Source organism: Bufo gargarizans, chromosome 5, assembly GCF_014858855.1.
Source record: "Bufo gargarizans isolate SCDJY-AF-19 chromosome 5, ASM1485885v1, whole genome shotgun sequence".
Taxonomy (NCBI): Eukaryota; Metazoa; Chordata; class Amphibia; order Anura; family Bufonidae; genus Bufo; species Bufo gargarizans.
The window spans coordinates 141080004-141201899 of NC_058084.1; the positions used below are offsets into that span (position 1 = coordinate 141080004).

The following is a 121896-nucleotide window of genomic DNA, read 5'->3' on the forward strand; positions in this document are numbered from 1 at the left end:
GCACTCAGCAGTAGTCTGGCTTATTTGAGGGTGCTCATCAAGGTTCTGTTCCTGACTCCACCTCAGGATCCACACTTATAGTATTTATACAATTAGACAGCACCTCAACTGGTAGATATGATAATTAGTGTATTTGTTCAGCCGGACATAATGGTGCACAACACTACAACGTTTTGGGCTACAGGAAAGCCCTCAGTTTGGTGTACAAAAGAGAAAATAGGAGGCAAATCAGTCCATGATTGGGAGACATAATACATATATATGTATAGGTATCACGTTAGTCATTTCATATACCGTATTTTTCGCCCTATAAGACGCACCGGCCTATAAGACCCACCTAGGTTTTTGAGGAGGCAAATAAGAAAAAAAAATGTTTTAACCAAAAGGTGTGCTTTTGGTGGGTTTTGAACTAATGGTGGTCTGTGTATGACAGTACTATCGGGGATCTGTGGATGGCACTGTTATGGGGGGATCTGAGGGGGGCACTGTTATCGGGGGGTGATCTGTGGATGGCACTGTTATGGGGGGGTGATCTGTGGATAGCACTGTTATGGGGGGTGGATCTGTGGATGGCACTGCTATATATGTGTCACCCACAGATCCCCCACCCCATAACAGTGCCATCCACATATCCCCCACCCCATAATAGTGGCATCCACAGATGCCCTAATATACCATAGCTAAACCTGTGGGAGTGGCCGGTGCGGTCACTGTACTCCGGCCCCGCCGCTCACTCACTGCTTTATTGCTTTTATAATAATAACTTTAATTGACGTTTCGATCCCCAGGCCCATCTGTACTACTTACTAAATGTCCTGTAGCAGGCAGAGCAGGGCGGGCGGCGCAGGCATGTGATGTCAGTGAGTTACGGCTGGCTGCCCGTCCGCCCTGCTCTGCCTGCTACAGGACATTTAGTAAGTAGTACAGATGGGCCTGGGGATTGGAACTTAAATTAAGGTTATTAATATAAAAGGTTTAGTCAATTAAGCAGTGAGTGAGCGGCGGGGCCGAAGTACAGTAACCGCACCAGCCCCGCTGCATTTGCATGACACCGGCCCCTCCTCCCTTCAGCTGATACATCGCAGTCTGTGATGCTGCAGCATCGCAGACTGCGATGTAAAATGGCAGCATTCGCCCCATAAGGCGCAGGGGCGGGGGAAGTGCGTCTTATGGGGCGAAAAATACGGTATTAACAATCAAACAATGGTGATACCAGGAATCAATACATAGACCATGATCATATTAACAATACATGATGGTAAGTACTAAAACAAATGTTCATAATACATAGAGCACACCAGTTTAAAGGGAACCTGTCACCTCCCAAAACCATCCCCTGCCATCGCGCTTCTCCACACATTCTTGAAGTCAAGGAGGCAGCGGCCTCCTTGCTTCAAGTAACGGTAACGACGCCCCCTTCCCTGTGACTGACAGCGCTTATGCAGAGAGTTCGGCAAAGCCAGCCGAACTGCCGGCTGTCAGTCACAGTGAAGGGGCAGGGAAGGGGGCGTAGTTACCGTGACTTGAAGCAAGGAGGCCACTGCCCCCATGACTTCAAGCATGTGTGGAGAAGCGCGCCAGCAGGGGATAAAGGAACGTTTTCAGTAATTTTGCTGCATCTGCCTTCATGAAGAAAGGCATCATCAGAAACACACTGCTGGTTACACACAGGTACTGCTGGCGGCTTGGGAAGGTTTTGGGAGGTGACATGTTCCCTTTAAATAACTGTGCAAGCACAAGGGGGCTGAATAGAGACAAAAACAAAGAACAATAGTGGAGAGTGAGGTAAACAAGAGTTGCATCCACAAACTGAGACAACTAGGGGGAACACTAGTAGCAAATGCTGTGGCAGGAAAGAAGTAGGACTAATGTCAAAAACATAGAGAAAACATGAATTGTAAATCTTACCTAGGTTGTGACCAGGAACAGGGTTAGTCAACACTACGTTAGGAATAGCGGGCCCCATCTTAAATAGCGGCTACATCATAGCCTCAGGACGTATCGCGGCACGCTGGTCTGGGGGAGCCGTATATCAAGAGACCTCCCTGAACGCTATATTGCCTTATATCTTTAGGCTTGCGTTAGCCCTGATACCTAGTGGAGCCCACACTATAGGCTACCATTTGTATTTGATGTAAGGGCCTTTTGCTTCCACCTTGAATATCCTCAGTGTTAACTATTGAATCATCTAGATCAACACTCTATGTGATTTATGCCCTGCTCGATTGCACAATATTCCCCTGATGATTGTTACATGAAACATGCATGTAGGGATCAGCTGCACTAGGACACAACAGGGCCAAGTAGCGTAAGGGCAAGGTTCCAGACAGGGTCGTTCTTCTCAGGATGGGTGCTCCGTGGTTAGGATGTTAGGGTCACGTCACCACCCCTATCCTAGGGTGATATAGGGACCTAGAGCCCACCATCACTCCCGTCTGGTTCCTGTCAATTTTTTTTCAGCAACATCTGTAAAGACCGGAAGACACCTGGGTTACGGTAGGACAACCGGTTATATTTCAGGTGCTGCCATGTACCAATAATTGAATGTGTCATTGTGTACTAGATTGATAATGTGTGTAAAATTTAGGGACCTTTTTTCTATTTGTATCAATTAAAAGTTACGTTTTAATTAAGATCACCACTCCAACCTTCTTTGTACTTTATAAATATACAAACCGGATTCCCAAAAAGTTATACAAATCGTGAAAAAAAACTGAATGCAATGATGTGGAGATGGCAAATGTCAATATTTTATTTGTAATAGAACGTAGATGACAGATCAAACGTTTAATCCGAGTAAATGTATCATTTTAAAGGAAAAATACGTTGATTCAAAATTTCACGGTGTCAACAAATCCCCAAAAAGTTGGGACAAGTAGCAATAAGAGGCTGGAAAAAGTAAATTTGAGCATAACGAAGAGCTGGAAGACCAATTAACACTAATTAGGTTAATTGGCAACATGATTGGGTATAAAAAGAGCTTCTCAGAGTGGCAGTGTCTCTCAGAAGCCAAGATGGGTAGAGGATCACCAATTCCCACAATGTTGCACAGAAAGATAGTGGAGCAATATCAGAAAGGTGTTATCCAGCGAAAAATTGCAAAGACTTTGCATCTTTCATCATCAACTGTGCATAACATCATCCGAAGATTCAGAGAATCTGGAACAATCTCTGTGCGTAAGGGTCAAGGCTGTAAAACCATACTGGATGCCCGTGATCTCCGGGCCCTTAAACGACACTGCACCACAAACAGGAATGCTACTGTAAAGGAAATCACAGAATGGGCTCAGGAATACTTCCAGAAACCATTGTCAGTGAACACAATCCACCGTGCCATCCGCCGTTGCCAGCTGAAACTCTACAGTGCAAAGAAGAAGCCATTTCTAAGCAAGATCCACAAGCTCAGGTGTTTTCACTGGGCCAGGGATCATTTAAAATGGAGTGTGGCAAAATGGAAGACTGTTCTGTGGTCAGACGAGTCACAATTCAAAGTTCTTTTTGGAAATCTGGGACGCCATGTCATCCGGACCAAAATGGACAAGGACAACCCAAGTTGTTATCAGCACTCAGTTCAGAAGCCTGCATCTCTGATGGTATGGGGTTGCATGAGTGCGTGTGGCATGGGCAGCTTGCATGTCTGGAAAGGCACCATCAATGCAGAAAAATATATTCAGGTTCTAGAACAACATATGCTCCCATCCAGACGTCATCTCTTTCAGGGAAGACCCTGCATTTTTCAACAAGATAATGCCAGACCACATTCTGCATCAATCACAACATCATGGCTGCGTAGGAGAAGGATCCGGGTACTGAAATGGCCAGTCTGCAGTCCAGATCTTTCACCTATAGAGAACATTTGGCGCATCATAAAGAGGAAGGTGCAACAAAGAAGACCCAAGACGATTGAACAGTTAGAGGCCTGTATTAGACAAGAATGGGAGAGCACTCCTATTTCTAAACTTGAGAAACTGGTCTCCTCGGTCCCCAGACGTCTGTTGAGTGTTGTAAGAAGAAGGGGAGATGCCACACAGTGGTAAAAATGGCCTTGTCCCAACTTTTTGGGGATTTGTTGACACCATGAAATTCTGATTCAACATATTTTTCCCTTAAAATGGTACATTTTCTCAGTTTAAACTTTTGTTCCGTGATTTATGTCCTATTCTGAATAAAATATTAGAAGTTGGCACCTCCACATCATTGCATTCAGTATTTATTCACGATTTGTATAGTGTCCCAACTTTTTGGGAATCCGGTTTGTAGGTGATCTAGCTATAGATTATCTAAAACCTCTTTCTAATTGGCCAGTGTCAGCAGCACGGGGCGGGTGCAGCAGGCACACTGAAAGAAAACAGGGTACATGGATGGGGCTCAAATGCAGCCATACGCATTGGATCGAGAAAATTAAGCAGGGCCGGCACAGTGCGGAGGGGAACGGAATACAGCTGTGCGCAAGCACATTAAACCGGGAGGGACGCAGGCGAAATGTGGAAGAGAGCGGGCTTTAAGTACAACAGGTGCGCAGGCACACTGAGCTAGGGGGCAGCTATTTTGGTTAGGGGCAAAGTTGCCAGGATAGAAAAATGCTGAATGACTAATTAGGATACTAAGAGCCAGTATTATATATGGGTATGACAATGGGCAACTGCCCAAAAACAGAGAGAAATGGGGAAAGAAAGGAGAAAGAAAAGAAAAAGACACATGTAGATGCGGAAAAAAATCCCAGTTTTTTAGGAAACTGGCATGGTGATCTATAAACCCTCAAGTTACAGCACATGAGGGTAGCCCTGGACGTGATAACAACCTTGTCGTGGGAAAATAAGAGTGCCACCTAGGCTGAAAGGTTCGAACAATAGGACCATGGGGCGTGCTTCACGAGTGTCTCCACTCGCTAGTGGACGACTCCGGCCATATGGAGAATAAAACATTAAGGACATTGTAGCTAAGAACAGTTAAATAACATATAAGAACAAAAGCATAGGAACGTAATTAATCCCAACAATATTGTCTGTTGAGTCCAGACGGTTGTAATGTGTTCAAGCGGTGGATCCAAGCCATCTCTCTCTCCTAAAGCAGCAATTCAAGGTCGCCCCCTCGCCGCAAGGGAGGGACCCAGTCAATAACCTGAAAATGCAATTGACTAACAGTGTTTGTCCATAGTAGAGAGTTCCACTAAAGGGGCATCCATCTTTTTAGTACATATGTTAGATTTGTGTTGGCAAATCCGTTCTTTAATTTTTTGGATAATTTTGACAACATACCCCAAACTGCACAGGCATTTTATGAGGTATACAGTGGATATAAAAAGTCAACACATCCCTGTTAAAATGTCAGGTTTCTGTGATGTAAAAAAAAATTGACAAAGATAAATCATTTCAGAACTTTTTCCACCTTTAACCCCTTAAGGACACAGCCTGACCAATGTCACTTTTAAGTGCTGATAACTTTAAAACGCTTTGACTTACCCAGGCCGTTCTGAGATAGTTTTCTCTTCACATATTGTACTTCACGACACTGCTAAAATTGGGTCAAAAAAGTTTATTTTTTTGCATAAAAAAATACCAAATTTACCAAAAATTTGAAAAAATTTGCAAATTTCAAAGTTTCAGTTTCTCTACTTCTGTAATACATAGTAATACCCCCAAAAATTGTGATGACTTTACATTCCCCATATGTCTACTTCATGTTTGAATTATTTTGGGAATTATATTTTATTTTTTGGGGATGTTACAAGGCTTAGAAGTTTAGAAGCAAATCTTACAAAAACCCAATTTTTAGTGACCACTACAGGTCTGAAGTCACTTTGCGAGGCTTACATAATAGAAACCACCCAAAAATGACCCCATTCTAGAAACTACACCCCTCAAGGTATTCAAAACTGATTTTACAAACTTCGTTAACCCTTTAGGTGTTGCACAAGAGTTATTGGCAAATGGGGATGAAATTTGAGAATTTCATTTTTTTGCCTAATTTTCAATTTTAACCCATTTTTTTCCACTAACAAAGGAAGGGTTAACAGCCAAACAAGACTGTATCTTTATTGCCCTGACTCTGCCGTTTACAGAAACACCCCATATGTGGCCGTAAACTACTGTACGGCCACACAGCGGGGCGTAGAGTGAAAGGTGCGCTGTTTGGTTTTTGGAAGGCAGATTTTGTTGGACTGGTTTTATTGACACCATGTCCCATTTGAAGCCCCCCTGATGCACCCCTAGAGTAGAAACTCCATAAAAGTGATCCACCTAAGAAACTACACCCCTCAAGGTATTCAAAACTGATTTTACAAACTTTCGTAACCCTTTAGGTGTTGCACAAGAGTTATTGGGAAATGGAGATGAAATTTAAGAATTTTTTTTTTTTTGCAAATTTTCAATTTTAATTAATTTTTTCCAGTAACAAAGCAAGGGTTAACAGACAAACAAAATGCTATACTTATTGCCCCGATTCTCTAGTTTGCAGAAACACACCATGTGTGGCCGTAAACTACTGTACGGGCACACAGTAGGGCGTAGAGGGAAAGGTGCGCCGTATGGTTTTGGAAGGCAGATTTTGCTGGACACCATGTCCCATTTGAAGCCCCCCTGATGCACCCCTAGAGTAGAAACTCCATAAAAGTGACCCCATCTAAGAAACTACACCCCTCAAGGTATTCAAAACTGATTTTACAAACTTTGTTAACCCTTTAGGTGTTCCACAAGATTTAATGAAAAATAGAGATACAATTTAAAAATTTCACTTTTTTGGCAGATTTTCCATTTTAATATTTTTTTTCCAGTTACAAAGCAAGGGTTAACAGCCAAACAAAACTCAATATTTATGGCTCTGATTCTGTAGTTTACAGAAACACACGATATGTGGTCGTAAACCGCTGTACGGGCACACGGCAGGGTGCAGAAGGAAAGGAATGCCATACGGTTTTGGAAGGCAGATTTTGCTGGACCTTTTTTTTGACACAATGTCCCATTTGAAGCCCCCCTGATGCACCCCTAGAGTAGAATCTCCCAAAAATTGACCCCATTTTATAAACGTTGGGATTGGGTGGCAGTATTGTTGGTACTAGTTTAGGGTACATATGATTTTTGGTTGCTCTATATTACACTTTTTGTGAGGCAAGCTAACAAGAAATAGCTGTTTTGGCACCGTTTTTATTTTTTGTTATTTTGAACATTCATCTGACAAGTTAGATCATGTAATATTTTTATAGAGCAGGTTGTCACGGACGCGGTGATACCTAATATGTATCCAATTTTTTTATTTATGTAAGTTTTACACAATTATTTCATGTATACTTTTTTTTATTTATGTAAGTTTTACACAATTATTTCATTTTTGAAACAAAAAAAATCAAGTTTTAGTGTCTCCATATTCTGAGAGCCATAGTTTTTTCAGTTTTTGGGCGATTATCTTAGGTAGGGTCTCATTTTTTGCGGGATGAGGTGACGGTTTGATTGGTACTATTTTGGCGTACATACGACTTTTTTGATCACTTTTATTACCTTTTTCTGGGAAGTAAGGTGGGCAAAATTTCAATTTCATCATAGTTTTTTTTTTTTATGGCGTTCACCGTTCGGGTAAAGTAACATAACCGTTTTATAGATCAGGTCGTTACGGACGCGGTGATATATAACATGTGTAGGGAATTTTTTTTTTCCATTTTTAATCAGTGATAAGTGTTTTTTGATTTTTACACTTTTTTCTAAGGCACAGCAGCCCTCAGATGGGAGAGAGAGGGAGCTCCCTGACTGTTACCTCTTCCATACAGCGGTTCGTACGGACCGCGGTATGGAAAGGGTTAAACGTCTGACATCGCATCACAGATGTCAGCCGTTTATACCAGGGTTTCAGCAATGTGCTGACACCCTGGTATACCCTCTGCACACCAATGATTATTCAAGGGGAGGCGGGCGGGGGAACGCGATCCTGCCTGCCGCACACGCCCGCCTCCCGCAACCCTCCCCCTGCACCTCCCACCGGGATAAAATCACTCAGGGGTGAGGGGGGGGGGGGGAGATAAAGATATTGTCACCACCAGACATCTGAGAAGCTCTGACAGATGCCTTTCAGAACCTCCTCTTTGAGCTTCCTTTGTTTTGCTTTCAGTTCCTCATCTCGTTAGCCTCTCTCAGCTGTCATGTAGTTGTACTGATTGTATCCCTTTAAATTCCTCCCCATAGTGCACCAGTGGGCGGTTTATATTACTTCCTGGAGTGTGTGTGCATGCTGATCCTACTTCTCAGTCTTCTACAAGATAAGTGTTGTGCATTCATTTGTGTTTTTCTGTTTGCTGGATCCCAGGTGACCCTGACTCCCTCCGTATCTAGTGTAGGGAGCCGGTGGTCGTGTCCCCTCACTATTATAGGGTGTTCAGGTGTTATACAGTCGAGGTACGAGGATATGCGATCATCTACCATTGGGGTTTTCGCATAGGCTGAGCAGTAAGGGAGAGAGCCAGGTCTGATGCAGGGGTCTCCCTTTTGTTCCTTAGTTTTGGATCCAGTGAGTCGTATATTAATTTTGTGTTGTCTTGTTTCCTGTACACCTTCCGTGACAGATATATTTTAGGAATACTAAAATTTCTGATCCCCGCGGTCAGGGACCGCGAGGATCAGAAACTGCAGAAAGCGCAGCAAACCGCAGGTCTGAATTGACCTGCGGTTTGCTGCGATCGCCGACATGGGGGGGTCACGCCCCCCCCCCCGCGCATTTAGCCTAGGTGCCTGCTCAATGATCTCAGCAGGCACCGGGTTCTGATCACTGCCAGGACATAAGGGCGTACCTGTACGCCCTGTGTCCGGAAGAGGTTAATGTGACCTATAAACTGTACAACTCAATTGAAAAACAAACTGAAATCTTTTAGGTAAAGGGAAGAAGAAAATATAAAAATAAAATAATATGGTTGCAAAAGTTTGCACACCCTTAAACTAATACTTTGTTGAATCACCTTTTGATTTTATTACAGCACTTAGTCTTTTTGGGTATGAGTCTATCAGCATGGCACATTTTGACTTTTCTTTGCAAAAACACTCCAAATCTGTGAGATTGCAAGGGCATCTCCTGTGCACAGCCCTCTTCAGATCACCTCACAGATTTTCAATCAGATTCAGGTCTGGGCTCTGGCTGGGCCATTCCAAAACTTTAATCTTCTTCTGGTGAAGCCATTCCTTTGTTTATTTGGATGTATGCTTTGGGTCGTTGTCATGCTGAAAGATGAAGTTCCTCTTCACGTTCAGCGTTCTAGCAGAAGTCTGAAGGTTTTGTGCCAATATTGACTGGTATTTGGAATGGTTCATAATTCCCTAGCTTAACTAAGGCCCCAGTTCCAGCTGAAGAAAACCAGCCCCAAAGCATGATGCTGCCACCACCATGCTTCACTGTGGGTATGGTGTTCATTTGGTGATGTGCAGTGCTGTTTTTGCACCAAATATATCTTTTGGAATTATGGCCAAAAAGTTCAACATTGGTTTTATGAGACCATAACACCTTTACCCGCATGCTTTTGGGAGACTTCAGATGTGTTTTTGCAAAATGTAGCCTGGCTTGGATGTTTTTCTTCGTAAGAAAAGGCTTTCGTCTTGCCACTCTAGCCCATAGCCCAGACATATGAAGAATACGGGAGATTGTTGTCACATGTACCACACAGCCAGTACTTGCCAGATATTCCTGCAGCTCCTTTAATGTTGCTGTAGGCCTCTTGGTAGCCTCCCAGACCCGTTTTCTTCTCGTCTTTTCATCAATTTTGGAGGGACGTCCAGTTCTTGGAAATGTCACCATTGTGCCATATTTTTTCCACTTGATGACTGTCTTCACTGTGTTCCATTGTATATCTAGTGCCTTGCAAATTATTTGGTACCCTTCTCCTGACTGATACCTTTTAACAATGAGATCCCTCTGATGCTTTGGAAGCTCTCTGTGGACCATGGCTTTTGCTGTGGGATGCGACTAAGAAAATTTCAGGAAAGACCAACTAGAGCAGCTGAACTTTATTTGGGGCTAATCCGAGGCACTTTAAATGATGGCAGGTGTATGTTGAATCCTATTTAACATGATTTTGAATGCGATTGCTTATATCTGAACACCGCTACATCCCCAGTTATAAGAGGGTGTGCACACTTATGCAACCACATTATTTTTTGTTTTCTTCCCTCCACCTAAAAGATGTCAGTTTGTTTTTCAATTGAGTGGTACAGATTATAGGTCACATTAAGGCCGAATGCACACGGCCGTTGTTCACGGCCGTGAGCGGTCCGTGGAACCGCGGCCTGGATTCCTGCTGAGTGCAGGAGCGCACGGCGTCATGGGTTGCTATGACGCCGTGCGCTCCCTGCTGCCGCCACAGTACAGTAATACACTGGTATGATCTATACCAGTGTATTACTGTACTGTGGCGGCAGCAGGGAGCGCACGGCGTCATAGCAACCCATGACGCCGTGCGCTCCTGCACTCAGCAGGAATCCAGGCCGCGGTTCCACGGACCGCTCACGGCCGTGAACAACGGCCGTGTGCATTCGGCCTAAAGGTGGAAAAAGTACTGAAATGATTTATCTTTGTCTTTTTTACAGCACAGAAACCTGACATTTTAATAGGGGTGTGTGGATTTTTTATATCCACTGTATAACAACTCAGAAATGTCCCCGAATGTTAAATATTTTACCTGTAGAGGGATGAGACAAGGTAGGGCCCTTGGTGACATTACCACATGTTAAGCATGGGTATGTGCCCTTGATGGGAGTACCCGTGATGGTGGTTTGTATACTGTCCACTCTATTAGAGCCAAGGTCAGATCTCACCAGAATGTCTCTAATATTCCTCGCCCTTTTATAGGACATCAGAGGTTTCTTGGCATAGATGTCAGGAGATGCCAATGTTTGTTGATGATACTCTTGATGTCATTGCTCAAATGAGAGAATGTCGTTATACATGGTATACGTTTGTTCTGAGAATCAGGGGTAGGTGGCCTAGGGGACAACAAATTGGTTCTAGGTAGAGATGGCCTTGCGGTTCGCCGAACATATGGAGAAATTCGCGCCTGCCATATTCTTTTACATTATGAAGAACTTTGACCCATGACACATCCATCAGGTGGCACAGGACAACCAATTGAGACATTTCAGCACATGGACATACCCCCTACCTTATAAATAAACCTGATCTGGCCGCGGGTGGTCGATCAGCTGTTTGAGAAGGCAGCGGCGCTTCTTGCTGTTTACCGCTGGCCCAGTGACGTCACGACTAGTATCAACTAGCGTGGGCGGGGCTAAGCTCTGTTCACTTGAATGGAGCTTAGCCCCACCCACGCTAGTTGATACTAGTCGTGACATCACTGGGTCAGCGGTAAACAGTGAAAAGGCCGCACCGCTGCCTTCTCAAACAGCTGATCGGCAGGGGTCCTGGGTGTCAGATCCCGCCGATCAGATGCTGATGATCTATCCAGAGGATAGATCATCAGTTTAAACAAAGTGCAGAACCCCTTTAACTTTAATAATTTAATTTATTTTCATTTTGAGGGATATCTTTTCCATTTACACGTCCGCAAAATGGGTCTGCATTCGTTCCACAATTTTGAGGAACGGGTGCAGACCCATTCATGTTCTATGAGGCCGAAATGTGCTGTCCGCATCCGCATTTGCGGATCCACACTTCCGCATCTGTGCTTCCGTTTCCGCAAAAAAATAGAACATGTCCTATTCTTGTCCGCAATTGCAGACAAGATTAGGCATTGTCTATTATAGTGCCGGCGATGTGCGGTCCACAAATTGCGGAATGTCGCAAAACACTTACGGACATGTGAATGGACCCTCATAGTAAAATTATTAAAGGTTACGGTTTATCTTTATGTATATTCTAATGGATTGCCTTCCTTGTACAATGTTATAATATATTTTCTATGTTAGATAGTATATTATAGTTCATTTGTATTGTGCCTCAGTTGTGTGCGGTTCTGCTGCGATACTGCAGGTTCCATAACAAGCGTTATTGGAACAAATAATTTCTACTGGTGTGATATACCAGTCCCCCCCCCCCCAAAAAAAACTGATTGAAGCAGGGTGTTATATACCAATATACTTTCTTTATAGTGCATTTGGGTACTGTATAGTGCAGTTGCGTATGCGAAAATTATATTGTCGATATTTCGCATAAAAAAAATAGTAAATGGAGATCGCAAATTCGAATAATACATCTGGTATGTCACTGTCCATGTTGTGGGACTATTTGTGCACTTCTAGTAATTATTTCCTGGTTGCAAATATGAGCTAAAGGTTTTTCAGGTTCGCCTGCCATTAAAATGAATAGGACCCGCCGCAAACTTGTGGTTCGCGAACATTTGATCACGTTCGCGAACCTTCCCGGCAGATGTTCGTCCATCACTAGTTCTAGGGAGGTCCCATACATCATGTATACGATGATTAAGTATGTGCCTGGGGAAGCCTCTCCTGAGGAAATTATTTGACATTTCGGAGAATCTGGAGTCCATAGTGGTAGTGTCTGACACAATACATTTAACCCTCATAAGTTGTGACCGGAGGAGGGACCAAATCAAACTCGGGGGATGGTAACTGTTAAATCTGAGTAGGCTATTTCTATTCGTCGGTTTTGTGTACAAATCAGTTACTAGGGTACAGTCTCTTACCTCAAGATAGATGTCTAGGAAAGGAATCTCTCTTTTGCTGAAGTTGAGAGAGAGAGAGAGATATGGAGTCCACCCTTGAATTAACAATCTTATGAAAAGTTAATTAAATCCTCTTCTGATCCCTACCAAGCACAGCATCATCATCAATATACCCAACGCAATATTGGACATGCTTTTGAAACAAATGATGTGTGTATACCACTTTTTTTTTTTTTTTAAGTAGTTCATATAAAAAGAACAGCAAAAGTGGGCGCAACGTTACAACCCATCGCTGTCCCAGATACCTGTAGGCAGAATTGATTGTCAAAAAGAAAATAGTTGTGCTTGAGTACAAAAGACAATAAAGACAGAATAAAGTATTGTTCACTGGATGAGAACTCATCTTCTTGGTGTAAATATTCTTGGACGCATTCAATACCTTCTAGTGTTGGGATATTGGTATATAAACTGGTCACATCTATCGTGACTAGGAGACAATCTTTCCAGTCCAAATGGATGTTCTGAATTTGATTTAAGAAGTCTGTGGTGTCCTGAATAAAGGCTTTACCTTTCTGAGTGTAGGGTCTTAGTAGGCAGCTGGTTGGATTATGGAATCACAACCGGAAACTATAGGTCTCCCTGGGGGATGTTCCCTATTTTTATGAACTTTGGGTAATGTGTATATTACCAGAACACATCGGTGTTTTGGGGTGAGGCAATCGGCTACTTTTTTTTTATTGATTACACGATTATTGAGACCTTCATTGATAATTACTGACAGTTCATTTGAAAACTCCTTGGTGGGGTCATAGTCTATGAGTAAATGGGTATTGTGGTCCATCAATTTGTGTAGGATCTCCCTGTAGTCAGTTCTGTTCATTACTACTATACCCGAGCCCTTGTACGCTGGCTTTATGACTATACCTCTGTCCTTACTTTAATTTGCGAGAGAACATGATAGTCCTTTGGACATATTGTGTCTTACCTTCTTGGCAAGTTATTTTTTTTCTAAGATCTTGAGGTCCTGTTGTACCCGAGAGATTTAAGACACCACAACGTCATATTTCTTTTGGAGGTTCAAAGTTACTTTGGGTTTGCAGCTTTTGATGCGATCCTGGAAGGGTGGAGTATTGTCGTTCCCGGTGGGTCTTTCAATTTCGATATATGCTCGTATTCTAATTGATCTGAAGAATCTAGACAATTTCCTTGTCTAGTAGATACGGGTTGGTGAAGTTGGTTGGTACGAATCCTAGACCTAAATTCCACACAGACATTTCGTAATTCGTCAGGGATTTATCGGATAGATTGACTACAAGATTGCCGGTGTCTTCTTGGTTTTCGTTAGTATTCATATCTGATCTCTGGCTTATTTGAGGGTGCTCGTCAAGGTTCTGTTCCTGACTCCACCTCAGGATCCACACTTATAGTATTTATACAATTAGACAGCACTCCAACTGGTAGATATGATATTTAGTTTATTTATTCAGCTGGACATAATGGTGCACAACACTACAACATTTCGGGCTAGAGGAAAGCTCTTCATCAGGCTGGTGTACAAAAGAGAAAATAGGAGGCAGATCAGTCCGTGATTTGGCGACAGAATACATATATGATTATAGGCATCATGTTAGTAATTTCATATATAAACAATCAAACAATGGTGATACCAGAAATCAATACATAGACCATGATCATATTAACAATACATGATGGTAAGTACTAAAACAAAAGTTAATAATACATCGAGCACACCAGTTTAAATAACTGTGCAAGCACAAGGGGGCTGAATAGAGACAAAAAACAAAGAACAATCGTGAACAAGAGTTGCATCCACAAACTGGGACAACTAGGAGGAACACTAGTAGCAAATGCTGTGGCAGGAAAGAAGTACGACTAATGTCAAAAATATAGAGATTAGTCCTACTGCTTTCCTGCCACAGCATTTGCTACTAGTGTTCCCCCTAGTTGTCCCAGTTTATGGATGCAACTCTTGTTCCCTATTGTTCTTTGTTTTTTGTCTCTATTCAGTCTCCTTGTGCTTGCACTGTTATTTAAACTGGTGTGCTCTATGTATTATGAACTTTTGTTTTAGTACTTTCTATTACAGGTCCTTCTCCAAAAATTAGCATATTGTGATAAAGTTCATTATTTTCTGTAATGTACTGATAAACATTAGACTTTCATATATTTTAGATTCATTACACACCAACTGAAGTAGTTCAAGCCTTTTATTGTTTTAATATTGATGATTTTGGCATACAGCTCATAAAAACCCAAATTTCCTATCTCAAAAAGTTAGCATATTTCATCCGACCAATAAAAGAAAAGTGTTTTTAATACAAAAAAAAGTCAACCTTCAAATAATTATGTTCAGTTATGCACTCAATACTTGGTAGGGAATCCTTTTGCAGAAATGACTGCTTCAATGCGGCATGGCATGGAGGCAATCAGCCTGTGGCACTGCTGAGGTGTTATGGAGGCCCAGGATGCTTCGATAGCGGCCTTAAGCTCATCCAGAGTGTTGGGTCTTGCGTCTCTCAACTTTCTCTTCCCAATATCCCACAGATTCTCTATGGGGTTCAGGTCAGGAGAGTTGGCAGGCCAATTGAGCACAGTAATACCATGGTCAGTAAACCATTTACCAGCGGTTTTGGCACTGTGAGCAGGTGCCAGGTCGTGCTGAAAAATGAAATCTTCATCTCCATAAAGCTTTTCAGCAGATGGAAGCATGAAGTGCTCCAAAATCTCCTGATGGCTAGCTGCATTGACCCTGCCATTGATGAAACACAGTGGACCAACACCAGAAGCTGACATGGCACCCCAGACCATCACTGACTGTGGGTACTTGACACTGGACTTCAGGCATTTTGGCATTTCCCTCTCCCCAGTCTTCCTCCAGACTCTGGCACCTTGATTTCCGAATGACATGCAAAATTTGCTTTCATCCGAAAAAAGTACTTTGGACCACTGAGCAACAGTCCAGTGCTGCTTCTCTGTAGCCCAGGTTAGGCGCTTCTGCCGCTGTTTCTGGTTCAAAAGTGGCTTGACCTGGGGAATGCGGCACCTGTAGCCCATTTCCTGCACACGCCTGTACACGGTGGCTCTGGATGTTTCTACTCCAGACTCAGTCCACTGCTTCCGCAGGTCTCCCAAGGTCTGGAATCGGTCCTTCTCCACAATCTTCCTCAGGGTCCGGTCACCTCTTCTCGTTGTGCAGCGTTTTCTGCCACACTTTTTCCTTCCCACAGACTTCCCACTGAGGTGCCTTGATACAGCACTCTGGGAACAGCCTATTCGTTCAGAAATTTCTTTCTGTGTCTTACCCTCTTGCTTGAGGGTGTCAATGATGGCCTTCTGGACAGCAGTCAGGTCGGCAGTCTTACCCATGATTGCGGTTTGGAGTAATGAACCAGGCTGGGAGTTTTTAAAAGCCTCAGGAATCTTTTGCAGGTGTTTTAGAGTTAATTAGTTGATTCAGATGATTAGGTTAATAGCTCGTTTAGAGAATCTTTTCAGGATATGCTAATTTTTTTAGATAGGAATTTTGGGTTTTCATGAGCTGTATGCCAAAATCATCAATATTAAAACAATAAAAGGCTTGAACTACTTCAGTTGGTGTGTAATGAATCTAAAATATATGAAAGTCTAATGTTTATCAGTACATTACAGAAAATAATGAACTTTATCACAATATGCTAATATTTTTAGAAGGACCTGTATGTATTGTTAATATGATCATGGTCTATGTATTGATTCCTGGTATCACCATTGTTTGATTGTTTATATATGAAATTACTAACGTGATACCTATACTCATATGTATTATGTCTCCAAATCATGGACTGATTTGCCTCCTGGTATGAGTTGTTTTCATTATTGTTATTTTGATGTATATATGACTATTTTTCTACATTTTATTGCATTTTTTTAGGACTTACAAGTAACATTTACATTTCTTACCTTGTTCGCTGTATCGGAGAAAAAATATGATCATCTTATTGCATGTCATTACATATGCAGTGTTTATATTTATACCTAAACTAGCAGAATTACCCGCCTTGGCACGGGTCTATATTGTCTATTTTGTTTGTTTGTGTGTGTGTGTGTGGTCAAAAGATATCCACAGTGACTCCCATAATAGTGACATGCACAGTACCCCCATAAGTGACATCCATCATGGGTGTAACAGTGTAGAAAAATGTGTGTACTGTTATGGAAACCTGGTGTAAATCTGTGTGTAATGTCAGTGAGGCGAAGCCAGAAGGACCTGCGAGTTTCTATTGGCCAATAGGGGTCATGTAACCGTGTGTACGTCAGTTAGGAAATTAAATAAGGACCTGCAAGCTATAGAGTGAAACCCGGTACCTCATTTAACTATATGCCAAATTTCGTGCAGATTGGTCCAGTCGTTTGGCAGTGCATAAAGAACAGGCAGACAGATATTTAATTATATATACACATTAAAGGGACACTGACAGGCCCAATTAGCATATTTAGGTATATATATGTCAGTACAGGTCTTCTAAAGTCTATTAAAATCATCTAAGTAGCCCCCCTGTCCACCTTATAAATACCGAAATATAAAGTTTTATAACCTGCTTGTCCGGTCACCAATCTGCCCAGGCTGCCGCCCAGCTAAGTGAATATTGATGAGCTGGGCGGGGCTAAGAGTGGCAGTTGGGAGCGGCTGGCTGGGCGCATTTTGACATGAAACGCCGCCCCTTGGGCAGATTGGTGACCGGACAAGCAGGTTATAAAACTTTATATTTCGGTATTTATAAGGTGGACAGGGGGGCTACTTAGATGATTTTAATAGACTTTAGAAGACCTGTACTGACATTATATATATATATATATATATATATATATATGTCAGTACAGGTCTTCTAAAGTCTATTAAAATCATCTAAGTAGCCCCCCTGTCCACCTTATAAATACCGAAATATAAAGTTTTATAACCTGCTTGTCCGGTCACCAATCTGCCCAAGGGGCGGCGTTTCATGTCAAAATGCGCCCAGCCAGCCGCTCCCAACTGCCACTCTTAGCCCCGCCCAGCTCATCAATATTCACTTAGCTGGGCGGCAGCCTGGGCAGATTGGTGACCGGACAAGCAGGTTATAAAACTTTATATTTCGGTATTTATAAGGTGGACAGGGGGGCTACTTAGATGATTTTAATAGACTTTAGAAGACCTGTACTGACATATATATATATATATATATATATATATATATATATATATATATATATATATAAATATGCTAATTGGACCTGTCAGTGTCCCTTTAAATTTTTTATTTTTACATTTTCAACACTTTTTCTATGCCCCACAAGGGGGCTTGAACATGCAATCCTCTGCTTGCTGACATAATACACTTCAATACAGAATTATTGCAGTGTATTATATCAGTACATGGCATCCGTACATGGCAGGCCTGGAGACCACTGTTGGGTCCTTTGGTGACTTAGAAACCCTCGGCAACCGGAGATCGCATTGTAGGGGGTTGATGGGGTAACAAAGAGAGCCCCTTTCTCTTAACTGCTTAGAAGCTGTGGTCAGCATTGACTGTGGCATCTAAGGGGTAAACTGCCAGGAATAGTGTCATCTCCGATCCCAGCTGTGAGGGTAGAGTGCCAGTTGTATAATACAGCTGGCAACCACAAGTGATAGTGCAGGCACAACTCCTGAGCCTACACCACAGCGCCATACAATTTCATTGCTGAGTCTTAATTACCTACTTGCAGTGATGTAACAGTATGGTGCTGTGGCTTAAAGGGAACCTGTCATGTGGATATTTGATTATAATCTAACAAAATTATATACAATCATTAACTACTTAAAAGTACCTTAGATGTATTCACTTACTGGTGTGACAGATGGTTACCTCATAATATACACACAAAGATGCCACATGCTAATGAGCTGATTTGAGTCCAGCGTTTTTTTTAATTCAGAGCTATAGCCACTCCCCTGCCCACCTGCTGCTGATTCATATGGAAAAAAACTGTCAATTAGCAGCAGGCAGGCGGGGAGAGTCAGGAGCTCATGAATATTCATGACTCCTCATTATCAGCTGGAGCTTTTCAATACAAAATGTTGGCTGATTGACTGGGTCAATTAAAGAAAGTGACCCAGCATTTTGCTAAGAGAATCAGTCACTTATTTATGTTGCCCTTAAATAGGACACCATAAAACTGGTGACAGGTTCCCTTTAAGTGGTTAATCTTTAATCTTTGGACAAAAAGGCCATAAACAGAAATTAGACACAAGCACCGTGTATCATCAAATATTATTCAGACAATACCTGGTAGGCTACTAAAAAGGTCCAATTTACATCACATTCTGCATAAAATGTGTGTGTGGGGGGGGGGGGGAGGGGGGACAGGCAATGCTGTAGGTCTGAAAGGATGTGTAGCTGTCAAGATGCATTAGTTAGAAAATAAATTACGCGGTTTCTTAGAACAATAAGCTTGCCAACCCAAAGCCTCGAGCGCAACATCACTGTATGTGTTTGGGATTACTTTAATCATGAAGAACAGAAAACTAGGACCGTAGTTAGAAATCCAGATTTCTATGAATAAAGAAAGCAAGGCTTCTGAAAAGAGTGGAAACTAAAGAAAATTTAATTTAGAACTCATGCAAACGACCGAATGTATTTTGAACTCCGCAAAATACGCATACCATCCATGTTGCATACACATTTTTTTGCGGACCCATTGACTTCAATGCAGAATGGACATATGGATTAGGAAAGCACACGGACCATCATAGAAAATGCTGCAAAATACAGCACGTGTCCGCATTCATACTTTGTGGATTCCATGATTTCTGGACCACAAAACAGATAGTTATGTGCATGTGGCCTTGGTTGAGGCTTCTCAAAAAAATTAAAATAAAAAATACTGAAATGTACACATTTAAATCAATGGGTAAGCGTGCTGTCCGTGGAAAATGCAAACAGCACACGTCAGTGAAAAACGGAAATGTGGCCAAGGCCTTAATGTGTTTGGGGGTGGTCCAACTTTCTGGCAGATGTCAGTGGCAAGAAAGTTTGGCAGTTTGATTTCCACACTCGTTCATGGGGCAATCCAGATTTTCGAGCAGGCTTAAAAATCATTGTTTGCCGGCAGCAGATCATGCTGTCTAATCACGATCTGCTGCCAGCAAACAACTCGTCAGTATGGGAACAAGTGATGGTATGGGGAGGAGCGATCGCTAATGCCATCACTTGTTCCCATACTGACGAGTTGTTTGCTGGCAGCAGATCATGCTGTCTAATCACGATCTGCTGCCAGCAAACAACTCGTCAGTATGGGAACAAGTGATGGCATTAGCGATCGCTCCTCCCCATACCATGAAGATTTTTGCAGCGATCTCCTCTACTAAAGATCAGGCGATTGTCAAATCATCTGGTATATCGTTTAATGTGATACAGCCTTTTTGCCTTTTCCCTTTTGAGAACACATGTAACCTTAAACCTTTTATGTGCGAGTATGGTGGGTCAGGAGGAATAGCTGTCGGACAAACAGCTATATAAAGTGTATGGCTAGCATAAGGATCCGTTATGTAGTTTGAGTAATGCTCTTGTACACATTTCACATTCATTTGCATACTGCCTTATCTTAAACTGTAGCTTAAGGCCTTATGACACCGCACAATTTCCAGCCAATCAGGGATATGAATGCTCGTTCCCAATAATCATTTATCCGATGAACGAGCGAACGCTTGTTCATTAGCATCTTTCATCAAGATGAATGATTGATGGATGGATGGTTATCAGCACCACATATACTTATGTAATCTGGGATGTGCTGCCTATAATGAATAGAACAGAATGAAGGAGGAATGACTGTAGTAGCAATTGTTCCTCCAGCATTCAGTGTGTATCAGCCTGTGTAAGCAGGCCGATGCAAACGAGCACCGATAGATATGTTCTCTACCATCAGCGCTCGCACTGCCCGAAGTTTAGGCAGTGTAATACCACCCTTAGACAATACGTGGCTTCATAACTGGAATGAGTGAGCTACAGTACCCAGAAAGATGATCAAAATTGGGGTTATTCAGTTTAGAAAAAAAAGACAACTAAGGGGAGAGCTAATGATTTTGTATAAATATATCAGGGGTCAGTATAAGAAGGTTTGTACACAAACACAGAAGAGGATTCTTTACGGTAAGAGCAGTGAGACTATGGAACTCTCTGCCGGAGGAGGTGGTGATGGTGAATTCACTACAAGAGTTCAAGAGGGGCCTGGATGTAGTTCTGGAGTGTAATAATATTACAGGCTATAGTTACTAGAGAGGGGTCGTTGATCCAGGAAGTTATTATCATTGCCTTTTTAGGAGTCGAGAAGGACTTTTTCCCTCTAAAAATGAGGAAAATTGGCTTCTTCCTCACGGGTTTTTTTTTTTTGCCTTCCTCTGGATCAACTTGCAGGATAACAGGCCGAACTGGATAGACAGATGTCTTTTTTCCAGACTTACAAACTATGTTACTATCCCACGCACACATGCTTGCACACAATTCACACTTACACATGTTGACACAATAAATCAAGCATAATACTCAGATAAAATATATAAAATATTTGAACACTTTATTTAGATAGAATTGAACAGGATACCTACCACAATTAAATCCTTTTCACAATTTCACTACATAAAGTAGACTCATACCTCAAGTCAAGGTAGGACATTCACAAAGTAAATGTATGTGCACAATGAGTTCTTACAGGCTGAAAGGAGAAGTTATTGCACACTTTCTGCAAATATCCACAGCCAGCACCAGGGAAGTGGAGGTTAGTCAGGCAATGTTGGCTTGTACCCTGTAATTATGAAACAGACCCTTCCAAACAGCTTTATGTGATCGTAATCCTATATTTGGCATTAGGTTACATCGGTACCAACCCACAATTTGCAGAATAAGCAGCTTCATCTCTCTAAATCTTCTTTAAAGTACTATAAAAAAATATCTTTTTTTTTCTCAACAGACAACTTTGGAAGCTGATGGGGGGATGGGTCTATTGAGGTTATCAAATAATATTTTTTACAAAAACAAGCGAGAGCTAAAGGGATGACTAATCTTCGAGGATCACTTACCAACATGGCTGGAAGGCGAGCACTAAATCACAGCAACTGATCAGACATTTACGGCCACTGTCGAACTAGCACCAGACAATTGAAACGCTGATTGGTTGCCATTGGTTACTGCAAACACTATTGCACAACTCTTAAGTTTTACTGGCTCAGAGTATTCCTTCTACACAGCTGCGTAGTTAAAGTGACCGTCCGGGTCACAGTAAAGATTTCACTTTACATGCTGAAAGTATAGTTAATATACCTGATACTATCCTTTGCACAGTGTGCTTTGATAGTCTGAGACACCTCCCCCCTGCTTTTAGGGCAAGGGTCCTGTAGAAGAAGACGACATGGGATGGAGTGGTGCTAAAGTCATGTTATATACCATATTTTTCAGACTATAAGAAGCATTTTTTTTCTCCCAAAAAGCAGGGATAGTGGCAGTGCGTCTTATAGTCGGAATGTTAATGACTTCTTCCATTATGGAAGCAGTAATTAGCATGCAGGAGGCATGGGGAGGTGAGGGCAGCGCTGCGCTGGCTGTACTCTCTTCCCCTGGTCTTCTTTCAGGTCCAGATGTGGTGTCCTGACCCAGAAGAAGTGGCGAGTCCTGGATATGAGGTACTGTCCAGAGCACGTAGGCTGATCTGAGGCTGCAGGGTATGATGGGAGGCTGATGGAGGTTGAGGGTCTGATTTGGGGTGGGGTCTGCTCTGAGATCTGTTGAAAAATATTTTTTTTCTTATTTTCCTCCTCTAAAGCCTAGGTGTGTCTTCTAGTCCAAAAATACGGTACCTTAACAGGCTTCTGTTACCAGTGTGCATCTGCTCCATGCAGATGAGTAACCGAAACAGGTGCAGTACAGAAGACATCTGCCGGCAAAACTGGTGATAGAAGCCCTTTAAGTTGGAGACTGGGAATGAAATGGACCACAGCAGCAACATTACAGAGCACACGGTATGTTATATATGCATTCTGCATGGACAGTGACATCTTTACTGTGAACTGGAGGGTTGATATAAGGAAATCTGAAGGAGTGATTCAGTGCCTGACAAGATCATTAGTAAAGCAGTTTCTGAGCAAAAGACTCGCTAGCAGCCATCCCTTCATTGAGTAAAACAGGGAACGTTTGTTACCATGAAGATGAAATGTTATTTTAAAGCATAACATTTTATTTTTTACAAATTAAAAGAAAAGAAACTGGATGGACCATAAGCCTTAAGTAAGCAAATGATAATCCTAAAACAAAATTGCAAACAAATGCCTTAAACATTGTATGTTTTAGTGGCTTGAAATGCAGGTAAAATAAATAATTGCACAGTTCTACATATTTGGGTTAAGCCTTTTCACAGATGCTGAAGAACCAATTGTTTTCCAGGAAATAACACTTCCACTGCATACGTAATAAGTCTCCCTTCTTGTGGGTCCTGAAGCGTATTGCCCTGCAATAGACGCTACATCCCAATGGCTTTAGAGATGAGAAAGATTTCAAGGAGGCACAACATGATCCAGAAAGACGATTACACTTCAAGGTATGCTTGAACACAAGATAAAATGTGCAATGCATCTTTCACAAGAACCAATTACAGAGAATTAATATATTGTAATAATATAAAAATCACTTCTCTTAATGTTTTTCCCTGAATATATTGATAGGATACAATATCTTTACTGGCTACAAATTACTAACCGACTGTAAGACAAAGTGAGAGAAAGGCATTGGAAACAATGGACAAGAACGCAGGCTCCTCACATCAGTAATACTCCAGGTAAGTGACTGCCGACCGAAATGACTTCACGTCCACTAACAGTTCCAGACATGCTCATGAGTGATTTACGTCAAGTCTGCCAGGTCAAATTCTGGCAATGGGTCTCTCCAATAGCAAAAAGAGCTAAATTCCGGGCAAGAGAAAGCACAATTCTGCTCTTTGTCCAGCAGAGGAAACACGTGTTCAACCAGCTCACTTAGTCGGGTGTACCTGGAGAAAGGAAAGGAAAACTATTTACATTACAAGCAAGATGAACTCCATCGTGTTACGTTAACTAAGACAGATGTGCATTGAACTATAATTAATAATATACAATTCGAAATATATGTTTTTACTCCATCTCCTGATTTTCAGTTACAGTCAGAATTGGTTTATACAAACTAAAAAGACAGGGTGGCATTAGCAGGAGGTGCTCAAACCCACGTGCAGTCGTGCATATATACAGGGGAGCAAATCCTGCACTTGTGGCCTGTTGCTAATGGCGATCCCCAGCAAAATGCATACGGTGGAGGATGCCCGCGGCGAACCACAAGTACCACAATAGACATCTCACACAAGGTAACAAGTGCGTATGTCATAATCAATATAACAATATAACAAAACAATAACAAATACAGGTGCACTCTGCAGTCTCACTAAACCCTCAAACTGATTTTAAAATTGAGAGATTAGTCAACATGTCCTACGGTGGTGCCCGGGCTTAGACATGTTCTACACCGTAGGACATGTTGACTAATCTCTCAATTTTAAAATCAGTTTGAGGGTTTAGTGAGACTGCAGAGTGCACCTGTATTTGTTATTGTTTTGTTATATTGTTATATTGATTATGACATACGCACTTGTTACCTTGTGTGAGATGTCTATTGTGGTACTTGTGGTTCGCCGCAGGCATCCTCCACCGTATGCATTTTGCTGGGGATCGCCATTAGCAACGGGCCACAAGTGCAGGATTTGCTCCCCTGTATATATGCACGACTGCACGTGGGTTTGAGCACCTCCTGCTAATGCCACCCTGTCTTTTTAGTTTGTATATATAGATTCCTGGAGGTGTATAAACTCCAATTTAAATGTGCCTGTTTTCCATCTACAGGCCACATTTAGGTGCACCTGTGAGGCCTGGGCCATATCAGTCAGTCTTGAGTGGGACTCACAGACTCCTCCCTCCTCCCATTGCAAGCATGGTTACATGCTGGAGGTAACTGGTGAGCTGTTTGTGAGTCGGCCTCATGCTCCTGTAATTTGCCCACTGGCTCCTGGTATCGCCCATACGGCTCAGGTAGGAGAGCGTTAGGTCTCGGGCTACTTGAGAAACCTTGACGTGGTGCCCGGGCTTAGACATGTTCTACACCGTAGGACATGTTGACTAATCTCTCAATTTTAAAATCAGTTTGAGGGTTTAGTGAGACTGCAGAGTGCACCTGTATTTGTTATTGTTTTGTCAGAATTGGTTTATAACCTATTCTCATAATGTAATTAAATTATGACTCTAGAACCTTAGGGTGCCCATAAACAGTGCGGGCCGGCCATGGCATCCACTTGCATAGTGTCGCTAGTTGGCAGTCTGCACCTATATTTGCCAAGTTAGCAGTCATCCGCATGCAGATCCCACAGCTGGACTGCACCGTTTATGGACACCCTAAAAGAGTCACTGTACTTTTCACATAATTTCATTTAATAGTGAATGGTGTAATTAGCAAGCTTCTAAACCACTTCATTTAAAAAAAATGTGCCCACATCCACCTGAAAAAAAAGCTGTAAAGTCACGGCCACTAGAGGTCTCACTTCCACCTAATTTGCAGTCCACTACCTGTTCTCATGCAAGATCCTTCCCTAGTAACAGAAACAGAAGTGCGGGCTGTCAGAACTAGCCAAGATCCTGAGCCTGATAAAAGAACTGCTTCTACACCATTTCTGAACATCACAGGAGCCTCCTGCCTTTCTGTAAGTGCAATTTAGCCCTCCTTATGTGTTCTGTGTGCTCCAGAGCAGACAACAAAGGATGTCACAGCAGTAGTGTTGGCAGGCTCCACAGAAGGGAAACCCCCTCTGCTTCTGAGTGAAATGCATCTAGCTGAAGAGGGGAATAATTAGGCTGAAAAAAAAAATAAAAAAAAGTCTATATCTAAGTCTATGGGGAGGAGCGTGTAGTCCAGTTCAATAACAGACTTGACCTACTAGGTTCACTGTTTCTTGGCAGTGAATGTGCAGTCACAAGGCCAATCAGCCACTGACATGTAGAGGAAGCTGCAGAGAGGAGGAGCATCCAATTCATAACTGGTTGTGTTGATTAAGAAATGTGAAAGTATTCAAGAAGATGACAATATCAGATACGTGAAGATAACCCTCATATTTATGATATTCTAAAAGGAAGGGTGCCAAACCACCTAAAAATTGTGCTTCAGCACATTGTGAGGGCAGAAGTGCCTGCAAATAGCCTCAAAGCTATGACTCTATTCAAAGGAGTTGTCCCATGACCAAAACGTATCCCTATTCACAGGATAGGGAATAAGTATCTGATTGGCGGAGGTCCAACCACTGAGGCCCCTCGGTAATCCCAAGAATAAGAGCGTATGTTGTCCATTTAAATGGAGCATCAGACATGCATGAACTCCATTCAACTGTATGGAGCTGCCAGAGATAGATGAGTGCTTGTACTCTGCCATCTCTGGCAGCCCCATAGAGTTGAATAGAGCAGAGTTAATGCATGTGCATATGACACTCCATCCAAACAGGGAACACAGACCCCCGACCCCCCGTTATAGTGATTAGTGGGGGCCTGATCACTGGGGCTGTGGATAGGGAATAAGTTGTGTCATGGGACAACCCCTTTAAACATTGTGCTACATACAATACTCAAACATATTAACTACCCACCAAGATACACATCATAGAAAGACTTACGTCGTCTTGTTTCCTTTTGTCCTCTCTTGTATTAATTCTCCTTTTGGATTGACAGTAAATATTCGGCAGTCTTGGACTCCAACTTGCACATAAGCAAAAACATCCTGCAAGATATAGAATGTATTCATTACAACCAGAAGAAGCAATACTCAAATTCCAAAACACAAAAAGAAACCATATTAAGCATCGTTTCTCAGAGATTGTGGCACGGCAAGAGTTAATAGTCAGTGATGACGGAAAGTATTTGCAAGAGCTTCTAGGAGCTGATCATTTCAACACAGGAGCTGGCCAGCAGGCCAGAGACAGGACTCCTGCCCCCATGGTGTGGGCCTCAGGAAACAATGAGTAATCGGGAAACGTGACGGCTACATAAACTTCCAGGGGATCCCTTTTGTTTGATAACCTTTGGCTTTGTTCCACTTTTGTTCAAGATAGGATGATGAGAAAAGAATCCATGCTTGGGTCTTCACATTACTTCTTGTTTCCCATATTATAGCTTTTTTTTTTTTTTACTTTGGCGATAACATTTATACTTGGAAGTTGCCAAGTACACATACACGGATTGTATACTGAAGGAATGACATAAGTGACAGCGTGGTGGATCAAGATTTCACTTGTGTTTTACAGTATTGCAGTATTTACACATCACACAGGATATAATAGTGAATAGGATAGTGAAAACTGGGCATTCAATACAGAACTGCTCTAAGTACAATTTCATCTTACCTTCTAAGACAGGCCTGCGGTTACGCAGATATTGGAATGATGTGGCAGACCTCATTGAGAAGGCTTATGGGGTTACGATTGAATGTTCTCCTTTATTATGCATATTGGGATATGTTGGTGAAATGTCAGGGCTTAGAGAGGTTAAGTTGGTAATTCAAAGTATCTTATATCAGGCTAGAAAGCGGATTGTGTCCCGATGGATTGCTCCAGATCCACCGGAGGTGCACGAATTAGTGAAAGTAATACACACTTTGGTGCAACTTGAGAGTTATGTATATCAAAAGAGAGGGAATAACAAAAAGTTTAATAAAATCTGGTATACATGGATTGAACATTTCCATCTTGTTGTTTAGGACAGGGGTCCAGGGCTAGTGTAGGTTGTGACAGTCATAGGTAATAAGGCAATCTGGGTATAGCGTACCTAAAAAAGTAGTGTACGTATGAGCGGGTGTGCTTGTAGTATGAGTGTGGGTTGGATCGCATCCTGAAATCTGCTGTGGACTATTTCCAAGATGGACTGCACCTGGACTTTGGGGCTGGGGAAGGGGGGGGGGGGGGGTTTATCTGTGTTAACTTGGTCCATATGAAAAATGAGAAATTGATCTCAAATAAAAAGATTTGATCAAAAAAAAGACAGGCCTAATAAGTTCTATGGTAAATAACATTGTAAAAGTACAACGTACCTGGCTCACAACAAGCGGTTTCATTTATTGATCGCATTAAAATGGCTGAATATGAGAAATATTATCACAATATACGGAATGGGCTTCAAGGATGGTCTTCTGGGTTCAGCATTTCTTTCTAGTGGAAACTAATGAGGCTCCAGACTGGCCCAGATAAATGTGATGTCATTTTAAGGCCTAGTGCACGCGGTCCTGTTGCGGCCTCCAAACAGCGGGTCCACAATATATTGACACCGGCCGTGTACACACTATATGACGGCTGTGGACAAATCCACTTCAATCGGTCCACAATCTGGAAGGAGCGGTGCGAAACGGAGGCTTCGAGAAAAAGTAGTACATATTCTATTTTTTTTGCAGTGCAGACGGATCACGGACCCATTCAAGTTAAATGGGTCTGGATCTGTCTGCGGCAACCGCATGGATGGTCCCCAATGTACAGAATGACCAGCACACGTTTGTGTGCAATGTCATGATATTGAGGAGCTCTCCTGAGGATAGGTTAGTAGTCAGATTGGTGGGTGTCCGACTCCCATCTCCCCGTCAATTAGTTGTTTGAGCGAGCGCTGCATCCACACCAGTATTTACCTGCACACTGTCTAGACTGTAGCAACAGCGCAGGTAATTACAGCTTCTTCTCCCGTTCACCTGAATGGAACAAACAGCTGTAAGGCTTGTTTCACACTACCGATACGGCCTTCCGGCGGGCTGTTCCGTTTTTGTCTGGGTATCGGCTGGATCTCCACCGGACCCCATTATAGTTAATTGGACAGAATAGCCTGCCGGATCGGTAAACGGTAGTGTGGAACAAGCCTTACTACTCTGCACTGCCTTTGTGACCTCTTCAAACTGCTGATCTGCGGGGGATGCTGGATGTCAGAACCCTGTTGATCTGATAGTTCTGACCTGTCGTGAGTATAGGTCATTAATATAATGACCCTGCACAACCCCTTTAAAAGGAATCTTACCAGTGTTATGCTTCCCTAACTGCTAAGTCCTAACAGCTCCAGACCGTGCCGATGAGTCCTGATATTCATGAGCTCCCAGCTCTCCTGCCCAGCGGCTTCTGACAAATACATGATGTAAACCCTGCCTAAAGCTGCTGTCACATGGTCCGTTTTTTATGCACTTTTGGAAGCTGAAACCAGGCGAGGATTTAAAAAGGGAAGCAATATCTTTCCTTCATGTTCTCTTCTATTTTTATGATTCCCTCCTGATTTTGGCTTCAGAAATTGCATCAGAAAACTGAACGTGTGGCAGCACCCTAAGAGGATATGCCTCTAGTTTAGGCTGCCTTTAGTCAGGACAGATTCCCTTTTAACGTTCGATAACTCCCAAACATTCTAATGAGAAATGCGCACTTGGTTTTTGCCTAAAGAACAAACCCAAATGGATTTGCGGCAGATTTAGGCTACTTTCACACTAGCGTTCGTCGGTCCGTTCGTGAGCTCCGTTTGAAGGAGCTCACGAGCGGACCCGAACGCCTCCGTCCAGCCCTGATGCAGTCTGAATGGATGCGGATCCGCTCAGACTGCATCAGTCTGGCGGCGTTCAGCCTCCGCTCCGCTCGGCTCCGCACGGACAGGCGGACAGCTGAACGCTGCTTGCAGCGTTCGGGTGTCCGCCTGGCCGTGCGGAGGCGTGCGGATCCGTTCAGACTTACAATGTAAGTCAATGGGAACGGATCCGCTTGAAGATGTCACCAATTGACTCAATCTTCAAGCGGATCCGTCCCCCATTGACTTTACATTGAAAGTCTGAACGGATCCGCGCAGGCTACTTGCGCACTTGCGAATTTTTTTAAAGTTATTAATCCAGACGGATCCGTACTGAACGGAGCCTCCGTCTGCATTAATATGAGCGGATCCGTTCAGAACGGATCCGCCCGAACGCTAGTGTGAAAGTAGCCTTACCTTACTGAGCAGGTATTTCAGTAAAAGGCTAGCTAATGAGATGTCACATCATGCAGACATTCTCCGTGCAGAAAAACAGATCTCTCATCCTCAGCATGCTAATTTTGTTGCAGATTTTCATTACTTCCAATGTAGCAGGTGTGAAATCCAAGGCAAATCTGCAGCACAATCTGCATGTAACAGATGCAGATTTAGCTGAGGGTTTGGTGGTATTTCTGGTGAGATTGTGGCAGATTATTGCCTCCAAATACCCATAAAGGCACACTGAAGCCAAGTCCAATGCTTTTAAGACAAAGTGTGAATACACGTGTAAGGGCGCAGCCACACACAACAGAATTGCTGTGAGTTTTCCATCCAGATTTGTAGGATGAAAATCTGCAGATGAATACTGCAGCTTAAGGTCTAATGCACACGGCCGTTAGGGCGGCCCCCAAACGGCGGTTCGGCAATCCACGGCCGCGTGCACCCCGCATCACGGATGCGGACCCATTCACTTGAATGGGTCAGCATTTCCAGAGATGCGGAACGGAGTCACAGAACGGAGCACCGGAAGCACTACGGAGTGCTTTCGTGGTTTTTCTTTCCGTTGTTCCGCACTGCAAATAAATATGACATGTCATAATTTTTTGCGGTGCGGACAGAACACGAACTCATTCAACTTGAATGGGTCCGGCCCGTTGCATGGATGCAACGGCCTTGTGCATGCGGCCTAAACCTGCAGGCCATTTCTGCACCAAAATGATGGTGCGGTTTTCCTGTTCCAGTTTACCCGGCAGCAACTCTGCTACATGTGGACATACCCTATATGTAGATACGAGTGTAAGAACTGACCACAAAGTAATAACCACAGTGACCCCCCTCATAGCCACTTAAAAGGGGTACTCTGATGACTGACCATCAAGGCATATTTACAGAGGCTATCCAAGTGGATTTATGGATGTATAATAGCTATTTAACTGCTACCTTAAGATTTGGTGCACTTTTACGTACATACAGAGTTCTACAGCTGGCCACAGACATGAGACTTTATCTCACAAACACCTGATTGCTTGGTTGCGGACCAGAATCCCCCAAAAAAGTGACAGATCCTGGCTTCCTGGTGCATCTCGACAGACAGGAAATGTCCACTCAGCCAATCACTGGTCACAGCTGTGACCCGCCTCAGTCAATGATTGGCTGAACAGGCAATTTCTGAATGTCAAGATCTGGAAACAGATTAGCAGGCACCCGGTGAGATTTGGATTGGGAGAGGTGGGGAGGAATCGGTGGAGGGGAGTATGACTTACTTAGGTTTTGTTATGCTACTCTGAGCCTTTTCATAAAATATGATCGGCCAGACAACCCCTAGTGTCTCGTGGTTGCGGGGGTTGAACTCAAACAGGGCAACATCTGTATGAAGTCAGTACATTCTCCACTGGGTGTGTAAGGACTAATTTAGATGGCAGTTACAATTTAAGTCTACAAAAAAAATGACCCTATGTCATTACATGAGGGTATTACTTTGTTTCACCCCAACCCATACAATTTGAATGCACGAGTCTCAGACTGAAAACAGACAAGAGTAGTGCATGCCCCAAAAAGCTGGCGTGTGAACTGAACCATTGATTTTAATGGCTCCATGTGAAGTCTGTCGTAAAAGACCTTCATGGAAATGAAACAGGACGACAGAAACTGATGAAGCCGAAACGTAGAGAGCTCAAATGTTTCACAACAAGCAGTACTTACATTAGGACGGTTTCCGAAAGCGGCATAAAAGGGTTGCTGAAGTGGACCAAACAAGTTTTTAATATCATTGAGGCACGCTATCTTGAACTTTTCAGGTTTCTTCTCTATGACTTCCCTAAAACAGATGCAAAGTGTGTCAGTGAAATGTAACCGATAAACAAGCATTAAACAACCTCCAAAGTAGCCGATGCATTGTATGACGGTAGTAAGGCTATGTCGCGTCACGTTTCTGATGGACGTTTAGCACATACACGGAGAAGTCTCCAGGTATGCAAGCTTAAAGAGGTCTTTTAGACTGAAAAACTGATTCACATTTCACACACATTTAACCAGCATTGTATCTTTACGTCTCATTGACTAGTAGTCGGTAGTGTAGATAAAATGGAGAAGAGATGCATTTTTTGGCACTGGCTGTATAAATACCTGTGGAATGCAGAGAAAAGGCTGCTTGGAGACAACATCAAAGGTCCTCTTGGAAGTATAGTGCCTCTGTCATTTACCCAGTGCAAGTAGCCCCTAGTCATGTCTGCCATGCCAATTGCACGGGCGGAGCAATACAGAAATTTGTATCCATTTCTGAAATAGAAGAGTTAAAACATAAAAAAAGGAAATGTAAGGACATGATAAACAAGTGATGCAAAGATAAAAAGGCTCCGAACTGTACAGATATTGGCAATAAAGACATTTCTTCTTGACCTGATCTACATGATTCATCAGGAGAGCGGTTTCAGACGTCTGATGAATAATATCACTTGAGGCACCGCTGACAGATTCAGCTATCAGACGGTTAATGGATATTCTCCCACATTTCAAACAACTATAAGCCCATCTGACACACGTCCCGCTATTCATGGGAGTCTTAAGAGAGTGACCTCATTGCTTTCTAACTAAAGGAATTAGTTTGGTGCGGGAAGCCAGATACATACTCATTTATGGAGTGGTAGAGCTTGGCAATGCCCTGATGTGTCCAATCCTTCCCAAGCTGAGGAAGAATCTGGCCTAAGGCGTCTGACCTTAAAATAAAAAAAATCAGAAAGCATTAAAACATGAAGGATGTATACATATGAAAACATTTCTGCATCCTGTTGTCCTGGGTTTAACAGCTCTGGAATGTGTTAGCCCAATTTTCTGGCCCCTGTGAAGACAGTAAATTGTTGCTGCACCTAAGAAAGGTCTAATAATGTACATTAGTAAAAGTCAGCTTTGGTGATTAGTACACTGCCTAAGGCCTCATGCACAGGGTCGCATCTGATGAACATTTTTTTTCCTGCGGATTGGAAGCAGACCCATGCATTTCAACTAGGCCGCAAAAAACGCAGACAGCACACCGCATCTGCAGGTTCGCATGTCAGTCCCGGAAAAAAATATAGCATGTCCTATTCTTGTCCATTTCATGCATTTTGACAATGGGGCCAGTGGAAATTGCGGGATACACACAGTTGGTATCAGTATTTTGCAACCCATGGTTTACAGCCTGCAAAATACACACAGTTGTGTGCATGAGGCCTAATTTAGTGTACTGTACACCCGAGATCAGTGGTGGCACTCAGAGCCCTGTCTGTGGGCATCCACGCCCTGGAATAAGTCTAAGGCGTACCAATATGCCTTAGACTGTTCCTGCCATCAGCGCAGGCAGCGTATTGGATGTAGGCAGGATATTATAGCTAACTGATAAAGTACATGGAAGATATGCTATACTGGACTGTAGTATTCAGGTTAAATTGCCATGTTGGCACTTTACAATAAATATGTGGTTTTGGGGTTACGGTTTGGGCATTCGGTCTGTAAAATGTTCACCATCACTTCCCTAGATCATCATAGCTCTAAGGCACAGTACACTAAGTAAGGAGGTAGGACGTGGTAGAACTTCTGATAATACAGGACATAACCTCAACATGATGTCATACACTCTGAAGATCTGACTGCAAGCAGACTGTCACCATACACCTTCCTGAAGATATGAGCTAGCAGGAGCCCAGACAAAGATGATTAAGCATGTCAGAGGCACATAAAAAGGCCCAACTTACATTAGTACATACCAGCACAAGTGCATGGCAAAAGCCAATACATCAACAAGTGGCCCAAGGTTATATAGCCCCAGTCAGACTATTAATAATAGCACTGGAATTGCACATGTGCTCGACAGATCCGTCATTTCCCAAAGCCACATCCTAAAAATAGGTTCAGCGCCAACAACTGAAGCCATAAAAATGGAGGCAATGACTGTTTCTTGCTACTACGAGAGCATGTACAACAACCTCTGAAGAAAAACAAACATTCTATGAGATATATACATATAGAAATAACGGGGCACATTTATTAAGACCACAAAACTGGCAGTGGATCTGCCAAAGTCATGAAGAGGCGCCGGCCACTACATACCTTCAGTGCATCCACCGCCAGTTCTAAATGTAAGACAGCTTCCGAGCTGTCTTACACTTAGACCTTTTTCTACACCTAAAACAGGCGTAAAAAATGGCAATCGAGACCGGCCTACCGTCCGTCCCTACCTGCGCCTGAAATACGCCTAATTTAGACATATTTCAGCATAGTAAACTATCCCCCCAATTTGCCTAAGAGTAGTCGCTAAACCATGGCAAAATAAACCTAATAGCGCTCATGAAAATACTCCTATTAATGCATATGTCCCTTGTCCAAACCAATTAACATACCACAGAAGACAGAATGTAAATGTCTAATCTCACGAGTAAATTACTATTTATTTGGGGGACCACCCTAGAATAGTGTTAGAACAGGATTTTATTTCAACCATAAGTTAAATTTTCAAGATCTAAATATATCCAAATTCCAGATTTCACTTGAGCTTTCCAGAAACCCTTAAGAGAACATAATGTATTGCAGCAGTCAGATTTACTCACAAGAGTCAAATAACAGAATGAACGTACAATTTACTGCTCTCCCAAACCACATGACCTCACTGTAGCACTAGTGCTGGAAAGCGTTCCCACAGTGAATAACGTGTGTGGGAAGAGAAGCATAGACCCCATGTCTGCAGTGGCAAGGTGCTGAAGTCTGGGACTTACTTCGTTATTGTCCCATCAATGTCAGAAATGATGATCTTGTCGTTCCAGTTCCACAGATAAATGGTGCCCTCACATCGGCACGTGCCCTGATACTGCGTCGTTATGCTAAACATAATATCATTCGGACCATCACGGAGGTTCAGTTTTTCCTGAAATAAGCAATTAAAGCATTACATGTACAGTGAAAAAGTTCTTACATTTCCGCCACCATAATTTTTCCTGCCCCACGCTGTACATGGACCATGACTAAAAGTTCAATCTGTCAATGACTTTATGAATATCCCACCATGAATGTGCTGTGCAAATAACAAAATATGGAGAGAAGAATGACCAATGTATGGCAGTTCACTAACTTCTGTAGCCATAAACTTGCCAGTCTAGAAAACAACATGTGTAACAGGGTAGGGGCTGTAAGACCGCACTCCAGGAGCCCAATTCTAGGCATCATGGCTCCTGGGAATTCTTCAGCCCACACACAAGTCTAGTAGCTGGCGTCACAGCTTTCCAGTCATGACGGATCTGATTTGCGCTGCATCTCATTACTCCTAATTAAGGCTACTTTCACACTAGCATTTTAGTTTTCCGGTATTGAGATCCGTCATAGGGGCTCAATGCCGGGGAAAAAATGCTTCAGTTTTGTCCCCATTCATTGTCAACGTTCTGTTCCGTTTAGTTGTGTTCCCGGACCGGAGAGCAAACCCAACATGTTGTAGTTTGCTTTCCATCCTAGTATGCGGCGCAAGATCCGTCCCCCATTGACTTTCAATGAAGTTCATGACAGATCCGTCTTGGCTGTGTTAAAGATAATACAACCGGATCAGTTCATAACGGAGGCAGCTGGTTGTATTATCAGTAACGGAAGTGTTTTTGCTGAACCCTGCCGGATCCAGTAAAAACGCTAGCGTGAAAGTCGCCTAACCAGTTTCCCCTTTTTCTCACTTGATGGAACAGCATTACACTATTCTGGCAACGGAAACCTGATGGTAAATAACACAAGTGTGACCACAGCCTGACTGATCTGAAATTAATGTGCAGTGCAGGCGTCTATGCATCTCGCAGTCATGCGTGATGATGGACGTAACCACGCGTGTCAGTGACCAGCGTTTTCAGACGCCAAGCTAGGAAACGATGGATGGCTATGCATGCTACACAGAATCTGGATATGGTCATAAAATAGGCGAGCACATGAATCAGAAACTTTATGTTTGGCTTATCACCATATACTATAAGCATTATGTTTGTGTCTATGTCTTCCACTACTTTTGGTTTACTTATTTGTGAACTTCTGCTTCAGATCAAGTGTAACACAGAAGATAGCCCAGGAGATGCCCTCACATCACAGCTGCAGTCACAGTATTTGGGACATGAGGCTGTATGTATGTATTCAGTCTCCAAATGCAGGAAAAAATAAGTCAAAAAGTACAAAATGTTTTCACTTGAGAAAAAAGGAATTTCCCTGGTGAAATCCTGTAAACGGACTCCTCCTAACATGCAATTTAGGATACATCAGCTTTCTTGTTGGCGGAGGCGCAACTGTTCTTTCTCAATGTCTAAGAAAAAGTCATATCAGTGCTTGCACAGCTTCCCCTGAGAAAGCTGTGGTTTGATAAAATGGAAGAAATCTTAGAAGAACTCGAGACTCCTATTTTCTCAGTCATCCCAAGAGTAGGCTAGACTAGCAGGGTATATTCCAGTCTTTCTTCTCGGCAGTATGTATGTACTAAGCAGAAATCACGCCAGTTGGACAAGGTAACAGTTTGCTTGCCAAGCCCCTGCTGCTTTGTCTTGTCTTTTATTTTTACATGCAATTATTTCTGCACTTATCACATTCTCTGTTAATACAAAAAAAAAAAGCTAACGTTCTGAAATTTCTTCTATTACCAGGGCAATTGACACCACAGTATTTATCCTTATTATGATACTTTTTATTAGACACATGGGATTTCCCTATGAATACCATTCTGGTACAGCTTTAGCTATCAATTTAGTTTTGTTCATGGTTATTTTTCAGACTAATTGGATCAACCAATGAGTTTTACCTCACAAAATTAAACCCCTTGACTTTCATGCACATTGTTTTGTGCATTTTGTATGATTTGGATATGGGCCTTTAACAGGTGTATGCTGAATGATGCAAAGAGAACACTATGGGGAAGATTTCTCAAAGAGTCACTATACTTTCACATAGCATGGTGAAAATAGCAAATTTCTAAATCGCTTTTTTTTAAAAACACCTGCATCCACAAAAACCAAAAACATAAAATCATGGCCACTAGGGGGTCTCACTTACACCTAAATTGCAGCTTGATAAAAGAACTGCTTCCACACTGCTTGAGAAAATCACAGGAGCCTCCTTGCCTTCCTGTAAGTGTGATCTCTCTCTCCTTGTGGAGCTGAAAATAAATTTAGTGGGAAGTAAGGGAAAAGATGTCATGGCAATACAGTGCTGGTAGATTCCACCGAAAGGAAGCTTCTGAGAGAAATGCATCTAGCTATGCAAAAATACATTACGGAAGCTCAAAAAAGACCTACTCCTTCAGGATTATGACTGTACAAAAAAAAGCACAGATTTAATGCAAACTTTTTTTGAAAGCTAAGGTACGCTTTAAGACTGCAGTCTCATACGCTAGTCTTAAATCATATTTTGTTGGAGTAAAATCCTTGCCAACTTTTCTCTGCATCTTTCAAAACATGTTGAGAGGTGAGGATAGTCACAAATTTTGGCAAACAAAAAACTGGCACAAAGGTGTTGAAAATTTCCCCCAATGTGTGCCACCACGTCTTCCTTCTCTGTACAGACATATATAAAAGATTTAAATGTCCACAAGGACTGTTAATGCACAAAGCACTGTTCACATCTGCATCTGAGGCACCATCAGAAGCCCCCATGGCAGATTCGGTCACATCTGACAGATACCATGACTCCAGGATAAGCTAATGGGCACTTGGGCAGCGTTGGTGCCTTTTGTGTGACAGATTGGTCTCTGCTTGAGATGTTTTATGCTGCCATAGAAGTGAACTCAGCCTAAAATGCACTTTTAATCATGCAACCCATCATCTCCAAAATAGTCCTGAGACCAGTGTTGTCACTGTGGACATACCCTTCTCATCTATTTCAGTCTCCGAATGCCACATTTTAGCACAAGATAGCTTTATCTACTCATTCTTCCCATGATATATTGACATACGTGGGTCATTTTCCAGCTGAGCAGCTGTTTGTGGTTTACAGGACAGTCATATACAGCGCTGTGCATCATCAGCCCAGATGATGAGTAATTCATCTGATGTTTAATGCAGACACTGGAACAGATGTTCAGGTTATTAGGTACTTCTCTAAAGCCTCATCACAGAGCAAAAGACACTTATTTTATGATTTTTCAATAAATTAGAGATGGATACATATAGATGATGTACAGTGGGCCTCAGGTAAAAAAAACTAACATCTAGCGATACCATATCTACCATATCATAGTTGCACTGTAGACATGAATGGATTCACTTTTTATGGTCTTCTGCATAGGTCTGCCAGGCGCATATTATACTACAAGTCAGATTTATGAAGGGCTTCAAACATTTGTCTGCTCCCACATTGTTTCCTAAATCACACACCAGAAACCCAAAAATTAAGAATATGCCCAAGTCCTGTAAAGTGTATCTATATCAGAATTCCAGTTACATATGAAATGGCCATTTACACAGTATATCCCGGGTATACTTGTAACACCAAGTCTTGTGTATTACAGGGAAACATCCTAATTATTATTTTGACAGTGTCACTTATATAATATATGTATTAGGTGAGATGTGACAAAAGTTCGTATTCCCTGCACCCAGATCAAAGAGGATAAGTAAAAATTACTGACATTATCCACAGCATTATGGAAGAGATGTCCTCATGCTGTAGTGGAAGTGATCGAAAGCTGCATAAAACACCAATTCTTTGTGTTTCCCATTGATGTCTATTGACAACGACAGACTGCTGTCTATGGAAGACTATTTTTCCCCAAAGTCAATTAGTTCAAAACTTTGTTTTAATGCTGTACAAACATCAGTCTCCATACAGCATTAAAATGTATGGGCTCCAGCGAGGTAAGATTTGTTCTCACCCAAGTCTCGCAAGACTTTTGTGAATAACTTCGGCCATCGATTTTTAAACTTAAAAAACATTTTAAAACTTGGATACAAAGTCGGCTTTGGTATTGACTTCGGATGAAAGTTTTAAAATGGTTTTCAAGTTTAAAAATCGAAGTCCGAAATTATTTACCCAAGTCGTCCCGCAAGAATCTGGTAATAACGAACTTCTCTACATTTGAGTGCTGTACAGAGATGAATCACCGTACACCATTCAAACAAAGTTTTGAATGAGTCAACTTTAAATCTTGGATCTGAAACTCAATTTGCTCAACACAGATGACCTCTCACAAGTAGTGTAATTCGTGAATATATTAGCTTGTGTGCTCCCAAATTACACGGTAAAGTGTGCTCACAAAAGGAATGATTGACTTCCAAATAGGTAAACAGTAAAAAAAGGTAAACAGTAATCAGTGAAATGAAATCACATCACAAGAAAAATAAAATGACAACATACAATTTGGTCTGAAGACAAGCGCAAGGTCTTTCGATAAGAGGTGCTTCCAGGATGACTCTGATACTCCACAGGAGCAGGCTCAAGTATTATCTGCTTCAATTCCTCTTCATCGCTTGACGAGTTGTCCTCAGAAGACGGCCTAATGAACGTAAGGACATTTAGATTACAATCCAGGAGAAGCAAAAGGAAATGAATGAATAGTGACCAAATAACTCCCTGCCTTTGGGGCTATGCAAATATTTAATGAAACATTCAGTGTAAACTATGGGTATCCATCCATACAGCTATTCGCAAGTAAACATTTATGAACTTTCTTAGGAGCAAGCGAAAAGTGGTAAGAAAGGGACATAAAGGCAAGGCACAAGCACATGGTTAAAGGGCAAGTATGCCTGGATGTACATTTTCCTCTGCCATCTGGTCTTCTACTTCGCCACCCAACACACCCCCTCTACAAAAGTCCAAGTCAATGAAACAGAGGTAACCAAGCGTTCTACTGCCACAAATGGTTTATAACGGTGGAGATGTTCTGGTCGTAGATTATTCCTGGTTGCAGATAATTTTTTTTCTTGACACGAAAGTTTAAGTAACAAAAAAAATAAAATAATACTTGATGGAGAATACATAACAGTCATCTCAGATGCTTCACAACTAAAGGGTATAAATGTCTGGTCAATGGGGGTCCGACCTCATTGCTCCCTGTTAGAATGGAGCAGCGGGCATGCGTGCTCTCTGCCGTGCTGTCCAATGCTCTAGGACTGCCATAGATAGCAGATTTGAAGTGCTCGGCTCTATCTATGGTCAGTTCCACAAAGATGAATAGAGCAGCAGGAATGCAAGGGAAACACTGAGTCTCCGTTCTCGTGATTGGCAGGAGTCACAGAGGTTAGATCCCCGCTGATCAGACCCTTATCCCCTATTCACAAGTCTCTATAATGGGAAACCACTTTAACTATCCATTTATCCAGGGATGCTCAACCGGTGGTCCTCCAGCTGTTGTAAAACTACAACTCCCACCATGCCCTGCTGTTGGCTGTGGGCTGTTCAGGCATGCTGGGAGTTGTAGTTTTGTAACAGCTGGAGGGCCGCAGGTTGAGCATGTCTGCATTTATCCCTTTAAAGTGACAGGTAAAAAAAATAAAAAAATTCCTGGGCTGTCATCCAGGAGGGACGCACCACTTCTCAGACTGCCTGATGCACACCGTGCATTTGGTATCTGAAGACACCTGCTGCTACTCTCGTATTGGACTACCAAATGAACAGCGTGCATAAGGCAGTCAGCGAAGTGTTGCGACCATCTAAGATTGCAGAAAAGGAGCCTGGGAATTTGCAGGTCTGCTGCTAAAACGATGAAAGGTGCTCTCCAAATAAGTGCTTTGTTCCTTCACTAGTTAATGTGATTACTTTTTTCTTGAACTGGAGGGTCACTTTAACTAGGAAGTCTTCAAGTCAAAAGAATAGCTTTAAGAAGTCACAAAACAGAACTTTTTGGACTTCTCTTAGCAAAAATTTGCAACTTTTTGCATTTTTACACCGCTCACTCCAATTTTGAAAAGTGGGTGGGGAAGTGTGCCTAAATGGCTATGTAAATTAGTTTCTCTCTCTTAAAAAGTCACAAACTCATTCAAGTCAATGACAAATTCCAGACAAAAGTTTAAAAAAAGGCACCAAATCTAAAGAAAACAAGCAAAACCACCTTGATAAATTACGCACTCCCCTGTGTACTAGGAGATCAAGCATGTCCTAATGCCTTCTCACTGTCCTGTGTCTGGCTGTAAGACAACTGGCTGGAGTGGGGCTCGCCTTCTTCCAGCATGACTAAAAGATAGCCAAGCTCCAGCCCTTGGTCAGGCCCACCCCCTCCATCATTCCCTGCTGTAAATGGAACAGGACATTAACCCGTGTCTTCTGCAGAATTTCTATAAGACTGTTTGTTTCCGGAACATACTGACATGATGTGGACAAGATTATTTACTTCCATTATTAATCTTTAGTGCACCTTTTGAGGCTGTATGATAAAGGGAGCGATTCCTTTACCTCAGTTCCATTTTCAATCGTTTACACTGCTCTGATGGCAGTCCCCAAAACATAGTCTGCTGTGCTATTCTATGAGGTCGACATTGATTGAATTTTCGGCGTGTCCTGGTCTCATTTTAGTATTAATTTTGGGCCCCTTTTTACTATGATAAACCAATAAACGTTATGTTTTAATTGCGGTGATTCATGTGATAATAGTTGCTAATATTATTACCGCTTATATATTTGGCCTTGACTACTGGAACTTGGTCATGTGTGTGATTTTGCTGTGCTATTCTGTACAAAAAAAAAAAAAAAAAAAAGCGCAAAGGCCAGGACTTCGTTTTCTATGATATGACACAGATTTACAAAGGAAATGGCTTAGATGCATGTTCGGCCAATCAGGGGCCGAGGCCGGTCACTGCTGAGGACAGCAATTGGCTGATCAGAATTCCAAACCATTTCCTGTAGGTCAAGCTGTGACCAGGAAGTGAAGAGCTGCAGGGGCTCGAGCAGTGTAGGAGCGGCAGCAGTAGGCCATTGGTCAGGGTGAATACTGTTTCTTTTATATCAGTCTCCTTTTATAGCTCGCATTCTTTTTAAATATTTCAGCGGAAACCCTTTCTACATGATATGAGAACTCCTTTTACTATAAAGATGTGAGAGGAAAAGCACCACTAATGCACCCCTGGCATTGGATCTGGAATGTCTTCTCCATGTTGTTTACATACTGTATAATGATGTGTTACAGATGTTACTCAGGAGTTTTATGAAATGCACGCTGTATGGACAATGCTCAGGCAGGCAACGCAAAAAAGCCTGCATCTCAGTAGGCAGCACAGGCCTAAACAAGAAAAACTGACCACCACATTCATCCTTACTGATTACAGTAACATATGATCAGTGGGGGTCAGACACCCTGCCGGTCAGCTGTTCTGCAGCACCAGATGTATACTTCCAGTGCTGATGTCTCCGTCTATTGTGTAGTGGGCGAATCTGGTTATGGCAGAGCTGCTCCCATTCAGGACAATAGAAACTGATCTGCAGTAACCAGCTCAGTCCACTATAAAATGGTCCGTAGCTACAAGACAGCTGATGTTGATGGTGTAGGACCAGCATGTCAGCCCCCCACCAATCAGATATTGATGGCCTATCCTAAAGAATACTACATCTAAATAAAAATACTAGAAAACCCCTCAAAAGGGGTTTTCTGGAATTACTATGGTTATGTAGTTCTTTACCTCATCTACATCTTCCCCATGCTTTTTTCCCAGTTTGGACTCTTCTGACCTGTTTTATGCAATTTAAACAAATCACTCTGGTTTGTTTGGATGCAGCAATACCAAATATGTCTATTTTTTTATTTTAAACATTAACATTTTTTTTTTACATGTGAAACCTTTATATATATATTATTTTTTTTTAACACTTTGTTTTACACTTTTCGTCCCCCATAAAGGTCATACAAGACCTCTGGGGGACATTTACTTAACTTTTTTTACTATTGATTTCTCCTGTAACTGGGGCTGACATAGTAGCCCCAGTTACAGGAGAAATGCACCCCCCAGAGAGGCTGTACAGCGCTGTACAGCCTCAGTGCAGGGCTGATCGAGGTCTCTGAAAGACCTCACACAGCTCCTGCACTCTCCGGATATCACATTCCGGATATTGCTTCCTGCTCTGTATACACAGCGATCTAGAAGATAGGGACAACTGGGCACTGTCCCTGCCTTCTCTAAGGGTTGCCCTGCTGTCACTGACAGCGGGCAACCCGATTAGCGTGCAGCTGCAGTTTCCGAACGGACGTTTAGGAACGTCACTTCAGAAATATAGAGCCACCTTCCGGACGTTTTTAGTCTATGGGCAGACAGGAGGTGATTAATAAAAAAAAAAAATGTAAACCATTTAGTCGCCATTTTCTGTTGTTTTTGACTAGTAGAAAAGCATAGGCTGCCATTAAATATTACCCAGTTAGAAAACAAAATAGAATAAAGCACATTTCCTTTTCTCAACACTTGGTCAATGACATCTGTTATGGCTGGTTATGCTTTCCTTTCCCGCTGACCTGATGTTTACATCATATTTTGATGCTAAGCTCTTAGAGATAAATTAATGCTGGTCTAATATACACTGGCTGTCAGCGTACCAATGACAGGCTATTATGCTTTGAAATACTATGTATTCCAAAGCATAGTACAAGTGTTCAAAGAACCACTGCTTCAATAGCACAAAGTTCGGGAGCAAATCTTTGTTTGTTCTTTAGACACGTCTTTGATTTTGTGCTAGCTCAATGTGTCAAAACGTACAAAATGGATTCAGAGAGATGGGGGAGATTTATCAAGACTGGCGCTTTCTGCACCTGTCTTAATATCCCCTGCACTTCCGGAGGAGGCGCCTAATTTATGACAAGGCGCATGCCTAGTCATAAATTAGGCGCATCCACCTGCAGTCCATGCCCCTAACCAGAAATCGACGACAGCTCAAAGTTACCATAGATTTCGGGCTTCATTTATGTGGCGTACATGAAGATAAATTTGTCACAGTGACTAGCTACACCCCTAACCACTTCACATACGCCCATAGGATATAAACATCCTATGTGTGGATGTTTCTCTGAATGGACGCTGTCAGTGACAGCAGGGCACCCCAGAGAGAAGGCAGGGACAGTTCCCAGGTGTCCCTGCCTTCTAGAGCGCTGTGTATACAGATCAGGAAGCGCTATGCGATTCCTGTCCCGGCCCGGCGGTCATGTGACTGCCGGAGCTGTCGGGTCTTCCATAGACCTTGATCAGCCCTGCACTGAGGCTGTACAGCGCTGTATTATGCTGTGCCCTTACATCAGTTTAAGACCACATGTGGGGTGTTTCTGTAAACCGCAGAATCAGGGTAATAAATATTGAGTTTTGTTTGGGTGTTAACACTTGATGTGTTAAAGAAGAAAATTAATTAAAATGGAAAATCTGTCAAAAAAGTGAAATTTAGAAAGGTCATCACCATTTTACTTTAATTGTTGTGGAACACCTAAAGAGTTAAAGGTCGTAAAATCAGTTTTGAGTAACTTGAGGGATGTAGTTTCTACAATGGGGTCATTTATGCGGGGTTTCCACTATGTAAGCCCCACAAAGTGACTTCAGTCTTGAACTGGTCCTTAAAAAGTGGGTTTTGGAAATTTTCTTAAATTTTTTTAGAATTGCTTCTAAACGTCCTAAAAAAATAAAATGACAATTACAAAATCATGCCAAATTAAAGTAGACATATGGGGAATGTTAAGTAATAAATATTTTATGAGATATCACTTTCTATTTTAAAGGCAGAGAAACAGAAATTTTGAAAATTTGGATTATTGTATAAATAAAGGTGAAATATATCGACTCAAATTTACCACTGTCATGAAGTACAATGTGTCACGAGAAAATCTCAGAATGGCTTGGATAAGTAAAAGCGTTCCAAAGTTATTACCACATAAAGTGACACATGTCAGATTTGCAAAATTAGGCTCTGTCAGGAAGGGGGTAAATGGCCCGGATATGAAGTGGTTAATAAAAGGTCTGGAAAGGATATTATCAGTCGAGAGAGTAGAACAGGGCCGGACTGGCCATAGATCCTACAGGAAAAATTCCACAAGGGCTGATGCCATGGGGTCTATAACAGCCTGATGCTGCAAGCGTTAACACTGGGAACATCAGGTGTTTGGTTCTGCTGGGGTGGTACTATGTGCTGCACTATGGTACTGCTGACCCCGCCTACTTGTGTTGGCCCCGTTTTTAGTTTCTCAGTCTGCCCCTGGAGTAGAGTCATCAAGCAAAAAGAGATTAGTAAACTAGAAAGTATGTTTCAATATTTATTTATAACTGACATGACGCTATTGTGAACAGAGCATTAGCTAGTGGCAGGATTCCTTGGTGACTGCACTGACATCACTTATATTAGCCCGTGCTGAAGACTACACTTCATAGCACCTTGAGCCTGCCCTGGTTCTTCTTCAACATATTACACTATGTCAGGTATGGTCATAACTGCACAATTACCTTATACGGTTTTAAAAAAAAAAAAAACACAAAAAAAAAAAAATATACTATGCCAAGAGGTAACAAAAAGCAGCTGTAAACATCAAGTGCAAGCGGTTCTCCATTGTTTAATTCTTTTAACAACCGTCTTCTATCAGGTGCATGGAATCTGGCCAGGCATGAAGTGCAAGCGAGCCAATGCATCACAGGAGCCAATTAAACTCTTACGTCTATCACAGACTTATATACCGCTCCAAACAGGGAAATGGAGAAATGCCTACCGTCTGACTGTTTGCCGTGTGTCATGGCCAGCAGTCAGGATTTACAATTAGAGACACCAAGTAAAGAAATTATGAGCACAAACCAATCCATTAGTACAAGAAGTTCCGAACCAGCATGTGCTAGCACATTTCACAGACTACTGGAAAAATGTCCATTTTGGGTAACTTTTGCCTGAAATGCGGAGCAGAAAAGTGTTGGTATTTTGTAATGCAAACGCTTTCTTTTATGGGGAAGACAGCAGATTATGAATACCATTAGTGATGGAGTTCATGCTGTTATCATCAATAGGAAAAAAGAATCAACCGATCTCATCTCCTTGAACAGAACATGGACAAGGCAACGGCGCAGAGTGGCATATCCACTGTACTGTAAGGTATACATCCACACCGTATGTATTTTGCTGCAGAAAATCTGCAATGCGTCTATCAAAATCCATGAGTTCCAAACAGATTTTTTAGCAGATTTCACCCTAAGCCCCACGTACAAGTATGCTAATAGAAGTCTTTAGTGGAGCCTCTCACTATAGGTTATGAGAAAGTGCGTGGTGTCAGGCTGGAAGAAAATCAGGTTTGGGTGGTAGTCTCAGTAGATCAGTCTTATGTGTCAATAGTCAGCAGTGCCTGTTGTAAAATGTGAAGCTGAACTCTCTGCTAGGAGTGTTTGAAATACTGAACTTAGGAAATAAAAAAAAAAAGGAAAAACAATCTGCAAATATGGATGTGTACAGAATTGATATGAAAGTAAGATATATACCGGACTTTTGATGGCTCGTTTATTTCTGATCTTTGCTCGGAGTTCAATTCGGCATCCAGCTTTTCTTCCGTTGTGTTAGGCTAGAAAAGGTAAATGATGAAACCATATTGGATGTGGTACAAAAAAAACATCTCTTTGACAAGAAGTGATCATTAAAGAAGACCATCACTACCTGTTTAACCATGCTATCCCTCTTTCTCCAGAACCACCATCTCCTTGATTGTTTTGGCATCTTTTCCTTCACCCATGATTCAATTGTGTTCTGTAAAAAACAAATTCAAAACAAATAAAATAAAACTTATACCGCAGATATATATATTTTAAGTATAAGTAAGGTATAGTTTTATATAAGTTAGGAATATTTGGCTTTCGAGTAAAATTTATGGAAAATGTAAAAAAGTTCATGATAGTAGGTGTAGAGGGGTACTATCTCTCCTTAGGGAGGCCATACATGCTCCTCTGGAATTCTGGGAGGAAAGGGATGCAAATGAGCTCTTAACAAGCTCTGCCTCTAATGCCACCAGAAGTAAGGCAGCTATCCTATTAAGTCAATGTTCAGTTATTTAACTAAGCCTTGAGACATGACTTGGATATTAAATAAGCCAGCACCTCATCAGCAGACCGCTGTTTTAGAGTGATTGCCCCTCATCAGTGCAGAGCAAAGAGTACTGGCTTGACTGGGTGAGAGGCCTGTCAGGGTTAAGGGGGTACTATCTCTCCTTAGGGAGAGAGCGCCTTAATCAGCGTGAACATTGACTTATAGGATAGCTGCCTTACATCTGGTGGCATTAGAGGCAGAGCTTGTTAAGCGCTCATTTGTATCCCTTTCCTCCCAGAGCATGTATGGCCTATAAGTCTCCTCACGCTGATTAAGGCGCTCTCTCCCCAAGGAGAGATAGTACCCCCCCCTAACCCTGACAGGCCCCTCACCCAGTCAAGCCAAGCTGCTCTGCACTGATGAGGGGCAATCACCCCAAAATCAGCAGATGGCTGATGAAAAACTGCTAACCATGTGAACGTTTGTGTTCTGTGGACTTTCCGTCGTGTGAACATACACCAATACTGTGAACGGTTATTTTGTTTTGCCTTTTGTGTGATTAAACACTGAACTATTTAAGTTAAAGACTTTGTGATTGCCTCTACACTGCGTCCTCTAAGCTGCCTACCAAAGCAAATCCCCACACCTAACAAAAATGTCAGTGTCTCAATAACTTGTCATGTGGCCTTGAGCATCAATTACAGCTTGTCAGCGATGTCCCATTGTGTTCACAAGACGACTTATTGTCTGCTGAGACATGGCATCTCACTCTTCTTGTATGGTGGACCTCAGGTCATAGAGTTTCTGGGGTACGGAGTTACAAGCCTCTACATGGTGACTTGGCTGATCCCATAGGTTTACAATGGGAATCAGGTCTGGAGAAAGTGCAGGCCACTGCATTTGAGGTACCCCAGTCCCTAATGATGTGACCTCGATGAGCTGGTGCATTGTCGTCCATGAAGATGAAATTAGGCCTGTGTTGTTCATGCAGAGGCACAATAACTGGATTAATGATTTTATTCAAGTAGTATGGGCTTGTCACTGTACCATCCACAAAGTGTAGAGCATTTCTGTATTGACTAGACACACCTGTCCACACTAACACCACCACCAAAGGCTGATCTGGCAACAACAGTGGCTGATACATAGCTCTCTCCTTGATGTCTCCAATATCGTTGGCGGCCATAATTTCTGCTCAGCATGAATCGACTTTCATCAGTGAACAGCACTGAGGCCCACTGGTTCCTCGTGTGGTGTAGACGCTCCCTGGCTCATGCAAGACGACACCTGTGGTCAGGTTCCCTTGCAGGTCGTCTAGCACACAGACCACGCTGATGTAAACGGTTTTGAATGGTCTGACGTGAAACCTGGGTGCCTCTCCCCTCCCTTAAATGTGCCTGGAGTTGTGGCATTCATCATCTGGTTCCGCAGGGCATTGTTTCCCATTCAAGATACTGATTGTCCGCCCTTGGACCACATTCAGTAGGTATTGACCACTGCATATCTGAAGCAACCCACAAAACCTGCTGTTTTGGAGAGGCTCTTATCCACCACAATTTGCCCTTTGTCAAAGTCTTTTTCCATTTTTCCTGCTTCCAACGCATCAGCTTCAATATCTGACTGTTCACTTGCTGACTAATATATCCGACTATTTGATAGGTACTATTGTAACAGGATAACCAATCTTACTCACTGGCTGAGTAGTGTATAGCGCTAAGGTTAATAGAAGAACATGGCCAACACACCGCCTACATATTGTGGCATGATTTTGGAGGCAATACCTCCGTTTTACCTGTCAAACTGTGGAGCCACAGGTCATCATATGTTGGCAGGGTTTTGGCCATGTGTGGAAGCTGGACAGTCTGGTCTTACCCTAAATATGAATTACCTTGGGCAAGCTTTTCTGGAACACTTGTAGACTCAGGATCATAGGAGCTGCCAACACCCAGTTATAATACCTGGAAAACAAAGTAGTAAGTTCACATTTGAAACATTCATTAATATAAGATCAGATCCTTTATCATGACATATAATAAAAACACCACTATCTAGATACCACCTGCACATAAGAATTATGCATGTCTACTGATAGAGGACATCAACATCAATGTCTTAGGTTTAATCTCATCCCACCAAGGATGCTGCATTTAGATTCTTTTAACGCTGTGTTCACTAATCAAGAAGTATAACTTATACCAGCTGTACATGTATAATTATATCGAGAAGATCCATACATTTGCACCACTAGACAAATATGTGAACCCATCCCTACTAAGTAAAGCCTTTGGAATAGCCTGCTGTATGACAACCATTATGAGAATATTAATGACTCAACATGGTTGGCACTTTTAAAAACTATTCAATCATCGGCCTGCCAAAGTTCTAGGTCTTAAGTAACGGCATCACATTATAAGAAGTCAATTACTAACACCGAGTTATTATATTACCTGTTATAGATCCTCACAACAAGATTAGGATTGTCAATGATTCCTGGGTTCTCTGCAAACTGCTGATAGGTAATAATATGCTCCTTGAACTTCTCTGTATTAAATAAAAACAATACTATCTAAGAATTTTTTAAATATAAAACTTGCTATAAAGCTAGACAAAGACATCTGCTGTTTTCTTTCTTAACAAGACTGAACAGACATCCTCGTTACGTTATCTCATTTTAAAGGAATGACAGAGTGCAGAAATTATAAGAGGAAACAGCTCGGCAACTTGTGACTTTATCAGCTGCACTGTCATATGCAGCAGGGTTGTAGTCAAACCCCTGATATTACAGCTGGAAATCAAATTCTATAACTATCACAGTACACTTCATGCTAGCCCAGCAGCTGCACGTGGGTTCAGAAGACAAATTCATCTATGTCACTTGGTCCCTTTGAGGTTCCGTGCTGTTTAATAATGAACGCTGCATGCAGAAAAGTGGGTTTTTCGGGTACTCCTGTCTCATGTTTACAGTTAGAAACAAGCGCCCTCTAGTGGGGGTCCATTCAGCATGAGGCTCACCTTTAGAGATCTCTCCATTGTCACTCAGACCACCACAAAGAGACAGTGTGACATCTGGCAAGTCCATGGGGGAATCAGAGAGGCACTCAGTACCACTATCTGCGGCAGCACTACCGACAGACTGTGGAGACTGAGATCCTGATAGGGTTTCCGACTCCATCCACGGCCTGGAACTAGGGTCCGAGTCACTGGAACACAAAGTTCTAATTAACGCAAATGAGCCGAAGACTGTGACTATACATTCTGCTTTACTATACTGCATATATTTAAAGCTTAGGTGATGCTTGGAAAAGCAAACACAGGACACATCCTGATTCATGGTAAATTACTGTAGACTTGGGTCCTTGTCAAATTCTGGTCAGTGACCTATGAATCCAAAGAGAGCAGAACAGAACTTTTCTGCGCTCTAGGATGTGATAGGATAAATGCCATTATTTTTTTTTTATGAAAAGTACTGCCAGAAATAAAAAGTAAGTGACTTAGGGAATCAGGGTCTCTGTCACTACTCAGATAGGGCAACCTAAACCTGGCGAATCATTAATACTACCTTGATTACAAGAACAGAAAAATAAAAAAAACTGCATATCACAAGCCTACTACACGCAGCTGTAAGCTATGTAGAAACCAAGTGTGCATCGACCTGGCATGCCTTGGCTCTGTCAGACGTCTGCATGGCTTCTTTTATGTATTACTTTATTTTCAGGCTAGCCAAATAGGCAAGCTCTTCTAGGGTGCAGTGTCTGCTGCCAGCACACTACATGGCACTGTGCACAACTTTCTGTGCCATTTAGAAGGCTCCCAGCTTCTGCTCCTCCATACCTCTCACAGCATGCAGCCATTGCCAAAAAGTAAGAAGGTGGAACTGCATGCTGCTTGGAGGGGAGCAAGATGTCACGTTCCCTAATAAGCTGCATTATACAAAATACAACAAGGACTCGCACATCTCCTTGTTTTTGGATCAAATTCAGTTTTGTTGCCAAAAATGGCAACAAATCTGCAGCGTGAACACCACCACTGGCAAGTGAAGCACGTGTTACCAAGACTATTAAATGCCCCCCCACATGCCCAGGCCCCTCACAATGAAAATACTTACCTGGCATCCCGCGCCGCCGCTTCTCCCCGTGCCCCGATGAAAACATCCGGTGTCGGGGGGGAGCAGCCAATGGCAGGCGGGGACGAGCCTCCCTAGCATCACCCGCAATGCTAAGGAGGCTCGTCCCCGTCTGCCATTGGTTGCTCCCAACCGCAGCCCCCCACCCCCCTTTCCGACGCTGGATGTCTTCATCTGTGCACGGGGAGAACAGCAGCAGCGGTGTGGGGACCAGGAGCAGAGCAGGGAGCCAGGTAAGTAGATTCAGTGTGAGAATCCTGGGCATATGGGGAGCATTTAATAGTCTTGGATAACCCCTTTAGTTTTGAAAAGGTGTCTATGAAGGAGAGCTGGGTTCTGATTCCATACTTTTCTTTTACACTCACTTTTATATTGGTAATGCTGCATTTTTACTGCACATTTGGCGCATGTGGTGGGAAACCTCCCAGTGCACACACTGAGTGGGAAGACATTGGGCCAGTATTTGTCGGCAGACGATAGATAAATAGATGGATAGTGAGCAGTTCTGCTGTGACAACTTAGGAAAAAAAAGTGTTTTTTTATGTAAATAAAAACACGTCATGATGATTTTCGGCCAGATCATGGCCGGTGTATTTGTCCTTTAAGGGGTTGTCTCACCTGAGAAATTGGTGGCATATCGCTAGGATATGCCATTAAAGTCAAATATGTGGGTGCAAGTCTAGCCCCCGAGACCCACACCTATCTCTAATACAGGTCCCTGAAAGTGAATGACAGTGCACCACGCATGCGGTAAGTGCTCGAAATTCATTTTGTATGGGAGTTCCGAAAAAAGCCAAGCCAGTGCGCTAGTCTATTTTCTTAAGTCCCATAGAACCGAATGAAGAGCATGCGGTATAAGTGAGGCCACTGCTCCATTCACTTCAATAATAGCCAAGCCAGCACTATATATATATATATCTCAAAGGCACTCCACACATGCATGGTGCGCTCCCTTTCACTTTCGGGGGCCTGTTTTAGAGATAGATTAGAGTCTCAGCGGTGGGACCTATTTGTTTTTGATTGCTTATCCTAGCGATATGCCATCAAAGTCCCAGATGAAACAATCCCTTTGACTAAATGTTAGTGGACACATACCTTTTGGGGAAATAAAGTGCAGCCACTTGAGGTTCTAAAACATTTAAATCATCCAGATAAATGTCCCCCGGTCCTTGATGCTGGCTTCTCTTCCGTACACCTGTGCGGATTGAACAGAACTAATCAGAACCATGTTTCCCACTATCCAAACTCTGACCTTTTTTCCATGAGTGAATAAACACGGTAAATGGTGGTTAATGGACATTTCTCCTCTGGAAAGTACTTTTTTTTTATAGGAATGCTTTTAGCTAATCCTGCCGTCCCAACGACAGAGCTGGATTGGTCCAACAGGATTCAAATTTAGTGGAAGGTAGGTCCTACTTTCCACTAATGGGATTCTTCATTTTAGGCAAGAGAAATTCCAATTTTAACACCCAGTCAAGAAGACAACTTTGTGACCTGGCTCCAGTACACCAGCAGTTATGCATAATACCCACTTCATCTGTATTGGACCAGAATGTAATGAAGTGTAACAATAAATCGGAAAGTTTTGCATTTCTCTTAATGGGTTGCATGCTTTTGCCAGCACTAGTAGCTGTGGGACCCGTGAGGGACACTGATCATAGGAGGAAGGGAAAGTTGATACGTCTTGCAGTTGGGGACACCTTCCTTTGAGGAAGGGGATGTCCCCGAGACGCAGCAGTTGCATGTAGTCTCGTTTCAGTCTACCTCTGTATTCCATCAGCTTCATGGACTTAGTATATTCACAAGATTTTAGGTTACTGAATACAACTTTTTACACTTCTGTACTTCGTGTGTCGATGTGATTTGGCACTGATGTCACAAGATGGATCACTTCTATTTGTGGATTTAACTTATATAAAAGGAACTGGATTAGCTAAGCAGGCCATGCGTTTTCTATGGAGCAGTTTTGCAACAGCTGGAGGCACACTGGTTGGGAAACACTGATATAGAGGATGGAGAGGATCCTGTTTGTATGCATCAGTGACTGATTTATTCTTCTTGGGACGTTTTGGCTGCTTTGAAATGTCAGCATAGGGGCTGCAGACACAAAATAGGATATTTTTCAGGATTATATTCAGCGCCGTTTCATTTTGCATTTTAAATGCTTTGAAGAATTAGGCGGACATACCCTTTGAAATCTCCCTGGAATCTCACTGTAACTCATACAATTTTAGCATTACCACAACCTATTCGTTCATGAAGCAACATCATACAGATGCCCTCAGGACAAGCAGAACTTACAAGTCAGTATAAAGTATCAAAAGCTCGTCATTCAGCAGTATAAGACATTATGAAATGGAAAAAAGTCCCAATCACTGGCAATCTACCAAGAACAAGTCATCCCCATAAATATAGCGCACATGCTGGCTGAAAGATGCTCAAAGTATTACCCAATATCACAAGGTTAATATCAAACAGACCTAGAGGAACCTCTTGAATAAATTAATGCTAACGTGCTCGATTCACCAGAACATTTGCTTAGAAGGAATCTTACTTGGATGACTTAAAACGTATTGAAGATGTTAAGAGTAGGTTCACAGGCAGCAAACTTGTTGCATATTTTTCCGCAGGAGAAAATCCATTCATCTGAATGGGGTTATTTCCCCAATATGTGCATGGATTTCTACAAACCCCATTCGGATGAATGGGACAGATGCAGACATTTCTGCATCACATCTGTTGCATGTGAACTGACCCTTAGGATTCAGGCTGGCTGCTTTAAAGAGGCTCTGTCACCACAAGATGCAGTGCAATCCACACGCAGCATCGTATAGAGCAGGAGGAGCTGAGCAGATTGTTATATAGTTTTTTGGGGAAAAGATTCAGTAAAGCTTGATAACATTTAAATCTCAGCTTTTTCTGACTTCAGTTATACACGGAGGAGGTGTTATCAATGATTGACAGCATTCTTTGTGCCAGTATATATACAGATAGCTGTCAGTCACTGATAGATGTACATGGGGGAGTTGTTATCAGTGACTGATAGTATTCTCTGTGTAAGTGTGTATACAGAGATAGGAGATAGCTGTCAGTCACTGATATCTGTACACAGGGGAGGTGTTATCTATGATTGATAGCATTCTCTGTGCCAGTATGTATACATATATAGCTGTCAGTCACTGATAGCTGTACACAGTGGAGGTGTTATCAGTGATTACTAGTATTCTCTGTGTAAGTGTGTATACAGAGATAGCTGTCAGGCACTGATAACTCCTCCCCTGTGAACAATAAAATCAGAAGGTGCAGAGATATAAATGTACACATTTCACTGAAGTATCACTGAATCTTTCCCCACAAACCTACAGATCAGCTCCTCCTGCTCTAACTTGCTGCCTGGAGACTGCATTGCATTTCGTGGTGACAGGTCCTCTTTGCAGCATCATAAATGCCACATCTACATCCAGTTTAGAACTTATATTTTAGCGTTAGCACCAATCAATGCCCTAATGTGTTTTTAGCCATTTAAACAAGCTCTAAGGAACAGTCCAGAATCTTAAATTCAGTATCAGAGCACTAAAATAAATTGCCATTTGTTGGATAAACTGATTATGTCACCTTCTCCCATACTGAACAGACATGCATGTTTGGCCAAGACAAGCATACATGTTTATGGGGAGGTAGGGCGACATATTCGTCAGCTCCAATGTTTGCTGGCCAACAAATAAGGCTACTTTCACACTAGCGTTTTGGGTGGATTTTTACCTATGGTACGGATTTAATAAATCTGCAGCATGTCAATTTATTTTATTTTTCCTGACCGGATTCTCTCTATTCACTTCTATGAGGAGAGGAAAGTCTGCATGCGGAAAATTCCCAACAAATCTGCATGTAAATCCACACCAATTGCTACAGATAGTCCACACAGATTTCCCTGCGAACAGCTGCGGATTTCAGTGCGGATTGTCCGCACGTAAATCCTGAAGGTGTGCATTTACCCTAACAGTCATAGTGCTGTACACACTTTGTAGTGCTTGTGGCTGTTATTTCAACTCAGTGCCTTTTATTTGAATGGGATTTAGCAGTAGTACCAGTCACAGCCACTACAAAATGTATGGGGCTGTGCTAGCAAAGTGGTGGGGGAAGTCTGGAGCTAAACCCCCACCAATCTGACATTGATGGCTTTCATAAGAACAGGCCATCAAAGTCAGTCTCAGAAAACCCTTTAAAGACAATCTGTCATCAGAAAATTACCTATTGTTGAAATCACTTTTTATGTTACACATTTTTCTTATTTTTGGTGAATTTTTTATTTTATTTTTAATTGTCCCCTGTCACTATCAATATATATTTTTTAAATGTCTATAGCACAATTTTTGCATTGGCCACTAAGTCTAACAGGTAATGATTTCCTGTACTGTACAGGTAAGTTTTCATTAGCCATTATTACCACAAGCAGAACTACAATGACAAGTAACACCTCTATATAGACAGCACAGGATACACTATTCACAATAGGGAATATCATAGCTCATCTACTCCCTTGGCACAAGTCACACAGCATGCCTAGAAAGCTTCCCAATATAAGTTCCCCCCTTTTCATTGTGTCTATGGCTCACATAGCTGCTCTCAAAAGACAGGAAGTCTAAACTTATTTAAACCTAGTGGCCACTGTGAAAACTGCATGATTATACACAATTTATTATTTTTTTTTTTAATACAGATCATGACATAGACAAATTAAAAACTCACCAAAAAGTGTTTAACATAAAACTTCATTTAAATAATTGGTCAATTAAGAGACTATGCCTTTCTTGTACAAGGTAACCAACTAGAACAGATTTTTTTTTTAACCAAACATTCCCTTAAAATCAGATGTTACTGATGGGTCCGCTCATCGATAGCTCAATTTCCTGAGGTTCTGAAGAATTATACAGTGCTCAATGAACTTGATGTATGAATAGATGAGGGACTCTTTCTACTGGTATATGAAATATTAGGAATGGGGACCACCAGTGTAAATTTTAGTCACACTTTGAAAAACTTTAGCAGTATTATGGAAGGATCCTACGACTCTCGGGCATTTGAGGCACACGTACCTTTCTTCTTGCTTGGAGAGTGTGTTTTTAGTGAAGGCTTCACATCAGAAACTGTATCAGCAGCCTCCAAGGAAAGAGGCTCCTCCACATTTGGGGAGCTTGGAGGGGTTTCAGATAATGGCGGCTGGTTGGGTTCAACTTGAACACTGATGGAATGAGGTCGTGGTTCTGGTCTAAGCACAGTGCAAATGGAGTCCTCTATAAATGCTTCTCCCACGATTTCCCCAGACAGCGCCTCAGAACTAATCACCCTAAAGTGCGTGTTTTCAGATGGTGTAATTGTGGCCATCCGTAGGTGGTCTGTCCTTTCCTTTTTGCTGACCTAGAAAGATAAGCAGTTTGCCATTAGTTCTTTAAGCCTATATTTACGTTTGTGTAACTCTAGCCAAGCTATAATGTGAAAACTAACCAAAAGAATTATGGCCAAACATGCTCTAGTGGAAAGTAGCAAGATACTGTCTCTTTACCCTTTTACTTCTCCATGTGCCCAAAGTGCTGGTGAAGATAAGGGCTCATTTAGATGACCGTAAGTTTGTGTCCGCATCCATTCCTTGGCCCCACAAAAAAAAGATAGTACATGTCCTATTCTTGTCCGCAATTGCACACAAGAATAGGCATTTTCCAAACGCCTCCACAGTGGCACCGATTCATAGGATACCCCACCGTCCCTAGGGACAGGAAACAATGTGGAGTTCTTTAAATATCCCCCTCCCCTTACCTGCTCCAGTTGTTTCCTATCCCTCTGGGATGTGTGGATATCCTCCTGTAAAGGGCACACACCAGCAGGAGTTTTCTTGGACGCCCAGCTGAAGTTTCCAAGGAGCACTTCTTAGTGTGCTGGGCAGAGAACAGGGCCGCGGGGCTAGCGGTGCATCCCTTCCTGCTTTTCTGGCATAAGTCCTCTGGTGGTGGCAGCGTCAGTGCGCGTCATCTCGATAGGACGGGCGGATCATGTGATCACAGACGAGACATCGGTGGGCTCGAGATCTCAGGAGCCACTATAGCTGGCATACTAACCTTAGGCAACGAGAGAAGAAGAAGAAATTTCCCAGCGTCTTTCCGGAGAGAAAGAAGCACTTGGAAGAGGTCTACTCCAGGTGACTCAGACAGCATCCGGAGGTCTGCAGACCTGACCAAAGCCCTCAGCCCAGTAAGCTCTCTCCTTCCCTTGGGGGAGGGGGTCGGTTAAATATGAATTTTTCAGTTTGTGTTTCACTTGGAGATGGCTGGGAAATTTCTGTTTTACAAGTTGGGTGAGGGAATATACATATTTCTTTCATGGCTAAAGGCTGCTTTCTTCTGAAAATATATTTTTTATATATTCCCCCAGGTCAGGGATGTGCAAAAATCGTCTGAAACGTCTCAGCGTACCAAAAAATGTTCAATTTGCAAAAAGGGACCGCATTCCGTTCATAAATCCCTCTGTGTAAAAGGTTTGGAAAAAATTGTGTCAAAAGAATCTCCTTCCCTTCTGCATAATATCAAAAACATTATCAAAGAGGAAGTGAGCAGCGCTGTGGACTGTAAATTGGCATCCACATCTCCAAATCCTTCCACCTCCTATGGCAGCAATATCTGCCCCTTCTTAAATAGATCTGCAGGAGGAAGATTTTGATAAAGGGGAGTTACTTTTTCGGATCTGACTGATTTCTCTGAAGACGAGTCCGGTCGTCCCCTTTGCGCCATTGAAGAGACAGATTCTCTTTTAAAAACCATAAGGGCAACCTTAAATCTGGAAGACTCAGGGGAAAAAGGGTTTTCCCCCTGCATTCTAATATTATCAGACTTTATTAATAAAGAATGGACTGACTCCGAGAAAAAGCCTGAGGTCTTCAGGATTTTTAAAAGGAAGTATCCGTTTTTCGAAGAGGATACTACCCTTTGGGATAAAAGTCCTAAAGTTGATGCTCCGGTAGCAAAAAAACAAAAAAAATCTGCTCTCCTTTTTGAGGATGTAGGTCTTCTAAAAGACCCCATGGATAAAAAAAGTGAAGCTCTTTTAAAATGATCTTTGGAAGCGTCTATGGCCATTTTAAGACCAAGTGTAGTGGCCACTTATACTGACAGGTCCATGGCCATTTGGATTAACCAAATGGAGGAGCATTTAGTGGCAGGAACCCCAAGAGAAGAAATTCTTGCTTCCTTACCCATGTTTAAGCAGGCAGCAAATTTTCTGGCAGATGCCTCTGTAGATACTGTAAAACTGGCAGCCAGATCTACAGCCCTCTCTAGTGCCACTAGAAGAACGGTGTGGCTGAGGTCATGGTCAGGGGATTCAGCCTCTAAAAAGAAATTATGCCGTATCCCCTGTGAGGGAGACAGAGTATTCGGGTCCATACTCAATGATATCCTTGAAAAAGCCACAAACAGGAAAAAAGGTTTTCCGTCAGAACCCAAAAATATTCATCAAAGACGAAATTTCAGCTCTTCCACAAAGGGCAGGCAGGACCAGAAAAAAAAAAAAAAAAAAAAAAAAAAAAAAAGGGGGGGGGGGAGGGGGGGGGGGGGTTTAAGGAAGATGGAGGTAGAGGTATCCATTCTGGGAAAAAATCTCCAGATCCCCCTGGGTATCAGATGTAATATCGTCAGGTCTAAAAATTTAATTTTCCTCCCCTCCTCAAGATGTTTTTTTGTATTATCAAGTAGCTAAAGAAAGATCAGTCAGTACAATAGCCATTGTTTCTGTTCTACTTGGAGAACAAGAGAGGCTTTTATTCCCTAATTTTCCTAGTAAGAAAACCAAATGGCTCTCTCAGAGCAATTATAAATTAAAAAAGGTCTAAATAGTCAGGTCCAAGTGTTTCAAAATGGAAACAAAATCTACAATAAATCTTCTCAGGAAAAACGTTTATATGGCAAGCCTTGGATCTGACCGATGCATATTATCATATCCCTATATGCAGCGGTCATCACAAATATCTAAGTTTTGCGGTTCAGTGGGGGGAAAAAGGTGTTCCATTTTCAATTCCTGATCCTTCCCTTTGGCCTAATGTCAGGCCCTAGAGTCTTCTCAAAGATAATGTCAGAGGTAGTAGCAAGTCTACATCAGAAAGGGATACTCATTTATCCCTTATCTGGACGATTTCCTCATTGCTGCAGAATCAAAAGAAAAATTGGAGAATCAATTGAACATAGTACAGCAGGATCTGAAAGACCTAGGCTGGATTGTAAATCTAGAAAAATCCCGAAAAGAGGAAGGTTTTTCTTGGCATGTTGTTGGGCTCACATCTTATGAACACTTTCCTACCAGTAGAAAAACTATCAAAAAAATCAACCAGGAATTTTCAGGGCAGGAGAAGAGTGGCTATTCGGGTAGTGATGAAGGTGCTGGGCCTTATGTCATCTTCAATCCCTGCAGTAAGATGGGCACAAGCACACTCTCGGGTCCTACAAGCAGTCATATTTAAAAACTGGGACAAAAGCATATTCTCATTAGAAAAGGAAGTGAGTCAATCAGCAGGTAAATAACTGCTTAAGATGGTGGCTAGACAAAAGAAACCTATGCGACAGAGTATCATGGCGAAAAATAGACCCTATAACAATAACAGACGCCAGCAGATTCGGTTGGGGGGCTCATTCAGACCTGTCTGCAGAACAGGGGACGTGGTGTCAAAATCTAAGCCTATCCTCCTCAAATCTAAGTGAGTTATCAGCAGTGTGAGAAGTCCTCAAAGCTCTTCATTTGGAAGTAAAAGAAAGAGATATAAAAATCCTATCAGACAACATTACTACGGTCACCTACCTGAACAAACAAGGAGGTACAAAAAGTGCATCCTTAGCAAAAGTATCAAGAAAAATCTTTCAATGGGCAGAAAGGAATATACACTCTATTACGGCAGTCCATATAACGGGAAAAGACAACAGGATCGCAGATTTTCTAAGCAGAGATACCTTAAAAGAAGGAGAATGGAGTTTAAATCGCCAGGTTTTTCTTCAGATAACAAAGTGGTCGATATCACACCTAGAAGTGTTTGCGACCCGGCAGAACAAACGGATACATTTTGTTCCCTATCCTACAAAGATTGCCCTTTATTTGTGGATGCACTCCCCCATCCTTGGACGAATGAGATCCTGTAAGCATTTCCCCCGTTTGCCCTAATACCCAAAATTCCCTTACTATTGAACATGTCAGCAGGGGATTATTGGATCCTGCCGCCACTTCCAGACCTTCATCAGGGTCATTTTACACCAGATGTCGGCACAACTATGTCTGGCAGCTTGGAACCAGAGCGGGAATTTTGAAAGAAAAAAAAAAAAGGTATTTTGGAGGCGGTTGTCTCAAAATTTCACTGTATGCAAAACGTTTCAGTGCCATCATTCGATTCTCCAGCAGGTTGTCCGGAAGACAGGCGTTTTCATAATCTGGACGATCGCAGATGTGCGTTATGTTACCTTAAGCCAACAGAAACTTTCAGGAAGACAGAGACTCTTCATTCACTAGTCCTGTCCCTAGGGGAGGTGGGTTATCCTCCTATGAATCCGTGCCGCTGTGGAAGCTAGAGGAATAACCAATTACCGGTAAGTAATTGTAATCTTCTATCATAGGGCTGGTTGTTCCACGAAATGCGGAATGCACGCGGTTGGTATCCGTGGTTTGCAAATCTGCAATTAGCGGACCACAAAAACGAATGTAGTCGTCTGAATGAGCCCTACGTCATTTGACAATAATGGTCAGAAAGTGAAAGGGAATGAAATGGTCAAAGCATAAGCTACGTCCTGGAAATACTATAACCGAACAATACTAGTGGGGCCAAGAAATGTTTCGGGGTATCCTTGAAGGCGTTTGTCCAGGTTTGTTTTTATTTATTTATTTTATTTGCTGCAACCAGAAGTACTTGTGAAGAAATCCATACCTACCTGCTCCCCTCCGATCAGTGGCTCCCTGGACATCCAGTCCCTGTCTGTCAACTTTCACATGGACAGGTTCACATGCACTGCTGCAGCCAATGACTGGCCTCAGTTGGTGACGTGTCCCCAAGCAGCATGTCACTGGTAGGTCACACACCACTTTGAGTATGTTCACATGTGCGTTGGATGCTCCGTCACAGAAACTGTCAATGATATTGAAGAGAAAAATCCTGTATGCAGGACTTTTTTCTCAGCTAAAAAAAACAAACATTCTCCAGAATGGAAACTGAAGAGACCTCATAGTTAATGGGATCTGCTAAGTTCTGTTTGTGTCAGTTATGTGCTGAATCTGATACTTCCATTTATTCCAACCTATAACGGAGCAGAAGAACAGAAAGTAATAGCGCTGATCTGACCAAGCCCTTAGTTGACCACTTCTGAAGCCAGTCATTGGCTGCAGCAGCACATGTAACTCAGTCTATTTGGAAGTTGACAGATGGGGACTGGAAGACCAGTGAAAACAGCGGAAGAGCCATGCAGCCAGAATGGAGAGGTGGGGAAGAGGCAAGTATGGATTTCTTCACAAATGTCAAACAAATCTGGGAAACCTTTATCCATGTCAACAGAATAAATAATCAGGAAGTTTAACAATTTACTATCTTTTTACAGCGGTGACTAAGAAAACCCTTCAGTGCATGTCCACACGGGATGTAAAATGCAGCGGCAGAATCCCCATCAGTAACATGAGGATTTGCCTGTGACATGCCGCAGATTCCACCTTATAAGTCACAAAGGTGGAAAGCCTCAGCATGTCAATTCCCCCTGCAGATATTGTGCAGCATGCTGATGAGGTTGTTAAAATATCATCCACTTTGCTGGTGGTGTAAATTGTGGCAGAATAACCACACTGTGTGGACATGCCCTCAAAGAATGCAGCGAATGGAGTAAGAAGAGACTACGCACCTTGGCCGACTCTGGGAACCCACCCCATGTCCACTCCATCTGGGGCTCCCCTCTGAGCAGGGAGTCCGTAGGTTTGACTTCCAGCTCTGAATCGCTCTTTGGACCTGCAGACTGGCAATAGCCACTGAGCGGAAAGAGAATTATAGAAATCAAGAACCAATCCTCAACACCAATTCATGATCTATATGAGTTTTGTTACCAGTCTCTAAATTCTTAGATTCACTAGTTTTCCAATTAAATTATACAAAGGACTCTTAAAGGGGTTGTGTCACTTCAGCAAACGGCATTTATCATGTAGATAAAGTTATTACAAGCCACTTACTACTGTACTGTGATTGTCCATATTGCCTCCTTTGCTGGCTGGAATCATTTTTACATCACATTAAACACTGCTAGCTTTCATGGTTACGACCACCCTGCAATCCATCAACGGTGGCCGTGGTGGCACACTATGGGAAAAAGCACCAGCCTAGAGGGCCTCCACCAAAGAGGCCGGCACTTTTTCCTATAGTGTGCCAGCACGACCACTGCTAATGGACTGCAGGGTGGTCGTAACCATGGAAACTAGCAGTGTATAATGTGATGGAAAACTGAATCAAGCCAGTAAAGGAGGCAATATGGCCAATCACAACACATTAGTAAGTGGCTTGTATTAACTTTCTCTACATGATAAATGCCACTTGCTGAAGTGACAACCCCTTTAAGGAGGACCTGTCCCCACTCCTGACGTGTTTCTTATTAAACAATGTTTTCCCTATGCAATAACAATTCTGGAACTTATTTCATGCAAACTGTTATTCTATACCTCAATTATTCCTACAAGAAGTTTATTAATGAATTTCCAAATGGGTGTTAGCAATGATGGGGGTGTCCCTAAACACCGACAATCAGTGACGGCAGTTTGAGATTGTGCGGGGACACACCCTCAACTATTAATAACCAGCTGCAAATTAATAAGTGTCTAGAAGGAATAACTGAGGGACAGAAAAACAGTTATATTAAAAGATGCTCCAGAATTGCTATTACATGGGGAATGCAAGTAGTTACCAAAACAGACATGTCAGGAGGGGAGACATATCCTCTTTCACTTCATTATTACATTTTTTGGTCATCAGAACCAAGTATTCAGCACTAGCAATCTCTGGTGACAAGTATTAGGTAGATACCTGTCCTGTGGAGACCAGTCTCCATCTGATAGTGCGTAATGATCTGAAGAATGGCAGATGAAAGACTCTCTGTACTCCTCCTCCTTTAATGCAGAGCTTGAGGATGCCCTGGAAAAGAAAGACAAGTGTTCCAGCATCAGCACAATGCACTGCAGGTAATTTTCACTAGAACCACGAATTGGTGGAAAAGGGGTAAAACAACTGTAGGGACGTCCACTAGGTCAGTGACTAAGTATCAAACTGGATGGACAGGTGATCATCAAGTGTACTAAACAAAGCTGCGGTACCAAGCACAGCCACTACTAGAAGCGTGGCACTGTGCAGCCTCTGGGAATGTGCTAAGGTAAAATAAAGAATAAAGTCAGAAATGGTAAATGAACGTAGACAAAGAATGGGATCAGATGAAAGTAGAAAGGAGATATGCTGGAGTTGTCTATTGTGGAGAGAGTGCCCTCCTGTGGATAAACAGGTGAACTGCCAGACGTTACAGTGCTGAAATCAATTTATATATTTGACCAAATTATTTAGAATTTACAGTAACAGTTAAAAAAAAAAAAAAAAAAAAAAGTGACCCAAGTGAATCTATTTGTACGACTTGATTCGCTCATCAAATAAAGTTCTCCAGCTGCGAGAGGCTATGCTCGATGCTGAAGAAGCCCCATGGGTTAGAGGAGAACCAATTAGCATGTTTCCAAGGAAGCCGCGCTTGTAAGGACCAGTTCACACAGTTTTTTGGTGCAGATATTGGTTCCTTAAAATCAGCTCCAAAAACACCTTAAAGCAGCCGCCCATTAAATTGATAAGGGGTTCTCAATATATACTACATTTGCCAAGATCAATACATTATAGCGCTAATAACATCTCTGTAGAGTTACCTCTGAGCTGGACTTTCTTCATCGGAGCTTATTTCAATCTCAAAGATTTCCTCAGCTCCTGAAGGAGCAGGAACATCTTCCTTTTTATCATGTTTTATTCGCCTTCTCTTCCTTTTTTTCTTTTTCACAGATCCAGTTGTAATGTTCTCAGCCTCAAACGCATGAGATGATGCAGAAGCCTTCAGTTCTTCTCCAGAGTTTGGCACATGGATGTGGACATTCTTAAAAAAATGAGCCTCTGTGGGAATTGGTGAGGTAGCCAAGTATGCAGGGACTTCTTCCTAAGGACACAAAAAGACATGATACAATGAATGATACTTAGCCACATAGATTAGGCCAGGTACACATTGTGGCTCAGTTCTGTCACGGTCCATGACAGAGGTGAGAAGATCTGAGAGACTGGCAGCACCTGAGGGTACCTGACAGCCTCTCTGTTTTTTCCTTGCAGTGTTGTTTGGTAATGACCACACCTCTTGTCAGATGCAGCTTGTGGTCATTGCTGAGGCTCTATTTAGTTCTGACTCATACTGCTTACCATGCAGTTGATATTTCCTGCTGGAGTTGGGTGAGCTGGTGTGTTGTTCCTTTGGACCTCCGGCTCCTCCATTCTTCTTTAAAGGGAACCTGTCACCAGGATTTTGTGTATAGAGCTGAGGACATGGGTTGCTAGATGTCCACCAGCACATCCGCAATACCCAGTTCCCATAGCTCTGTGTGCTTTTATTATGTAAAAAAAAAAAAAACGATTTGATACATATACAAATTAACATGATATATGTCCTGTCCCTGGGCGCCATAATCTTGCGATGCGCGAGCTAGCGCATGCGCAGTTCCTTCCCTCAGGCTGATGCCAGCACAGGTAAGGAACACTATGAGGACACTGCACATGCGCTAGCTGGCGCATAGCAAGATTACAGCGCTCTAGCTTTCTGATGTCGGGGAGCAAGGAGGAGATTCTGAGGATGCGGGACAGTGCCTGGCTCTTTCACGCTGGACTCATCTCAGGGACAGGACACATCAGGTTAATTTGCATATGTATCAAATCGTTAGTTTTTTTACACACTAAAAGCACACAGAGCTATGAGGACTGAGTATTGCAGATGTGCTAGCGGCCATCTAGCAACCCATGTCCTCAGCTCTATACACAAAATCCTGGTGCATTTTGTTTAGTATTTTTTTTTGTTCTCTTGTGTTTGTTGTTTTCTAGGCCTCAGGGAGACACTGGTTCCTTCATCTGGGAAGGAACCAGTAGTCTCATTCCCTGCCACCACTACTAGGGCTTTCCAGGGCTAAGGTTCCAGTGTATGAGTATTTCCACCTTCAGGGTATACTCATATTGGCAGGAGTTAGGGAGAGGTCTAGGGATTCCTAAGAGGTCACCATCCCTCTCCCTGAGACCGGAGTCTAGGCCTCAAAGCTATTTTCTTCTGTGTTTTATCTGGTGTTTTCCCCTCTCCATTACCTGCGACACGTGCTCTGCCATGTCAATCATGTGACAGATACCGGTGGTGCCCAAAGGTACCTGTTGGTTTGACAAGAAAAATAGTGCTGCATGTTTCCATCAAATGTGACAATCTACAAGGTAGCTTCAGACAACGTGAACAGTCTTCCCCTCCCCTTTTCTTGCTACCTCCAAAAAGCTGTGAGAAGCCAAAAACAAATTATTGCACAAATACAGCATGCTCCATAATTTGCGACTTTTTTTTTACACCATAATAGTGGCATAAATAGCTTTATAAATGTCCGTCAAGGTCTTTCATGTCTTTAGCTGTTCACTTCTACTCAAATTCAATAATCCTCTGTGCCACAAGTGTAGCACAAAAACAAAACAAAAAAACAAAAAAACAAAAAAAAAGCACCCTTTGCATAAAAAAAAAATTAAATAAAAAATTGCAATTTTTGCCAATTTACATTGCACTCAACATATTTCAGATAAACAGCTGGGGCAAGTGTAGCAGCCACACCACGACAAATTTACCATTGCATGCACAAAAAATGTGTGTACATCACATCAGGCTCCTACGTCAGCTGCCAGCTTGCATGCATTCATTTCTGGTTCATGGTCCTCCAGAGACGCAACCAAATCTTAAAGGGAACCTGTCACCATGTTCTGACATATAAAACCGAATGTACCTTAATGCTTCGTTACCCAGATATAGTTCCTAGAGATCGAGCCATAATCTTCTCAGGACTAACCTTTCCGATTTTATCGCCCTATAAACCTTTACCGTCGTTAGGCTCATTTGCATAAGTTATTCCTTCCCCTCAAACCATCATAGCCTATTTCCCGCCCCCTAAACTTTGATTGACAGCCGATTTCTGCTCTCACTGCTTATAATCTAGTCCGAAATCGCGCACTTGCCCTTTATTTGTCAGACCAATGAGATAGTTTAGTGCATGTCCCCTCCCCCTCACGCCACTATGTGCTGGAATGTTCTCAAATATCCGCTTCACAATACTTACGCAACGGAGCTCTGCCCGAAATGAATATTGCGCATGCGTGAGATCCTAACTACAGGGGCATTTCTTAGGCGGAGCTGAGGTGCTTGACTCCATGAAAATATGACTCTTCTCATGTCAAACAAGTAAGATATGACTCTTATGTTAATTAGCATAAAAGGCAGGAAAGGTTTATCGGGCGATAAAATAGGACAGGTTAGTCCTGAGAAGAATATGGATCGATTGCTGGGAACTATCAGGGTAATGAAGCATTATGGTACATTCGGTTTTATTTGTCAGAACATGGTGACAGGTTCCCTTTAATGAATCTTCCTCCTGCCATGAGATCCCTTAGGAATACATTATACGCAATATTGAAGTGTGTTTCTCCAGGGATATTCACATGGAACTTGCTCTTTGTGTCTTGAAAAATGTGGTGTCATTATTTCAAGACACAAAGAGCTATGAGCTCTTCAGAGAGGTGGTTACAGACAGTGACGTACCATTGAAGCAGGCCTCACCGCTGCTCGGTGCCAAAATCCTGCTTCCCAACATCAATTCATGACATTTCCTTTCGGCCACCACTAGGGGGAGCTCAGTGCAAAGAGATTTTACAGCTTCTGTTGGGTTTAATCGTTATTGTTAGACCTTTCTGCATTAGGCTACTTTCACATTAGGGTTTCTTTTTTCCGGTATTGAGATCCGTCATAGGATCTCAATAGCGGCGAAAAACACTTCCGTTTTGTCCCTATTAATTGTCAATGGGGACAAAATGGAACTGAACAGAACGGAGTGCTCCAAAATGCATTCCGTTCCGTTTGGTTAAGTTCCCAGACCGGAGATCAAAACAGAAGCAAGTTGCGGTTTTCTTTCAGTCATGAGATGCGGAGCAAAACGGTGCAAGTCAATGGGGACAGATCCGTTTTCTCTGACAATAGAAAACAGACCCGTCCCGTATTGACTTTCAATGGAGTTGATGACTGATCCGTCCTTGCTGTGTCAAAGATAATACAACAATCTGAACGGATCCGGTTGTATTATCAGTAACAGAAGCGTTCTTGCTGATCTATGCCGGATCCAGCAAAAACGCTAGTGTGAAAGTAGCCTTATAGGCCAACTGTTCAATTTTAGCAATGGGTCTATCTAACTGCAAATAATTATATTATTAGACCTGTCTTCTGAGACTTTAGATGACAGATACCATTTAAAAAAAAATATATATACACAAAAAAAAAAAAAAAAAAGATAAAATTATGGAAAAAAAAAAAACATTTTCTATTACAAAATTTTGAGACAACACTTTTGGGTACTTTCACACTAGCGTTTTTCTTTTCCGGCACTGAGATCCATCCTAGGGGCTCAAATCCAGAAAAGAACTGATCAGTTTTACCCTAATGCATTCTGAATGGAGAGCAATCCGTTCAGGATGCATCAGGATGTCTTCAGTTCAGTCTTTTTGACTGATCAGGATGCTATGGTTTAATCTCCGGCCCAAAAAACTGAACACTTGCCTGAATGCCGGCATTTAGGTATGTAAAAGTGCCGGATCCAGCATTCAAATTGCCGCACTGACGGATCCGGTAATCCGGTCTGCCGAATGCGCAGACCTTTAAAAATGATAAGAAAAAAAAATACCGGATCAGTTTTGCCTGATGACACCGGAAAAACGGATCTGGTATTGCTATGCATTCTTCTGACTGATTAGGCATTTTTCAGACTGATCAGGATCCTGATCAGTCTGAAAAATGCCTGATCAGTCAGAAAAAATTACATGCGTTTGCATACAGTTTGCCTGATCAGGCAGGCAGTTCAGGCAACGGAACTGCCTGCAGGAATCAAACAAGGCAAGTGTGAAAGTACCCTAAAACCAGGCTTTCACAGTGATCAAATTCCCGGGAATCACTTTGAGTGTTCCCCGGGGTCTTCACTGTGACTGCAGCTGTAAAGTAACAGTGAGTTCACAGCAATCTGTAGCACCACGGAGAGCTAGCAAATCGTAAAGTGACCTAATGCTTTTATGCAGCAGGTTACTACCCAACGTATAAAAATCAGCAGAAGGCAAGTGGTTGAATTCATATACACAGCACCCTCTAGTGGCAGGCAGGCAGCTTTTATATTTAAAAATTAGGGATACTGGCACATCTATTGCACTGTGCAATACTAAGGGCAGCATAAAGTAGCGGCAGCCACGCTGATTTCAGCAATCAGTCCGTCATGAATATTAAGTGGTTGCTGAGCACCAGCAGCATAATCTCTGCAGCCCAAGCCTGATAGTCACGACTGCATAAGAGCCCCTGCTCTCCCCCAACCAGCTGCTGATGACTGAAAGTCCTCTCCTAGGGAGAAAGCGAATGTGAGAACTGCAGCAGCACGATGAAGCTTAATATGCTGCCGTATATATTCTGCTACTAGCCAAGAGGGCACAAAAAAATGTGCCACTTGGCTACTAGGAGCACTGAAAGAATACAATGGGCATTATTGGAGCGTTTATCAATTCTTCTACGCCAGTTTTCTAGCACAGAAAAAAAGTCAAATTTTTGCGCAGGGCTACTTTTAGCAAAAATTTTTGACTTTTTGCTCATTTACAACAAGCTTACTATTTCAAGTAAGCTTAGGAACAAGGATGCAGGGCCTATACGGCCCGACACAATTATTATTATTGATGCAAAAAACATGGCAGCTCTTAGACGCAGCAAAATAATTTAGAGGAGTGCGCCTCTTAAAGGGGTTGTCCAGGTTCAGAGCTGAACCCGGACATAGCCCCATTTTCACCCCGGCAGCCCCTGTGATATGAACACCGGAGCTCTCCTTTGCCCTGCACTAAATTGCGCGGGGAAAAGGCATTTTCAGGAGATCGGGTGACGTACCGGGCTCTCCAGGAAGAAACTTCCGCCCAGCAGTGAGCACAATGATGTCACCGGCACTAATGGGTGGGCTTTAGTGCTGTCCTAGTCTGTAAAACGGCTAGGGCAGCACTAAAGCCAGCCCATCAGAGTCACCGAATACACTGCCTGTGCCTAGCAGTGTGCAGAGGTAAACAAGCCCTTGCCCTGCGCGATACAGCACAGGGCAAGGGAGAGCATCGGAGCATGAAATGCCCATATCACAGGAGCTGCCAGGGTGAAAATGTGGGTATGTCTGGGTTTAGCTCTGATCACGGACAACCCCTTTAATAAATGCATCGTATGTCAGCGTAGCATCTGATTAAGATTAATGTACTATATACCAGTCTAGTCCAAAGAATCCATACGGAGAGTGCACCTCCTGCCCCTCAGGACAGTGACCGATAGGCTGCTGTGTATGCCACTATGGACATCTCCCCATCAGAGAGAGGCAGGAGGTGCACGGTACAAGATTTTATTTTCTGCACTTTTGGTTTCTAGGGGAATGGACCTGAAGATGTAATAACAGATCGGCTTTAAACATGGCAATAAAGCATACTACGGCCTAAAACCAAACCAGTGCACGTCACATTTCCAGCAGCGATAGCCAGCAGCATCATGTGCTCAATCCGACACAGGCAACAAAAGCTACTTACGTTTTCTTCTTCAGTTTCTTGTACAAAAAATGCTTCTCCATTGTCACCAAGTTTCATGTGCAGGTCTACAGGTTCCCCATTGATTTCAATGTCAATCTATGGAGGAAAAAAAATGAACACTTTGTAAACAGTTTGCTTTGTGAATAAACGGCTTGGTTTCTACAAACTGGGGTTTTTACTCAGTAACGTACCACTTTCTCCTTGGACCGCAGGACTCCTAACTTCCCAAAGCGGACATGGAAAGGTGAGCACAAGTAGGTGCCATCTTGCTGACGGACGACGATCACATCAATGCACCCCGATAGTGTAGCCTGGTTAATACCCTTGTAGAGCTCCCTAACGGTCACCAGGACCTGCCCGGCAAGCTGTCCCACATAGTTCATAGTTTGATACTAGGAAGAAAAAAAATGAACAGATTATGATCACAATGATAATCTGCTTTACAAGGGTGAAGATGCACAACCCAGCAAAAGACAAGAGCCCTGCCATCTCAGGTGGTCGCCCACTTCTTCCCTCATCTGCTACAACTGGTATGTAGACAATAGGTGGCACTGGGCGGGAATCGTAGAGGGACTTCTGTAGAACCCTGTAAGGGGTTGTCCCACAAAAAAAATACTCTACATTTTTCAAACAAGCACCTGGATGTGAATACTTTTGTAATTGCATGAAATTAAACATTTAGCATAGCCACTAAGTTATTCAATAAAATGCATCTGTACAGCGCCACCTGCTGTTTATACTTTTTCTTATTTTATTTGTCCATCTCACTGAGCTGGTCGAACATGCTCAGTTTAAATCTTCAACTGCCACCAGCCATACATTCAGTTAGAAGCTCTGACAGTTACAGGCAGAGGGGACAATCATAGCCCAAGCCCTTTACAGGTTATTCACAGGTCTGTATTAATAATCGTCCATATGGTGGCTGCAACACATGGACATTTTTTTTTTTTTTTTGTGACGTCTGTATATGTTCATGTAGGACACTAATCTGGTGACCGCTGGAGAAAACGGTCCCCAAGTCTGTATTGTATGAGATATGGTCCAAAATAGGACCTTGTCTGAGCTTCCCGGAGTAGTGTGAATAGCGGCTACTTCTACTATATGAAAATAAAGCGGGTGCACTGTACTGACGTAGTCATTTCAACCATACCTTGGATGGCTTTATCTGTACTTTCAAACTCTTTATTCAGTATGCAAATGAGAACCCAAGTGCCGAGGAAGGCGTCAGATTGTTTCAAGAGATCAGGACCACCACCTCCAAGATCCCAAGCCCGCCTCTCACAAGAGCCCAAGACCACCTTTTCATCTGTAGCATTACCTCCCCTTGTGTTTTCCACTCTACCCCTCTTATTAGACCTTACTATTTCTCTTCAACTCTCCCCGCGGCCTCAGAGAAGCAGTGCATACGTTATACCTACAGTGAGTCAGAGGCCCACTGCAGGGAAGGCAGTGCGCAGGCAGATTCACGCTATACGCATGTGCAAGTTTTCAATGAGACACAGGTGGACATTGTGGGTGGAGTTGAAGGGAAATAGTGACATCTAAGAGGGGTAGAGTGGCGGTAATGCTAGAGATGGAGAGGTGGTCCTGGGCTCTTGAAACTGTTGGCGACGTCCTGCTGGGCACCTTGGACCTCATTTGCATACTGAATAAAGTGTATTCTCTGGAGTTTGAAAGTACAGATAAAGCTAAGAAACGCCTGGTTGAAGTGATGTTAGACAGAGGTACATTGCTCACATGCAGTAGAAGTAGCTGACAGGTTCCCTTTAATTCTAAGATGATACAGGCTGAAGGAGAATTGGACAATGTCCACGATTTCAAGGGGCAGATACTGTATTTTCTGCACTTCATAACCTTCAGATAAAAGTAACTCAGGAGTAGCTTCCGCGGTCATCCATGAGACATTTCCTGCGTGCAGGCCCTACGAAGGCCACAGTTTTTTTTTTTGCTGCTTATCTTAAAGCTCCAGGTCCTGACCAAAACAAGTAGTGGAAAAATGTGCAGCTCCATCAGCAGAATACTCAAAAGAAAACCAGAAGGCACAGATCTTAAAGGGGTTGTAAACTTGTATCACAGGAAAATGACATTCAAACGGGTTGTTTTTGTAATTTGTTTCATTTATTTTGTTATAAACCACATATTTTGAACAATTCCAATGTTCACTAAACATTACACAACGGGACGACACTCCATGTTCGCTGCATCTCATTTGTCAGCTTTGCTGTGAAAGCTGGGGGGAAATGAGCAGTCACCTCATTTTCATAAAGCTGAGGGCAATGAGTAACATAGTTAATGCCCGATCATTGCCTGCTTGTTCAGCTGCATTCACATGCAGCAATCATCCCCTCAGTATAAAGATGAATGATCACTACTGTGATCATTCATCCCCATATAGATTCATTGTTTGTCGGCAGTGTATCCTTGCTCCTACAGAGCAATGTGCTGCCAATAAAAAATGATTTCCCACATGAGACATGCAAACCACCTAACAAACGTTTGCTTGTTGATTGGGTGATCAATTCACAAGAGGTAATTTTTGCGAACAAGCGTATGTACGAACGTTCATCCCCGATTACCGTCCCAACTCTCAGTCTGTGCCAAAGGGTCATAAGGGACAGTTCTATTGTGGGCTGGAGAACGAAATAAGATACTAAATTAACACCAAATCCATAGATAAAGCTGTGTATGCTGTCACTGTCATTCCCAGATTTGTGGGGGAGGGGGGGGGGGGTCGCATGACATCACTCCCAGGAAACTAATAATTAACAAAGAAATGTCAGAGGTTGAGTCCTTTTAATTGCAGCTGCCATAAAGCACACACCCTGCTGCACCGTCTATACAGATAAGGCTACTTTCACATTCGCGTTTGGTGCGGATCCATCATGGATCTGCACAGATGGATCCGTTCATATAATACAACCGTCTGGATCCGTTCAGAACGGATCCATTTGTATTATCTTTAACATAGCCGTCTTGAACACCATTGAAAGTTAATGGAGGACGGATCCGTTTTCTATTGTGCCAGATTGTGTCATAGCAAATGGATCCGTCCTCTTTGACTTACATTGTGTGTCAGGACGGATCCGTTTGGCTCAGTTTCGTCAGACGGACAACAAAACGCTGCAATCAACGTTTCGGTGTCCGCCTCCAAAGGGGAATGGAGGCAAACTGATGCATTCTGAGCGGATCCTTTTCCACTCAGAATGCATTAGGGCAAAACTGATCCGTTTGGACTGCTTGTGAGAGCCCTGAACAGATCTCAAACGATAAGCCAAAACGCCAGTGTGAAAGTGGCCTAATACAACAAGGAAGAGAGTCTCTTCAATATGGCCACCCCATGTTTTTAAAAATAAAAAGCTACAACATGGGGGAAAAAAATAAAAATTCTCCTGTAGAAAAGACTACAGATTTAAAAATAATTAAATACATAAGACAAGGTTTTATGAGAGTTTAAGGCTCCATTCACACGTCCTTAAGTGTGGTCCGCATCCATTCCGCAATGGACCCATTCATTCTCTATGATGACGGAATGGATGTGGAGAGCACACTATGTGCTCTCCGCATCTCCGGAGCGCGGCACCAATCTTCCGGTCCGCAGCTCCGCAAGAAAATAGAGCATGTCCTATGGGGGTGCCGGCCGGGTGTATTACGGATGCACTACAGATGTCTGAATGGAGCCTTATACTGATGACTTATCCTCTAATTAGGTCATCACTATCTGATTAGTGGGGGTCTGACACCCAAGACCCCTGCAGATTAGCTGTTTGAGAAGGCACCGGTGCTCGGAGTAGCGCATCGGCCTTCTCTCTTTATCCTAGGCCATGTGGCGTCACGTTTATGTGTCACGTGGAATAGGAGCAGCTCAGCCCAATTTAAGTGAATGGAGCTGAGCGCAATACAAAGGACAGCCGCTATACCATGTACAGCACTGTGCTTGGTAAGCTGCGAGAAGTCAGGTGGTGCCTATTGGAGCGCTGCTGCCTTCTCAAAGCAGCTGATCAGCGGGGGTCCCAGATGTCGGACCCCCACCGATGGGATACTGATGACCTATCCAGAGGGTCATCCGTAAAAAAAAAAATATATATATATATATATATATATATATATATATATATATATATATATATATATATATATATATATATATATATATATATATATCGGAAAACCCCTTTAATCAGGTTCATCAGATGAAGGACTCATTTTAAAAGGATAAAACTACATCCAGTGGTTTCTATGTTGTTTCTGATCTGTGATATTGTCACAGTAGGTAGGTAAGCAGGGAAATTACCAAACACAGGGAAAACAAACAGAACAATTGACTAGGCCCAAAAGCAAGGGAGAAAAGGGTCACCTCCTAGCAATCCCTAAGGCTTTCCCTACACTGCTGTGCACATGTGCATACCCTAATGGTGGATATTCACATGCCCTCGTGCCTAAGTCTATAGACCCTGGGAAAACCCTGAGCAGTAGGGAAAAGGGAAGAGGCTACCAGCTTCTTCAAACAGGAGGAAGCAAGAGTCTTCCTAGAGGCCTAGATAAAAGACACCAAGGGAAGAAACAGAGAGGACTTCTCTTGAGCTGAGCTGGAGCAGACGATCCACAACGCATCCAAAGCCCACAGGAATGAACTATAACCCACACAGGCCACTGGGAGAAGGAGGAATAATACAACCAACCCAGTACACCTGAGAGAAGGTGGATCCAGCTCAAACCCAAACCAAAACAAAGAGGAGTCAGACATGTGCAGCCAGTCTGACAGATCTCCGCACATTCACAGGGTAAGACGTGACAGATATTAAAGCATAAAGCACATTGTGTCTGATCTGCCAGCAGCAATGTATATAGCAGGAGGAGCTGAGCAGATTGAGATAAAGTTTTATGGAAAATGTTATTTTGAAATCCTTGGTGACCAAGCAATTTTTTTCATTTTTCATTGTTGCATTCCAAGAGCTATATCTTTTTTAGGTTGCCGTTGAGCCGTATGAAGGTTTGTTTTTTTAGGAAAAAAGTTGTAGTTTTTTGGGTCCACTTAACTTACCGATTAACTTTTTTTTTTTACCTCCTCCTGGGCAGGAGGGGGGGGGGCAGAAATACTCCCACTGAGATTTCATGTTATAATTTTTGCAATGTTCATTTTTTGTCACAAACTGTCTGGGTCAGTACCATTACAGTGATACCAAATACATAGTTTTTAATATTTTTTTTTATTGTTTTACTTTTGCACAATAAAAGCTTTTTTTTTTAAGAAAATGTTTTTTTTGCATCGCTGCATCCCAAGACCTTTACTTTTTTTTTTCTATGGAACTGTGCGAGGGGTTGATTTTTGTTGGACAACGTGCAGTTACATAACACTTTTTATCCCATTTTGTGGTGGCGATTACGTAATTTATCGTGCAAATGAAATGATGTGATATTTTATCACTGGCTGCTATACTACAACATCAGCACCCCGCAAACTAATTTGCCGGGTGCCAACAACTTATTGACTGCGGCATCTTAGGGGTTTAACAGCTCAGAACCATGCTTTTGCAGATTTGGGCTGTTACTGTCTACTCTCTGCTGCACGGGAGACCTGCGCATGTCACGCCCTGCCCTGTGGGTGTTCTGAGGAGATCAGTCAGAATTGCTGCAGTTACTCGATCTGACATTTTGTTTTGTTGTGGGTTTGAACAGACCTCCCCAGGTGTCGTTCTTTAGGTGATTAGTGAGGCTATTTATTCCTCCCTCTCCCTATGCGGGTTATATTTATTTCTTGTTTGAGCTCTGGAAGTTTTGGTGGATCGTCTGCTCCAACTCATCTATAGATAACTCCTTTTTCCTTTTGTGTCTGTTTTTACTAGGCCCCTAGAGTGACACTAGCGCCTCCGGTTGTTGAAGGAGCTGGGTGTTTCTTTCCCTCTGGGTTTGGTCCAGTGTGTTACAGCTTTAGGTACGTGGGCATGTGCATATATACCATTGAGATATGCACATGGGCATAGCAGCGTAGGGAAAGTCTTTTAGGGATTGCTAGGAGGTGACCCCATTGTTTCCTAGCTTTTGGGGCCTAGTCAGTTATGTTTGCTTTGTTCTGTTTCCTTCCCTTATCTTACCTACTGAGACAGCGCAGCACTTAGACTAGGACGTTGTAAAGAGGCAGCAGCCTAGCCTAAGGTACGTTAGTGATCGCCATAAAAAGGTAAACTGGTGGTCACCAACGGGTTACTAAATGCTCACTCTATGTTTAGGAGTCAGGTGGGCGGACCTATGCACTGACACAATCATCTCTGTATGTACCCGTACACAGGAAATACTATCAAGCACCGAGTAGGACCGCCCACATGACTCCTAAGAACAGAAGGAGTAAGAATTACAATGAACAGATAAGTTATACTGATTCTTTGCTCACAAAAATCTACATCTGCCCCGGCTGTGTAACCTGCTGCCCACCTTTCATACTGCATGTACAACATGCGCCAAAAAACTGACAAAAGATTCAGATGACCACAGACAAGGAAAGGGAGCCCAACATAGATTGGGACCTCTGTCCATAAACCAAAAGTTGTTTGAAACACAGGTTATTAATTTAAGGTGCATTTTCTGGAAACAGGTTATTTACAACTGTATTTTCCATGCATGTGATATCTGCATTATTTGAGGATAGCAAGTGTACCTATTAATTTCTATAGGGCCACATATCTGTACTTTCTGCAGATCTGTGTAGCTGTTCCAAAAATGATAAAATATGTCCTGCTCTTGACTGTATTGTGCATGAGAAGTGTATCCCTATTTTGCAGACACGTGGTTTATGGATTGATGTAAATACAGTTATGGGATGTGGGGGTGGAGGGTCATTTATCAAGCTGGTGTAAAGTAGTACTGACAACTGGAGTTGCCCATAGCAAAAAATCTGATTCCTCCTTTCATTTTCCAAAAGGAGCTGTCCAAAATGAAAGGTGTGATCAGATTGGTTGCTATGGGCAACTAAGCCAGTTCTACTTTACACCCGTTTGATAAATGACCCCCATGGTCTTGTGCACGTAGCCCAAGCAAAAGTCAAAAAACTTTTGTAGGCATATATTAATTTTTTAGGTATTCTACTCATTCTGTAATGGGAAAACCTTGGGTTTTAGACACATTGCCAGGAGCTCTGAGAGTGAATGGGATGGGGTGCTGGACAGTTGAATCTGATGATCTCATGATGTTTTTCAGCATACCTTTTGTAACTCTACCACCTACTATCGATCGTTCTAACTGTAGTTCCTGATATACAAAGTCCAAGAAAATACATATTTCTATAGAAGAAAACACTACAAAGCAGAGCTTTGTAGTAGTTATGCAGGAGATAACGCCATCACGCATACATTATGTACAAAGGGAACAAAAACACCCAGACTGCCGGCTTTACCCCCATTAGGCTACATTCACACCAGCATCCTTGTTCCGCTGCTCTGCACATAAGAACAGAACAATGAAAATAAAGTAAGTGTTGGATTTGCCAAGCAGCTGAAATTAAAGCGTTTGTCTTGCAATTTATATTGAAGACCTATCGTCAGGATAGGTCATCAGTATCTGATTGGTGGGGTACGACACCCGGCTGGTCAGCTGTATGAAGAGAAGGCGGTGCTGGGCAGAAGATGGCCATTTACACAGCACGTTCTGCTGCCCAGAAACAATGATTTAATGCACTGCAAACAAACAACGATGAGCTCACCCGATGAACGTGCATTTTGTTTGTTCATACTTCATAGGGTGTTACTTCTTATTTTTATATGTAAGCATTTATCTATATATTTTTATTTATTTTTTTACTTGGGAGGACATTTCAGGTCTTTGGAACCAATAACTAGGTTTTCCATAAAGTTATGGTGCCAAGTTCCAATATTTTCCGCACACAACGTTTGGTCATTCCAGGATAAAGTATTGTAACCTGAAGGAGCACTTCATGAGCCAGCCCACAACCTGTTACACAACCTGCCCCAACGTTCGCCATCAATAAACACAAAGGTCATACATTCTTTTATCAGATACGAGGATAGGATACTATGTACACAGCAATCACAACGATAACACATATTTACCTTCCATAACATCTGCAGGAACCAGCACGAAAACCGTGAACCCTGAGGCTGGAATCCTATAGGACATTTGTGTGTCAGGTTTTTGAGTTACCAAAAGGAGAGGATCCCAAAAATAAGGAAGACTATAAAGAAAAGACGAGTGTTCCACATAAAAGGCACACCTATCTGAACTGTACAACAGTATCAACAATCTGATAATTCACTTTCTATAGAAAAAAGTCTCCATTTATGTTACAGAAAGTACACGATATGGCCAAAACAATGTGAACACCCCTCATTTAAAGGGGTTGTCCACGACCAGAGCAGAACCCAGACATATCCCCTTCATCCCCCACTCAGCCCCTCTGACATGAAGATCAGAGCATTTCAGAAGTGTCTCACTTGATAGTGAGCCAGACCTTCTCAGCAAACATCGATGCTTGACCTCAAATGCTCTTCTAGCTAGGTGGACACAAATTATGACAAACCCTCCTGAAAAATCTTTTAGAAAGCTTTCCCAGAAGAGAGGAGGCTGTTATACACCCATAGTTGTGGAATGGGATGTTGAACAAGCTTGAAGGGGTTGTCCGGGTTCAGAGCTGAACCCAGACATATCCCCTTCTTACCCCACTCAGCCCTCTGACATAAGCATACGTGTCTTACCTGGGCTAAGGAGAAAAAGGACTGGACTGTTGCTCAGTGGTCCAAAGTCCTGTTTTCAGATGAAAGTAAATTTTGCACTTTATTTGGAAATCAAGGTCCCAGAGTCTGGAGTAAGAGTGGAGAGGCACACCATCCAAGTGGCTTGAGGTCCAACATGAAGTTTCCATATTCAGTGACGGTTTGGGGAGCCATGCCATCTGTTGGTGTTGGTCCACTGAGTCCAAAGTCAGCAGAGTTGTCTACCAGGAAATTTTAGAGCACTTCATGCTTCCCTCTGCTGACAAGGTTTATGAAGATGTTGATTTCATTTTCCAGCAGGATTTGGCACCTGTCCACATTTCCAAGAGTACCAATACCTGGTTTAATAACCACAGTATCACTGTGCTTGATTGGCCTGCAAACCTGCAGCCCTCCAGCTGTTTCAAAACTACAAGTCCTAGCAGGCCCTAATAGCTGTAAGCTGTGCAGGCATGCTGGGAATTGTAGTTATGCAAAAGCTATAGGGCCGTAGGTTGGGCATCCCTGCCATAGACAATCTATTGGGTATGGTACAGAGGAAGATGAGAGACACCAGACCCTACAATGCAGACGAGCTGAAGGCCGCTAGCAAATCAACCTGGGCTTCCATAACACCTCAGCAGTGCCACAGGCTGATCACCTCTATGCCACAACACACTGACGCAGTAATTCATGCAAAAGGATACCCAACCAAACCAAGTATTGAGTACATATATTTTACATACTTTTCAGTAGGTCAACATTTCTGTATTAAAAATACGTTTTTTTAAATGGTCTTATATAATATTCTACTTTTCTGACATACTGACTTTTGGGTTTTCATTAGCTGTAAGCCATAAATAGTCAACATTAAAAGAAAAATGCTTGAAACAGATCACTCTGTGTGTAATAAGTCTATGGAATATATGAGTTCCAACCTTTGAATTGAATAACTGAAATAAATTAAACTTTTCAATGATATTCTAATTTATTGAGATGCACCTGAATGTTCCTGTAGAACATTCAGGAGCATTCAAAGTCCTTCGGCCATTGGGATCCATGTCATAGTAAGCAGAAATGGAACCAATTTGGTTGCTACAAGCTACGTTTTATATATCACATGCAGAATTTACATAATTATACATTGTACAGACTACTCATGTAGGTGTCCAAGCGGAAACATTTCAGGAAGTTCAGTAACCGATTTGTCATTAATTATCTCCATAACACAAAGTAGTGTCATCATAATTACTGTCCTCGGGACATCGCCCTGGAAGCTCGCTGTGACAAAACATTTTGGCGCTCTAAATATGTTGGCAATGAATGAATGTACATGAACCCAATGGTCACAAGAGTGTCACATGTCGATGCATCTGCTGCCTTCATAAAGAGCATTTCAAAGGACCCGATCATGAAAATGGTTCATCACATACTAATTATGTGAATATTCTATGTCATTTTAATATATATTTTTTTCAAACAAAAAAACTGGTAGATGGTTTTCTGAATAAAATTTGTGAAGTCACTCCATATACTCTAACTCCTGTCTGGGCTCTTTAATTTCCTCCTCCTGTTTGAACTTTGAGAAAGTCAAGCAAGGCTGTTTGCTAAGGCTACTTTCACACTCGCGTTTGGTGTGGATCCGTCATGGATCAGCACAGACTGATCCATTCAGATAATACAACCATCTGCATTTGTTCAGAACAGATCCGTTTGTATTATCTTTAACATAGCCAAGACGGATCCGTCTTGAACACCATTGAAAGTCAATGGAGGACCGATCCGTTTTCTATTGTGCCAAATTGTCATAGAAAACCGTCCCCATTGACTTACATTGTGTGTCAGAACGGATCCGTTTGGCTCAGTTATGTCAGACGGACACCAAAACGCTGCAAGCAACGTTTGGGTGTCCCCCCTCCAAAGCAGAATGGAGACGGAACGGAGGCAAACTGGGGCATTCTGAGCGGATCCTTTTCCATTTAGAATGCATTAGGGCAAAACTGATGCGTTTTGGACCGCGTGTGAGAGCCAATGACGGATCTCACAAACGGAAAGCCAAAACGCGAGTGTGAAATAAGCCTCAGTCAGGCCATTCACTGTGACCAGAGATGAAAATGGATGAGCGACTCAGTTACGGCATTACACTGATGGGTGCTCTTCTGTGGGCATCTTTATCTAGGCCTATCGAGAGAACAATAGAGCAGTCATCCGATCCCTATAGTTAGGCCCAATTCACACATCAGTGCTTGCGAGCCCAAACCAGGTGCAGGTTTAAAACACCGGAGTCAATCTTTCCGTTATACCTCATCTCTGCATAGTCTCCACTTCTGGTTTTTGCTCACAATCACTGACAAACCACTGACCAAATACGGACTGTGTGAAAGTGGCCTGAGAGCTCATTCATATGACCGGTGTGGTCGCTGTGCCCATGCTGTGGACCACTATTTCCTAGGGCACTGGCCGTGTGAGCTCTGTACTGAGGTGTGAACCCACAGACTTGAATGGGTCCGCGATCTGCAAAATATGGCAAAAGATAGGACATGTCCACTGGGACCCCCACCGATCAAAAGAATGGGGGCCCTGTACTTCCTGCAGCCCCCCTGAAATTAACAGAGCAGCTGGAGGGGCATGCGTGCGGCTGCTCCATTCATTTCTAAGGAAATTCTGGAGAGCCGAGTACCGCGCTTGCCTATCTTCAGAACTCCCATACAAATGAATGGAGCAGCCACGCACATGTGCGACCAGGTGCTACGTTCATTTCAGGGGGCTGCAGGGGTTATGGGACCCCTGTTCTCGTGATCAGCAAGGGTCCCAGCGATAGGACGTCTTATGGGGACAGGGGAAAACAATCTAACCGGAATACCCCTTTAACTGAAAACATGGCAGCAGCAGTAAATGTTCTAAAATAATGAAAGTAGTGATACTTCGGAGGACCTGTCACCACAAAATGCAGGGCAGCCTGCAGGCAGCATGTTCTAGAGCAGGAGGAGCTGAGAAGAGTGAATGTAACTTGTACAGCTACCTCTCTGTACAAGCAGGCAATTATCAGGAAGGGACAGATGATTTAATGTGCTTCACGAAAGATAATTTAATCTCATGAATAAACGTCTTGCTCCTTCCCCAGGTGATCGGCCATGTTTATCGGGAACGAGTGTTCACAGTAACATTTGCTCTTGATAATCACCTGACAATCTTGCGGTGTAAATCCGCCACTGCACAGGGAATGCCATCAATCACTGATAACACTCCTGCATGAATAATGAAGTCAGGAAGAGCCGAGATGTAAATTTATAAATTACAGGTTTTACTGAATCCATTTCCATAAACTGTATCATCTGCTCAGCTCCTCCTGCTCTATAACTCGCAGATTGCACTGCATTTTGCGGTGACAGGTCCTCTTTCACACTTTTCTCCCCTGTTGCGCCGTGCTGCGGTCCTTCCCGCCACCCTGTTTTCCTGGCTGCAGCAGTGATGTGCCGTGCACACATTCAATGGCAACATCTGTGTATGTGACGTGACTACTGAGGCCAGTGATTAGCTGCAGCGGTGATGTGGTGCGCACAGAATGGCACTGCTGCAGCCAGAAAAATAAACAGTGGTGAGAAGGACTGCAGTAAGAAGCGACACGGGAGAAAAGTGTTAAGTATCACCTCTTTTTGTAATTTTATCACATTTATTGCTGCTGCCAAATTTTATTTATTTCAGTTATCCTGTGAATAGGGGATACATTGTTACGGGATAACCCCTTTAATAAAAGAAAAATATACAGAGGCCAATGTACTGTACACTTGCAATAGTGTCGATTTCACAGCATGCCTTAGGAGTGAGAGGAATTTAGGCCCCCCACAGAAGAAAGCTGTATTATACAGGAGCCACCCATGAGACAGAATCCTCCATTGGCGGCCATGTTCCCAGTGCAGAGCCGACACGCAGGTCATGGGACAATCATGCTCATTACTAGCTGCATGCTGGGACTTGTTAGCAGCACATGTGCAGCTACTAAAATAAATTGACCAGCCCCTTTAGGCTACTTTCACACTAGCGTTCGAGCGGATCCGTTCTGAACGGATCCGCTCATATTAATGCAGACGGAGGCTCCGTTCAGAACAGATCCGTCTGCATTATAACTTAGAAAAATTTTCTAAGTGTGAAAGTAGCCTGAGCGGATCCGTTCAGACTTTACATTGAAAGTCAATGGGGGACGGATCCGCTTGAAGATTGAGCCATATGGTGTCATCTTCAAGCGGATCCGTCCCCATTGACTTCCATTATAAGTCGGAACGGATCCGCTCGCCTCCGCACGGCCAGGCGGACACCTGAACGCTGCTTGCAGCGTTCAGGTGTCCACTCACTGAGCGGAGCGGAGGCTGAGCGCTGGCAGGCGGATGCATTCTCAGTGGATCCGCCTCCACTGAGAATGCATTAGGGCCAGACGGCTGCGTTCAGGGCCGCTTGTGAGCCCCTTCAAACGGAGCTCACGAGCGGACACCTGAACGCAGGTGTGAAAGGAGCCTTAAACTGCACGAGGCCCTTATGTTGTGGGCATAATATGGACACTAAAATGCACCCACATCACCGCCATCTGAAAGTGGACGATGTCTGATCATTTGAATGTTGGGGGGCTCCACAGGGGACAATTTCTTTCCTCTCACTGGCCTATGTCAAAGGTCTGCCAATCTGAAGATAGACAAGCAAAAGCTTGTTTGCAGGCTGATCAGATTATTTTATGCTGGCACACTATATGGGGGAAGTATTCATAGTAACGATCATTCATCCCCCATTCACTCTACATCAGTCCAAAAAAAACGAGGGACAATAGACTTGTATATTGTCGATCAATGCTCGTTTGGGGTGAAACTGCCCTGATCAAAAGAAGCCGTAGCACAGCACTCCTGTGGGGGGGTCCCACAAGATCTCTGCATTTGGCCTGTTTTTCCTACCTTAATATGGCTGCTTAGAAAGTACAGCAGATTGGAATCACCACTAAATGTTCAGCAGACCCTGCATGACTCTATGTGAAAGTAAAAGTAGTAACTTTTTAAAGTGAAAGTAAAAGTGGGCACATTTTAAGTTTCACAATGAGCACTAAATAGCCAGGGATACGTGACACAAAACACGGGAAGAACAATGCTTCGACCAATGACTGAAAAACACATTTTCTGACTTAGGGCACTTTCACACTTGCGTTGTCCGGATCCGGCGTGTACTCCACTTGCCGGAATTACACGCCGGATCCGGAAAAACGCAAGTGAACTGAAAGCATTTGAAGACTGATCCGTCTTCAAAATGCGTTCAGTGTTACTATGGCAGCCAGGACGCTAATAAAGTCCTGGTTGCCATAGTAGTAGTGGGGAGCGGGGGAGCGGTATACTTACAGTCCGTGCGGCTCCCGGGGCGCTCCAGAATGACGTGCCATGCGATCACGTGATCCATGCGCTTGGGGCGTCCTGACGTCACTCTGGAGCGCCCCGGGAGCCGCACGGACGGTAAGTATACTGCTCCCCCGCTCCCCACTACACTTTACCATGGCTGCCAGGACTTTAGCTTTTTCTGAATGGTTACCATGGCTGCCGGGACGCTAAACGTCGGCACACGTCCGTGAAACACTGACGTCTGAATGAGGCTGAAGGGTGTGACCATACGGTCCGGTTTCCTGATGCAGTTTTGGAAGCCAAAACCAGGAGCCATAACTTTCTCTCTTGTTATGATCCACTGTCGGTTTTGGCTTCTAAAACCGTTTCAGGAAACCGGACCGTATGGTCGTACCCCAACGGAGGAGAGATGGACTCATCGTTCACCCCACCAGATTAGTTAGCTCTGCTCCTGCAGCTATGAAGAATAATGGCTAGGACTACCTCCGTATTCAGCTGTACATGGATTTCTTATGCAGGACTTCTGTAGGAAATAACTATACAGCACAATGGTGTCTGAAACCAGGATTTCCATCAGGACACAGCTCCAATGGAAAACCAGCTCTTCAACAAAAATACGGCTTTTTCAGTGTTTTGAGGTCAGTTTTTTACGGATCCGTTCTGTTTTTTGTTTCCGTTTCTGTTCCGTTTTTCCGTATGGCATATACAGTAATTACATAGAAAAAGTTGGGCTGGGCATAAAATTTTCAATAAATGGCTCCGCAAAAACGGAACGGATACAGAAGACATACGGATGCATTTCCGTATGTGTTCTTTTTTTGCTGACCCATTGACTTGAATGGAGCCACGGAACGTGATTTGCAGGCAATAGGGCTATCTTTCAATGGAATGCATACAAGTACATTCCGTTTTTTTTTCGGGGGAACCACTGAAATGAATGGTTCCGTATACGGAATGCAAAAAACAGCCTGTAAATGGAAAAAGTTAAAACAAATAAAACGCTTGTGTGAAAGAGGCCTAATAGTGTAACAAAACCAGCAATTGTGTCGGCAGGACGCGCTCAGGACTGGGTTTTAGTTCCCACTCCCCTACCAGCTTCTATATGAACTTGCAAACTCAGTCCAATTATGATCCACCATGGGAAACTGCCACACAGCAAAGGTTCAAGCAGAGGTCGCAATAACGCCTGTACAAGCGTCATAGAAGCCTCTACAGGCAGTTTTACTCCCCAAAAAAGGTGTAATGCGTATGATTACGTACAACGATTTCACTGTGAACGGCATAGCAATACCGCTGGTGCCTGAAAGCTCCAATAACAGAGCCCCGCACAGTACAGAGCTCTGTTATTAGGGAGGAGGCTGCCGATTTGCTAGTATCAGTGGGCTGCCGTGCCATTGGCTGCTCCTTTCTACCGCGCTGAACACACAGCAGCAACACCTTCCTTTTTAGTTATTATGAAAACGGGGAGCACGCGCCACTGCCAACTGCTCATGAAGTGCCAGGGACAGCATGGTGGGAACGGAGCCTCTGCTGAGCAAAGACCATCTGCCCAGGTGATGCGACACCAGAAGTCCCAGCGTGCCCTACTTTTATAGACCTTGGAGACTCTTAACACTACTAATCAACAGAAGGTCATCTAGACAAACAGCAGGTTTTTTAAATTCTTTTTTTCCTTTAGGTGTTTAGGTATTAGAGCAATCAAATGAAAGTTATGTTCTAACATAAGGGTCAGAAACTGTTTTCTGTTGTTTTTTAAGCCTCTTGGCTATTAGTTTTTCTATGTAAGTACTCTGGACCACTGAGAGGTCTATTTTCCGTATGGTTTATGTATGGAGCGCAGTGTCCAGAGATCACAGAGAGGACTATACGGTACACTGTATTGTGCAACAGTCCAATATATTGTGTATAAGACTGTCCTATAACTGCCTCCTGTGCATTCATCCCACTCACCACCCAATGCCACCATGCCACCCAGTGCCACAACCATCAGACGTCCCTGTTGAATTCTTATTCCATTGAGTTTTGCACAATCTATCGCTCCGACATTTGGTGCTTCAAGAAAGGTAGGGATTTAGTCTTCTAAAAGATACAGTTAAAATGGTCAAAATTTGCTATTTCTGCATGGAAGACATTATAAAAGGAGACTGGTAATGGTTTCCCTGCATGAATAGCAACCCCTTAATGTTATGTAGCACTACATATTTTAAATATATATATATGCAATTTTCTCCTCGGCTAAAAATACTCCTCAAAAATGGTAAGAGGCGTATTTTTACTCTTCCAGAAAAAAAAAATGTAGTGCCACCTCTGGGTTCAGGCATGCTGAAATTTAACATGCCAGATCCTTGTAGCCCCCACCAGCACATGCCATTTGGAGAAAATCAAATGTGTATGATGGCATTTTGACCACTACAGTATATCCAACCTTTCAGATGCGTGTAGGCACCTCACAAAGTTTACCCTCTTTCATATCAGCGTTTCTTATTTCCATTATTCGGCTCCGTTATAGGAGCAGGCCAACGAAAATAACAGAAGTGCTGGATTCGGCACATAATTGAAGTAAACGGAGCCAAACAGACTCCACTGACTATAACAGGATCCATTCATTTTCCATTCGGCGAATGCTTTTTTCTAGTGGAGAAAAAGGTTCTACATGCAAGGCGTTTCTTCTCCACAATTTTTAATGAATTCTGGGAAGAAGGGCCCCGAATGGAGCCTCCAAAGCAAATGTGAACGTAGCATTAGTCTTCTCACACATCCCTTTTTTAGAATGAGACCCCTGGATGATCAGCGGATCACCTTGGATCCTAATCCTGGTACTCACCCAGCAAAATCAGGTGGAACATGTGCCCAGCCAAGCTGGTCTGCAGTGGGGACATGACATCCATAGAAAATATCCCAATACTGCCTCAATAGTAAACTTCTAGGAACAGAGGCTACCTGCCTATTGAGATTTCCCAACCTAGTGCTAAAAGGTACAAGATATGGAGAACTTACCAGCAGACTACCGGAGGTCCCCGCTTGGTCACCTTCGTAATCATCAGAATCTTCTGTAAATTCAGATTCATGATTGCTATCTAAATGGAACATTGCGCATTCTATCCAACACTACACTGCGGTATAATACCACCATATAAGTATATTGTCCTCTCACTACCCCCATACACTTGCTTAGGTCTGCCTGACTCGTGAGAAACAAGCTGTTACAACCCTCTTAGCTCTCGCTGTGGCTTGTGAAGGAAATCGCTTTCGTATTGAGGCATATCATCATCTGAGAGACCAATAGTTTCACTTTACACCAGAACCTCCTTCATGTATGTGGAGACAACAACCTGAGCATGCACTCTTAGGTACAGGGCATGGCCTTGTACTCAGGCACATGCTGTGCGCTTGCATTTCTACGAAAGCCGCATATTAAGTTAATGATTCTTTCCTACTTCTTGGCACTATTTGTTTCCCCATTAATACAATGAGATGATAAAGTCGCTGCGCTTCTGTCTAGTTTGGCCGTTTGTGTGTTATTCACAGCTGCCCGGTCACTACAAGGCACGTTATGGGTCAGTTCACACCAGTGTTGTATCTGAAAATCTGCTTAAATACATATAGAGGAGGAGGTGAGCTGTGACCATGACCCATCTTGAATGTCAATCTTATGACTGCTGAAAAGTGACCTCCATAGAAGAGGAAGTGTCCGGGTATTATTAGGCTTAGTGGCAAGCAGGAAAACTGCCAGACTTTTTTTAAAATATAGATCAGGACATGGAAAGTACATGAGAAGTCAGCTGGGGAGTATTAAAAAAAAAAAAAAAACAACACAGCTTGACAGCCCTGGTATTCTACTGTCGCGGAGAGTGCTGTTGGGGGGGGGGGGGGGGGGGGGGGGTTTCTCGTAAAACACTATCCAGTCATCCCCATTTTAATGGATGTGGGAGAACCACTTTAACACATAAAATGACCTACTGTTAATATCAAGTCTGTATTGGAAGTTTGTATAAGGGGCTTCTATCACAGATGCTTCACTATTTTGTCTGGGAAAATGACAGATGGCATGATGGAAACCCGATGGACCTGGTATGACTAATGGGGTGTCAATTTGGACTCTCCAGACCTGTCTTCACCATGTAACCCAATACCCCTGGTTTCTTTACACCCTGTAAGTAGCACTTCCTGTTGTTGTATCCAACCAAACCCATGAAGCACTTCTTTCTTTGCCACAGCTCCAGCACCGCCCCTAAAAACACCCAGCTAGTTACATAGACACTCCCCTATCACCTTCCCTGGACATAATATCACAGGAAACGCATGGACATGGTCTTGTGACCACAGCCCAGAAAGGAAGATAGCAGCAACGAAGGTAAAATAAATACATTACAAAATTACACCTTCCTTCATAAATTATTTTAAAGGGTGTTAAAGCCAACCAGAAAACCCTTTTAAAAGGAGACTGCTACTTTCTCTCTGCCCACACTGTATACTATTTCGTCCCTGGAGACACACTGAGGTATAATCTACCGTATACAGTGTCTTCCATCGAGTGATGGCTTTGCACATACAACCTACTGGTGTAATATAGGACTTGTGACACTCTTCTGGGACAGTAAGTGCTACGTGAAGATGTCATTTGCCTACAGTAGAACATGAATGTGAAAGGACACAAGCAGGAAGCTACCTGACTGCGGAGACTCCGGCTGATTCACAGCACATGCAGGAGTCATGCAGGAACGGTACTAGTATCTCACATCCAGCAACCAACCACCAGTGGAACGCACAATGGAGATATTACAAGGGGGAGACATTCTGTCATTTCACAGGTGATCACGTTTCTAAAAACATCTGCTATATACAAGACATTACACTCATATTATTCTACGGTAGAGAAGAGACGCATCTTAATATTCCACACTTGGAACTGAATTTATCAGTGGTCAATAGGTTGTTGGACCCAGGAATACCCATCAGCGTCAGTGACACATAAGGCTTACACGGCCGTAAGAATTTTGTAACCATTGATCTCCCAGCCCCGTTGTACCCTCCCCCGACAATTCTTGGTGTTTTATTTATACATATCTGAGAAAAACAAATTTATTAGCAAAACTACAGTTTTATGAGAGGGCAGGCCCACCTATAGGAGGGGAAATTGAGTCTAAAATGATCTGCATTGTTCGCTCATCTGTAGGTATCTCCTGTGTGATATCAAGATGTACCTACACAAAAACACCATTACCCACAGGATTTATGGACTGCTATGTTTTCCCCTGTGAAACCAGATTAATGAAGACGCTTGGAATTTCTGGGCAGTAATAGGAAACTCAGGGAATTCCAAACAGATCTATTGGGAACGGAGATGGGCGAGACAAAGCCTGAGGCCACATAGAAGAAATGCAGCGCGTGGAAATAAGTTGTGTAGTCTGAAATACCACCATGGAAATGTGGGAACTTGCAGCTATAACAAAAAGTTGTAAGAACTCACAGCCAATAGGACCATATGTATATGTATGTGACAACGTCCTTTACTCTATGCAAAAGAAAGTCTAAAACGTCTGTTCATAACTACAGGCAAACACTAGCAATCATTGTCATTCTAAGAAAAGGGTTTAGGCAAAACTCATACCCTACTTATAATATTAATATTATAATACTAGCAGTGTCACTCAATTCATCCATGCCCTGTTGAAAATTACATTCAAGTCCTTACATTACAGTTGTCTCTAGCATGTATGGGCTCCTAGGAGCCCTCCCAATGATCCTCAGAACCTATTGAATGTTGACCACCAAAATCCAACAACCCTGGCCCTAAACTTTATCCTAACACATGAGACCACATAGAATACCTAGTAAAAATTAATCCCAGCGCCCCACCCCTTCCCTCCTAGCACTTTCCTAAACGCTACTCTTCACCACCATCTGTCTCTCAATCAAATGACCTCATATGATGAAGCCCTCCCGGGAGCCTGTACACTCCTTGCTTTACCCCTTTTTATGGGCACTTGTGCAGATGTGACATCCCAGTCTGACCGTGTGTTGGATTCCTTGTGGACAACCAGCAATCAAACACAGGAAAAATAGAAAAAAGCATCACCACCCGATATCATAGCAGTAACTTGCTACATATAAAAAACATCACTAACGTCACAGGAGAGGATAGCGGTAATGTCAGGAGCCCGGTACCCCCTCAAAAAAAGCTGATAGAAACTACACTGCCTGTCCAAAAAAAAGTCGCTACTCAAAAAAAAATTAAAATTTTTTAATAAAAGGGTCTCTCCAAATTTCGTTGGACCGTCTATAGCTTTGATTACGGAACGCATTCGCTGTGGCATTGTTTCGATAAGCTTCTAAAATGTCACAAGATTTATTTCCATCCAGTATTGAATTAATTTTAAGGTCTTGCATTGATGATGGTAGCCTTCTGCAGCACATCCCAAAGATTCTCAATGGGGTTAAGGTCTGGACTCTGTGGTGGCCAATCCATGTGTGAAAATAATGTCTCATGCTCCCTGAACCACTCTTTCACAATTTGAGCCTGATGAATCTTGGCATTGTCATCATGGAATATGCCCGTGCCATCAGGGAAGAACAAATCCATTGATGGAATAACCTGGTCATTCAGTATGTTCAGGTAGTCATCTGACCTCATTCTTGGAGCACATACCGTTGCTGAACCTTGACCTGACCACTGCCCCCACAGGCTTGTACAGTAGGCACTAGGCATGATGGATGCATCACTTCGTCTGTCTCTCTTCTCTTACCCTGATGCGCCCATCACTCTGAAACAGGGTAAATCTAGACTCATCAGACCACATGACCTTCTTCCATTGTTTAAGAGTCCAATCTTTATGCTCCCTAGCAAATTGAAGCCTATTTTTCTGGTTTGCCTCACTGATTAGTGGTTTTCTTACACTACACAGCTGTTCAGTCCCAATCCCTTGAGTTCTCTGCGCATTGTGCGTGTGGATATGCCCTTATTTTCACTATTAAACATAGCCCTGAGTTCTACTGTTTTTCTTCGATTTGATTTCACCCAAAAAGATTTTTTTTTCCACCACATTTCTTCCTCAAATACGATGGGTCCCCACTATCCTTCCAGTTTTTAATAATGCGTTGGACAGTTCTTAACCCAATTTTAGTAGTTTCTGCAATCTCCTTAGATGTTTTCTCTGCTTGATGCATGCCAATGATTTGACCCTTCTCAAACAGACTAACATCTTTTCCACAACCATGAGATGTGTCTTTCGACATGATTGTTTAACCCCTTAGGGACCCATGACGTATCGGTACGGCATGGTTCCCGAGTCCTTAAGGACCCATGATGTACCGGTACGTCATGTGTTGTTCCGATCACCGCCGCCCGGTGATCGGAACAAGGTGCCTGCTCAAATTATTCAGACCTGCGGTTTGTGGCTTTTACCTGGTGGCATCGGGTCCCCATGGGGCTGTGGGGGGGACCCGACAGCACGGAAGGCAGCACGATGCCTTTCTGAGGCATCTGCGCTGCCTTTCGGTGACGAGCCTGTGAGATTCAGCCCCCTGGATCTCACAGGCCGGAAGCTGTATGAGTAATACACACAGTATTACTCATACAGCCAATGCATTCCAATACAGAAGTATTGGAATGCATTGTAAAGTATTAGACCCCCAAAAGTTCAAGTCCCAAAGTGGGACAAAAAAAATATGTAAGTTCAGGGCCATAAATATTGAGTTTTGTTTGGCTGTTAGCCCTTGCTTTGTTAGGCTGTTAGCCCTTGCTTTGTTACTGGGAAAAAATGGATTAAAATGGAAAATTTGCCCCCCAAAAAATGGAAATTCTGAAATGTTATCTCCATTTGCCAATAACTCTTGTGGAACACCTAAAGGGTTAACAACGTTTGTAAAATCTGTTTTGAATACCTTGTGGGGCGTAGTTTCTTAGATGGGGGTCACTTTTATGGAGTTTCTACTAGGGTTGCATCAGGGGGGCTTCAAATGGGACATGGTGTCAAAAAAACAGTCCAGCAAAATCTGCTTTGACTTATCCGGTACTCCATCTGTTGTGAAACTACAACTCCCAGCATGCGCCTTTCATTTCTGTGGGAGTTCTGGGAACCACTAAGCAAGTGTGCATGATGGGAGATGTAGTTCCACAACACCTGGAGTGCCGGAGGTTGCCGAGCCCTGCTTTAGGCTCTTGGGTGTAATCAGTGGAAGGTCTGTTAATGGGCTGCCCCCTCATACATCAGATGAAACGGAGTCATTGTTTTTTACTATTGTAATTGCCATTTCTGTAGGAGTGTTGTCCACTGATTTTTGATTATTGTTTAGGTCACATTTTCAGTGAACTACATTATTACATAAGCACCTATCAAATCCCTCCTGACCCTTCCCCTCCTCATTAAGCATTAAGCTTCACCCTCCTTGGCCCTCGGTATCTCCTCCATGTATAGATATAATTTCAGTACTATCTACGAGACCAGGAGTGCAGTGACCTAGTACACTAGAGAGTTATAAAACTCCTTTGATTCACAGTGACTTATCTGTGTGCAGAATCTCCTGTGTATCCTACAGTTTCACACTGCTGTCCTCTCTCACCTGCCTGTAAGCTGCCAGGGAAAAACTTATCACAAGCAGGAGAAAGAATGAAGCAACTTCTCACAGAATAAACTGAACACTGCAACGTGACATAGGGGAGTTTTGTAATAAAGGGCTATAGCGATTACCACTCATGTCACTTGATGGACTTAGTGGAGTGTGATGAGACTCCGCTCCCTCTGAAAAGACACAGGAATAATGGGAAATGTAGGCTGCAAACAGGTCTAGACAAGAGCTTCTACATTGCTCTAGTATTGTATTCCAGAAAAGACGAGTAGAAATGGGAGAGTCAGGTTTAATGACAGGTCACACATGCTAAACTAGATCATTTATCACCATTGTCCCACCTTCAGATCCCTGGCCCTGCCTAGAACCCTTGGTACACAAAAAGCCTTCATGTTGTGGACAAACAGTGAAGATTTTTTTATTTTCTACAAGCTTTCTTCTGATGAGTGTCTTCAAGATTGAAGATTGTACATGCTGTACTCTGGCGAGATCAAGACAACTGATCTTATCGCTGTTAGGGCCACTGTAATAGGGATATGGGATGATTCTTCAAAAGCATCAGAGGATGCTGAGCACAGAAAGCTGCATTTTACTACTCTATTTAGCCATGCCTGTTTTTCTCCGCACTATTCAAAACTGAGATCGGTGCAAAAAGTGTTGAAAAACACATGCTCCAACACATTTAATGCTTGCCACGTACATGCATTTTGCTGAATGAAATGGATCAAAAACAATTCATGTGAACGCTTACCTCCAATGAAAAATAAAAACTTACTAATTCACAACAGGAAGTTGGTATTATGGTCTGTCATGGTAAAATAGTCATACTGGAGTAGCAGCTTGGACACCGTCATCTCTACATACCTGCTAGATTGCATTACGCTATCCACTGCTCCCTCTTATTCTCTTCTGTTAGTACACTCCTGTCACAAGCAGAAAATATCTCATGGATGCTGATGCTGCTGTAATCGCATGACTTTATTAGCTAGCAAGTTCATACAAAGTCTATCATCTCTATTTAGATAAACTATTAAAGTTATTTTATACATTTCTCTACCAATCGACTCCAGCATTGCTCACTGCAGCTGGTAATATTAGGGAAAAGGCATAAAAGCTGCAGCAAAATGTTTTTTTGTCTGGCTGAATGCACGTAACTTTTTTTTGTCCAGCTGAATCCTGTCATATTTTGCTGGGTAGGGGTCGGATCCCATTATAGTTAATGGAGCAGTCAGGCATTGTGGTAACATCCGGCTATGCCGAACCCCAACACTAGCCTAAAAAAAATTACTGGTTGGAAGTGTGGGTTGTGATTTAACTGGGTGACAAGGGAATCAGTTCCACTTTGCTCCCCCACCCAGTGTGTGGCTTTAAAATCCCAAGTTCATCCTTATTGCAGTTATCTAAAAGGAAGCCTTTCCTGGTGACCGCCCCCCACTACAATATTGCATCATATCATTTTCTAAAATGTTCTAGTTTTGGGGTATTAATGTAAGTCAGGGATGCCCAATCTGCAACCTTAAAGCAGCTGCAAAACTAGAACTCCCAGCATGCCAGGACAGGCTCCAGCTATCAGCCTACATCAGGGCATGGTGGGAGTTGTAGTTTTACAACAGCTGGAGGGCCGCAGGTTGAGCATCCCTGTTGTAAGTAAATAGAGAATTGCCCTTCACTGCATGGTCACATAGAAAACCATATGTCATCTATTGTTCCGATCTCTGGAAACCACAACTGTTTCCTCATTTACTAGGATCTGTTGTGACATTTTGCAGGACAAATGAACTTAAAGGGCTTTTTGTCTGGGAACCATCTTGGTATGGTGGGATTTCTCAGTTTACATTTCCCACTGCCGCTGAACACTGGACTCCACACACTGAACATTCATGCTAGAACAAGCAAGTCCTTGTTACTATAGTAAGAAACTACTACAAGAAATGAGGTCTCCAGCTTTGGCAGAAGGTCTTTCCTCACAGCACACATGCCTAGCTATAAATCATGAGACTCCAGACAACTTAAAAAAAATAAAAAGCAATGCACTGTTAATGAGGAGAATGTTTGCAGTAAGGGCAGTCATGGCTGCAAGGCATCACCTGTTATATGAGGTTATTATTGTCTTCCTGTCACTAGTGAACATGACCCCTAATGCCCGCTGAGAAACCAGACCACACACCATGAAGCAGGAGAAGTCAAAAAGAACGACATCCACTGATGTTGAGGCTAACGGGGGCTACGTTGCTCAGCAACACAGTAATTCCCCGAAACGCAGAGCACGGCTGGTGTTACAAAAGTGCTCCAAGGACTCACCCCAGCCCCCTGGTGCTCCAACATCCTAATGTGCAGATTTATTTACGGACACATTCTGCAGTGCTTTACATACATTAGTTCCCTATCAGTATGTCTTTGGCGTGTGGGAGGAAACTGGAGAACCTGGAGGAAACCCACGGAAACACAGGGAGAACATACAATCTCCATGTAGATGTTGTCCTTGGTCAGTTTTGAACCCAGGACCACAGAGCTGCTAGGCACCATTGCTAACCACATATTTCCGCAGCTGTGTAACACACAGACAAAAGAAAGGTATTGTTTTACTTAGCATGATGAGCCCTACCAGGCGGTATACCTGGTTTTATAGGGTTGATCTTGCTGACAGAGGCTCTTTAAGCATTGAAGCACTGACTACCTCACTGGTCAGGCCCCAACAATCTATCTTCGATCAGAGATCATTGGCGTGATATATATATTCTAAAAGACCACAACTGTGCTGTGCAAAAAGTACAAAAACAACACACAACTTCCTCTTAACCTTCTGTACCGCAGACATGAGCGCCACTTCCTATTTCTGGGACATTTCCTTTCATTTCTGAGAAAGAGTCAAGCATGTAGTCTTTCTGCAACAAAGACATGATGATCCACCTGAAAAAGGCATACCTGATGTCTTCTACTGCTGTCCTCAGTATGACAGCCGAGACCATAGCTACAGGTGCTGCACAGGTATAAGAGGGGGTTCTTCAGCCAGCAAGAGTCTAGGAAATGATTGATCTGCAAAACCCTTCCTCTATGGACATGCGCTATACACGTCAGGTTGTGTGTTCAGGGAGGTAGACAGGGTGATTCTCATAATTCCTGATGACCTGGATAAGCCGGTCACCCATGTAGGCAAGCTCTTTATACATCTCATCCTTGGACTGAGCAAACAGCGCTGTGCCTGTAAATGAGGTCAATGAGGGCTCCTCTTGAGGAGCAAAAGAATCCAAAGAAACAGCCCCACAAGGGTGATGAGCTGAGAACCTGCAGCATTTACAGTAGCGACAAAGAAATCTTACTGAAGCTCCACGACTCGCTGCATAGTCCTTTCAGAATCCATGGTGACGCTAACCTGGAGCATAGATAGGAAATTAGGGGCACGTCAATTAATGCTGCCAATCTCACCCATTGCAAAACATAGGACGAGTTCTGCAGCAAATACCCGGCATCAGTGTCTATACGCGGGAGGTTGTCAGTCACTGTGTGTGGGCGGCGATGGCAGGACTCTCACCGTCTCGCCTAGTCCTGTCAGGTCACGCAACACTGCTGGATTTCTTGAGACCCCATTCATTTCTATGGGACCACTGCTACTCTGTCATCCTGGCCATTACAGCTGTCGCTCAACCAGCGGGTGCCCTGTGGCCGTACGTACCCTATGCTTCAAATCATGGAAACCTATATATGAAATAGCTCTGTTCTTTCTACAGTCTGCCGAGCAGCAGAAATGACCAGCCACGTACCTATTAATGTTGGCTACAGAAGAGAAGTAGCAGAATGTAGCATGCCCTAGAAAATACTCAGCTCTGCGCCAGTGTGTAGGATCAGGATTTTTATAAATCCCACTTATCCCCTTAAGATTTGTTTCATACCACAGCGGCAGAAAAAATAAATAAAAAATGAACAAAGTAAAAGTGATAACTTTCTGCTTTGATATGGACAGGACAGGTGCAACCAATGCAAACCCCTGTGCTGCTTTTCATACACCAGGCGTAATATAGAGCCACGTGCAGGAATACAACTGCTGCAGTCAAGAAGCTGTACAAATGGCTTAAAGGGATGTACAGCCAATACATAAAGGATAGGTCATCAATAACTGATCAGGGGCGTCCGACTCCTGGCACCCCCGCCGATCAGCTGTTTGAAGAGGAAGTGGTGCTCTGTACAAGTGCTACTTCCTCATCAAGATTTCACAACTTCTCGGAAGTCTCGGCGATGAAGTGTAATTACAGGTATTTGTTTACATTCACTGGAATGGAACAAGCACTACACTGCATCACCACTGCAAGCGAGAAGATGCGCAGTATAATCTCAAGCACAAACTCCTCTTCAAACAGTTGATTGCCACCCCCAACTGATCAGGTATTGATGACCTCTTTCACACGAACGTAAGGGCTTCGTGCCCGTGCTGCGGGCCGCATACGGCGGTTCCCCAATACACGGGTGACCAGCCGTGTGCATTCCGCATCACGGATGCGGACCCATTCACTTGATCCGGAGTGCTTCTGTGGTGTTCCGTTCCGCAAAAAGATAAAACAAGTTCTATCTTTTTGCGGAACGGACGGATCGCGAACCCAATTCAAGTGAATGGGTCTCTGATCCCTATGCGGGTGCCCCACGGTCGGTGCTGCACGATATGGGAATTTTGTGCGATTGGGGCCCTAAAAATTGCGATAACGGTATGCGATGCAATATTTTAAGGGAATTGTGCTAGAGGTCTATTTGCTTGGATTTTCAAGGCAAAAGCACACACAAATTACTGATAATGCAGAAATGTAGTTATGCTTAACTCAAGAACCGAAATGCACAGTGTTTTTCAAAATAAAACATCTTTTACTAAATTAAATAACATATTTGCATTACTGCAAAAGTACAAAATACAAAACTTGCCATTTTCTTAATAGCACTGCACAGAACAGATAAATAAAATAGAATAAATAAAAGAACATTTGTTCATTAAAATAACGACTTGCCTCCCCCCCACACTGTAACTGATGTATCGCCGGCCGCGCTGTGCAGCATAGCGGCCGGCGATACATCCGTGTCAACCACGTAAAAAGTCAACCATCGCTTTATAAGGCGCACTGCCATTTCCCCCCCACTTTTGGGGGGGGGGAGAAGTTGTCTTATAAAGCAAAAAATATGGTAATATAATTGCAGCATTTTTGGGTCGGCCAATTGGCGATTGCGATATGGCGATTAATTGCGATTGCTTTGGCGATATATTGTGCAGGCCTAGTGCCCATGCATTGCGGATCGCAATTTGCGGTCCACAGCATGGGCGCGGAGCCCTTCCGCTCGTGGGCAAGAGGCCTTAATCATATCTGGTATAACAGGAATCTATCAGAGTACCGCCATATGAATTTTCCACAATTCAATTATACAACATTTTCACAGGTCTCATCCTATGTTTATTCTCTATTGCCAGTATGTGGTTAAAGGGGTTGTGCCACGAAAAAAAAATGTTCTACCTTTTTCAAACCTACACCTGGGTCTGAATACTTTAATTGCTTTTAACTAAAACTTTAGTATAGCCACTGAGCTACTCAATAACACGTATCTGTATAGCGCCACCCGCTGTTTTTTTTTTTTTCTTAAGGGCTCTTTCACAGGAGCGGATCCCATGCGTGAAATCCGCAGCATGAATGACGGCCAGGCCCCACTCCGGACAGCAGAGACACGGAGCATTATTGATTGATAATGCTCCGATCCTCTCTGATCTTTTTACTACTAAATCCCGGTGACCACTTTATCTCACTGTGATTTTGCAGTAAAAAGATCACATAGAGGCACAGAGCGTTATCAGTCATGTTACTGCTGTCCGGAGCGGGGCCTGGCTCTCTTTCATGCAGTGGATTACCCGCACAGGATCCGCTCGTGTTAAAGAGCCTTAATTCTTGTCCACCTCTGACCTCACTGAGATGGTCGCAGTTTAAATCTTCAACTGCTACCAGCTGTATGTTCTGTTAGAAGCTGTGGGAGTTAAAGGGAAAGAGCTGCAGCAGAAAGGAGACTGCTCCTGAGAAATGACTTGCTCTTAAAGGGATTATTCAACGTCTCCAACAGCCCCCCATGTGCCGGGCCCCTCACAGGTAATATACTTACCCTGCTCTCAGCACCGCCGCTGCCGCTTCTCCCTGTATACGGATGAAAACATATGGTATTGGGGGGGAGGCAGCCAATGGCAGGCGGGGACGAGCTTCCCTAGTGTCACCTGCAATGCTGGGGAGGCTCGTCCCCGTCTGCCATTGGCTGCTCCCCCACCGGCACCAGATAGTTTCATCAGTGCACAGGGAGAGGCAGCAACAGCGGTGCGAGAACCAAGAGCAGCACAGGGAGCGGGGTAAGTAGATTCAGTGTGAGGGGCCCAGCACATGGGGGACTGTTGGAGAGGTTGGATAACCCCTTTAAGCTGCCAGCCTGAAGTTAATGTAACAGAACTGGAGTGATTAATGGGGAGATCTCTGGACCCATGTACTATATGATGTCTGAAACCCCACTATTTATTAGATGACCTGCCTGTCAAATATTACATAAGCCAAAATACAAAGTAGGTCTGGGTTTGTGTGAAACCTACCTAAGGCCCCATGTACATGCATGTATTACATCTCTGCTTCATATGGCGATGTAATAGGGCGTTCAAAGAGGTGCACGAGACCTCTGCTGTGCCTTCAATGGAAAAATACAATCACCGAGATATGTGTGTGTAATATATATATATATATATATATATACACACACACACACACACACAACCTCTTCTGCCCTAGAAGCAACTATATACAGCACGGCAGGGATAGTGAGTGGGATCTGAAGAAACTCCTCCACCGCAAGTGGCCATTGGGCCCCTCTGACAGTTATTTCCAAGAGAAGAAAGGATCAGGCATGCTGAAACTCTACATGGTCAATCCTTCTTTCTCCTGACAGCAAACTGTCAAGTTACCTCCATAAATATTGCACCAATCCTAGTGCAATCTGGTGTGTGTGACCCAAGACACTACTTTGTGCCTGCTGGAGGTCACGGTGCATTTACCACAGTCTTGGCACACCGCGGTCTCTGGCTTTGTTCACACTTGCACCACAGCTTCTGTTCATGACAGAGGCAGAAACCTAGGATAGCCTGATGCCTCATGCACACGACCGTTGTGTGCATCCGTGGCCGTTGTGCCGTTTTCCTTTTTTTTTTCCGCAGACCCATTCACTTTCAATGGGTCCGTTGAAAAATCAGAAAATGCACCGTTTAATCGCTTGGGCTCCGATCGGTAACCATGGCAACCAGGATGCTACTGCAGTCCCGGTTGCCATGGTTACTTAGCAATTTGTAGAAGCATTATACTTACCTGCTTGCTGCTGCGATGTCTGTGTCCGGCCGGGAGCTCCTCCTACTGGTAAGTGACAGATCATTAAGCAATGCGCCGCACAGACCTGTCACAGATCCGTTTGCAATTGCACCATATTGTGTCAACGTCAAACGGATCTGTCCCCATTGACTTGTAATTCAGGACGGATCTGTTTGGCTCCGCACGGCCAGGCGGACACCAAAACGAAAAATCAAGGAAGACCCACGGACGAAAAAACTGTCACGGATCATGGACCTACGGACCTCGTTTTTGCAGACCTTAAAAAAAAAAAAAAAAAAACGGTCGTGTGCATGAGGCCTTACTGACATAGTTACTGGATTTTTGGGGCCACAAATGTGCTGCAGACCCCTTGCAGACGAGCGAGTATTCTGCGCGGGTGCAATGCGTTCGCATCACGCATTGCGCCCGCACAGAATCCGGACCCATTCATTTCAATGTGTCTGTGTACATGAGAGTTGGTTTTCACGCATCAGTTCTGCGTTGCATGAAAATCGCAGCATGTTCTATATTCTGAGTTTTTCATGCAACGCTGGCCCCATAGAAGTGAATAGGGCAGCGTGAAAATCGCATCGCATCCGCAAGCAAGTGCGGATGCGATACGTTTTTCACGGATGGTCGCTAGGAGATTTTGTTTCTAAACCTACAGTTTTTTTTATCACGCGCGTGAAAAACACATTGCACCCGCACGATAAAAACTGAACGAGATTGCATAAAAAAACAGAATGAACTTGCTTGCAAAATCGCACATTTTTCACTAAACACAGTAAATCACATTGCACCCAGGCGATAAAAACTGAACGTGATCGCATACAAAACTGAATGCCTTTGTTTGCGGAATGGCACAGTTTTCACTGAACGCATCTGGACATAATCCGGACACGCTCGTCTGCAAGGGGCCTTAGAGTACGATCCAGCTTGGCACTTGTGCGGGTTTTATAAGATAACGGTACAAGCATCTATCATGAGCCTATTTAGTAAGCACCCCTCAGGCACGGCTGCCATTATTCATATAGCTCGGCTTACATTCGTATAACAAAGCGTAAAGCGATAATTGCAGGATTTTACTACTGATCGCCAATAACTGATCAGCGGGGGTCTCACACCCTGCACCCCTGCTGATCAGCTGTTCTGCAGTAGAGGTGCAAGCTGGCACTGGAACTTCATCCGTTACCTGGATAACACCTGGTTAAAAATGCAGCGCTGCTGTCACTGAAGAGGATGGGAGCAGGCCTGCAGTTCCATCTCCGTCCACTACACAAAGGACGGAGCTGTGCAGTTCCTGAACGGAAGCTACAAGGAAACAGTTGATCTGGAGCAAGGCGTTAGACCCCCACTGACCAGATATTGATGACCTATGCTGCGGATAGGCCATCAATAGTAAAATCCTGGGCAAACCATTACATTTCCTGAAAGGTAATTATTGTTGGCCTGTCCTCAAAATAGGCACCAACATCAGATTGGTGGGGGTCTAACACCCAGTACCCCCGGTGATCAGATGTTTGATGAGGCCATGACACTCAAGTGAGTGCTGCAGCCTCTGCACAGCTTAGGGTACTTTTACACTAGCGTTTTTGTTTTCCGGCATTGAGTTCCGTCACAGGGGCTCAATACCGGAAATGAAATGATCAGTTTTATCCTAATGCATTCTGAATGGAGAGCAATCCGTTCAGGATGCATCAGGATGTCTTCAGTTCAGTCCCTCTTATGTTTCTTGGCCGGAGAAAATACCGCAGCATGCTGCAGTTTTCTCTCCAGCCAAAAATCCTGAACACCTGCCGGAATGCCGATTAAAATTACCGCCTTGACGGATCCATTCTTCAACACATGCGCAGACCTTTAAATCTGTTAAAAAAAGAAATACCGGATTCGTTTTTCCGGATGACACCAGAGAGACAGATCTGGTATTTCAATGCATTTGTCAGACGGATCCGCATCCGGATACGTCTGAAAAATACCATCCATTTGCGTCCGGATTGCGACTAAACTGCCTGCCGGAATCCTCTGCCGCAAGTGTAAAAAGTACCCTTACAAAGCACAGCGCCATACATTGTACAGCATTCACATGAATGGAATTGCGCTGCACATAGTGACCAATAAACGTGACATCAATTGCCTAGAAGGGGGGGCGCAGCGCCCGGAGCACCACGACCTCTTCAAACAGGTTCTGGGAGTCAGACCTCTGACAATGAGATATTGATCATCTATCCTGAGGATAGGCGATTAATACTGAACTGTCAGAAAATCCCTTTAAATACAGATGGCCTATCCTCAGAATAGGTCATCAGTATCAGGTTAGTGGGTGCTTGACTCCCGGCCACCCCCTGCCGATCAGCTGATGGAAGAGGCACGGGCACTCTGCTTACATAGCATACTAAGTAGCGATGACAGAAGCGATATGTCACATGTGGGGGGCTGTCCTCCCTGCCGCTAGAATGACAGGGTCAGACTTCTAGCCCGGACCTGACAACTTCCTGCCTGCGCCACTGCTCCAAGTAGCCGAGCAGGGGCAGAGGCTTCAGAGCAGCGATTGCACAGGCACCGCAGGTGGGACAGCGCCCCACAGTGAAGAAGTCCTACTGATGAGGCGACTCAAGCACAGCGCCGTCCATTGTACAGTGGCTGTGCCTGGTATTGCAGCTCATTGAGCAGTAGGAAGGCCATGTAACTGACAGATGAGACGGCACATGCCAAATGCACGCCCACGTGTCATTGTCACTTCTAACGGCTGGTTAGCAGGGGCACCAGGTGCTGGACCCTCAACCATCTGATATTATTGACCTATCCTGATGATAGGTCAGAAATTTTTACCTCCTGGACAAAACCCTTTCTACAACTTTGCAATTTAATTTCTGTTTCAATTTCCCACCAATCACAAAGTGTGTTTAAGTGTCAATGAATGAGAAAAATCTTGTTTATTCACTGACAGCAAACACTGTGAAAATTGTCAGAAATGTTAACACAACGGGGGTAATTTAGCAAAGCTTCTAGGCTTTCTACAATAGAACCGATGCACATTTCTGTACAAGTCCTTTTTACCCAAAAACGTGCAACTTTTTGCTTGCAACCTTACAAGGGTCAGGTCACAGGACCCCGAGACTGGCATACTACAAGCCTGTCCACCCCAGGTGTAGAAGACGGTAAAACCCCTCTAAGGTCAGGTTCCCAGTACATTATTCTCAGTGGTAGCACAGTTCTGACTGCTGCTCTATGGGCAGAATACAGACTGGCCTACATGGCTCACAGACCCACACAGCAACTTAGACCTCGCTACCATCACAGAACCCTGTGGACTGTGGATAAGTCAGCAGCCAAATTACACAGGACTACAACCCCTAGGAGATATTTCCCAAACATCCAGCACCGCCAGTTCAAACATAGCTGTCAGCCTCCAAACAACATAATTACTGACGGAGCAGTCACATGCTCGGGATGTCACCGGGCGATGACTAACACAAGTGCCACCCAAATAACATCAGGAGAGGCTATCAAATGCCAAAGGAAGGGGGTTTACATCCAGCATTGGGCAGAGGGCGGTGATAGAAGTGGGTTCACCTTTAGCATTGGGCACAGGGCGCTGAGGGTAAGTGGGTTCACATCCAGCAATGGGCAGAGGGCGATGACAGTAAGTGGGGCCATATTCAGCAATGACTGGTGGGGTGTGACAGAAAGTGGGTGCACATCCATCAAAGGGCAGAGGGCAGTGATGGAAGTGGGTTCACTTTTAGCATTCGGCAGAGGGCGGTGAGGGTAAGTGGGGCCATATTCAGCAATGACTGGTGGGATGTGACAGAAAGTGGGTGCACATCCGGCAATGGGCAGAGGGCGGTGATGGAAGTGGGTTCACCATTAGCATTGGGCAGAGGGTTGTGATGGAAGTGGGTTCACATGCAGCATTGGGCAGAGGGTGGTGATGGAAGTGGGTTCACATGCAGCATTGGGCAGAGGGTGGTGATGGAAGTGGGTTCACATCCAGCATTGGGCACAGAGCGGTGAGGGTAAGTGGCTTCACATCCAGCATTGGGCACAGGGCGGTGAGGGTAAGTGGCTTCACATCCAGCATTGGGCACAGGGCGGTGAGGGAAGTGGGTTCACATCCAGCATTGGGCACAGGGCGGTGATGGAAGTGGGTTCACATCCAGCAATGGGCACAGGGCGGTGAGGGTAAGTGGCTTCACATCCAGCATTGGGCACAGGGCGGTAAGGGTAAGTGGGTTCACATCCAGCATTGGGCAGTGAGGGTAAGTGGCTTCACATCCAGCATTGGGCACAGGGCGGTAAGGGTAAGTGGGTTCACATCCAGCATTGGGCAGTGAGGGTAAGTGGCTTCACATCCAGCATTGGGCACAGGGCGGTGATGGAAGTGGCTTCACATCCAGCATTGGGCACAGGGCGGTGATGGAAGTGGCTTCACATCCAGCATTGGGCAGTGAGGGTAAGTGGGTTCACATCAAGTATTGGGCACAGGGCGGTGATGGACTTTGCTCTGTGCTCTTCCTACTTCTCTGCTGGACACAGATGGCAGTGTGCAGCTTGGCATGGCCGGTCTGCTGTGCCCTGCATGGCAGCTCACTGGCAGGAAGCACAGCCACGTACTTGCCCCCAGATAGCTCACAGACATGTAAGCAGGCGCCGTCACCACCCCCACTATGTCACGTACAGGACCCTGCCGGTACCAGCAGCCGGTGACCTCTCACCTAGTCAGACGACGGTACAGCATAAACAGGCTCCCGCGGTGCCGGCCGCCGCTCTGTGTGAATGAATGGGACGCGGCGTGGAAGGTGTCCGGTCTCCGTGCTTCCTCCTCAGCCCCCAGTGTCTTACCGCGGAGCTGCCTGACTGCCGGAGACCTGGAGAAGCTGTGTTCCAGGGCTGGAGGGGGCGGAGCAGTCTCTGGGTGACGTCATGGCCACGCCCCTCCCAGCAGTGAAGGAATAGCACGCCCCCTCTCAGCAGTCTCACTCAGAAGCGAGGGGGAGTAGGGACGTCACACGTCAGGTGCTGGAGGCTGCTGTGTGGTAGGAATTGGCGACTATTTTAGGAGAAGCTTAGAGACAGTAAGTGGAGCAGGTGCCCATGGCAACCAATCAGAGTTTAGCTGAAATCTTTCTACGGTCGGTTGTGAAATGTTACGCTTGCGCTGATTGGTTGCTGTGAGCAGTGGCTTCACTTGGCAGTGGTGGTACTCATCCTAGCAGAGACTGCTGAAAGTGATGGAGCCTGGTTGTCTGCTGTTCTCCCCAGGTCCTCATTGTCTCTGTGTGTAAGCTTATTAGTGACAGCCTACAGCGGTTGTGAACCACGCATGCGGTTTGTGGTTTTGTTCTTCACTTACAGTAAGTACAGGTGAACAGGGTTGCCAACCAGATGTTTTCTTTTTTTCTGGACAACTTGTCCCAAAATCACAGACTGACAAAAAATTTTACTGACAAATTGGAAAACCATAATGAATGGTAAAGATGATAAGTAGTACATGTTTATAGCTCAATATACCGGTAAGAACCCATTACCTGCATTTACTGTGAGCGGTAAAATTATGAAAATCACCACCAAAAGTACTCAAGTACCTCCGGCCTCAAGATAATCACGGACACTGGAAAAAAGTCGCCTATTTTTACGGACTGTCCAGAAATTCCTAAATGGTTGGCAACCCTTTAGGTGAAGCAGATAGAAACTATTGGGGTCATTTATTAAGACCGGAGCATCCATTGGCGGCCTAAATCCATGCCAGCTCCCTTGCTAGCGTAGATTTATATAGTTTTCTACGCCTAAAACAGCAAATGATAAATGAGACGAGACTGCTGGCCCTCCCCTTCCCCGCCCACACCCTTTTTTGGAACTGGTGTACATGGCGTGGAAGGGGAAGAAGTCGCAGATTCGGCCGCAAATTCCCTTTGTAGTTTTAGGCCTCTTTCACACGAACAATACGGATTCTTCTAGAATAATTTCAGTGAAACTTGCACCATTCCGCAAGCAAGTTCAGTCAGTTTTGTCTGCATTTGCGTTCAATGTTTCAGTTTATTACGCGTAGGTGCAATTACTTTTCATACGTTTTTTATGTGTGTGATGAAAAACGGAAGGTTTACAAACAACATCTCCTAGCAACCATCAGTGAAAAATGCGTTTTTCACTTCTACAGGGCCAGGGCTGCTTGAAAAACGCAGAATATGGAACATGCTGCCATTCTCATACAACGCAGAACTGATGCATGAAAAAAATGCTAGTTCACAGACACATTGAAATGAATGGGTCAGGATTCAGTGCGGGTGCTGTGCGTTCACTGTGACTGTTGTGTTATAAGTGTGAAAAAACACTGAAGAGTGATTGACAACCTGGTCCTTTGCCTCTATACTGCATCCGCTAACCTGCCTACCAGAGCGAATCCCCACAATACACACATAAAATAACATTGACATCAATTCAAGACAATCCAAAATGTTTAACACCACCTCTCTTTCTAACCTGGCTCCGACCTCTTTTTTATCCTTACCTCCAATTCTCACACCCACCACAGTGTACCCCATATTGAAAAGCCCCAACACAGTAACCATCACCAATTATTTTCATCCACTGGGCAAAAGACCAGCAAAAAGAAAAAATGCAGAAGGGGATGTAGAGGAGGCCAAAGCAAAGCGAAAAATATAACATCCAAAGGCCTATTGCACACGGCCGTTTTTTTCCCCGTTTACTGGCCGTTTTTTGCGTTCCGTATACGGTACCATTCATTTTTTCAATGGTTCCGCAAAAAAAAACGGAATGTACTCCGTATGCATTCCGTTTCCGTTTTTCCGTTCCGTTTTAACATAGAACATGTCCTATTATTGCCCGCAAATCACAGTCCGTGGCTCCATTCAAGTCAATGGATCCGCAAAAAAAACGGAACACATACGGAAATGCATCCGTATGTCTTCCGTTTCCGTTCCGTTTTTTCCTGAACCATCTATTGAAAATGTTATGGCCAACCCAATTTTATCTATGTAATTACTGTATACTGTATATGCCATACGGAAAAACGGAACGGAAAAACGGAACAGAAACGGAAACACAACAGAAACAAAAAAACGGAACAGCGGATCCATGAAAAACGGACCGCAAAACACTGAAAAAGCCATACGGTCGTGTGCAATAGGCCAAAGACTCAGATAATCAAGAAGTGAAGATCTTCAACCTATCAACACATAAGCTCAATGGTGAGGAAACTTCCGTCCTGTCAAAAGGCCTCTCTTTCTGTCACCCTTATGCAGTCCCCTGCCCCCTTAATCATACCCAGTGTCTGTCACCCTTAATTTAAGGGGGGGCAGGAGACTGGGTAATGGTGACACTGGGTATGATTTAGAAGGGCAGGGGAATGGGTAAAGGTGACAGGGTATGATTAAGGGGGGCAGGGGACTGGGTAAGGGTGACACTGGGTATGATTAAGGGGGGCAGGGGACTGGGTAAAGGTGACAGTGTATTTTTAAGGCCTAGTTCACACGATCCTTTTTTTTGCGAGTGTACGGGCCGTTTTTTTTTTTCAATGGTTCCGCATTAAAAGCGGAATGTGTTCCGTAAGCATTCCGTTTCCGTTTTTCCGTTCCGTTGAAAGATAGAACATGTCCTATTATTGCCCGCAAATCACGTTCCGTGGCTCCATTCAAGTCAATGGGCTGCAAAAAAAACAAACACATACGGAAATGCATCCGTATCTCTTCCGTATCCGTTCCGTTTTTGCTGAACCATCTATTGAAAATGTTATGCCCAGCCCAATTTTTTCTATGTAATTACTGTATATTGTACATGGCATACGGAAAAACGGAAAGGAAACAGAAACACAACGAAACTCAAAAACGGAACAACGGATCTGTGAAAAAATGTACCGCAAAAAACAATAAAAGCCATACGTTCGTGTGAACTAGGCCTAAGGGGGGCAGGGGACTGGCTATGGGTGACACTGGGTATGATTGTACTTGTTTGCACTTGCACTTAAATTATCTGTAATTAAAGGGCTTCTGTCACCCCACTAAACCGTTTTTTTTGTTTGTTTACTTATAATCCCTATACTGCGATTTATGCCTACATAATCTAATTAATCATTTTGATCCAGTAGATTGTGTTAAAAACGTGCTTTTAAAATATGCAAATTACCTTGCTACTTGCTGGTAGCAGCCGCATCCTCCGATCCTAAAGATGCCCCCTCCGCATGTTGATTGACAGGGCCAGGGAACGGGATCGTCCTCTGCTGGCCCTGTCTGCTATCAAAATCTCGCGCCTGCGCCGTAACGGTATTCAGTCGGCGCAGGCACACTGAGAGGCGGCCGCTCCATCCTCAATACGCCTGCGCCGATGACGTCACATCTACACCCGGCGCAGGCGCATTGAGGATGGAGCGGCCGCCTCTCAGTGCGCCTGCGCCGATTGAAGATAGGTACGGCGCAGGCGCGAGATTTTGAATGCAAACAGGGCCAGCAGAGAACGATCCCGTTCCCTGGCCCTGTCAATCAACATGAGGAGGGGGCGTCTTTAGGATCGGAGGATGCTTGCTGGTAGCAAGGTAATTTGCATATTTAAAAGCACGTTTTTAACACAATCTACTGGACCAAAATGATTAATTAGATTATGTAGGCATAAATCGCAGTATAGGGATTATAAGTAAACAAAAAAAAAACGGTTTAGTGGGGTGACAGAAGCCCTTTAAAAAAACTGTTTGTTACAAGGATTGTTTTCCTCTTTTGTGTATGTTTAGGTGAACTCGAGGGGGGTGCCACAAGATTAGCTCGCACAGGTCGCCTGAACACCTAAGGCCAGCCCTGTCTAATATTCATATGGAACGGGGACATCTATTCTATAGAAAATTTCATTAAGTGCATCAACTCTACAGACTGGGGCATCCGGTACACATTCCCTTTAGTCAGTTCCAGAGGATAAGACGTAACTGCTCCACAGACACGGACTTTATTTCCCAGAGTGAGGTCATCCGGACAAAGTTTCTTCAGAAACGATATTCCTCCACAATTGTAGAAGCAGCCTTCAATAAAGCCAAAGCCCTTTCACAGGACAATAGTCTATACGTGAATACAGATAGAAAGGGAAAAAATCGAGCAAAACAAAAACAACTTGAAAGCAAAAAAAAGTGTGGGGCACAAACTTTATTACCACGTTATCACAGAACAGCGGTTGTGAACCCACTGTGCCCCTGACTAGCAATGCTCCAGAGGGGCGTGACTAAGCAACTACCCGGATTTCACTAGAGCCTCAGATGGTGAGGATAGGCTTGACCATCGGTAGTTGCCTGGGGCTACACTGGAGCGTAAACCAGTCAGTGACAGCTGTTCTAGGCAGTCCAGGAGGTACCTGCGAAGGTACCGACAGTACAGATGTAGTAAACCAGGCATGGTCGTGACCAGGAGCAACAAGACAGGAACCGGATGAAGCAGAGACGTAGTCAAGATGAGCAAAGGGTCAAGGCAGGCGGCACAGGAGCAAGGTCAGACAATCCAATGTCGGCAACAGGAGAGGCGATGCAAGCAGGCTGGGATAGGAGATAAACGAAGTCCAGGAATGAAGCACGAAGTCAGGAACACGAGTGGTAAGCAAGCTCTTTAGCACAAGATTACCTTGACACTGAGGCTAGAGGGCTAGGCTACTAAAGTGCCTGCAGGAGAGCCAGGATAGGTTAACGAGATCACCTGACACAACTCAGCCCCGCCCAGGGAGTGATGCGTACTGCCACAACCAAAGCCAAGTTCAAGCAGTGTTCAGGTTGAATGGAAGTTGTGGAGCGGAATCTTCAAAGGTAATACTAACCACACAGGCAGAACCCAAAGCTGCAGCAGAGACAGGGAAGTACAGACCCTGATCACAGATGCCCGGAACCACGGTGGTAAGCAGGGGGACAGCATCGCCTAGAGGATGCTGTTACAGTGCCCCCCCCCCCCTCCTTTTTGAGTCCATGGAGAGACAGAAAGAGCTTGATAAGATCCGGAGCATGAATGTTCTCCTGAGGCTCCCAGGACCTCTCTTCTGGACCAAATCCTTTCCAGTCCACAAGATATTTTCAGACACTGGAGTAGGAGTAGAGGGAACCTTTGAGAAACGGTTAAGGACCACTGGTTTAAGCAAAGATACGTGTAAGGCATTGGGAATGCGCTGAGAGGAAGGCAGAGGTAACTTGTACGTCACCTCGTTGATCATCTTTAACTCCTCAAAGGGTTCAAGGAATCTATGAGCAAACTTAAAACTGGGGAATCTTAAGCGGATGTTTTTGGAGGAAAGCCATACCTTCTCCTCAGACGAGAACTGGGGTGGTCTCCTTCTTTTGTCAGCATTGGTGTTCATGCGGATCACCGCTTTATCAATACAGACCTTGGTGTCACTCCAAATCTTCAAAAAAATCTCTAAAGGAAGAGTCTGCAGCTGGTAACCCGGAAGATACAGGAAGAGGAGTATGAGGGTGTTGACCATAGACGACAAAGAATGGCGAGAATCTAGTAGACTCACTATTGTGGTTGTAAGCGAATTCTGCCCAAGGTAGCAGTGATACCCAGTTGTCATGTTGCGTAGAAACAAAATGTCGAAGATAGTTCTCCAAAATTCGATTGACCTGCTCTACTTGCCCATTGGTTTGGGGGTGATAACTGGAAGAGAAGTCCAGGTCAATTTCTAGCAGACGACAGAGGTCTCTTCAGAGCTTGGATGTAAACTGGACTCCTCGGAAACAATATGCCCAGGCAAACCATGTAGTCGAAATTTATGTTTTAAGAACAGCTTGGCAAGTTCCGCAGCTGAGGGCAATTGAACGAAGTGTGCCATCTTGGAGAAGCGGTCCACCACCACCAAAATCACGGTACATTCAGCTGAAGAAGGCAGATCTGTAATAAAGTCCATGGCAATGTGTTGCCATAGAACATCAGGAACAGGTAGGGGTAGCAACAGGCCTGGTGGTTTGCTCCTGGAAATTTTATTTTGAGCACAGACGGTACAAACAGAAACATAGTCACGTATGTCTTTGGACAATGTGGGCCATCAGTACTGGCGAGACACTAGTTCTGTGGTCTTGTGGATCCCGGGATGACTGGCCAGTTTGGAGTTTTACCCCCACAACAGGTTACTTTTACTTTTGGCAGCAGGTACTAATGTTCTCCAGAAAGGAATGTCTCTTACCAGGACAGGTGCCATCATGATGAAGCGAGCAGGATCTATCTTGTATTGAGGCTCCTCCTGTTGGTCAGAAAAATCAAAAGATCGGGACAGAGCATCCACCTTGATATTTTTCTCAGCTGGGCGGAAGTGTAACTCCAAGTTAAAATGGAAGAAGAAAAGTGCCCACCTGGCTTGGCGGGGGATCAGACACTGAGCTGTCTGCAGGTACATGAGATTCTTGTGTTCAGTAAAAAAATTTACCGGATGCTGGGCTCCCTCCAATAGATAACGCCACAGTAATTCCTCTTGGCGGCAGAGAAGAGCTTAGAGGAGAATCCACAGGTGAACATCTTGCCCTTGGAATTCTTTTGTACTAGGACCGCATCGGCTCCTATGGAGGAGGCGTCCACTTCTAACAAGAATTGTCGGGAGACATCAGGATGTCGCAGGACAGGTGCAGATGCAAAGGATCTTTTCAATTGGACGAAAGCGGCCTCTGCCTCAGGAGGCCAGTCTTTGGCATTCGCCCCTTTTTAGTAAGAGAGGATATTGGAGACGTTAGGGAGGAGAAGTTCGAAATAAACTGCCGATAGAAATTGGCGAATCCCAGGATGCACTGTATAGCACGCAGACCCTGTGGGCAAGGCCAGTTCTTTACCGCATTCAGTTTTTCAGGATTCATCTGTAACCCAGCATCTGAGATGATGTATCCGAGAAATGGTAGTGTTGTTCTTTGAAAGGTGCATTTCTCGAGTTTATTTTCCCTCAAGCGCTGTAAGACTAGTCGTACATGCCTTCGATGAGTGGTCAAGTCTGGAGAGAAGACCAATATATGATACAGATACACAATCACGCAGGTATAGAGCAGGTCTCGGAAGACATCAATAACTAGCTCTTGGAATACTGCAGGAGTAGTGCATAGACTGAAGGGCATGACGAGATATTCGTAGTGTCCATCACGAGTGTTGAAAGTGGTCTTCAACTCATCACCTTTTCGAATGCGGACAAAATTATATGCACCATGCAGGTCGAGTTTGGTAAAGAGTTTGGAGATCAGCGGAAGAGGGTATCGGTTTTTAAGCGTGATCTTATTCAGACCTTGATAATCTATATAGGGCCGCAAGGATCCATCTTCTGCACAAAGAAGAACCCAGCCCGGCTGGTGAAGTGGATTTCCGAATAAACCCACTCTTAACATGGGCGTCCGCAGAAATTTTTCCAGGGGGGGGGGCATAATTTTATTGACATCCATGCTCTGCTTGTTTCTGAGAATGTAATGAAGGGGAGGGGCATATTCATTATCACAAAGTATAATAACGCATGAGCTGTGCAGTGGTGGATCCAGAGCCTGGTCTCGGGAGGGGCACTTCCAGATTATTTTCTGTTCGCCGCCACAAAACAATGGTGATTATAGAACAGACTACACAGTGCAACGGTATACTGTATATTGTGCAGCACAGTGTAGGCTATATGTGTATAACATAAACATATTTCACATGAAAACTTACAATTACTTGGCTTGGCCCTTGGGGATCTCGGACACCACTTCAACACTTGGCTGGGGGGCTTGGCGGAGCTGATGTTGTGTTTTTTCCTAATCATAATAAGGATTTGGAGAAGGGGCAGAGGAATAGTAGAGCAGGGAGAGGATGGTGGTGCTACTAGGGGGTCATACCATGTAGGAGTAATAAAGCCCCCCAGTAGAAATAATTCTCCTTATAATGTGACAGTGCAAAAAATCCCCCCTTGTAATGACCCCAGTTGAGCTAATGTCACCATAGTGCCCCCATAATGTGCCAGTATAAAATACCCCTATATAGTGCCCCCAGTAAATGCCTCCATAGTGCTCCTCTCCCCCTTCCTCCTAGTGCCCCCCATAATGTACCAGTATAAAATGCCCCAGTAGATGCCCTCAGTGTCCCCCATAATTTGCAAGTATAAAATACCCCTTCTTAGTTCCCCCCTGTAGATGACCCCATAGAACTCCTCTCCCCCCTTCCTCATAGTACCCACCATAATGTGCCCCAGTATAAAATTCTACTGTACAGAGCCCCCTATATAAAACACCCCTTCTTTGTGGCCTCAGTAGATGCCCCTATAGTGCCCCCAATAATGTGCCAGTAATAACAGCCCCCCATCATGTGCCAGTAATAACAGCCCCCCATCATGTGCCAGTAATAACAGCCCCCATCATGTGGCAGTAATAACAGCCCCCCATCATGTGCCAGTAATAACAGCCCCCCATCATGTGCCAGTAATAGCCCCCCCAATATGTGCCAGTAATAACAGCCCCCCAATCATGTGCCAGTAATGACAGCCCCCATTATGTGCCAGTAATGACAGCCCCCCCATTATGTGCCAGTAATGACAGCCCCCCATTATGTGCCAGTAGCCAGAGACCCCCATTATGTGCCAGTAGCCAGAGACCCCCATTATGTGCCAGTAGCCAGAGACCCCCACTATGTGCCAGTAGCCAGAGACCCCCATTATGTGCCAGTAGCCAGAGACCCCCATTATGTGCCAGTAGCCAGAGACCCCCACTATGTGCCAGTAGCCAGAGACCCCCATTATGTGCCAGTAGCCACCAGTATTGTACACAAAAAAAATAAACACTTATACTTCCCTCCTTGGCAGTGATGCGATGCATACCTCTCTCCCGCGCTGTACTGCTCAGGCGGCGCGATGACGTTATCGCGCCGCCTGGCCCGGCCTCTGATAGGCTGCCGGCCTAGTGCCACAATGGAAGCGTTCATCTCCCTGTGCCCTGCCACTGCGGCCCCCCACTTCTGAGCAGCTCGGGGGAGGGGTGCAGTTGCCCCCCCCCCCGGATCTGCCAGTGCTGCAGAGGCAGAACTCAGTTCACAGATTTCCAGGGGGGGGGGGCACTTGCACCCCCTTGCCCCCTCCCCCTGCGGACGCCCATGCCTCTCAAGATTCTCTTTGATGTATTCAGTCATCGCCTGAGTCTCTGGAAGTGAGAGTGGGTATACTTGACCACGAGGAGGAGTGGCACCAGGCAGAAGGTCGATCGAACAGTCATAGTGACGATGAGGAGGCTGAGTCTCGCCGTCTTTTTTTACTAAAGACGTCCGTGTAATTGGCATATTGCTTCGGAAGTCCAGGCAGGTCTACAGTTACCGTAGGCGAGGAAGCCCCATCGCAAGATCTGACTGGAGTGCCAGTCCACAATTGGCGAATGAAGACGTAGGCAGGGTAGCCCAAGAATAATCGGATTCACAGAGACTGGCAGCACATAGAAAGAGATCAGCTCCAAGTGCAGAACCCCAATTTGTAACTTAAAGGGTTTCTGTCACATGAAAAATGGGTATTAAGCTGGCTGACATTAGCGATGTGCTAATGTCAGCTGAACATAGCTATATTAGTCCCATGTCACTATGTGCCGCCGTTATTTAGAAAAACAAACTTTCATAATATGCAAATAAGCCTCTAGGAGCGGGGGGGGGAGGCGTTGCACCTGCTCCTAGAGGCTCCATTCGCAAACCTCTTTCCACGCCCTTCTACCCTTGATTGACAGGGCCAAGTCGGCGTTGGTCTCCTGTCTGCCGGGAAAATCTCGCGCCTGCGCCATCCCGTTCAGGATTCAGCACAGGCACCTTGAGGAAGCCGGCTGTCGGCGAACGTCCTTCCCTCACTATGCCTGCGCCGAAAACTGAACGGGACGGCGCAGGCGCGAGATTTCCCCGGATTTCCCTGACTGTCAATCAAGTGTAGAAGGGCGTGAAAAGAAGTAAGTGAACGGAGCCTATATTAGCAGGTGCAACGCCCAACCCCCCCCCCCCCCCAGGCTCATTTGCATATTATAAAAGTTTGTTTTTCTCAATAACGGCGGCACAAAGTGACATGGGACTAATATAGTTATGCTCAGCTGACATTAGCACATCGCTAATGTCAGCTAGGTTAATACCCATTTTTCTGATGACAGAAACCCTTTAACCTCTTAACGACCCAGGACGAGAATGCTCGTCCTAAATCGCCGGCACTTAGCGCTAGAGGACGAGCGTTCTTGTCCTGCAGTCGTTCCTCCCCCCTGCGTGCAGTGGCGCGATCAGCGGCAGAGATCCGGCTGTTACTAACAGCCGGATCCCTTAATAGCCGGATCCCTGCTGCATCCACCAGCATCATCGATAATGCCGATGCCGGTGGATTAACCCCTCATATGCCGCGGTCAGCGTTGACCGCCGCATATGGGAGGTTTGCGCTCCCTCACCTCATCCATCGGTCTCCGCGCTACTGTGGTGGGGACTCGATGGTTGCCATGGCAGCCCCAAGCCAGGCATGTACGGAGGCCTAAGAGGCCCAGCCCCCAGGCTGGGTCTCCTAGGCAACTATTAGCGTCTTACAGTGTAAGACACTAAGGTCCCTTTCACACGAGCGTGATTTCCGCATTACACCCGCTCTGAATCCTGACCAATTTATTTCTATGGTGCTTTGTACATGAGCGTTGTTTTTCAGGCTTAATTTCTGCGTTGCGTTAAAATCGCAGCATGTCTTATATTCGGCGTTTTTCGGCCCCATAGAAGTGAATGGAGCTGCGTGAAAAACGCAGTGCATGCGGATTGGCTGCGTTGCTTTTGGATTTCAAAAGATGTATCTTAGCAACTGTGAAGTCACCTGACCCAGGAAGTTGGCAGTTTACAAGGCTCTGCATCACGCCTTATCAGTGAGGAGCAGCTCTGCAGATTTCAGCCAGCCCCCGAAGTGCATTTGGCATCATGCCTAAAATTCTTAGGCCACAACATGTGGAAAAAATTATTGTCATGGCCCTGCATCTGGGACACCCGATCTCCTGAGTACCATGACGGTACAAAATGGACGCTGCCTGGCAGGAGATCACTCAGGAGCTCTTTTCGTCTGTTTGGGCCAAGACAAGCGAAAAAAAACATTTACATTTGGTATCCTGTAGTATGTGTGCTAGTACATGTGGTATCCTGTAGTATGTGTGCTAGTACATGTGGTATCCTGTAGTATGTGTGCTAGTACATGTGGTATCCTGTAGTATGTGTGCTAGTACATGTGGTATCCTGTAGTATGTGTGCTAGTACATGTGGTATCCTGTAGTATGTGTGCTAGTACATGTGGTATCCTGTAGTATGTGTGCTAGTACATGTGGTATCCTGTAGTATGTGTGCTAGTACATGTGGTATCCTGTAGTATGTGTGCTAGTACATGTGGTATCCTGTAGTATGTGTGCTAGTACATGTGGTATCCCGTAGTATGTGTGCTAGTACATGTGGTATCCCGTAGTATGTGTGCTAGTACATGTGGTATCCTGTAGTATGTGTGCTAGTACATGTCGTATCCTGTAGTATGTGTGCTAGTACATGTCGTATCCTGTAGTATGTGTGCTAGTACATGTCGTATCCTGTAGTATGTGTGCTAGTACATGTCGTATCCTGTAGTATGTGTGCTAGTACATGTCGTATCCTGTAGTATGTGTGCTAGTACATGTGGTATCCTGTAGTATGTGTGCTAGTACATGTGGTATCCTGTAGTATGTGTGCTAGTACATGTGGTATCCTGTAGTATGTGTGCTAGTACATGTGGTATCCTGTAGTATGTGTGCTAGTACATGTGGTATCCTGTAGTATGTGTGCTAGTACATGTGGTATCCTGTAGTATGTGTGCTAGTACATGTGGTATCCTGTAGTATGTGTGCTAGTACATGTCGTATCCTGTAGTATGTGTGCTAGTACATGTGGTATCCTGTAGTATCTGTGCTAGTACATGTGGTATCCTGTAGTATGTGTGCTAGTACATGTCGTATCCTGTAGTATGTGTGCTAGTACATGTCGTATCCTGTAGTATGTGTGCTAGTACATGTCGTATCCTGTAGTATGTGTGCTAGTACATGTCGTATCCTGTAGTACAGTGATGGTGAACCTTTTACAGACCGAGTGCCCAAACTGCAACATAAACACACTTATTTATCGCAAAGTGCTAACACAGCAATTTACCTTGAATACTACAGTCCGATATAGTATATCTTCCATGTACTTGATCATTTATCTACAATATCCTGCCTACATTCAATGCGTTGCCTGTGTTGTTTATGGTGCCCCTGCGCTAATGACTGACAGGAGAAGTCTAAGGTATATTGGTACAACATAGACATTTTCCAGGGTGTGGGTGCCCACAGAGAGGGCTCTGAGTGCCGCCTCTGGCACCCGTGCCACAGGTTCGCCATCACTGCTGTAGTATGTGTGCTAGTACATGTCGTATCCTGTAGTATGTGTGCTAGTACATGTCGTATCCTGTAGTATGTGTGCTAGTACATGTCGTATCCTGTAGTATGTGTGCTAGTACATGTTCCAGAGTGAAATTATATATATTTTTTTCAAATCATTTCAGTGGAAGAAGTGAAAAACCGTTCGCGGAGCTGTAGAGACCCGCTCCGCAAGGAAATTGTCCATAGCCGCAGTGGATCTGGCCTCCCCAAGAAGCGGCCCTATATGTTTAAAGAACAACTTATGTTTCTATGCGACATTATGGATCTTCGTCCGTAAGTTTTTTGTATTTTTCACGTAGCCATTATGTAGGAGTAATTTTGCCTCATATGAGAAAACGTATATATAAGCAAATTTTGTTTGGGACTTTACTTTCATTTGAATGTGGACTTGTATTAAGCCATATTTGTCAGATTCTACCAACATCTGTCTTTTGTGTGTGTACCTTTTGTGTTCGTTTTGTGCCGATGTTAGCCGATGTGCCAAATGTGCATTTGAGCTAAAGGTTTGGTTTTTGTGCAATGCTGTATGATACAACTGGCATTAGTTGCCTATAGCAAACAATTTGAATCTTAGAGAATCTTACAGTTGATGTTGGTATAATTTTCCCACAAATGTACGCAAAAGACATGTTATCCCTTGGCTAACTTGAACCTAATGTATTTTTTTTTATTGTATAGAACGGAGAATAACCTTGAGGAGGAAGTGGAGGGGACAGTGGAGCACCACTCCAGTGCCGGAGAAGTAGAAGGCCCATCGTCACCATCTGCTACCGAAGTGGGACAAGGGACCTCCACAAGGGCTTCCCAAGCAACCGCTCCCCCCACTTCAGAAGTGGAGGCTTCCTTGGCCGGACAGTCACGGCACAAAAGATCCGCGCAGCCTGGTGACACTTCGGTCAATGTACAGGTACTTGAGTACCTTAATAGGGCCAGGCATGAGGACACTTATGACCTCTATGCCAGGAGTCTGGCCACACATTTCCGTAACTTGACTCCAGAACGTTACTTTCGGGTACAAACGGTCATCAGTACAGTTCTGGAGGCATGCACGCCACCAAATGATCCCTCAGATCTATTTAGGGCCAGTGATAATTGGCAGATGTATGGCAACACAAGTGGGCCAGTCCAACGTTCCTCTCCGCCAGTGTTTCCACCCCACCAAGAATATCCGCCACATCACGGGCGTCACTATGTTCCCCCACCTCCCCATTATGGCCCATCATATAGTGGGGAAGCCACTTACCGCCCACCGGGACCCTCTGCCTCCCAAAGTGTGCCACAACCACAGCCTGGGCCCTCCGCACCAGGCAGTTAACCTGGCCCCCAGTATGAGGCTGGCGGTTCATCGCCCCATCGCTTTATGCAACTTTAATGTGTGCAATATTTTGTTTTATGTGTTATTGGCCTGTACAGGCACACCTTTTTTGAGTTCACTACAAAAAAAGACAACTTTTCACCTTATAAAGAAAATGTATTTTCGTTATATCCTTGTAATGTTTTTATTAATGCACAGTTTGTAATGTAACGTCCTTTATTACATACTCCAGCAACATTTAATTATGCAAATTTAAACATGTCAAAAATGACCCAACTAACTAAAAAACATATCCATCCAGGATCTATGCACTCAATAAAGTCATCTTGAGTGAAAAGGGACAACAACTTAGGGCTCCTCACGGGAAGATTGCTGTGAAGGCAAAGAAAATGAACCAGCAGGGGAGGAAAAATAATCTGAAAATAATTCCCTGACCCGCAGTCCTGCAGAACCAGCTCGTCCAAGTTGAGAGGGCTCTCCCTGGTCTTGTGCTGAAAAGGCAAGCGCATCTTCTTCCTGAGTAGCCTCATACAGACAAATTAAATTATGTAGGACTACAAAGGCTTGGATCACTGTGTTGACATTTTGCGGGGCCGAAAGAAAAACACGCTATTTGCTGGCTAAGATCCCGAAGGCACACTCCACAAATCGTGGGGCCCTGCTTAGGCGATAATTGAAGTGGCGCCTTTTGTCATCCAATCTGCGCCGGGGAAAAGGACACATGAGGTGTGGAGAGAGCGCAAACCCCTCATCGCCAACAATTACAAAGGGGGCAGGTGGTCCCGCTAGACCAGGAAGACGAGCTGGCTGGGGAATGTCTAGTTTGTTGCTCTGAAGCCACCGACTCATTCTGGAAGCCTGGAAGATGTGAGCATCTGCCGAACTTCCATAGGCCCCGATGTCTACAATTATAAACCTGTAGTTTGTGTCCACCAAGGCCAACAAAACCACAGAGAAAAACTGCTTATAATTGTAGAATCGGGACCCTGAGTTTGGTGGCTTCTTCACCCGTATGTGCTTCCCATCAAGGGCACCAGTGCAGTTTGGAAATTGGGCCCTCTCCAGGAAGCCATGGGCAATCTGGAGCCACTGCTGCCTGGTTGGTTGTGGCAGCTCGCAGCCGCAACCAAATAGTGGCACACGTTGCTTTTACTATGCCAGCTATGGTGGAGGTCCCCATGCGAAACTCGAAGTGGAGTGCAGAGAATGAATTTCCCGTAGCCAAAAATCTGTGGAAAAAAAAGAAAAAAAAAACGGGTTACAACTATGAAAACACTCTCAACATACTCTCTTTTTGGGCTCAGGCAAACAAACTTCGCCGGCCCGTTATGTGCATTGGGGGAATCTATTAGCGCCCCTAAATGCATGGCTGTATCTGGGCGAATGCCAAAGCCAGATCCCAACACGTTCAAATTGAAGGGGGATATGATCTGTCCACACACAATAATATGAACATGCACTAGGTTGGCACGGGGCAGAGGCATGTAATGAAAACATCAGCTAGAAAACCATACAAATTTAATTTAACATGTTTCAAAGTACAAAAAAAAATACCTACCGGAGAGTGATGATGAGGCGTTCCTCGTCAGAAACACAACGCCGCAAGTTGGTGTCCTGAAAGGTCAACCCAGGCCGCAAATCTGCCAAAAGCCGTTCAAAGGTGGGCATGGACATGCGGCAGTAATTGTAAACTTTTGCAGGGTGCGCACGAAGGTCAGAATACAGGCTTGCAAACTGACCTTTGCAAGCCCGCTGCGCTATAAAAGGATGAACCCACATTCTCCTCCTCGCAGTCAAAACTGACTTGTTTTAGTGCCAAAATCGCAGCATTTTCACTGAACTTCATTTGGATCAAATCCGTCACGCTTGTGTGAAAGGGGCCTAACAGTTCAATACAGCACAATACAGATGTATCGTGCTGCATTGAAACAGGGATCAGACCTTGTAATGTTGAAGTCCCAGAGTGGGACAAATAATAAAGTGAAAAAAAAAAAGTTAATAAAATGAAAGTTTTACCAAAAAATGTAAAGTTTCAAGTAAAAAAAAAGCGTCCTTTTTCAAGAATTTATTTTTTTTTTAAATAGGGAAAAGACATATAGACATATTAGGTATCGTCACGTCCATATCGCCCAGCCCTATAAACATATCACATGACCCTCAGATGAACACCGTAAAAAATAAAAACTGTGCTAAATAAAAAAAAAATTGTCACCTTACATCACAAAAAGTACAACAGCCAGCAATCAAAGAGGCGTATGCCCACCAAAATAGTACCAATCTAACCGTCACCTCATCCTGCAAAAAAAAAAAATGAGCCCCTACCTGAGACAATAGCCCAAAAAAAAAAAAACAATTGCTCAGAATATGGAGACACTAAAACATTATTTTTTTGTTTCAAAAATGATATTATTGTGTAAAACTTACATAAATAAAAAAAGGGTATACATATTAGGTATCGCCGCGTCCGTATCGACTGGCTCTATAAAAATATCACATGACCTAACCCCTCAGGTGAACACCGTAAAAAATAAAAGCGGTGTAAAAAAAGCCATTTTTTGTCATCTTACATCACAAAAAGTGTAATAGCAAGCGATAAAAAAGTAATATGCACCCCAAAGTAGTGCCAATCAAACTTTCATCTTATCCCGCAAAAAATCAGACCCTACCTAAGACAATGGCCCAAAAACTGAAAAAACTATGGCTCTCAGACTATGGAGACACTAAAACATGATTTTTTTTTTGTTTAAAAATTATATTATTGTGTAAAACTTACAAATAAAAAAAAGTATACATATTAGGTTTCGCCGCGTCCGTGACAACCTGCCCTATAAAAATACTACATGATTTAAACTGTCAGATGAATGTTGTAAATAAAATAAAAAAACTGTGCCAAAACAGCTATTTCTTGTTAGCTTGCCTGACAAAAAGTGTAATATAGAGCAACCAAAAATCATATGTACCCTAAACTATTACCAACAAAACTTCCACCCTATCCCGTAGTTTCTCAAATGGGGTCACTTTTTTGGAATTTCTACTCTAGGGGTGCATCAGGGGGGCTTCAAATGGGACATGGTGTAAAAAAAAACTGTCTAGCAAAATCTGCCTTCCAAAAACCGTATGGCATTCCTTTCCTTCTGCGCCCTGCCGTGTGCCCGTACAGCAGTTTACGACCACATATGGGGTGTTTCTGTAAACTACAGAATCAGGGCCATAAATATTGAGTTTTGTTTGGCTGTTAACCCTTGCTTTGTAACTGGAAAAAAACATTAAAATGGAAATCTGCCCAAAAAGTGAAATTTTGAAATTGTATCTCTATTTTCCATTCATTCTTGTGGAACACCTAAAGGGTTAACAAAGTTTTTAAAATCAGTTTTGAATACCTTGAGGGGTGTAGTTTCTTAGATGGGGTCACTTTTTGGGAGTTTCTACTCTAGGGGTGCATCAGGGGGGCTTCAAATGGGACATGGTGTCAAAAAAACAGTCTAGCAAAATCTGCCTTCCAAAAACCGTTTGGCATTCCTTTCCTTCTGCGCC

The 121896-nt window shown here is 43.7% G+C and overlaps 2 protein-coding genes across 7 annotated transcripts; one reads left to right on the forward strand and one right to left on the reverse strand.

Annotated features, from left to right (window-relative positions):
- Positions 1–21173: 21173 nt before the first annotated feature.
- On the reverse strand, positions 21174–104572 carry LPIN2 (lipin 2). 3 transcript variants are annotated; one of them, XM_044292810.1, is made up of 21 exons: positions 104380–104572; positions 69859–70059; positions 69668–69763; positions 65153–65212; positions 63691–63971; positions 62816–62923; positions 61650–61773; positions 55839–56160; positions 51838–51937; positions 49632–49819; positions 49067–49160; positions 48508–48577; positions 46254–46343; positions 46082–46161; positions 39027–39165; positions 34439–34587; positions 32321–32407; positions 31818–31970; positions 31395–31509; positions 26351–26454; positions 21174–23659 (listed from the first exon to the last, which is right to left on the reverse strand). In XM_044292810.1, the coding sequence occupies exons 2-21, from the start codon at positions 70048–70050 to the stop codon at positions 23515–23517; spliced, it is 2697 nt and encodes an 898-aa protein (XP_044148745.1). In that variant the 5' UTR covers positions 70051–70059; positions 104380–104572; the 3' UTR covers positions 21174–23514. The 3 variants fall into 3 exon arrangements, with proteins under 3 accessions (XP_044148745.1, XP_044148743.1, XP_044148744.1); XM_044292808.1 differs by lacking the exon at positions 104380–104572 and adding an exon at positions 86736–86956; XM_044292809.1 differs by lacking the exons at positions 65153–65212; positions 104380–104572 and adding an exon at positions 86736–86956.
- Positions 96614–118498, forward strand: LOC122937775. Of its 4 annotated transcripts, none has more exons than XM_044292814.1 (3): positions 96614–96686; positions 117170–117320; positions 117726–118498. In XM_044292814.1, exons 2-3 carry the CDS (start codon positions 117271–117273, stop codon positions 118360–118362), a joined length of 687 nt encoding a protein of 228 aa, XP_044148749.1. In that variant the 5' UTR covers positions 96614–96686; positions 117170–117270; the 3' UTR covers positions 118363–118498. The 4 variants fall into 4 exon arrangements, with proteins under 4 accessions (XP_044148749.1, XP_044148746.1, XP_044148748.1 ...); XM_044292811.1 differs by lacking the exon at positions 96614–96686 and adding an exon at positions 104052–104117; XM_044292813.1 differs by lacking the exon at positions 96614–96686 and adding an exon at positions 104669–104739.
- Positions 118499–121896: the final 3398 nt, after the last annotated feature.

Coding starts and splice junctions, on each gene's coding strand:
- LPIN2 (XM_044292808.1), bottom strand. CDS start 86,828: ATGTTCCATTTAGATAGCAATCATGAATCTGAATTTACAGAAGATTCT. Junction 56,161..61,649: donor GGTTCCCAGAGTCGGCCAAG/GTGCGTAGTCTC, acceptor TTATCTTTCTAG/GTCAGCAAAAAGGAAAGGAC. Junction 48,578..49,066: donor GTTGTGAGGATCTATAACAG/GTAATATAATAA, acceptor TTTGTTTTCCAG/GTATTATAACTGGGTGTTGG.
- LOC122937775 (XM_044292811.1), top strand. CDS start 104,081: ATGGAAGTGGCTTCACATCCAGCATTGGGCAGTGAGG. Junction 104,118..117,169: donor TCCAGCATTGGGCAGTGAGG/GTAAGTGGGTTC, acceptor AAATCATTTCAG/TGGAAGAAGTGAAAAACCGT. Junction 117,321..117,725: donor GACATTATGGATCTTCGTCC/GTAAGTTTTTTG, acceptor TTTATTGTATAG/AACGGAGAATAACCTTGAGG.